Below are 143,409 nucleotides of genomic sequence, written 5' to 3' on the forward strand. Positions count from 1 at the left end.
GACAAAACTGAGAACTGCGTGTTGGGCATACATTTATACAAAGTTAAAGAAACACCCTTTCTTTTTATACAATTTTTTAAATAAAATATTGTCTTATTATTTTTTAGTAGCCTATATGCAATTAGTTTTTGTGACATATTCTGTGTGAAATTATTTACAAAAATGATCCGTTTACATTTACCTTAGAAGAAAAATATGAAGGGGACTAAAAATGCTGATAAGCCTATATTCTTGGATGGCAGGCAAGGTCATTTTGTTTTGCAGCTGCGTTTTGTGGCTAACTTTTTTCTTCTCCAAACTGATTCAACACACGTTTCTGTGTCTGCTCCTTCCAATTAAAACTTAATGTGGGGTCACCCAAAACCCTTTCTCACACCATCGTCACACAGTCAAACACAAACACACATTACCATGTGAATTAAAAAAGAAAAGAGTCCATTTTGACAAGTTTTACATTTTTTCCCCTTGGAAATTAAATACATTTTTTTTTCCAAAAAAAGCAAGAATAAAACAGAAGTCCTTTCATTGTTTTTTTTAATTTAATTTTACCTTTTTTTTTTTTTTTTTTAAGCAAGAATGTATTTATCCAGTCTGAAAAGAAAAAACTCTTTCCAATCTCCTTTCCAAAAATAAAACACCCTTATAAAAAACATGACTGAGTTGGTTGTATTTTTCAATCCTTTTTTGTTTATTTCTTAATCTGTCATATGAGCAGCTGACAGCACTGAACAATACATTTTATGAGCAATATTTAATTAATTATTGAATTTCACAGAAATAACTATACATAAAACAATGAATTAAAGGCATGTGCAAGAAGTATATATTTAAAACCGCTTTTATTTTATTTAAAAAAATATCAGTTTTGTGTATGTAATGCATGCATACATTCCAGCATATTATAAACCAGTTTATAATGGTATAATACAATATTATCAAAGTAACATTTTCATGGACAACATCTTAGAATTTACATCACAGGCTTACATTGCAATGTCCTTTTTAAGTCCTTTAACACATGTTGCTGTGTTGACTATTTAGAGAGAGTCAAAGCTCTGAATGGTGATCACTTTGGTGAGTTTGGTCCTTGGTCTCCTCATGTCTGTGGGTTCCTACATATGGGGGGCTGCAGGTCCTGTCCAATCCTGAGGAGAAATGATGGAGGGAACCATTAGCATCACATTCGTTCTTTCACTCTGCAAGGACAGTAATAGGCTATTTCACATTTTTGGAGCAAAGATATGAAAGATTTTTCACTGTATATACTTTGAATACAGTTATGACAATGTGGCACAAAGGTAAGTCACTTTTTTGTCAAGAGTCAGTACATAAAAAACACATTGAAGTTTTATAAGGATTTTTCAGATCTTGCAAAGGGTTGTGCAGTTAATAAAACATATGCAATAAAACATGTAACCATAAAATGGAACAAGGACCACAGGGTAAAGCAACACATAAAAAGGGTGAATGTGAAATAATTCATTCAAAGGTATGCTCAGAGAGATTTTTAGAACAAGTGTATTGTTAAAAATAATTCTGCAAGCCTCGCTCTCTGTTGACTATGTTTATGCAATACTGAGTTTGTTTTGTGTGTGATATTTAGTTTTGCGAATCACAAATTGCAGGCGATGTTTCAGAAAAACAAACTTCCTTTTCATGCCGTGTAAAAAATAGGCCCCTGTGCTCTGCATGTTGTTCTCCTCTCCCATTTTCAGGCTGTATGAACGGAGGGATCTCAAGGCTTTTATCCCCGCGGGGAACCAGCCCCAACTCTTTCTCTGTCAATTTTCGCCCACTCCCCAATTCAGACGAGCCCTTTTCTCCCACCGAGCCCACAATGAAGGATTTGTCCTCGTTCTCTTTGTGCACCTCTGACATCTTTTTTTGACTGCTCCCTCTCTGCAGACGGCATGCAGCGTATGCAAATACACGCTCTTTTCTTCCTCAGACCCCTCCCCTGAATGAATGTAGCCTTAAATGAGGACACACTTGCACACAGTTACAGAGGGGGCAAGGAAACATGCACGCATTACAATCGGTGGATTTGCATGCCCTCACTGACATGCAGCCACTCCAATATTGAGCACTGACTATTTCAAATGAGAAGACAGAAATATATGGATAAATGCTTTGCTGCTGCAACAGATTACTTTATGTCTTCATGTGTCCAAAAGAAAACAGGGTGTTCTGATGTTATGCAAAAAGCTGAGTTAGATATTTACCTTTAAACAAGACTTATGCTGTAGAAGCTTGTGAACCAAAATTTCTGGAAAATATATGCAAACCAATTTTTCTGTTAAAGAGAAATGTGCATGACTTAACTGAGAGTGAAGACAAAAGTCCACCATGTGTTCTGTTGCTCTTTATAAAATGGCATAATGACTGTGCATTTCAGTAAAATGTTTTTAATGACTGCTGACTCTTGGTTAAAACACTGAAGTTAAATACTAGCTTGGAAGCCTTTACTGGGGCAGAATATTACTGCAGGAAGGAAACAAGATGAAGAGTGATGTTTCAACCAAAGTAATGGCACTTAAAGTCTGATTTTGATGTTTGATTAAGCCAGTAGGTCTAGACACACACTCACTCACACACATAGCTTTGATAAATTTGCGACATGAGAAAGAAGAGGTCCAACACTGAGGGAGACAAGTAGAGAAAAGATGAATTATAACTGTGTCTGATGAACTGAAAGCAGCTAACATTCCCAAGCTGGCCCGTGCCATCTGTGAGTGTGTGTGCGAATGGGTTAGAGATAGTGCGTGTGTGTGTCTGTGTGGCGGGGGGTTGACGTCTGCTGGACAGCTCTGACAGTTCGGCCTTTTCAGTCGTACATTACTGAGCCGACTGGGCCTCTTTCCCATAGCAACCCTAGCAGAGGTCAAAGGCTATGTACCCCCCCATACACCAACCATACACCCCAACCCCCCTCCTGTTGAACACCAGGGTGGCCACAGACTCTTCACTCCACAGACGGCGGGGTTGCACCCACGAACTTGAACTTGACTTGAGTTCTGAGTGATGGAGTCGAACAACCATCTGATGCAAGACAGGCCTGCACAAGAGAAAAGGTTGCAATGTACGATTCCATTGTTCTGTGTGGCAATAATGATATAAAAGAGAATATATTAGCTGTAACTCACAGTTTCTTTAGGTATCTGCTGTTCTCTTATGTTTCACAAAATACACGTGGTCCCATTGAGTCCTTCCTGAATTAAACAAAAAAATCTAAGAAGCATTTTTTCACCAATACATTTTTACCAATGAATCTGAAGGTAGCTGATAGCTGAGCTTCATCTGACTGCATCAAATTAGTGCCCAGCATTCCATCCAATAGGTAAAAATGTATGTATGTAAGAAAGCATTGCTTGTGAACATGAGACAACTTTGTTCAGTTCACTGCAATGAATTCAGACTTTTAGGAGTTTTAGTTTCTCTGAAATTTTGGCTTGTGTAAGGACCATTTCCTCTTTTTCTCTCACTAGCCTCATATTGATCATATTTAGATGTTTTTACACAAAAACATCTCAAAAATGAGGTCACACCAAGGATTCCCCCTAAGTCTCCTCACCCTCGCACCTCATCTTCTCTTCATGTGATTACAAAGGGCTGCTGTATTAACAGCTCAGTCACCTAATTCTCCTCTACTTTCATTGGAGCATACAGGACCCCCACGCAGGGACGCCACGGTCAACAGACGTAATCTGCAAAGCCTTGGATGTGGAAACTTCTCTCCATCTTCCCCTAAGATACTTAATGTCAGGCTTTGTGCTAGATTAGTCTTGCATTAAAAAAACCCAGATGAGCCACGGTTGACCCACATTGGACCTCGTCCAAGACTCTGGGCTGCTCGTGAGGCGGGCTTTATATATCACAGAGGAGCCGTTAAACATTCATGGTGTCCACACATAGTGAGGAGAATCCAAAGAGGTAACCCAGGAGCTATGTGGTATTAACATTTCATTGCTACTATGGCTACGCTGCTTCACCAGCACTGAATTGGAAGTGAGACCGGCTACTGTCACTTCATCATGTCACACATATAATTTCCCAGCTCTGAAAACCCCATGTAAAAAAGGCAGTGCATAGTTAATAATGAATAACAGAGGGAGAAGAAGAGAGACAAAAGAAAGGGAAGGTAATCATCTATATCCTGCCGTTTTCTTGAGGGGGATTTCATTTGTCTGTCCATTTTTAGTGAAGTACAAGAAGGAACTGAAGGATGAATATTAAAGTCAGGGTATCTCTATAGTGTGTGAGGAAGAATCAGGGATGTTCACATCCTAAATCCTCCTGACACGGTGTCAAAGCTGCTGACCTCGCCAGTCAGACACTCTGTTTTAAGACAATCTTGATTGTAAACTGTCTCTGTTTCAAAGATTAAGACCAGACTCTAAAGCTGGTTGTCTTAAGTCTTTGTAGGACATCACAAATTAATGGATCAAGATCATCTCACCTTGATGATATGTTTTGTATCAACTAAAGTTATGTGTTGCAGTTCGTCAGAATCAGAGTCAGAGATTTAATAAACTCATTAAACGCTTTGTGCTTTAGTGCATGTGTGCGTAATGCTCCAAAACTTCAAAATCTCTCTGACCACACTGCCTGGCTACTACTGCAGTTATGACCTACAGCTTCAAACACATACACACACACACACTCTCTCATGCACACACACACACATAAGCATGCACACACCAGTCCTCGATGCCCTGTTCCTTGTAGCTGCAAATTGCTTTAGCATAGCACTGCACAAGCTAGCACAAGCTAACACAAGCTAACTTTATCGGCAAACGCAGAGGTAGCTCATTGGTGGCTCAAACATGGCTGCCCATGTGCCACACCTGCCTCCTCTGCTGCCTCCTTTACATACATTTGTCTTTAACCCTTTCCTTGTATGCAAAGGTTTGCTTTACATTTTCAAAACACATCAGTTTCGTCACTCTGTCCCTCTTCTCCTCTGTTTTTGTATAATGTACCGTGGACACTTGCAATCGAAGGCATAGCATGGGGCAAGCTACAGTATCTCCGAGATTAATTCCTCACCTTCACTTTTCTTTTCTCTTCTGTCAAATCTGCCCCAAGCAATGCACTGTATATCACAGATGAGCAGTGCAAATGCAATTACAGCGACAGCTCTGAGTCCTTCATACGAATATTGAGAGGGAATAATCTTTTGATATGTGGGCTGCACACGCGTTACATATCATGTGGGGGCACATGTACAGTATGAGGCTCATTAATAATCATTACTGCAGGTTACATCATTCTGCTTGTTAGGCACACCCATCGCCACAGCTGAGTCATCCTTGGTGACATGCTAACAGTCCTGTGAGGTTGTCATGATGTGTGATACAGATGTGTAGATGACGTTTGCATTAAAAAAAGAATCACATCCAGTGGGTTAGCTAAGCATTTTGTGAATGATAAAAATGTGAAAATGTGAGTGAAAATATCAATGCTCTTCCCCTCTTATTATACCCTTCAATCTCTTGTGTCAGGGTGTAGGCCTGAGTGTATGCACCAGTATGCATATCATGTATGTTTGCATGTCTAACGGCAGTGAAATCCCTCTCTTTTAGCTGAGAAACACAGCCCCTCATGCCTCTCAGACATGCAGAGCAGGCTGAATAGACTAATGAACAGTCAGGTGGCACGTCATGGCCCAGACTACTACCCCCCATCACACACATATCAAACACGCATACACTTGCACACACATTAAAACAGCGGCTCGCCCGACCCGGTGATCTGCACGACAGTCTAATGTCTCAGGCATCTGCTCATGTCTAGTCTGGAGGCTCTTTCCCACCCTGCCCCCCAGCCCGGGACCGCTGCAACACCCGCTCCCACAATGGTGGGAACGCAGGCCTTTACCGAGGGGAGCAGGGGCGGAGGGGGTAAACAGCTATGAGGAGGGGGGGCTGAATGATAATGTGAAAATGCACGGCACTGTTCATTAACACACGAGCAGTGCAGCTGCACATGTCGGTCCTGAACACACACACACACACACACACACACACACACACACACTCACTTGTGGCACTTTTCTGCTTTAGGTCCCTGCCAGAGGGTAGAGAGGGGTACATAGAGGCGCGACATCGTGATCAGGAGGTTCTCAGGATCTACTTAAATGTGCTGTGTGAGAGAGTGTGTGTGAACAGAGGCTGTAGGGATTAAAGTAGCACAGATCTGAAGCTTTAAAAATTGCCTGACCCTTTTTGAGATGGTAAAAAGTGATAATTTTACACTAATGGTGTCCCACATTCTCAGTCTATGTGTGTATTTGTAAATGTTTTCAAACTTTTTGTAGCATGTTTCCCACACTTTACACCAAATGCTTAAGAAGATGTCAAATCAAACATGTCACCCGGCTCTGAAGTGCCTTTTGAACATGTATTGGGCATATTTAAATATACATCCTTTTTTTTCCAGTATTGATATGATAACTTCTGCAGTAATTCTGTAATGAAAAAAATACTTCACGAAATAACATCTCAGTCTGTTATAACTGAACTGTTCAAAGCAGCTACGTGAATCCCCAAATAGGAAATCATCCCATACCATCGTCTTCTCTCCTCAGCACAATTCTGACATGTTCAGTTCAGTAAGAAGACAAAGACACTATACTTAATATCATAATGCATATTTCATAACAAAAGGAGTTTTGCATGAATCAAAGTTAGTGTTCTGTTGGGTGGAAACAGGACGTTCACCTCGGCCTGGTGGTCATCAGGGAGTGAAGCGGCACCATGACTAGAGATGGTGGCAGGTTTCCTTCAACCGGTGCCAGCTCATTAATTTGTTTGCAATCCAGCTTCCCCCAACCTCCCCTCCTTACCACCGCCAACCACAACCTTCCTTCCTTACCCTCCACCACCCGCCCCCCTCGCATCAACCCTTAACTGCTAATTAGCAGGAGCAGGAGGTAGAAGAGAGAAGGGAGAGGCCATGCGTGAGTGGAAGATGAGGAAATGGGAAACTCTTCTTCATTCTCTCATCCTTTCTCCTGCCCCCATCCCCCATCATCATACCCACTTGCAATCACACACACACACACACACACACACACACACACACACACACACACACACACACACACACACACACACACACACACTCCCCCACCTCTTACCCATGACAGCCAATACAACTGGTACCCAACAGGAAAAACCATGATGCAGCTCACCTACTATGCCAGCCCCAGCCATTTTAGGTGTCGAAGTTACATCTCTCCCAAGATGGCTCCTGTGAGCGCGCCCATACTCGGAGGATCTGGCGGAGTCTTTGTCCGCCTCCTGGCACGGGCAGGGCTCCCCCCGTTGGCAGTACAGATGGCATTAGAGGCTCTTGGGTAACAAGGGGGGGATGAGTGGGGGGAGGGGAGGAGAGAAGGAATCTGGACCAAACGCTTCCATCCCACTTTCCCTCAATGTTTTCTTTAAATGATGGTCATAACGTCTTTTCAGGAATCCCTGATTATTCAGTGACGTTAATTGGAAGCCTGTAACGAGAGAAGACGAAAGCGAGGAAACAGAAAAGAACACACTTTGGTCATTGGTTTGGCTGAACAAAATCTCTTCATTTGAACATTCTCGATCAACATCTTTTCTTTAAACTGGCAGAATGCAAAATGTGCAGAAAGTTTTGCTTTTTGAGTTCACTGAAATTCTCACTGTCAAAACTTCTGCTTTCCCTGTGAAATTTGCTCATTAAAACAAAAAAGCTGTGTTTTTTTGTGTGCGTCAGTGTTTTTTCTGCTGCATTAAAGGTGAAAAAGGACTCAGTCTTTCTAAATGTAAAGATGTTGAAATAAAGAAGCCCTTCGACCATCTCATAGATAAACCCTTCATTTTCTTTTTGTCCCATTCATCAAGGAGGCACGCCATATTGAGATGCCACTTAGAACAAGCAAAGCTCGGGTATAGACTCGTACCACGGCCTTTCACAGGGTTAGGGTTATCAAATATCTCCCTGTGAAACGAAGCAATTAGCCTGGTTTGACAGCAAAAGGTAGTTAAGAGGGTGAATGAAAACTCATCTCACTTTGTGCTTTTTAGGCTTCGGTGGCGCTCTTCAGGCTAAGCATATAAACCTGATTCAGATGAAAAGTTCAGCTCCTGTCTTACAGGATGGCCTGGCCTCCTCTTTGAGGAACGCACAATGTGTCCCAAACAGTCACTACAGGATCAAATGCAGAAAACAAGTGTTTTTTTTTAACCCTGTGCGTAGGGGGAACACAACACTCAACTACTTCATTAGAAGACTTAAAGACATTTGACTTTCCTTCTCCTTCTTCTATTACAAAGTCTCACAGGTGAATTCAAGAATGTGTTGCACTTTTAAAAAGGCAGAAATAATGATTCAAAAGTTAAGAAAATTATGATGTAGAGTGAAAAAGAAAAAATAAGCTATGCTTCTTCCTTCCATCTGAATAAATTAAATAAACACATGCGATGAAAATCCAACAAAAAAGAAAAGAGCAGGGTGAAATAAAGACAATTAAAGATGGCGGAGTTTCATCCAGGTGTTCAGTGTCATGTTCCTGATATTACTGATGTGCATGCTGGCTCACTGTCACTTTTCCATAGTTTACAAGGATACATGAAAAAACACAACACAGCCATTGGTATTGCTCACCTGTGCTGTCTACAATCAAAGGTCAAAATGTTTGCTGTTTTAACCCAACATTGCTCCCTGCCTATTTCTGCATTATTTTCACACGTCAGAAACAAAATTCTCCATAAGTTACATGCCTAGAGCTCAGGTTCCTAGCATACACTATAAACCCTGAAACAGGTTACATTTTTAAATGCAGACCTCACAGCTAATGGTGGCTGAATTTGAAAACAAAGCCCATGTAAGATAAAAAATAAAGGAAGATTTAAAAAAAACAGCCAAATATTTCTAGGCCGTTCTGTAGGAGAAAAAAAAAGATTGAGGCAAAAATAAGTATAGGCTACATTAATAAATACAAAAGCCTATATAGTGTATCTGGGATTTTGTTTTCCTGGCCTTTTCTGAGTGAAATATATTCAATGAAGGGCTCATTTTTTTAAATTAAAAAAACAAGACATGTAAAAGCTTGAAGCGAATGACTAAATATATGTTTGTACGTCTTGTACAAACCATCTGAGATTATTTGTTTGCTTACTTATTTAAAAATCACACCTGCACGAAGAAATAATTTGTTCTTACCTGTGTGAGGAGCACGTCCAAAAACCCGCCTGCAGCGCGTGAGGAGTCTCGTGTGAATGAACGCCTCGTTACGGAAGTCATTTTTACATTCGGTTATCTAGCTTTATGACGGGGGTTTAACACTCATACAGCTAGATAACCAAAGACAAAAACAGACCCCTCTCTCTGCGTGTTGTGCTGTAGCCTGACATGATGTCGGCGTGATCTAAAGAAGGAGGTAAGGACGTATTAGTAGGCCTGTAATAATATAAAAAAAAATACAAACAGCTGAGTTCATTATAGTTACATCAGAGTCGTTCCATTTCCACATTTGGACCAGGATATGTGTGTGAAAGAAACTGCAAATTACAACCCTCATAGGCCTATACTTCTGCCTTGATGCAGTGTCAGGTGTAAGGCCTACTCAAGATTTTGACATATTAAACTTTAAATTACCTTTATTTTGATATCCTATCGTGTTTACCCTCCGTTTAAAATAGGCTACAATATTGTAGGTTTATGGGGAAATGAATGTTGTTAGCAAATGTGTACATAAGCTCCATGTGTGGGGGCCTGTTCAATTAATATGCCTGTGCTTTCATCAGGAATAGAACACATCGCAGTCTTTAAGAGCATACATTAAAACAAAAAAAATTTCAGTTGCAAAGGAACTTAGGTATATGAAATAGACAACTATGTCACATTTTACGTGAACTTGGATTCAATAATATCAATCTGCACCCTGAACCGTGTATCTGCATGCAAAATAATGCACTAACACGGTTAATGTGTATACAGACCTTTGTAATTTAACACAATCATTTTCTTTTATTTGTGTAACTTGTATTTTAAGACAGATGAACTTTACTACACCCAGCTTAACACTCCAAAGATGGAGTGGTAGTGGTTAACAAGGACTGAAATAATGTTTCAAAATCATATACCTGCATGAGAACTCAAAGCTAGGAAGCAGTTTTTATAAAAGCCGACTTTGTGTCATGGTGAAACATCAGTGTGGCAGTTTATTTGTGGCCTGAAAGCAGGACCATGGACCTGATGTAGGTTAGCAATAAAAAAAATGGCTCTTTTTCCTGCAGCAGGTTCATGGATGAGCAACAGCTGACTTTTAGAAACATCTTCTTAATTTGGTTGAACTGGTTTTTAAGATTCTTTCATTTGGCTCTTGGCTCTTTGGTCCTCTCTAGGGGGGAGCACTGAATCCCCACTTTTAATTTGAGTTGGCCTACTTCCTCTAAAACTAGAGTACTTCACATCACGAGGATTAATCTTACAAGATATTAATGAAACCAGTCTATTAATTGTTATTAGGCCGAGAAGCGTTGTGTTATATTATGGCACTTCAAACAGTGATTTTGAAGACCTATTGCTGTTTCCCCTTATTTATTTTTACAGGAACACAAGCGCGATTCTGCAGGTTAAATAGTGTGTAACGACCTGTAAAAAATAGGCTAAATGATAAACCAAAAGAGCATTTTGTGTTTCCCTCAATGCTCTGCCTAACACACATGGACATGGCACGAAAACAGAATCAGACCAGGTAAAATCTAATGCTGTCCTTGTCATTGACGTCTATTTACACCAGCGTTTCTTACCTGTTTCAGGGGCGAAGCAGACTCTGGAGTAAAAAGTCCACAACTTCAGCTTGTAATCAGCTTCCAAATGGATTTTTTCAGCGTTAACACCCGGCCCGAGAAGAGAGTCAGCGCTGCTGCTGTCAGGTGAGTCCTGTTTCATCCTCAGTCCTCCAGCTTCTGCCTTTCCTCCAGGCTGCGCGCTTCCTCTACTCGCTCCCGCACTGACGTCATCCCAGAACCAAGGAGGCGAGCTGGCCAATCAGAGGGTCCGCTGACAACAAAGACTATTCCAATTTATACAGACATCTCACTCCGAACACATTTCTGAAGTTGGCGTTATCAGGATTTTTTATTCCAGAGTATGGTTACTTTCAATTTGAAAAAAAAAAAAAACATAACATAGTTATGTTTGCTTTAAAACCAAAATTGAAAGTTTTCTTGGGGACCAGAAGCTGAGAAAAGGTTATCTCAGGGGTCTTTTAGCAGATAGTGGGCTTCAGGCCACACTGTCTTCGTCAGTAGGCCTACTTTGTCTAGTATTACTTATTCTTAAGTTGGCGATTTCAAATTTTGTTTCTTAAAAGGAAATGTCAAATTTTAGTATTTCCAGTTTATGATTTTAGAAATTACTTTAAAACGTTTATGATTCAACTGATCTCCCCAATTTCTCTATTAACAGCTCCATTGTCAGCATGCAGTAAAACCAAGATTTTCTCCAATCCTGTGGTATCAAACTCCATTAAAATCTGGACACAGTTCAGCAGACATTTTAACTTTCACCAGATAAATAGTTTTTCTCCATTGTCTTTTAATCACATCTTCAAACCTTCACAACTGGACTTAACCTTTGCTGGCTGGCACCAACATGGACTAGTCTTCTTTCAAGATTTGTTCGATGAAAAATCATGTATGTCTTTTGAATTTCTATGCAAAGAACACAATATTCCAAAATCACATTTTTTCAGATACCTCCAAGCACAGAACTTTACTGCTAAACATTTTTCTTCATATCCCAAAAAGTGTATGATTCTTTAATTGTAAAGTAATTTCTCTAACACACGTTCAGTCATAGGCCCATTCCGTTGGAGAAGCTAGGATCCAGCCCCCAACACATAAGGCAAAGGACTTGCCCTGATGTTGATAAACTGCTTCTTTATGTTTTAGGTGTTAACTCAAGCAGTTATTATCTCATATAACATGTTTAAAAAACAAATATTTGCTATACCTAGGTACTGTGGCCTGAGCCTATAGGTGATATATCAGTATACTGATAAACAATGGAAGTCAAACTGGACTATAGGCTGATATTTTGTTATTCTACTGTAAGTTAGAATATCTTAGACACATCACACCAGGCTGCTTAAAGATCTGACACAGGAAATGTGATATGATATGTCATGCTGTTTCACAGGCTTTCACATGCGTGTAGGCTGGAAGCAAGTGTAGTGACGACTCTTGTTAAATAAAACATCTTTGAGGAGTTCAGGACAGATGGCTCGAGAGCTCAGGGAGCAAGTGAGTATGAACAGTTCCCTCCAAATCTGTAAGGCCTGGAGGAGATGTTCTAATGTGGTAGGCTATATGTGATGGAAATCAGAATTAACGTTGTTGGCTGCAGAGTACTTTCAAGTACAACTGCATTTCAGTTGATAGAAAGGCTACACAACATTTTGAAAATAGCCAAATATTGATATTTTCCTAAATTAGGTACAAAAATAATTATGGCTCATCCTATCCAAGACCAATTTTACAATCACAATGAAGTAAGAAAATATAGCCTAAGTGAAACTGCAGCCCACAGAAATCAATATATATGACCCCAATTCTGCTGAAAGGAGAGATCTGAGTTAAAGGAGCTGTAAAGGATTGAGTTAGTTAAAATTAAGTTTACATATTTTTTGCCCTGAATAATTGTGCATTTCAAAATTTCAAAAGTAGCATTATTTCTATTTTATGTTCAGTGTGCCCTTCTGTATGTTGTCCATACGTCAGGTACAGAAGCACTGTGAATCTGTTTGCAAAACTATAAGGACCTTCAACAGTGGTCCTCGATTAAGTTTCAGTCAAATCAACATTATTAATTTCTACGAAAATTAGTTTAGAAATCCCCTTTGTTGTAGCCCTGTTCTCTAAGTACAAAAATGTGCTCTGTTTAAAAATGTGTTTGCCATAGAGAGTGGGATAAAGAGCATATGGATCACAGTAAGCATATGGATCACAGTAAGGTATGGCGTGTTAGTGACTTCTTGCAAACCTACATGCATATTTGATCTTTCGTGATAAATACATTTGTGAATATGTCATGTTTGTAAACAACAAAAATTCACTGAGATGGGAAAGTTGTACAATGCCCTTATTTTTATTGAAACACTGACAGACAGGTCCAGGACAGCATGTTAAGTGAGTAGTTGGCAGGGCAAGGCCTGCATGGGGGTCACAAAGCCTCTCAAGTCCATCTTCAACGTATTCCAAAGATGATGTCCGGCTGCAAGAGGATAAAGTATTACTTAGTAAATGTGGAATCTGATTGCACAACGGCATATTATCAGGACTAAATGATGCCAAGTGCTGCGGTCAGTTACTCACACGCTGCAGGAGCTGCTGTCCCGTGAAGGAGCGAGTGTCTTGAAGCTGGCCGTCCTCTTCCAATGCTCTGCAGCGTAGGTAACCATAGAGATTAGCCACTTGGAGGGAAAAACTAGCCACCACAAGTGACTGGGAGGAGATAAGACGTAAGGATTCAAGAAGGACATTGTGTTCTGAACCTCAAACTATGTGTATGAAAATCATGCACAAAGCCAAAAAAGTCTCACCAGCCATTTTATCTTCATTGAAAAGAGAGAGGTGAAGAAGAAGAACGTCCATATGAAAGGACAGATGATGAGACCCAGCCAGAATATTCTTGCCTCTGTCTCTGTCCCAGTGCTTTTGCCCTTTGAGGTCTGCATACACACACACGCAAAAAATAGTAATGCCGCAATGATTAATGCCTCCAAAATGCTCTCCCACACTGAAAGTCGTCCATATTAATGACAAAATCTTACTTTTTTGGCCTCAAACACCCAGAGGCTCTTTCCGTCCTCGTCAATCTGATTCCACCAGCGCAGCCCCACCAGCAGCCTGCCAGTCACATTCTAAAACACAGGGCAGTAAGTTGTAACACATAAAAACACTTGTAGTATACTGAATTGCACATAAGGGCAAGAAAGGGCTGGAAATTAGGAAAGTAAGAGGAATTTGAAGCTGGCTCATGTGACCTCTCACCTTGACAGACCAGAAGTCAAAAGAGAGCAGAGTGATGATCAGGACAAAACATGATGAAAAATTGTCACTGATCCAGTCACAACACAAATAGATGAGAATAGCAACCACCCTGAAGAACAGGTGGAAAAAGGAGGCAAGAGGATGTCTGAAATAAAATAAAGGGTAAGAAATGATAAATAATCAGATTCCAATGTAAAACTTGAGTTATAACTATCATAGAAAACTGTGTCACTGATAATCTTAAAATTTTAAAACATAAGAGTAAGGATGAAAAGGATGTGCAATTGTTATTTATAAATAAAAACCTTAAATTCTGTCGACATCCTTATTGATTTTAAATGAATTAAGCTCTCTAAGTCTCTGCGAGTTTAAATGCTAGAGCACATTTCCTTCAGAGCCTGAGCCCACCTTATGTCAGAGCTAGTGCGCGCCCCCTCCTGCTCGTCAGCAGCAAAGTCCAACTCAACATCTTCTGTGTCATCCGCCATCGCCTGAAAAGAAGCAACAACAAAATCAAGATCAGCCATTCACGGACATTATAGACCACAGACTGAAACAATATGTCAAGATTCAGATTTAAAAAAGGGGAAATCCTACAGCGATGTGCAAAGCAAGGCAAAATAGCGTACAATTTGGGGTTAGCTAAGCAGCATAACAGGGCTTGAATAAGGCAGGTGTTGCAGTGAAATAAGACCGACACCGACCCTGTCTCTTCAGTGACTAAACGTCATCGAAAGCCGGGATTGTGTTTATAAAGCAAAACAGTTTAAAGACGATAGAAAATAAAATAAGATAATTCCTTCATTCAACAATATCCTATCAAAAATTACTGGAAAATAAACTTCTCAAGATGTAAAAGATGTACAGGATTTTTATTTCTGTAACACTGAAATTTTACCGAAAAAGCGACCGCGGCAGGACTCGAACCTGCAATCTTCTGATCCGAAGTCAGACGCCTTATCCATTAGGCCACGCGGCCAGTCGTACTGCTTCTACTGACAATATCAGACTTTAATGATTAAACGAACGGATTTTGATTTATTTCGTATCGTCTTTGGTTTTAATATGAGTAGGTAATACATCAGGATATGTCGGGAAAGGATTATGGCCAATTTAAAGGCAGTATGAGGAGTTTTTCACCAGCTGAGAGTGAAACCAACACTGATGCCTCTTTATGATCTTCAAAAACAAACAAAACCATAAACAACAACACTGATACCTTCTCTGTTGTCATTTTTAATTACTTAAACCACTCAGAGGGGGTAGGTGTCAGACCACACGATTGACATTTGGCTTAAGAGACGTCAAATAATCACATTGAGTGATAAATCTGGCTGTTAAAGACAGCAGGGTGAGAATTTTGTTGAAAACACTACTTTTGCATGTACAGAAAAAGAGATGAGGTATCACTTTGTCCACAATGGGGTTCCAAATTGGTGTAAATCAAAAGTTCCTCACAGGAGCTTTTAAAAAATAAAAGGGGCAAATATATTTTTTTATTATTATTATTCTGAGAAAACAGTCAGAATTCTGACTTTAATCTCAGAATTCTGACTTCAATCTCAGAATTCAGACTTTTTTCTCAGAATAATAATAATAATAATTAAAAAAAGTTTAGCCCTTGATTTTATTTAATTTCTCTGCTGGCCCTAATCCTCTTCCATAGGATATGCTTAGCGCAGGAACATGCTGGTTAATTTACACCATCTTTACCACTGTGATTTCAACCCACAGTTGAAACTGTAATGTCAACCATAGACTGTATAAAATGATTTCAACCCACAGTTGAAAATCACAAGTGTTTAAAACACGATAGTCATCCGTACCGCTCGGGGTCGCCACCACTTCTTTCTTTCAGTGTTAAAGCACCGCGGGGAATGGAGGGCGGCATGAGTAGGTAACAACTTCATGTTTCTGTTGTGCGATTTAAATAGAATTAAGTCGACTGTTTTAACGTTGTCATCATCATCAAATAGGTCGGACGAGGTGTCCTTTTCAATGTTGATGACATTATACCTTACACACGTATAGAGTGCATGTTTGAGTAGATATCGTTTCTCAATAAATAGCAACACGGGTGAAATTTTAGTAAACACAAGTTAGAAGGTCGGCGATTAATTCATGTAAACAAGGAGACTGCATGTGTTATTTACCTGGTTTATATCTCAGCAGATTAAATAACCCTTAAGTAAGGTTAGTCTCGGAGTTGTCGGTATACGTTTGCCTATTTAAGAGTTGGTGGTAACTTGTGAGTTAGCCTACTTACATTTTTCTGAGAAAAATCCTGAAAGATTTTCTGGAAGTCCTAACAAATGAATACTCAGAGATCAGAAAATGCAAAATGTCTTTGTGTTCCTGTTGTATAATTTTTCACAGGATAGATTACACATCACACATTAATTCAGCATAATGTTTGTGTATACACAATCCATCGAGATGATAGATCTTGCCACATTTAAAGAGATACAAATTAGGGCCTAGCTTTCTCAATGTTAATTTTGTATACATCTCCTTCAGCTCTAGTTTGAAGCCTTCATGAGGTGATGCTGCATTTGTTGCGCTGTCCTCTGCAGAGGACTCTCATCTCTCTGCCATGGAGGTGCCAACGCTCCCTCTGCTCCACCAAACCTCACTCTGTTCAAGGGGAGGACTCCACAGAAACCCGCATGAACCCCCTTAACATTCAGATGCTTTCAAGGAACCTCCATGAGCAGATCTTTCATGACCTTGATCCAGTGTATAGAGAGGATGATGTGGAGCGCAGCATCAGGCACCTGCAGCAACACAATCTGTGGGGGAAGGAGACGTCACTGTTACCTGATGTGGAGCTGAAGCTCCCCAGAATGTATGGCAAAAATATTGATGAGCACTTTCGAATATTGGCTGAGAAGCAGAGTCTTCCTTACCTTGAGGCGGCCACCAAACTGCACCTGGCAGGGCTCCCTACCATGCCACAGGAATGGAGCTGGGAGGTTGGCTGGACCCGCTATGGGTCAAATGGCAAGAGTCAGAGGGTAGATTTCCCAGAGGAGTCGGCCCTGGTGTTTGACGTGGAGGTGTGCATGACTGAGGGACGATGTCCAACACTGGCTGTTGCTGTGTCTCCCACTAACTGGTGAGGAACAAGCAAAAATTATACGTGGTAAATGTTGTAATATAAAAATATTGGGTGTGAATTGTTTGGTTCCCACTTTTAATATTTAATATCCTCTCTTGCTACTGTAGGTACTCTTGGTGCAGTAAACGCCTGATTGAAGAACGGTACTCCTGGTCAAACCAGCTTACCCTTGCTGACCTCATCCCACTGGAGACACCTTCAAATTCTGCACGCCCTCCAGGTGGACAGTGGAAGGAGAGGCTCATAGTGGGTCATAATGTCAGCTTTGACCGGTCTTTTATTAAAGAGCAATACTTACTCAAGGTCAGTATTCAAAGCCATTCATTTTGTCATGTCCTGGTCTCTTATTTGGGAATTTAAAAAACACAACTTAGCTGTTTTTTCTTTTAGTTCAATTTGTCTCCACCTTGGCTGCATCATGTTATGATCCTCATTGGCTGAACCAAAGAGTAAATGTGTTGGGTGGCATATCATCAACACCCAATCACATCTTCATTCAATTTTGTTAAAACATTGTGAGCAAGTCAGAATCTTGGTGTAATTTTTGATTCCGACCTTCACTTTGATTACCACATTACCAATTTAAGAAGAACATCAAAAAACATCTCAAAACTCCGACCATTCATACCCCAAACTGATGCTGAGAAATTAGTCCACTCATTCATATCAACCCGGTTAGATTATTGCAACTCACTGTACACAGGCCTATCCAAACACTCCATAGGACGGCTCCAACTCATCCCGGTTCTCAAAACACTTCACTGGCTCCCCGTTCAATACAGAATCCATTTCAAAATCCTATTATTAGTCCATAAGCACTCAATGGTTCAGCTCCCCAGTACATCTCTGATTGCTCACAGTGTATAACCCAACCAGGATCCTTAGGTCAGCAGGTGGAAATCTTTTAAATGTACCCAGAGTCAAATCAATGTCCGGTGAAGGGGCCTTTAGTTACTGTGGTCCATCTTTTTGGAACAAACTGCCTGCTGACATCAGATCCATAACATCTGTCTCCACTTTCGAAAAAAGAATCAAAACATATTTATTTTCTCAAGCATATGAATGATATAATGACTGTTGTGACTGGATGCATGTGAAGCAACAATTGCTGTTTGTTTTGATTGCTGTGATGTATGTTGGGTGTATCTATTGTTTTTCTGTTTTTATTTAATCTATTTGGATTTTTTTATTTTTTGAATTCTCCATGTAAAGCACATTGAACTTGCTTGTAATGAAATGTGCTTTATAAATAAAATTGCTATTGCTATTTAGCTTCCTGGCTAGGACGGTAAGTTCAGGTTTATACAATTAGTTTTCTTTCCCCAAGGGTTCTAAAGTACGCTTCATGGACACTATGAGTCTTCACATGGCGATCTCTGGTCTGACTGGGTTCCAGCGCACTTTGTGGATGGCCAATAAAATGGGAAAAAGGAAGGGTCTCCAGGAGGTGAAGGAACACATCAAGAAAGCTGGACAGAAAAAGCAGGGCCCTGCGGTTTGTGTCTTAAATTCACTATATTTTGGCGACAATATGCTTTTATCAGTAATAATGTTGCAGCTTGTCACAAGTTGAAAGTGTCAGGATCATTTAGTGAGGTTTGGTGCCGTTGTAATCATTTTGCCGTGATGTTTTTGTGCACAGATTGGCTCCTGGGACTGGGTGAACATTGGCAGTATTAATAACCTGGCTGATGTCCATGCTCTTTATGTGGGAGGACCCCCACTGAAGAAAGAGGCCAGAGAGACCTTTGTGAAGGGGAGCATGGTGGATGTCAGAAACAACTTTCAGGTTAGAGGACACTGATAAATCTGGTTTCACATTAAAGCATCCTCATCCAACTGTAGGGGCTCATGATTTTGCTTCTGCTGACCTCTTCAGGAGTTGATGCAGTACTGTGCCATGGATGTTGAAGCCACACATCAAGTTTTTATGGAACAACTACCGCTTTTCTTGGAGAGGTTAGTAGTAGCAGTAATTGCCTGGACAACATTTTAAATAAGCTTCCTTCGCATTGCTGAAAAACTGATAGTATATCTCATCTTTTCTAAGGTGCCCTCACCCTGTGACATTTGCAGGGATGCTGGAGATGGGAGTGAGCTATCTTCCTGTCAATCAGAACTGGGGGCGTTACCTTGAAGATTCAGAGGACACTTATGAAGAGCTCCAAAGAGAGATGAAAAAGTCTTTGATGGCTCTGGCAGATGATGCCTGCCAGCTGCTGCAGGATGACAGGTGAGAAGAACACCCATTCTGCTTGCACTGACTAAGTGTGATGAGGTAATGCTAAGAAAAGGTTAAAAACACCCAATCCAAGTTGTATGTACTTTTGTTATTTATTTAAGATACAAAGAAGACCCCTGGCTTTGGGATCTTGAGTGGGATGTGCAGAAGTTCAAGCTGAAGAAAGCAGTAGTGAGTAAGAAGAAAAAAGTGGCTGAAACCTGGAGTTCTACTCCTCTTCCGGACTGGGAAGAAGGTATGAAATCAGCTCCTCAACTCATCCTTATTTATATAGCGCCTTTTGTACAAACAGGAAAATAATCCGACACATTAGAAACAGTTTTAAATAACTAAAATACACTAAAAGAAGTTAAAAAGGTGAAAATTAAATGAATTAAAACCTGTAAAAACACTGAATATTGTTGTTGTAAAAACCATGATAGAAACACAGACTGAGGATTTAACATTACTCAAAGTTTCTTGGACAACATTCTTTTTTTTTCTTTAAACAGTGTGAAACATGTTTTAATATCATGACAACAGCACAAAAGTAAAACTAGTTAATTTATTTTGAACCAGACCCAGGTCCACCGCCTGAAGAGGAGGTGGCTGGTCCATGTCCCAGCAGGTTGGTTGTGGAGAAGCTGATGGAAACAGTAGATCGACTTCCTAAGAGACGGCAACATCTGCCTGGACACCCAGGGTAAGACCGCTCTAAATGATTATTTATCTTTCCACTTCCATTTGCCATGGAGAGTGTACATCAGAGTCCGTCTGTCCGTCCGTCCGTCCGTCCCGTGTCCCTCAGATGGTACCGCAAGCTGTGTGAGAAGATGTCTGAGGACGACAGCTGGTCACCTGGAGCCGGCCTCATCAGCCTACAGATGAGACTGACGCCTAAGCTCATGGGTCTGATGTGGGATGGTTTCCCACTGCATTACACAGAAAAACATGGCTGGGGCTACCTGGTACCTGGACGCAGGAATAACCTGGTTACTGAGGAGGAAAACACAGGGCCTGTGTGCCCACACAGGTATTTATCATAGCAAACGACAAGATCAGAGCATGAACTACACATGATTTAATCCGGATAGTCACATGATTTGATGTGTGTCTTTATTAAAGCATGTGTATTTGTTCCACAGAGCTATAGAGAGTGTATACAGAGAGCATTGTGAGCAGACCTGCAAAAAGCAGCGGCAATATCTGAGCTCTGAGCCTTCAGAGGACTTCATGCTTACAGACAGCAGCGTGTGGGCAAAGGTATGTTCACTCATTTTGTAATTTACCTTATACTACTGTTTATAAATGCTGTCCCTTTATTTGTTTAAGATTACATATAGGCACTTCTGAAAGCTGTATATTTTGCCTTATTGTAAAACAGTAACATAACTTAGTCTATTGTCTGTAAATCCATCTTAATAGTTTTTACAGACTTGAGCTAACATGGACAGCATGTAGCTTGTGTCTTTCAAAAACGAAAGTGCTTCCAAATACTGTGGTTGTTTAAGTCGAGTGTTACAGAAAGTATCAAATCCTCCATCCATAATCCAAAATTATGTCTGTTTTGTAATTTCCTGTTAAGGTGGAAGAGTTAAGTTCCCGGGAAAGTCTGACTGAAGAAAACGAAGTCAAGATGATGAAAAATGGACAGAGAAAGAAAATTGTGAGTGAATGAAAAGGTGTTTGTAGTTCGGAGACACTTTTTGAAGTTGTTACAGAAATATTTTGAACACAACTGTCTTGTTGAATTACTACTTTCCAGCTCTTTGCAAAAAAAAATCTATTCTTCAATTTTTGTTAGATCCATATCCAGCTAGAGATTCAGCTCCGGCTCGAAGGACCATTAAAAAACTATCACTATGCTCAAATTAATGCAGTTAATTTTAATTTAGTAAATACTGAATTATGAAACCCCGACTGGTGTGCACATTTAAACACATAAATCCAAGAGCCCTTAAACATTTATTGAATGTCCAAGAAGATAAATTGGTTAGTGGACAGGGTACTTTTAATGATCAGTCTGTGAGGCGAGTACCAACTTCTATCCCCTTACCCTGACCTTTAGCACACAAAGAGTTAAATCTGTGATGTACAGACTTGGAATCCAGCCTGCAGTGTTTTGTGCTTATTTTGTGTTTTTAGTGTCACTGAACATAAATTAAACTTAAGTTGTGTGAATTTATTTTCATTCTGTCTCAACAACAGTCCAAAGACTCACATAGCATTTCAGATGGGAGTCACTGCCATTTTCACCATGGAAACGGCCCCTACGATGATGTAAATATCCCAGGGTGCTGGTTCTTCAAGTTGCCTCATAAGGTAAAGTTTGAAGATGAAATGAATTCGCACTGACAGATTGTTCCAATATGAAGTTAAAATCAAAGTCTCACTAACTATGTGTGTTTCAGGATGGAAATCACAACAACGTTGGAAGTCCTTTCTCCAAAGACTTCCTGTCCAAGATGGAGGACGGTACTCTTAGAGCAGGACGGGGTGGTACCAATGCTACACGGGCTCTTGAGATCAATAAGATGATTTCCTTCTGGAGAAATGCTCATAAGCGTATCAGGTACAGTTCATTTATGTCATTGAATGATTGCAACCAGCTCTTTCAGTCATTAAGAGGGTTAAGATAAGATTTTCCTGTGTGCTTTCACAGCTCTCAGATGGTGCTGTGGCTACGAAAAGGAGAACTTCCCCGTACTGTCAGCAGGTCCGTCTGTTATATTAATCACTTTTCTATATTTAGCCATATATTCAGCCATGTTGTCATTTAGTGTGTATGACAACCTGTCTGTCTCCACAAGACACAAAGAGTTTGATGAGGAGGGCCAGTATGGTGCCATATTACCTCAGGTCATCACAGCGGGAACGGTAACACGGAGGGCCGTGGAGCCAACGTGGCTGACTGCGAGTAATGCTCGGGTGGGAGACGGAGCTGTCAATGACAAACATTGACATCTGAGATTACTGACTCTTCATTTGTTTGAATAAAGCTGCATCTATCAGCTGGTCATTTTGTTTGTTTCTTTTTCAGACGGATCGGGTTGGCAGTGAGCTGAAGGCCATGGTGCAGATGCCTCCAGGATATCACCTGGTCGGAGCAGATGTAGACTCTCAGGAGCTATGGATTGCTGCTGTGCTTGGAGAGGCTCACTTTGCTGGCATGCATGGTGAGATTTGCCTGTTATCAAATCTGATAGACCTCCTTTCTCCCTTGATCTTTAATACCATATTATGAAAGTGTTTTTTTTCCATCACAAACTCTCATTACATTATAGAAAATGTACTAATTGTTTTGGGCCCCGTGCTGAAAGCCCAACCGCACTACTGTTACTGGGTATTGCCTAGGAGTGTGCGATATGAAAAATAAATCATATCACAATTATTTTTTTGGCAAAATCACAATCCCGAATTTATCACGATTCTTTCATTTAGATTACTCAGACTATTTTAAAATCATAGCCTTAAACGGATAAAAGATCATTTAAGACAGGATACTGTTCGAACACTTTTTAAATTTAGTTAAGCCATTTAGAAAACTTGTGCCAAGTACTATTAACATCAAACAAAAAAAATGACATGCATAACTTCAATTTCTTTTACTCATAGTCTTTTTCTTTCCTTAACTCAAAATGAAAAACAACTTAAACACAACATCAAAGTAAGGTGCAAACTTGCTGGGGGTCATGTCCTTTGCAAGATAAAACGTTACTGCTTCAGTTACATCTTTCCAGCGCTTACTTGTTTTCTCATACGGAGTGCCCTTATCAAATGCCTGTGTCAAAGCTGTTTGTTTTGCCTGTGTGGATGGTGGCTCGACACCGGTCTCCTCACCTTTTTACTTTCTGCATACTGTGTGTCGCTTTAGGAAAACCCAAACCAGTTCCATATTATCGAGGTAGAGTTTCTTTTAGGGACCAACTCCTCACTTTCACTTTCATTGCCAGCTATGCTTTCTCTCACGTAGTTGGGGCAAAAGAGGAGGGGGGATAAACAAACCAAGACACTGCCTACAGCTCGCTCTGATAGGTTCATCCCTGTGTCTGTAGTGCTTACATGAAATGGTCTAACAAATGGTTTGATTTGGCAGAGAGAAAAAAAACTTTGGATGCGGCTGTGCATGGGCACACTGACTTAAGGCACAGACACGGCACAACAAGGGATAGAATATGCACTACATCCGGTTCTACGATCTCTGTGCTTTGGCAGATCGTCGTCACATTCTAATCCTTCACGATCTAAGATTGTCATATCGCACGCTCCTCGTAGTGCCAATGTCATTTTTTGTCATAATCAAATTAAAGACTACCTACTGAAAAATGAGTCATTTATTCTCTCAAATATACTCAATGACCTCCATGGTACAAGTCCCCAAACGTCCTTGCTGCAGCAGTAGTTACAATGCCTTTGGGTGCATATTTATAACCATACTTCTTGGGAAAAGCAGCATCTGTGCTCATCTTATGTGTCCTCTGGATTCAGGTTGTACTGCGTTTGGATGGATGACCCTTCAGGGAAAGAAGAGTCAGGGCACCGACTTGCACAGCCGCACAGCAGAAACTGTGGGCATCAGCAGAGAGCACGCCAAGGTGTTCAACTATGGACGCATTTATGGAGCAGGACAACCTTTTGCTGAAAGGCTGCTAATGCAGTTCAACCATCGCCTGGACCAGACAGAAGCTGCCAGCAAGGCCAGGCAGATGTATGCCATAACAAAGGGAACACGCAGGTAGGAAGATAAATAGTTGTTTGTGTCATTGAGGAAAAACTTTTGTGCTTTGTGTTGATTTGATTCTTAGGCTGCCTGTTTGTATCTCTATGTTTTGACAGATACAAGCTCTCAGAGGAGGGTGAGTGGCTGGTTCGTGAGCTGGGCATAGAGGTGGAGAGCGAGGAGAATGGAAGTATCACCCTGGAAGAGTTGCGGAGGATCACTAGACTGGCATCACAGTGGTGAGGGAGCAAGATAAAACATCACATAAACATCCAGAATTATCACTGGTAGCATTTTGGATATCAGGATATATTTTTCAGCATCCTCCTGGTTGTGTTATTCCTTTGTTTCTTTGTCTCATCTACCTCAGCTCTCGGCGCAAGAGGTGGGAAATGGTCGACAAACGTCTGTGGGCTGGAGGTACGGAGTCGGACATGTTCAATAAGCTGGAGAGCATCGCCCATTCTGCCCAGCCAGCCACCCCTGTTCTTGGCTGCAGAATTAGCAGAGCGCTTGAGCCCAAAGCAGTAAAGGATGAGGTTAGACGGACCAACTCTACTATTGAACAAGCATGCTTAAGTCTACATCAAATCAAAAATATTTTAATTTGTACAATTTGGAAGGTTACCTGCAGGAATTGTTGATCTTCTTCAGCTAAGTTTGATAATAAACACCCCATGTGGATGTGGTTTGTTAATGGAGGCAAAAAAAAGCCTCTTTGCTCTTAAATTAATATGTTGCCATGTTTCTTTGTCAGTTTATCACAAGCAGAGTGAACTGGGTGGTCCAGAGCTCTGCTGTAGACTATCTACATCTGATGCTGGTGGCCATGAAGTGGCTCTTTGAGGAGCACAACATTGACGGCCGTTTCTGCATCAGTATCCATGACGAGGTGCGGTACCTTGTCTGCAGTGAGGACCGTTACAGAGCAGCACTGGCACTTCAAATCACAAACCTGCTTACCAGGTCTGCTATATTATTTTCTGTTAAAAAAAACATCCTCAAAGATTTAAAACCTTGCAGCTACTCTGATGTGTGCTTCTATCCCCTGCAGGAGTATGTTTGCCCATGCGTTGGACATGCAGGACCTCCCTCAGTCAGTGGCTTTCTTCAGTTCAGTCGACATAGACCAGTGTCTGAGGAAGGAGGTGAACATGGACTGTGCGACCCCCTCTAACCCCACAGGTCTGGTACGAAGATACGGCCTGCTGCAGGGTGAGTCTGCTCACTATAATTATTCTTTCTTTATCAGTAATAATATGGTGATTGTGAATGCATAGTTCTTGCAAGAACCAAAACTTTTTCTGAGAGTCTGTGCCCAGAAATACTTAAATGTGAGGGAATTTAATCTCAATCACAAACATTTTTACTCTTTCTTACCTTCCAGGCTTGGAAAGAGGCCATGCGAGATACAATTAGAGATAAAAAGACTATGAAACAGGATAAAAACAGAATAAGAAAATATTTATTTTCAAACAAAACAGCAATTTACAAAAATTGACAATCTCCTCAGTTTGCATTTTTGTGTATAGGAACCGATGAGTCCCCACCCTGCCAGGGTGTGCGAGGGACTGCTTTATGTTGTAACGACTTCACTATCCTTGAATGAGTCAGAGTAGTCCTTGAAACCCTAAAAGGGTGTAAAATGGAAATTACAGTAGAAAAAAACAACACACCATACAGTTGATATTTAACTTAACAAAAGCATGCCACATACTAAACATTTATTTTCATCAATGTTGACGTCTATAGGAACACAGCCAGCTTTATAACATTGTGTGCAAAACTCTCCACAGGTGAGGCGTTGGACATCTACCAAATCCTCGACATCACCAAAGGCTCTCTGAACAAAGGGAGATAAGCGTCAGATATTTGGAACAGTTCAAAGTGCCCACTGCCCGTTCAGCAGCTGCTCAAGTTCGAGACCAGAGAGGGATGTGGAGTTGTGTTAACCAAACAGGAGCAGAGTGTCACTGTTTTCTTTTCTTCTGTTTGGGTTCTTGAGTTTCTTCGGCTTCCTGTGACTCTGTGTTCTGAAAGGGAGGAAAAGAGTACGTTCAAGGGAGTCAACTGTTTGCACCTCGAAAGGAGTCTGAGAGACACAGAGTGCACTGAATTACCTCGTCATTCTCATCCTGCTCCTGCAGCGCTGCATCCAGAGTAGCAGCGTTGATGCGGAAGTCTCTTGAGGTGCTCAGCTTCATGTACTGCATCAGATTTACCTGCACAAGCACACACATAGACACACATTATGCTGTATGAGTAACCACTCCAGTTGACAATGTTCAGGACACCAACTGTGCTCTCAAAATGCTTTGAGCTATGTGTTTCTTAAAGAGGATCACATTGTATAATATCGCTCCAATCAAGGGTGAATACCTTTGATTTCTTTGATAGTGTGATGAGGAACTTCTCATACTGCTCAATGCTGAAGATTAAGTTAGGGATGGCCGTTGTCTCGCGCAGAAGTTTTGCCTAATGGGAACAATCTGGATTAAAAAAATGGTTCTGGTTTTGTTTAATATGTAAAAATAAAAAAAAAACACAGCATTTGGTTACTTTGCTATCATGGCTTTACATTTGTAAATACATTAAGAGACAAAATGTCCTCACAGAGGCAGCAGTGCTGACTTCACTCCTTTTCTTTTTCTTCTTGTCATCTGAACCTCCACCACCGAGTTCTCCATTCTTACAGGTGAAAAACACATCATTTCAAAACATCAACACTCCCTCTAGGAACTGTATCTGCCAAGTTCAATCCCCCCCCCCCAAAAAAAATCAAACACAGCAGTCATTTAAAATGCAATCACAACAGTGGACTGAGCTGTACCTGTGCATATGTGATGAATGAGTAGCACTGTGGTGTCAGGTGAGAACCAGACAGTTTGACCTGCACAGAGAACACTCTGTCAATATGACATTGGACATACTGAAAGATCCAAACAGACACTGTTAATCCAACTCACCAGCTTTTCAAAGCGTGCCGGCAGTGAACCATGCTGGCTTGAACACATCTGAATGTACTGAACGACACAGATTAAGAAATTAATGTCAAACCAGCCAAACTTCATTTATGTAGAGATCACAGAGCGGACGAACACGTACATATTTGACCAAAGTAGTCAGGATGGTGTATGTGCGGCTCAGTTCTCTCAGCAGTGTGATGGTCCAGGTGCCAGGCAGCAGGGCTGTCTGCACCAGTTCATTTAATGCTGTCAAAAGAGTCCCAAGCTGCAGAGTCACTGCTTTCTCAATCAGATCTTGCTGGCCTGCAGTCTGAGTGGCATCACCTACACACAGGAAACGGATACACCCCAGAAGTTAAGTCCCATTCCTCTTCCTGTTTTAGATCTCACCTTAAAGATAACTGAACACCTGTGAGAAATGCGTCTTACCAGAGCCGGATTTGTCAGAGGGCATGTGGCTTTTCTTTCTGGCAATTAGCCAGTCCACTTCATCGAGCACTCGGCCAACCTGAGACAGGACCAGCAGCTGGAGCGAAAGATTGATTTGATGAGCGTGAGGCACGAAAAGACAGTAAGGTATGTCACAGATTATCAGTGGCTGCGATTTAAAGAAACACTCACGGCTGCTGTGGATGCAGTCTTCATGTTGATGATGGCAAAGTGAGACTGTTTTTCCACTTCCACATCCTGATCACGCAGCAGAAAAGCATAACATTTGACTGAGTTGCCTTAATTGTCATGTAAATGTTTTTTAATAAACAAATCATTGTTTTAGTTTGCTGAGAATCTAATAGGTGTTACTTATTCAAATTTTAGCTGTAACCCACCACAGTAAAAATCTCACACGGTCCGATCCAACTATTCACTTAAACTTAAAACTACAAGGATTAGGATGATATCAGACGGTGTTCAATTCATTTAATCCTCCTGTTATGTTGCGGGTCAAATTGACCCTTTTTGAAGTCTTTTTAGGCAATATATGCCTTCCAAACCAGCTAAATGCAGCATAGAAATCTGGGCAGCATGTGACAGAAGAGGTGTCTCGGGTTAATTTATCAACATCACTTCATAAAAAAAAAAAATTAAAATGAAAAATGAAATAAACAAAAATCTGTCATAAAAACTGTTGTATTTATATTTAGGGCTTTCCAATGTACATAAAAAAATATTTAACATTAATTTAAATGAAAGACAAGTGAGTTATGCTCACTGAACCATGATCTGTGAGAGTTAAAAACCACCAATGGACTAAATCTTGATTTAAATAGTTAGTAATGGATTTAAGGATTAGATTAAAAACAATGTTTTGATTCTGACACTTTTGAATAATTAAATATACCCCGGGTCAAATTGACCTAGGAACATTATTGCTTTTCCAGAGAAACGAACATAACAGGAGGGTTAAGGTCAAATGTTTTTCAAAATAAACGTGGACTGTAGAAATTCCAATAAAACACACACTGACATAAAATGTATGTCATAATTAAATCACTTCCTCTTTCAAATTCCAGTTGATCTTCCAAGTATACCATGCCAAATAACGTGTGTACCTGATCAATATCTCCCAGGTGGCTGTGGATGTCCTGGCAGAGTTCCAACAGCAGACTTACTGGACTCTTGTAGAGAACATGCAGACTGAATAGAAGGGAGAGCAGGCCCTTGGAGAAAGGTGAATCCTCTAAAAGAGAGAAAATGATCAGAACGTGCCCAATAACACCCAACAGAGACACGAATCAAACACACAACTCACCAAAGCTGGTCTCCTTACATACTTTCACTGTCCACGTGATCATCTGAACAAACTGAAGATGTAGATGTGTGTAAATGTTAAATATGATATGGATTTGTATTGTGTGTGAAGTGCATCTATGATAACACTTACCTGTTGAGAGGACGGCTTTAGCTGGCGTGAAAGCACAGTCAAGATGCTCACCAGCAGCTGAGCCTCTTTGCTGTTGAATTCATCCTCACCGCCGCTTAACTGAGTAAACAGCGCCCTCTAGTGACAGACAGAAATCACAGCATGTTTGTGAAGCTGCCTGGAAATGAACCAGTGTTGGCAGGATTTAAAACTTAAAAAAATAGATGACAACATAACATTCTGTAAAGATGTACCTGAAACTGTCGGATGTAAAAGAAGTTCATCTCTGTGCCATCGTCTGGCTCTTCATTGTCCTCTGCGATGTCTGCAGGAAACAAAAAGTATTTAACATTTCGGTTTCTTCTTCCACTAAATTCACTGCATGTTGAGTTTTTACAGTGTCTGTCTGACCCATGGTAGAGAGGAGCTGAGGCATCCTATCCGGATAGCGCTGCTGGCAGGTTGTGAAGATCTTGAGTAGACCTTCCAGACACAGCAGAGACAAGCTGGAGCGCTTCTCCTTCTTCCCTGCATCCTCCACAGCGCTGGGGATGTTGGTGTAGCGCCACATCAGCACACTGGGATGATAACTCATTGTTTAAATGATCTCAACAAAACTTTATAATTATGTGACGTAATGCTGTTACTGAGACCGGGGAATTCAAACCTTGTCATTTCACAAAGGAACTGGAAAGTTTTGTCTGTGTTCTGTCCGTCTGAGCCATCTGCGTGTCCATGTTCCTCTAGCTGCTGGATCTTCTGCACAGCCACACTGACTGCATAACGCACAAATTCTCCGCTGGAGCGAAGCACTGAGAGAGCCTCCTCTCTGCTTTGAGTACTGTCCCTGGAACAAAAGAAATGTGAGAGATGCAACATGTTTTGTTGAAATTATCCGATGTATTATATTATCAGTACAATATCCAGAAGTTGATGATTTCATGCAAATTAGGCACAAACTGCGAAAACTGAAATTTAAGTAAGATTGAATATCTCAGATAAGGGTGAAATTTGCTTATTTTTTGCCTGATAAGATAGTTTTTCTCACTAAGCAGTTTTTATGTTAGTGTGTTTCACGTGTTTTGAGCGTTTTGGTCCTAAATTATCTCAGTATGATATTACAGCTTGTTACTGAGATGTTATGACCTATATTGAGTAATACATGCATGAAACTAGAATATCAACTGTTACAAAGCTGTTTCATCAACACTCACAAGTATAAAAGTGCTTTTTCAAAGTAATAATTTCTTATTTCAAGCATGAAATAAGAAATCATGACTTTGACACAATTGTATCTCTTCACACAATTAAAACAAATGACAGCGAAATGTAATCTACTGTTTTATTTTCAATGAAACAATAGAAAATATGTACTACTATATATTAGTAGAGTTGTCACAGTACTGTTAACTGACACTTAATATTTAAACATTTAACATTTCAAACTGAAATAATTACATTCAGATACGTTCTTCCAAATTACAGGGCAGACAATGATCCTACATAATGAGAAATATATTCTTAACTTTTGTCTTTCCATCAAGAAGAGTAAATATGTTTTTAGTATATCTTTGCTGGTTTCAAGAAATGTAACGCCTAGTGCATGACATTATGTCAAGATAATGGCACTAGCATTTACTTAATTTAAGAATATTTTTTAACATATTGAGAAAATAAGTCTCATATTTTTTTATTTCTATCAAGAAAAATGCACTTGTTATCAGTGAAAATACACAAATTTTAAGGTATTTCTGGGTTCATTGAGGTTAGATATTTTTACTTGTTTTGGAAAGTCTTGATAAGCCAAATTTTCTTGTTCTGTTGGCAGATAATTTTGCTTAGTGTAAGTAATATACCTCCAATTTTTGTATATTTTTTCTTGTTTTTGAAGGCTCGCTTTTTGCAGTGATCATATTTATTGAAACCTATCTAGTAGTTTACTTTTTAAGTTTGGCTGTCATTGCCTTAAACACTGTACACCCAAACAAGACATGAAAGTCTAAAAAAGAACTCAAATGTGTGCTTAGCCTAGTTAGCACAGAATCTACGGCACATTGTCTCAAGGTTTGTTTCAGGTGTAGATATGTTGTGATTTAAATTAATCACAAATAATCTATGCAGTTATAGCCAGCAGCTTTGAGCAAGCCATAATTAAAGCATTTACCTGAAAAGCACAGTGAGGAGAGTCGATATGAAGCCCAAGGAGAGCAAACTGCGCGGCGTCTTGTGTGAGGGAACTCGACCCTTTCCGGATTTCTCCTTCAGGATGTCGGACAGCTTGTGATAGCGGTTGAACAACTCCAAGAGCTCCTCAAAGTGGCTCTTACTAAAGCACACAGAGGCAGGCAATTTTCAGACGTAAATCAACAACAAGCACATAACAAACATCCTGTCCACAAAAAGAGAGGTGGCTCTCACATGTAGTTTGCTTTGGTAAAGCTGAACTCCATAAGGACCTCGTACACTCCCATCACCAGCACAGCATAGATATTGTTCTTCACCCCAACGCTGGAACTCATGGAGAACTCGGCTGACTTGTCCTGCTCAACACAAACACAGAACATACAGGGCCTTGCACATGTATACACCCTCTTGGTCTATTCCACATTTTACCATGCTAAAATGTGAATGTAAGAGCACTTCACCTGAAGGCAGTTGATTTTCTTTTCAGACAGATGTTTAGAATTGTTACGATTTTTCCGTGAAAATAATTTTAAGACAACATAATATCCTTCCTTCCCACTTCAAATGTTCAACTTTGTGGTTTCACCCTATTGTATAAAACTCCAATAAATAACCTTTTCTTCTTTAGTTATCACGGGACAATATATCAAATGTTGTGGTGGACATCTCACAGAGGCTTATCTTGTGATGATGCCTCCAGTGCCACAAAACTAATAACAAGCAAAGGTGTATCAGCAAAGTGGCTGAGTGTTACATTTGTCTGTCTGTTTGTGCCGTTTTTGATGGTCTTGATATCCAGGATTTCAATGTGCAGCTGTGGGTTTTGGGCAGGATGGCCGGTGGGTCTCCTTTATTTTCCCTAAGTTAATGTAAAGACATTTGTTGCCACAGCTGTGCGATTTGTGACAGTATTGAAAAGGTGAAAACCAAACTTTTTGTTTTTTGCATTACCCTTTTTCTTTGAGCCTCTTTTTTACATTCATTCATTCTTTGTACATTTTTGATAAGTGTATTGAGCATGATTTAGGAATGGAATGTGGAGAAAAAAAACAAACTGAGGCCACACTTATTTGCTCCCTCACTCAACTCATAAGGACACCTATTGTTACCTATACCTATTGTCACCTTTACTATTGTTTTCTTCAGCCAGATTACAGCATACTGCTGTGAAGTAATCACTCCAAAACAAAGTTCAAAAGATTGAGTCAATGTTTCTCCTGAACAGAAAGCAAAGACTGTGCAAAACCTTTAAAAGTCATTAAATGCAGTTCTGTGCACATCATTTTTTACAGCGTAAGCCACTGTCTTGCATACCAGTTCAAAGTCCTCCAGTTCACACTTGATCATGCGTCTTGTCATGCTCTCCAGGATCATCTGCAATTCAGTCTGGTACCCCTCCTCCTCCTCTTCATCATCATTATCACTGTCATCAGGGTTGGGGTGGGCTGACTGGCGCATGTTCTGCAGCCACAACAGGCAGTGTATAGTACAGCTCACCAGATGAGCCTGACAGGAGATAAATCAATACTCATGACAGAAATTAACACAGAGGAAAAACAGAGTCATAAAAGTTCAAAACGGCAGATAACAGTACCAGGGGCTCCTGCAGATAGACTTGGTTTCCGAGAGCTGTGATGCACGGTTCCAGTTTTACTGGGGGCAGGAGGTCCTGTTCAGGTTCATAGTACCGCCTCAGCTGTGGTTCAAAGGACATGACATAAAGCTTTCCATGTTACTGATAACATTACAAGCTGGCAATTTTTGAATAACACAGTATGCACGTGAAAGACAAGCATACCTGTGAGAAGAGGGTCTGCATAATGGAGCTTGCAAGTTGAGAGTTGCGGCGAAGGACGTCATAGAAACCCTGAAACAGAAAAAAAAAGTTTCCTCTGAAAACAAACAATCAAAAAACCATATCTCACTCCACTTCAAACAAAATACAAACATTTAGGGGTTTCTTTGACCAATTTGTCTATAGTTAAAGGATTTCTGTAAAAAAGGTAAAAGTGGAATTCTGGTTTTGAAGTGAAACAGCAGCTAAATCAAAATAAACTTCTGGACAGGCTCAGAAAATTAGACAGCTTACCTCATAGAGCATGAGACGAATATCAGCCTGCTGGCCGAGGCAGCGACGCAGACTGCTAAGGATCTCCAGACAGAACGCTTCGTTTGCAGCAGAGTTGTAACGAGAGTGAACGTCTACCTGGATCTATTCAGGCAGATGGTTAGTACTCTGCAAATTGTAAAATCATCACCACTTGCATAGACATCTATCCAAAGACCACAGTGGAATTGTAACTATACCTGGCTAGAGGAGACTGCCTGGCTACACTGGCTGGAGGCCATGCTGCCCAACACTTTGAAGTTCTTCAACAGCAGCAAGAAGCCGGTGACTGCGGACTTCCTGCCGTCCAGTTGGCTGGAACCAAGTCAGAAGAACAATGTGGGATATGATCTTGAATTGTGGGTAAAACTACCTCTCTTTTTAAGTACAGTTGTACCATCAAATGTGTTATCAGATCTGTTAACTATACTGTTAAACTTTGTCTAATTAAGAGCATATCAGTACAAACCTGGAAAACATGGCCTTCCGGAGAACTAGAATCAGATTATCTTTTAAGGACATGCTGACTTTGAGCAGGGGCTGGAGATTTAAGAGAGAACAAGGAATAATGAAAAAAAAACGCAAACCTCTGGAGTAACTGTTTGTGTGTGCATGTTTTTAATTTTAGGTACCTGGACTGCTTTAAGTAGACCTTGAACTGTGGCTAACGGCAGGTATGACAGGTGGTCAAATGTCTCTGTCACCTTTGAGGATGACTCCAGAAGGATCATGGGAGCAGAAATGACAATGTCGGAGAAAAGGTCTGTTGAATTGAGATAGAAAAGAAGGACAAACGTTACAATGCAGTGACTAAATAGACTGATAAGATACTGGTTACAATCAGAAAGCCATGTATGATGTCTCTGAGGTTGTAATACCCAAGTAATGACTGACAGGTGAGGCCGTCTTTGTGACCAAACGATTCAATACTTGCTCCAGTATCTCTCCTCTGATAGGCTCGTGCATCTGTTTTAGGAGTAAGACACATCTTTAAGTGAGAATCAAACAAAATGTGAACTTATAGTCAATAATATGTTATTTACATTGTAATAATTATATAAAATAAACACCAATTGTTACCTTAAAGCCCTGCAGGAGAACCTGTCTTCCCAGCTTACAAGCCTGCTGAGCAGGGGTCCGGGCTATGGTAGAAGAGCCTTCAATAGTCTTTCCAAAAGGTCCAGGTTTGGGTCCCAAGTTATCCATAAGAAAGAAGCCAAGCTGCACAAGCCCCTGGGTCACATGATCCCAGCCAAACACACTGCATGGGTGGGAGAGAAGGATTTATGGGAAGAAGAGTTAACACAAATTTCGTTATGATTTAAACTAGGAAAAATAATTCAGTTTTACTCCTGGCTTATTTATATATTTAGTATAAACGTGTACAATATGTGCATGTTCATATACAATAATAGTTTGTTTTTTTTTAAATCTCAGTGATCTCTCAAACTATTTTGACCTGTTCTTAACTGTGTCCAGTATCATCTGAGCCACGCTGCAGTGTTCAGGCAGAAGGTCTTGTAGGAACTTTGACCCCTGCTGCAGCTGCTCATCCTTGAAGCTCTTGATAATTGCCCCCTTCATAAGTTCAAACACCTACTCAAATCAGGGAAAGCAGAGAAAAAAATGGCAAAGTAGAAGGGACTTCATAAAATAACACTCAAACAACATGTATTTGATAAAAAAAAAGCAGCCTGGGTGAAATAGGAAACATTTCTAACCTGCTCTTCATAACGCTGAATGCGTGCAACTGAGAGCAGCAAAGCAACGCTGAAAGGGCACAAGTCACCATAAGACGTCTGTGGAAATGCAATTGAATATTTAAAGCACACTCTTTTGTGTAGTTAAAATAACTGTACAGAGACTGGAGTAAGTTATGCAAAACCTTTATGCTTTTAAGAAATTCTCTCCCGAGTTCATGATCAAGTCGTATAGCAAAGACAATGTGGAGGATAGCAGTACCCTCCACATGCCTTAGCTGGTCCTGAGGGATGGACTGAACCTCTAGATCCAGGCTCCTGAGAAAAAACCATAACAGATAAAATCAACATTCAGTAAGTATTTTGTTACTCAGATAGATACCCTTTTATAAATACAGTATGTTGCAGAGTAGGAGCCACTCACTCTCCATGTTTCTGCTCTTCCTCCTGGCGAACATCTTGCTCCTTAAAATAACCGATAATGCCATCCAGGACCTGTTTCTTACAACCCTATTGTAATATTTAAAATACATAAGAATTTTGACCTGTCACTAAAAAATGAAATGATGTCTGTCACAGATACACAATTACCTTTGCAGATAATAGCAGCAGCTGATAAACCAAAGGTGGGATCTCCTGCAGATCCAGTTTGTTAAACATCCTCAACACTTTCTCAACCACGAACTGCAGCTCCTCTGATGACAAAGGCACATCCCTACAGTGAGGCAGACACAAAAGAACTGATGGCTAATGTATAATAATATATATAATATATACGTATATCCACATAGCAAAATTGGTCTGGCCTGGTTCTGGCCCACAATACACTTAGACTCGGCTAACATACCGCAAAGAATGACGGTTAAGTGGCCCAGATATAGTTTGCCAGAGACGGCCCACACATGGGCCAGCTAAATCAGAAGCTCAACCTTAATCAGCCCAGATGCGGCATGGACAGATCTGGGCCACATAAACCAAGCCACAATCTGGCCAGATGTGGCATGCCATCATATATACAATGCCATCATTTCCAGACCTGGCCCACATCCGTTTGTCATACCACCTATCATGCCAGCAGTCAGCCAGCAGTGCCGGCTTGACAACAGATCTGGCCCAGATCTATCTGCTATGTAGGTACTGTATATATATATAATGTAATGCATTGAAAAGAAGCATGAGGCGCAAATATTATCAGGTAAAAACAGTTATATTATTAAGAAATTAATGAGAATTAATGCAAATTCTTTATTATTCTGGGAAAAAAAATTGAGCTGCATCTAAGAATGTGGTGGCTTAAGTTCTAACCTGAACATGGTTGTCAGGTGGATGACAGACTGGGGATCCCATCTGAAAAGAAAAATATGAATACAACAAACATCAAATTTGTTATCAACCATAACCATAGGTTTGAGCTCAAACATTATATCTTAGTGAGGACAGAAGATGTGTTGTCATTATGATAAATGCTTTTGTAACAAACTGGCAAGACTACCTCAAAGACAAAAGTGAAACTGCACATGCACAAATAGTTTAAAATCATAGAGGTCCCAACCTGCTGGAGCAGAGGCTGTTGATCAGCTGTTTCTTGTACTCCTCACCATTAAGTTCACCTAAAGGTGGGATAAAATAACTCATCATGAGACAGAGATTCACTCTCAACGTTTTCAAACTTCTGATCTAACTAAAGTCAATAAAGCTAGGAATGGGCACATACCTTTGCCATAAGACAACGCCTCACACGCTGAAAGGGCAGTAAGCACTGTAGGAAACAACTCCAGTGATTTCCCACTGCCCATTTTCCCCACCTTAATGGCTTCAACGAAAAGAGACGCCACTTGTGCAAGAGAGGACCCAGAGAGTGTGTGAGCCTGTGTGTAACATTTAGGAAGCAAAGTAGTAGTTAGACACTTCAGTCAATAGAGGCAACTTAAGAAAGGGGTCTTGTATGAGGAAGCAAACCAGACTAGCTTCATTGACTTGACATTGACTTTGTTGTTTTACCTCCAGCATCAGCAATCCAATGATATCTGCTGCCACCTCAGTCTGAAGATCCCCAGACTCACACAGAGGGATGCAGTGTTGATAAACAATAAGTCTGCGGTTTGATCCTTCAGTGGAATTGGAGGGTGAGCCTATAATTATAAGAGCACATACTTTGCTTTTACTGTACTGGATACCATGTGTGACATTAAAACAACATTGGGGTCATGTGGACTTACCTTTGAATATGCCTTTAATCATCGAGCCGACCTTCTTACCCTTTAATGCACCATTCGTAATCACGGTGATCAGCTTGAAAACAAATAACAGAAAGAGAAGGATTAGGTATCAGTGTTATATTTGTCAATTTCAAGCTATACAGCTTAAAAATGGGGTGGGTGAATTTGTAGGAATAGCTCTACCTGGTCATTATTAAGAGAGGACAGGTATTTCTGAAGCTCAGTGGTACTGTCTCCATCTGACAAAGTCACTATTTTATCCAAATCAGCCCTCATATTCAACCTGTGAAGATAAACAAGGGTGGCTGGTAAACGCAGTGACCGCAAGAAATCCGTGTTAGCCCAGTAAGTGTCATACGAAAAAAACAAAATGTACAAATAAAGGTTTTACCTTTACTTGATGACGGTCTGGTGTTGGCAAAAACTGATCCTGAACATTCAATTTGTATAAACTAAGCCTGTCTTTGAAAAGCCACGGTCCAACTTTCATAACACGAAAAGAAATTCCCGCCAACAGTCACTTCCTGTTTTGCTTCTTAGTTGCCATGTTGGATCCGAGAGTGCTACCTATCACATAATTTAATTGTCCGATCTTTATATCATATAAGTACATATTTTTGTAGAATATATGGAGTATTCTCGACGAGATATAGTTTTTAAAAAATGACTGAAGTAGAAAAAATTAAACCACATTATTTCTAGTTTAAAAATTAATCAGAAAACCGGATTCCTACGGACCTGGCAACCCCTTTGACAAGACACGCCTCCAAGACTCCAAAGTAATCATGCCGTTTTATTCATTTTAAAAAAATGAAACGAAGCTTTAACAAAAATACATCTCAAAGGGAAATAATGTCATTTTGATTTAACATTAATCTGATCTTGCATCTCACCTTTCCAATTTGGATAAATAATATTGAATATTAAATGACCCATGGGGAGTAAATAAGCTGAAATCATGTAGAAATTCGTGTTTTGCTAACCTCCACCTGTGATATAGTGATTGTAAAAGCTGTCAGCCCTCTCAATGTCATAACATTCACGCAGATCTAAACTCTCCTTATGAACATAAATAAGATGCTACGGTATCGCCTGACGTTGCCAGCGATAACAGGGCTGAAACCACTTAAATAAGGTATGGATAATATAGTTATTTATTATCTGAGAGGAGCTGAAGATTTGAGACTTTTAAACGTAAACTAAAAACGTGTATACTTAGTCTGGCTTTTATGTAGGGTTCAGCTATGATATTACTTTAATTTCTTATATTGATTTGAATGTTGTTTTATTATTTCATTAATTTAACTATTTGTTTTTTTTTTTACTATGTATCTACTCAATTGTATTGACATGTCAAGCCTTTATTTAATCTTCAACTCTTATCCCTTCCCTTTTTTATTTATTTATTTTAACTATTTATATTCTGAAAGTTAATTTGATGCTTTACGTTATTTTCATCACACACATTTTATTATTATTGGTGTGCATTAGCCTCTGCTTTAAAATTCATTCTTTATTTTTAATATGTCTTGCCATTATTTTATTTCTGCTTCTTTCTTGTTTTCAATCGCTGTGAAACACTTTGGGTTGCATTTGACTTGTATGAAAGGTGCTATATAAATGAAGCTTGATTGATTGATTAATTGATTGATTGATTGATTGATTGATTGATTGATTGATTGATTGATTGGTTGATTTATTGGTTGGTTGGTTGGTTGGTTGATTAGTTGGTGATTTAAACAGTGTAGATTGATGTTTAATATATAACATTGAATGTCAACACGTTTTTTTTAAAAAGGGTCAATGCTCTAATAAACTTTTCAGAAACACAGTGACACATACCAATTTGTCGCCTGCGTATCTGTATTGGTTTGCTTGCTGTAAGAAAGAATCTCATGCTTTTTTTGAATGGAACCAACTAGGGCGAAGGGATGGCTGCTTTAGGAACATAGACGAGGTAAGATATAAGGTCCAAATCGAGTACTTTCTTTTATTTATAACACTAATCTCGATGCAAATTTCCCGGAATGTACGATGTTAATGTAATTTAATTTACATTAGTTGAATCATATATTGAAATGATCAGGTGGGCTTCGTACCCACTCGGTTGAACAGTAATTTGAGGCCGTGGCACTTGAAAAGTCGCCTAATTTATCTCAGGGTGTCTCAACTTCACACAGGGTTTGCATTATTGATTTAAAAGTGTAATGTACGTTTTGTTGGTCTTGTTCTGCTCTATTCAAAGCTGCCATCAAAGTTTGTTAAATACATGTGGATTTCAGTAAAAACGTAAAAAATGTATACTTTTTGGTTCCCATGATCCTTTGCGCTCATCTCGGGCCAGTGGCGCAATGGATAACGCGTCTGACTACGGATCAGAAGATTCTAGGTTCGACTCCTGGCTGGCTCGAAACTTTTTTTTTTTGTACTGGCAGGAATTGTACTTATTACCCGGGCAACAAATTCTGGTTACTAAATTCACTGTTATTTTCTATCAACATCCAACCGACTACTAATAGTAAGGACAGGCAGGAGGGAGGATAGTTGTTGTTTGTTTTTTTCATTTATTATTCAAGAGTAAAGGTGTTCATTTAGGCCTTCAGGTAGTATAATACAGTAACACATGAATCAAGTGAAGACAGATTAAATAATATGAACATAAAAATACAGAAGACAGGACAACAATACAATATATATAAAGTAAATACACTCATGACAACAAAAAAACAAACATATACAGAAATATGTAAATAATTGTTTACCTAGACTGTAAGAAAAACCAAGTTTGTTAAACTTAAAATTATTTGTAACCTGGCTGCCTCTATAAAGTCAGCTCGATGAAGTGTTTTGCTGAACCAAATTATTTTTTTAAGGCAGCCAGATGATCTTTTTGCTGACTTGTTCATCTCACTTGGAACTAGATGTGCCTATTTGTTGTTTCTTTGTATTTATAGCTAAGGTTATTGTTATTATATTTTTAGTTTATTTTTTATTGTAGTTCTTATTCTTATTCCTATTCTTATGCCTTGTACAAAGAGAGCACAGTTTACTAAAGTCAAATTCCTTGTGTGTTCTGGCATACTTGGCGAATAAAGCTGATTCTGATTCTGATGTGTCACGATCCCATCACATGACCGGAAATTAGCGCCGAACGTGGGGTTTTTGACTCGTTCTCACTAGTATTTCACCTTTCGAGCAGGGATTAATTATTTATGTATATAGTGGAAGTCTCAGTCGAGGTTGACAGATTATGGGACGCTTAGTTTAATTAACACCAATTATCCATTCCTTGTTTAACCTGAGGTAACGCTGTTTCATCAAAACTGCTTCATTCAGAGAAGTCACTTACAAGTATAGAAACACTCACACTCTGGGTCATGGTGCAACACAACGAACACTTTCCCAGCAGCCTTTGCTTCCAAACAGCCTATAGCATAACTCCTGGAACAAGACTTTTTAGTGCTGTTGCAAACATCCTTGATGAGAAAAGGAACAGGCTCAAACCTGACAAGGTAGAGATGTTGGTTTTCATCGAGAAAAACATACACTTCTTTCTGTGAAGCCAGAGGAGAGTAAGAATTAGGAGTGCAGTTCCAAAAAGCACACTACTGGCCTTACTTTATTTATAACACTGTGGCACTTTTATTTGCTTATTTGTTTACATGCCTGCTGGGGATTTTAAGTTGAGCTGCTGTTCGTATTTACATTAGACATTTTTATTTAATATACTGTTGCACTAAGCTTAAATGTGAAGAATTTTATTTTTATTATTATGTTTATTTGTTATTACTTGATTGTTCAAGCTACCTCACAGAAGTGCTCTGTTTATAAGTGTTAAATGATAAAATAAGCTGAAAAAAATAAAAAATAAATAAGGAACATCCTGGATCTGTTTGTGCGCTCTTCTTCATTTTTTTAATGTATTATAGAAGTATCGGATCGGGACACGGCATCGGCAGATACTCACAATCAAATGACTCGGACTCGGGGGCAAAAAATACCTGATTGGGACATCCCTACTTGTAACATTACGTTCATTAAAAAATACAAGTACTTGTCTTTTCTTAAAACAACCTAAGCCTCAATTTTCAAAAAATACTACATACAAATGATTTCTCAACATGGGACAACATTCAAAATACTTTATTCAAGGTCAAAACTGACAATATCTTTTTTTGTATGAATTGGACTTGGCATCAGAATGCTATCATGAAGAATGGATTAATATGGCAATTGCCATATGTTCAATATTGATCTAGAAGTAAACACTTAGCTTATAAAACTGTAAGCAGAATAACAGAAGAGTGATCTCACTATATAAGAACTATGTAGGTTTAAAAACAGAAACTAAGTAGTAAAAAAGTCTACAAATATCACACATTGAACATTTCTCTTTTGGTAAAAAATCAAAGCTATCTTCTCTGATGGACAACACATCACACCCCCTCCAAGAGACCATAACAACACTAGGTAGCTCGTTCAGTGACAGACTTCTTCACCCGCAGTGTCTCACGGAGAGATACTGCAGGTCTTTTCCTCCTGCAGTGGTCAGACGCTATAACCAATAATATATATATATATATATATATATATATATATATATATATATATGTTGTAAGATATGCTTATTTTTACCTCTTTCATTTTAATTGCTAATAACTTTTTAATAATTGATATTTTATAGGCTCTTCTTTGCTTTATACTCTTTTGCACTGTCTACTTTGCTGCTGTGACACTTACATTTCCCTGTATATGGGACAAATAAAGGACTATCTTATAATATCTTATCTTATCTTATCTTATCTTATCTTATCTTATCTTATCTCATCTTATCGTAGCTTAGCTTAGCTTAGCTTAGCTTAACTTCTGCACAGCATGCAGAAAATTAAAACATTGATCCAAACCGAGTGTCTCTTGCAGCACATGGCATTGTAATGGTTGGTCACTCTAGTGGCTTTAAGGCGTTTCCTGTGCATTTGTGCAGGGGCCATACTTACATCTAGTTGTACCAACAAGGAAATCTATGTTACCTGAACTACTCTGGTTGGACTGATTAGTTGGACACTATTTTACTTGATATTTCAAGTAAAACTGACATTTAAGTTGAACTGACTTAAGATAGTGAGCTGAGGTAACTAAAACCTAAAATCCCTTTTTCCAGTGTAGGAGTCTCGAGGAAAAAGGTGTTATAAATAGTTCATGAATTTGATGCATTTGTTTTCATTGACTAAAAGAAATGATTTAATAAGGAACTTGATTCTAGAAGGAAAATTTAAAACTTTGGAAGTGACTTTCTGCTTCAGAATTTCTGTTTGTGAATGAAAAACTTGGCATATAGTATACTGACGTTTCTGATATATTCAAGAGCAACATTTTCCTTGTTATCATAGTAACAAACAACTTCTTTGAGTTTAAGAGAATAAACATAATTAGCAGCTGAGAAAATTAGAGACTCAATGTCTTTTCAGAATCTTTTGGATAGTTTACATTTAAAAAAAAAGGTGAGAAATTGTTTCTGTATCGTTTTTGCGAAAGTTGCACTCATTCTGAATATCTGTAAACTAAGCGATGAGGCTGTTAACAGGGTAAATATTTCTGTAGCATTTTGAAGTGTACCTCCTAAACTTTGTTTGTGATACAGTATCTATAAGGTAAAAGCCAGGCTGTCCTCCAGTTTATGTTCTCAATCTTAGATCTCCATAAAAATGTTCCTCTTTGAACCAATTTATTCTTCCTTTGAAATATCTGTTGAACATGCTTATTGTTATATTTTTTATTTGTCAGCTTAAGTCCATCTAACATCAGTTTTGGTTGTATCATGTCATTAGCACCGTAGGTCAAGTGGTTTCTAACCAGTTGAGTCAAACCTTTTGGGATAGCATGAGTTACTGAGTTAAATTGTCTGAAGGGAATTGGAAAGTTTTGTGATGACATAAACGTTTCATAAGATAGCATGTTGCCAGAATCATCAAAGAGATTGTAAATATGGTTTATGTCTCTCTGGAACCAATTTGGAAGGAATATGGATTTATTCTTTATGGTGATGTCACAATTATTCCACAGGAAGGTTTTGTAAGGGGAGAAATTGTGGACAAAAGCTAGCTTCCGAGATAAAAGGTAAGGCAAGGCAAGGCAACTTTATTTGTATAGCGCATTTCATACACGAGGGCAACTCAATGTGCTTTACATTAAAACATTAAAAGCATTGGAAACATTCCGACAAGCATAAAAGAGCATAATTAAAATGACAGATATAATAAAAAAGAAAAGGAAAGGAAAATTAGAAATGTATTAAAAGTAAATTTAAAATTTGCATTTAAAGCAAGCTAAAAGAAGCTAAGATAGGAAGGCAGTGGTAAATAAATAAGTCTTAATCTTTGATTTAAAAGAGGTGAGAGTTGGAGCGGACCTACAGCTTTCAGGGAGTGCGTTCCAAATATGTGGTGCATAATGACTAAACGCTGCTTCACCATGTTTTGTTCTGACTCTAGGGACTGAAAGCAGACCAGTACCTGATGACCTCAGAGGTCGAGGTGGTTCATACAGTAGCAGCAGATCAGTAATGTATTTTGGGCCTAAACCATTAGGTGCTTTATAAACCATCAGCAGGATTTTAAAGTCTAGACAGGAAGACAGTGTAAAGATCTAAGATCTGGAGTGATGTGATCTACTTCTTTGGTCCTTGTTAGGACCAAGGGGCAAACTCCGGTCTCAAACAATGAAGCCAATGCGGAAGTGATATAAACTGCAATACATCGAAAATCCGCTTGAGGCTGGCTGCAGAAACACCGGAAACCACATAGATATGAATGGGAAAAAGACGATCTTTGCAGCATTAATAAACATGTTTACAGCCTGGTTCAAAAAACGGCTTGGCCCTACAACGCTAATCTCTCTAATGGCACACACTGTACGGGGGGTGAATTTTTTTCTAACATGACGGTTAAGAAGATATTAAGGAGTCCTGTAAAGACCCTGTTACAGTAGTCTAGTCTGCTAAAGATAAATGCATGGACGAGTTTTTCTGCATCCTGCTGAGACATAAGTCCTTTAATCCTTGATATATTCTTAAGGTGATAGTAGGCTGACTTTGTAATTGTCTTAATGTGGCTGCTGAAATTAAGGTCTGAGTCTATGACTACACCAAGGTTTTTGGCTTGGTTTGAACATTTCATCTTTGCAGATTGGAGCTGAGCAGTAACCTTTAATCTTTCTTCCTTGGTTCCAAAAACAATCAGTTTTTTCTTCGTTTGACTGAAGAAAATTGTGGCTCGTCCAGTGATTGATTTGCTCAATGCTTCTATTATTCATAAAAAAGGCCTGTTTTGATAACTTAACTGGCAACCTATCAGCAGTGGCAGAGCCAGACAGTTTTGACTTGGGTGGCCAAACTGGGGCACTGACTGTTGAAGGGGTGGCCAGGTGTGGAAAACGAACTTAAGAGCTTACACCAAACCTAAGAGGGTTACTTCCAATAATCCCATCTACTTTAACTTATTTTATAAAATAATTTTAAAAATATTACATTTTTGTAGATGTCTAACGTTGATTAAAAATGTAACTCGACAGAGTATCAACATTTAAATCTGCTGAACTGAACTCTTTAAGGACTCAAAATGAGGAGGATTGTCTAAAGTCAAAGCATCAACAAAAATAATATTCAAATGCAAAGAAACTAGTTTCTCTGCCACTTGTTGAAACCATAGACTGTAAATAAAAATGGACAGCGTTGCTCCGCCTCTTCCCGTTGTACAGTTCTGAAGCCAAAAAATCCCTCTCCTGGGCGCAGCCATTGTGCAGCCAGAGCCTGTGAAGCCTTTGTAATAAGCTCCGCCCTACAGCATAACGTCATAAGACGCTGTGTGCCCTTTGAAGTTTCGTTCTACGGCGGCTGTGAATCAAAGGAAACCAGGAAGTAAAACCCCGTTTTTTAAACTCTAATAACTAACGAAAAAGAAACTTTTCAGAAAAAAGAGGCCTTGGACACAAAACAGTCAAATACTAACTACATATCACCACAGCATACGGATGTGAGAAACATTCGTACGACGTGTATTTATTTTTAAAGTTTGACTGCTCCCCCATTCAAATGAATGGGGGAGATGGATTTTTTGACCTATACTGCAGCCAGCCACCAGGGGGCAGTCACACTGCTGAAAGCCTCACCACCAGGGCCGTATCCGGCACGCTTGGTTGAAACACAACAACACAATAGCTGATTTCAATATAACTAATGCCTCTGACATAGCAAATAGCCAATCATGTTTAAGAATTTCAGGGTGGCCACAGGGGTGGCCAATCAGTTTTCAGAGGTGGCCATGGCCACCCCTGGCCACCCCCTGGCTCCGCCACTGCCTATCAGGCAAAAAATTGCAAGTTAAAAGAAAGGGGGAGACCTCCTCTCTTGTTAAAGATATTGTTTGGGATAAAGTACCACATTGAGTTAGTTTTTTTTTTAGGATAGTTGTTACGCTCTGTACGTCAACCCATGTGACGTCAGAACCAACGCTCTGCTCATGCTCGCGGGGACAGGAGATGAGACTACTGCAGCTGGTAGATGTGTTTTAGTGATGTAATGTTGCCTGTTTGGTGACTACGGATGGCTGTTTGTGCCAGGTTGTGCGGAGTGGGTCAGTCGCGGAGGTGCAGGAGGCGACAGCGGCAAAACCAGCAGGATCAGGGCAGCGATTCCGACATGGACGAAGAGGAGGAAGAGCGGATTGTAGGGCACAGGCAAGCCGACGTCGGAGTCGTCTGCGGAGGAGGCCTGGAGAGCGACGTCGCCACTGCAGGGCCCAGCAGTGACGCGTGTGAATATGGCAGCGGTCATGTCAACAGAAGAAGCCTTCTGGATCACACAGGACCTGCACACCCGCAATCATTAGCGGAATTACCACCAGAGCTTTTAGTGGAAATACTGTCCCTGCTACCGGGAACAGCGCTACCAAATGTTGCCCTCGTCTGCAAAAAATTCAAGCAAATCGTAAACACTGAAACCATCTGGAGACGGCGGTGTACAGAGGGTAAATATAGAGATTTTTGAATGTAAAGACAGTCCCAACCTCTAACGCTCGATTGCTATACAAAGCAATCACATATATAAATACTGGACCGTGCTAGATCCCTTCTTATTGGCGGACTAGTTGTGTCAGGCTCGGTGCGCGGCTCTGACTCCTTGGAATCACCCTTAAAAGCATTTCTATTGATTTGTGCGGGATCCATCGAGGGGGGTTAACCCTGTGTTGAAAAACTGATCTTTAAACCCTCTCTCTGTTATTAGGTTCATGTCAGCCATGATTCTGTGCAGCTGACAAGACTTGATGCAGCTTCTAGCCTAGCCTTTTGGAGGCCTTGAGCATTCTTTTTACCACAACCACACCACTACAAGCCTCTGTTGTTATTGAGATGATAGAAGGTCTCATTCAATGTACACAATAAAGCTTGTGAAATAAAAAAAAATACATAATTTTCTTAGCTTACTGGAAGTATATATTTGAAAGAGAAGCCAACGTGAATTGTTGAAATATTTATTTGAGTCAAGCACCAATGCCAATATAATATAAATATAAGTAGATGACATTAGGAATAAAATCCTCTATTGGGGCACATTGAGTTTTCTTATATACTGGGCTACAATAAATCAAATGATAAGTTGGCAAAGAGTATAATAACCAAAGGTCTGGTACTGTCACAAAGCAGTTATAGTGTGTGTGTGTGTGTGTGTGTGTGTGTGTGTGTGTGTGTGTGTGTGTGTGTGTGTGTGTGTGTGTGTGTATGTATACATGTGCATGTGTATGTATGTATACATGTGCATGTGTATGTATGTATATGTGTATGTATGTATATGTACATATATATATATATATATGTATGTGTACACATGTATGTGTGTATATATATATTATATATATCTTTTTTCTATTTATTATTATTATTATTGTTTACTTGTTTCTGTGTGTTTTTCTGTTAAGCACTTTGTAACTTTATTTAGAAAAGTGCTATAGAAATAAAGATTATTATTATTATTATTATTACTAGTTGATATCTTCCATTGAACACTACCCACATTAGTGAACTACACCCACAAATATTAGAGATAGAGTCCAAGGTATCAATGCAGACCTAACCAAATTTTAGTGTCATGCCATGCAGCCATACTTTAAATCAATGAAATGAAGCCTTTTCATGACAATTCTAACTTAGAACTTAAATGAAGACACTATTTAAGTGTAATGGGACTTTTTCACTTGACATCAAGTCTAATATAGATTAAATATAAGTAAAAGTTAGTTTTCATCTAGAAATAAATAATATTTACAGTGTGAGCATTGTGTTTCAAAGTTTAGGGCGGATGTTAAGGAACTGTGGGAATCATGGGAATGCTGCACAATGACATGATTTTTGTCAAATGGACAAAAATAAACTATGTGGGTGACTGTGTTTTACTTCAGCCTAAGGCCAGCTGTGTGTTTTATCATCATGGCAAATGGTCACAGTGGGGTCAGGTTTGTGTTTGTTGTTGACCCAAGTACAAGTTTGGACTGGTCATCTCAAGGCTGCTTTGCAAATTTTCCTGCACAGCTGCTCTCACTTTGCAGTCAGAGTTACCTGGTGTTTTCCACTGGATCTGCTGCAGTGTGTAACCCCATGATTCATATAACATGTAAATGCAAACCCTTGTGATCACAATGTTTATTAATCTGACTGACTGACTACTTTTTCAATTAGGAAAAACAAGTGCAAATAACCCATGTATTTTGAATGCATCAGCTTAATGTATTCAAATACATGCTAAGCCATTTTCTGTTATGCGTGTCCTCTCTGCAGAGTTTGGTATGAAGGAGGATTTGCGAAAGATGGAGGTGGGAGGAGTATCGAGCCGGGACCTCTACGTAAAACGTGAGTGTCTTGTCTTTATTTGCCTATTTATTGATCCTGTAAAGTATTTTATTCATTCCTTCTTGCATCCTTTTGTTGTTGGAAAGATGGAAAAAAAGACCATATTTGGAATTCAGAAATTCCACAACACATTCCAGACACAGTGGCAGCACCTCATTGCTCTTTGATTAGATTATGTTTTCACTAGATGGCTGCATTGAGCCCACAGCCGTCTGTGGCTGCCCTACACATGCCGTGGCTGCCCTACACATGCCGTGGCTGCCCTACACATGCCTATTTTGTGTCCAGGTGTCAACCCACGAGTGAAGTCTGGGCGCTTTATGAAACTCCTCCCGGACTACGAGCACATGGACTATAGAGACATTTACACACACTGTATGTACATGACTGAAGCATGAAGTGGAACTCTTATTGTTTGCAGCAGCAGTGTGGTGCATCATGTGTGTATAAGACATTAACTAACAGTTATTTTCAGGGCTGTTTGCTTTTATGTTAATTGTTGACTGATAACTGGAAAATGTGGGTGCTGTGTGTTTTGGACTGACTAGATCATGGTTTGTTGACTCTTTCTTCCCCTTGTGTTTACATCTCATAGATTGAATCCTGACAGACACTAAACTGAATCTCTTCATTTTAATATCTTCTCTCGTGTTTCTAACCTTGCAAAATGTAGCTCGTGTAGCTAGTGAAGCACAAGTGTAGTATCCCAGAAACTGACTGATGTAATGTCATGTTGTTGTGTTGCAGTGCTTCACCCGTACAGACATATCTTAGGCTTATGGCAGCCTGACATAGGGCCTTATGGTGGACTGCTCAACGTCGTGGTGAGTTGTCCCCCTTAATGTGTTTAAAGATGTAGATGTTTCACAGTTTGTAGCATGAAAAACTAACAAAGAAAGTTAAATCTGATCAGTTATGATGTTGCAGTATTGAGCTGTTAATGCTATTACAAGAAAAACTTACATTCATGTGGTGATAAACTATTAAAAGTGGTTTTTTTATACAGGTGGATGGGCTGTTCATCATTGGCTGGATGTATTTGCCACCTCATGACCCCCGCGTGGAAGATCCCATGAGAAGGCGGCCGCTCTTCCGTATCCACATGTGGGAGAGCAAAAAGGCCACGGTGGAGTGCATGTATGGACACAAAGGGCCCCACAAAGGAGACATTCAGGTGAAGACTTATGTGGAAGAAATCAGAAACCCTCATGATGAAGATATTCCTTGGCACATAACACTCTCATTTGAGGTTAGATGCTTTTACAAATAGGTCACCCCTTTAATGTGTGTCATATGCTCTCAATTTTAGACTGGGAAAAAGGACGAGTTTTCAACAAAATGTAACCAGACAGATCATCATCGCATGCCAGGGGGCAGACAAGAGGTGAGGCAAAACAGATAACTGTAACTAGGCCATGACCTGTTCTACATAATTACTTATCTTGTCTGATTATGTTTTATAGCCGCGATACTGTGATAATGTTGAAATGCAAAGGCTGCTATCAGTATCTGTAATTTTGGTTTGTCTCTATACCTCTGTGTGTGTGTGTGTGTGTGTGTGTGTGTGTGTTTGTGTGTTTGTGTGTTTGTGTGTTTGTGTGTTTGTGTGTGTGTGTGTGTGTGTGTGTGTGTGTGTGTGTGTGTGTGTGTGTGTGTGTGTGTGTGTGTGTGCAGGAGTTCAGGACATGGTTGGAGGAAGAATGGGGTCGAACACTGGAAGAAATTTTCCATGAACACATGCAGGAGCTCATCCTAATGAAGTTCATTTACACAAGTCAATATGAGTATGAATCTCTTTCACTTATCACATTTGATCAGTTGAACAGTTATTACCAGAACATCGTGTTTTATTAAGAGATGGTTCTTGTTTCTCCCATGGATGACTGTTTAACTCCCCTTCATGTTGGTCTAGTGGCCTTCGCACCTCCCAGGTAACATTGTTCTCCTTTTGTTTGCCAGCAACTGCTTGACATACCGGAGGATCTACCTTCCTCCCACGATGCCCACTGACCTGCTGCAGCCAGGCCTCTTTAAAGGCACCTATGGCAGTCACGGCTTGGAGATTGTCATGCTAAGTTTCCACGAGTCTTCTGCAAGAGCCACAAAGCTCACTGTAAGATTTAATAACCATGTTAAAAAAACGTTTGATTTGATCACTAACTATTTAAAGACTGTGTTACTGTAAATCATATAATCCCTCCTGATTGTCCTCTTTGTCATAATAAATGTCTGACAATTACTCTTAATCCAAAAGCCCTGATGTGATAACTACTCATGCTTCTAACAGGAAGTCTTGTACATCAGTGAACGAAATACTCAGACACTAAGCTTATTGGGGGTGCAGACTATAATCTTTCTCCATCCTGCAGGGAGACCCAAATGTTCCAGCAGGACAACTCACTCTGGATGTTGACCTTAGACGGCCTGTAGTCCTCCCAGACTTGGAGCAACAGCGGAACATAGAGGAGCTGTCTCGGTTGGTACTCGGGGTGCATGAGCAGGTACAGAGAGAAGCAGAACAACAGGAGAAGAGCTCCAATGCCACAGGCAGAGGTGCAGCAGAGGGAGCCTGTGGTGGTGCCAGTACAGCAGAAGGGGCTGAGGCAGACTGTGGCGAGTGTTCAGATGGCTGCGAGCCTGGTCCCAGTACGGCCGGTCCTGTTGAAGCCCAGCCCTTTGTCCTGCCCCTGGGAGTTATGGCTCGCAACGAGGTTTACCCTCGCACTTGCAGGAAATGGTAAGCACACAGCATTGATTTTAGGAAAGGTAGACACAGTTCACCAGAGCTGTTACAAGCTGTTACGTTGGTTTGAGTTCTTGGGCAACAGACAGAAATAATGTCAGTAAGTTGAATTGGCTGATCAGTTGCTTTGAGGATGCTGTTGTATATATTTATAAGGAAATGTCATGTGCCATCTAACTGCATCCCAAGGCTATCTCCTTGACTATAGTGCAACCTGCAACAGGAATGTTACTGTGCAAATATCTTTTCAAAAATGTGCTGCAGGCTCAAGTGACATTACCATCTCCTTAAGAGAAAAAAACACGGAGTCTACCAAAAGAAACACATCTGACAAGATAAAAAAAAAGAAAATGTAATAAGTATGATTCAGTTTGAAGACAGGGTTTGATAACAGAAAGACCTATTTGTCAGTTTTTCATTAAATGTGTTCACAGTAATCCATAATGAGGCTGTTATGAGGTTTACAGAGAATACCAACTAAGCCATTGTTATAAATAAGTTGTTAAAGTAAAAAAGTCATCGCTATAATTTGTTCTTATTTTCTGCACTTACTAACTCCAGAGGCCATTCAGTTGGATAGATGTCAAAGTGTTGATTTATTCACATCTTTATTTCCCTCCATTTCAGCTTCTATGGGACAGGCCTGATCGCTGGGCACGGCTTCACAAGTCCAGAGCGCACCCCAGGGCTCTTTGTGCTGTTTGATAAGGACCGTTTCGGTTTCATCTGGTTGGAGTTGAAGTCTTTTAGTCTGTACAGTCGCCTGACGGACCACCTAGCTCATGCTCAAGCTCCAAACATGGAGCGATTTGAGGCCATGCTGCGCAACATGCAGTCCTGGACATCCTGATGCAGCAGGCTCTAAAATTCCTCCCACAATACAATGCATAGAAACACCATTACACACAACTCACCTCTGCCCTCCACTGACAGCATTGCTATTATGATAGCCCATGACCTTAACTATCCCTGTTCTGTCCATATCTGTTTCACAAACATTGTGTCTTACTGTCTAATTATGCTAGTTATGTCACCCCCACACACTCACGCTCCTGTTCCTGTACGAGCACTTTGAAAGACGTCCTCAGTCACCGTTTATCACCTCACTTCAGTATGACCTTACTCCTCCAGTTCAGCATGATAACAGGTCACATTCAATTTTGTTATTTATTTATTTATTCCCTACTGGAGAAGAGGAATGATATTTCATGCCACTTATTATGGAGCAAACTGTACGTGCCTCTGATTCTAAAACCATGTCTGTACTTGGTTGTGCTTGAAGAAGATAATAGTGTCCAATGTATTCTACTATAAAGTATTATACCAATTTTAGTGCCCAACATATTAAACTGCATGCAGTATTTTATTGAGATCAAATCACATAACAACCATAACAAGTATCCTAACATGATGGGTTTTTTTTGCTTTTGACATTGGAAGTTTAAAAAAAATGGACAGCATCTCAGGTGTTTCACTTTTTTCCACATTTAAGTGAAAAACAGGACACAAGTATTTATGTGTCCAACAAAAATGTAGGATGTTGCATCCATTTTATTAATTTGTCCAATAGGAATGCTGAGGGAGATTTGTTATGGGCTTTTTTTTTAACCATTGACAAGAGAGGATTTGCTGTCTTATCAAACAGTGTAGCTACATCAGCCAGTTTTGGTCGGACTGATATGTTTTTGCCCTTTAAACTTAGGTGATAACCTTTACAAGTATATGCTTTTGCATCAAACATACTTTTCATAATGTTATATAAGCTGAAAAAAATGTATTGTATTGCAATAGATGAACATAACCTAAACACACTGGTAAACTGGATTTAATCAAAACTATACAGTTTATGTGCTTCTATAATTATGGTCTGAACCAAAAGCTTCTCTTACCTTAAAAATGTATTGCATTTGTTGTTGATCAAAAGGCTGACTTAACGTTTGCCTGGCTTTACACCTGCAAAGCTACTCCCCCTCCAGTTTCCTAATTTATTTTGAACCTGAGACCCGTCAGGCTGAATTTTACACAACTTAACAGCTAAAAGTGCATCTCAAAGTACCAAGTAAGTGTCTGTATGTGTCATTACGGCCTGATGGTGGTGCCCAGTAGCTTTCCTACTCCAAGTGCACTTTTCTGGGCAGTATAGTGAATCAGTTAGAACCACTGGCCAGCACTTTTATATCAGACTGCAGCTTTACATTCGCAAAAAACAATATAAATGTCTGCTCAAGCATCTTCAATTTACTTGGATCAGATTATCTTAATTTCCTCTCAAATTTGGTACGTTTATTTCATACATTCTTGTATCTGTAAGCCTTCTGTACCCAGCTATTTGAATGATTTGCTTTTGAAAAGTGTTGCTTTGTGTTATTTTCAATGCCTGATTTTATGGAAAACGATCTAATTTTGACCTATTGAACTGCTCACTAGAGACTTCAGGGAGCTTTTCAGCTTAAATGCTCTTCTCAGTAATAAAAAAATACAAAACTGGATACAAGGTTTTGTCAAATCTATTTATTCTTTTCCATTGTTTGCATGTATAGCACATTGCTTTGATGCAAGTATACTGTTTTTTCAACCATCGCCTAGAACATTTATCTCCCTTGACGGCTGTGAGAGGCCGGAGACACATAAAACCATAGATTGCAGACAAACTCGGGTTATCAGTAGATTGTATTATTCACCTTTGATACTGGTGCTGGACCTTCAAAAGACCCTGATTACAACTCAGCTTAACACCACTATGTGAAATGTTGGTTTTGTATGTTCCTATTGTTTGTTTATGTGAATAGAGAATACAACTGTTGGAAAATTTGAGTGAGGGATACAAACAAAGTATTACTGAATAATTTGACCCACCATTACTTAAACACTTAATGAAGTTCAATCTTTCAATGCAAGTCTTTTGAAGATCAATTGAAGAATAAAAATACCACACATTGTATAATGAATTGTATAGGCTAAAAAAGCTGTTTGATTTTGAATTGAATTTAATCACCACTTAATTTTCCAAATGTCTCACAGTATGTTCAGTTTTTGGCTGACTTGATGGTTAATGAAAACAAATGATTTATAAAGCAAACTGTTCTACAGCTCGCTGTGTTCCATCTTCTCTTTTTGTTCTTTGATTTTCTCTGCCAAGGTCTGGGTCATGAAGACGAACCGGTTCCTCTTCATGTGTTGATCACATACTTGCTCCTTCAAATCAATTTTCATGTAGTTTTCTTCGGTTCCATACTCTGGCCACTGAACAAGGCCTTTCCCATTAGGAGACCTACAATCACACACAAACAAATCAAAAGCGTGTTTTTCCTTTTCAAATGTGTATTATAAACTTTAATGATAAGGGTTGATTTTTACCCTGAACGAGCAAAGTTGGCCCAGTAGCTCATCATGGTTTTGCTCAACTGCTCCTCCTCTTCAGTACATGTATCTAAAACATCCGTTATATGGTTAAATATTTTGTATTCTATACAACCCAGATGTCTGGTGCTCATTTCAAAAAATGTTATGCTCAGACTATTCTTACTTTCTGTCAGTGTGGTGTGTTTAGTTGTGAAGCAGAAGCCGAATACTGAAAAGATTTCATCTCCATGGTCAGCCTTCACAAAGCTAGGTCTTTTGGCCTGCAGGAAATTGGGAGGATGCTGGTACTCATAGAGGTATACAGGTGCACCGGCATCTAGTAGTAAACAAATGGTTGTGATAAGTCTCATTTCTTATATTTCAAAATGTATAACGGTATATATTAAACATTTTTATCCACAAATTTGCATCCTGTGTTAAAAAAAATACCTCTGTGGGCATTAACAGTCTTGATGGCTGGAATGGTGAAGAGCATATCCCCAAGCAGCTCAGTGTATCCATTCCTATTTTTCACGGGATCTTCCCCACCTCCCATGTATTCATCTATCAGCATATCTTCTAAGACTGGATCGGGGTAAAACATTAAGAGAATGTTCTTGATATGCTCCTGATCAATCCCCTCTGTCCAGTTTTGGGGTGCAAAGAACTAAAAGAAAGACAATAGCTAGGATTAACATTTCAGACTTTCACAAAATCAATACTCATTTGAACTTCACAGGCTCATTTGGAAAACCCCAAGCATTTAGGATATTCATTCAGTAACAATTTAGTGTTTATACTCACGCCAGTAAGTAAAAAGCCTCCTTCATCATTGTTAACACCAGTCATGAAGGGTATATTAAGAAGTTCATGTTTAGAGAACAGCTCATCCACAGGTTTTGTAAGGAAGTGTCCATCAACATTCACAACAATTCTCAAACTTTGGTCCTTGAGAGAATAAAAATCGTATGTAAAAAAAATGAAGATGAAGGCAACATAGAAAGCTACATAATAATAACTCTATCAAGCCAGTTTGAATCAGTTTGAATCACCTGCGCCATCGTTAAAAAAGTCTCAGGATCAAGGTTTCTCATGCAAGCAGCAAACTTCTCTTTACTGTCCAAGGTACAGCCGGTGATATTTGCTACCATCTGAGGAAAAAAAATGTATTCCAAATGTTCAGGGACACAAGTATACTTTTCTGAATGCAGAGTAAAGGAGAAAGTTTATGAACAATCCCTGATAATGTACCTGTGTTGTTGGTAGAGGGTCATTTCCAACAATCAAATCCATTGCAGCAGTGCCACTCTCAGCAATGGCATGGTGGAACAGTCCATCACTCAATGGAGAAAGAAGCTGGTAATTTGAGCCAAATAAAAGGAAAGGTGTTTGAGTCATGTTGTCACAGCAGTGAATTTAACTTTAAAACATTAAAAAAGTGAGCTCCATGTGTGAGATTCATCCACACACAGAGATTTAGACTTACCAGAAGGGACACACTAATTCCACCAGCAGACTCCCCAAATATGGTAACTAGATCTGGGTCACCTCCAAAGCTGTGAATGTGCTGCTTGATCCACCTCAGAGCCTGTACCTGGTCCAGAAGGCCAAAGTTCCCAGACATGTGTTCATCTCCAGTGCTGGATAAAGCAAACACGTATTTTCTATCAGACTGTGTTTTCACATTTATGACAGTCTCTGTTGGGTCAACTGGAATTGCAGCCACATAGACCCTCAGGGTAGAGGTTGTGGGCTTCTTTTATGATGGGCTCTCTCTTCCTAGTTCCAGTCAGTACTTAAGCTACAGGGTTATGGACCAGGTGAAGAGTCTTTAAAGACTAAGAGGTAATGAATGCCTGGACTAGTTTTTCTGCATTGCTCCAACACAGGATGTGTCTGATTTTTACAATATTGTGTAGGTGAAAAAAAGGCTGTCATTGAAATGTGTTTAATGTGGGAGTAAAAGGATAAATCCTGTCCTTACAGTGGTGCTGGATGCCAGACTGATGCCATGTAGGGCAGTTATATCAATAGAAAGAATCTCTCTGAGGCGTTTCGTTCCAAGTGCAAAAAACTCAGTTTTGTCTAAGTTGAACAACAAAAAATATCTAGTATCTAAATGCTACTTTTTTTCTCTAGGCTGCATAAACATTACACAGCCTGTTGCACCAGCTCTGCATAAGTTGTGTCCTAAGTTAGGATGTAAAGTGCACCCTAAACCAAACGTTGAAACAAGGTAGTTTGTAACTTAAGTTGTGCCACTGTTTGGTTTCCCCACAGAGACGTAAGGTTCATCTTAACTAGTAGACCGCAATGTTGTTGCAGATATGACGTTTACACTTGCAGCAGCCAATCAGGCTGAATGGATATGAAGTCCAAACTTATTGTTTGCCTCTGTCAGTGACATCAGTTGGTTTGCAAAAGGACACATAAAGTAAAGTGATACAATTTGAAAAGCTGTTTTTGACACAATTTTACAAACACTGATAATAAAATGCAGCCAATAACTGAGCTTTTTGTTCTATTACTTAGTATGCATATTGTTGGTATGCAAATGTAAATGGACTTAGAATATCCATGACAAAAAATGAAATGACTATTCACCTCTATGGATCAATTAGACTGGGACAGGCATATCAATTCAAACCATCTCCACATTATGTTACTTTTGACTGCTTGAGTCTAGCTTTCAGTCTTTTTACCTTAGATGTCCCAGGAGCCCAAGGCGGTACTGGATTAGAACCACCACTACATCCTGGTAAGCAGCCAAGGCAGAGCCATCATAAATTGATGCTGATCCTATAGAAAACCCTCCTCCATGGATCCAGACCATAACCTGGTAACGTAATAGAAGCACTTGATATTTTCAACACAGCTTATAGAACTTGTTATTAAATCTGAGCTTATGAGAACATTCATAAATACACTCCACAAAAGAAAAACTTAAATTAGACTTTTATATAAAAGTGGTCTCTTTTCAGCCTTGTTCTAGATATGGTAGAATTATTCAGATTGACATTGGACCTGTGGATTCTACAAAAGCCATCAAGCAAACTTCCCAGAGAAAAACATGAATACATTGAAAGGCTCTTACTGGAAGCTTGGCATCATCAGCTCTATTTGCAGGTGTGTAAATGTTGAGGTACAGACAGTCTTCTGAAGCGTCGGGGATATCTGCCTTCATACCATCAAGTTGTTCCATGAGCTCAACAACAAACGGTTTATGTTGAATACATCTACAAAAAGTTATATTGATAGTTATTGAACAGGAATTATCCAACTGCTGTGTTCATCAATTGAAAACAAATGAATGCCTTACATGGGTGGCTGCTTGGTGGCATCTCTTACTCCATTCCATCCTTCCACAGGCTGAGGTGCAGAGAGTCTCAGAGCAGGGCCTACAGGTGGCTTGGCAAAAGGGACACCCAGGTAGGCATGGACCCCAGTCTCCTTCCCCTTTACACTCACATACTCACCTCTTAGACCTCCAAGGTCTGTGTGGACCTCAGGCACTGTTTGGATGTTTAGACTGAGTCAGAGTCATGGCTAAAAATTCAACACTTGTTCATTTTGAGTTAACCATGTCATTAATCTTTTCTATTCTACATCCATTTGAACAGTAGTATAGTGTTTTTATTTTAATAAAGAAAACCACAAATTATCTAGAAAAGTCAAATATTGTCGCTCAACTCAACTTTGGAAATGTAGTAACTTTAAAGTTTTGGATATTTAGTTTGAATTAAAAAAGAATCAAGCATTACTTAATGTCCTGGGATGATTTCTTTCACTATCAGATAATTATAATAAAAATAAAACATTATTGACAGCTTATTTATTAATGAAAACTAATGATTTATTGATATAGAATGCTTAATGACACAACTAAGTTATAGAAAATACACCTACTCATCCATGCCATCCTCTCCTTGATTTTCTCTGCCAGGGTCTGGGTCAGGAAGACAAACCGCTCCTTCTTCAGGTTTTCATAAATGACTTGCTCCTTCAAATCAATTTTCATGTAGTGTTCTTCGGTTCCATACTCTGGCCAGTGAGCAAGGCCTTCCCCATTTGGAGACCTAAAAATACCCATAAACAGATTAAAAACAAGCGTGTCTTCCCTTTATTCAGATCCCCATTAGCTGCCACTAACTAAGCATCTATTCTTCCACATAAAACAAACATAACACACAATAAAAATGTCAAAGAAGAAACATAATGGATGTAATGTACATGTTGCCATTCATTGTTATCAAGAAATATATTATATAACATTGCATCAAATTACAATCAATCATAAGCGTTCACTGAAGTTCATTAATGTTAGAGTTATTGTTAAAATGTTCCTTTAGAAGTCTTTTAAAACTTGCCTCACTGGGTGCTTCAACTATGATAACTGGTGAATTATTCCATCCATCACAGATCTGCACACCACATCAGATCTGGGTATATGCTTGACTAAATAACCCTGAACAGCCTGCTGGGTGCAGTAACTCTGTTGGTCTCCCACATACTTTGTTTGTGAGTACAGAAAATGTGTTTGGTTACTATAACAGATATTACTAATGAAATTTGCAAGGTTTAATGCTAACCTCATGTCCACTCTGAGCCATGAAAGACTGGCATGCATACTGTCTGTACTGAGCCTCAAACCTCATGGACAGGCCAGAGCGAGTCTTGCAGCTCTATCTGGAGCTATTTGGAGCTTGGACAGATCTTTTTTGGCTGCACCTGACCAGACTGGTGGGCAGTTATTAAGGTGAGATAAAGCTGTGTCACCAGCAGTCTAGTGGTAGGGATAGGAAAAGAGGTACATCATGCATCATACATGATATCCCATAACCCATTTTCTTGACAATGTTAACAATATGTTTCTCCCATGTTAGCTACTCATTGAGTGTCGGACCAAGCAAATTTGCCTCCTGAACCTGTTCAGTATCTGAGCCTTGGATTGATAGGCAGAGCTGATGATCACTCTCAGTGGCATGTCTGTCCCTGAACACAATACGTTTGGTTTTTGCTATATTGAAAATTGTAATGGTCCTAGGCAACTCCCCTGGTGCACTCCACACTGTAATTATGTGAGGAAAGACAAACTACCATTAAAGAACACATACTGTGTACTACTGGATAAATAATTATTCATCCAGTTGATTGCTGTCGGAACAAACCAATAACACACTGTAGGGGGGGGGGGATTTTTTCATAACGCGGTCATATAGTAGAAGATATTGAGATTACGAGACTTCCAATGAGAGGCACAGCTGCCTGCAGGAACACTGTCGCTGTTGGCTAGGAGGCTCGAAGCCCGCCTCTTTACGTCACACACGATCAACAGCAGCAATATGGCTGCCGCCGCCGATTGATCTCTTAACAGCGCTTCTGAAACAGATGGGTGACGTCACGGATACTACATCCATATTTTATACAGTCTATGGAGAATACCGATAGGTAAGTTGAAAAACTCTCCCTTTTGTTTTTCTGAAGAGGTAAAACCTTGCCAGATTTCCAAACCTTGGGGAATAACTTCTCCTTCAGACTTTAATGATAAGGGTTGATTCTTACCCTGAACGAGCAAAGTTGGCCCAGTAGCTCATCATGGTTTTGCATAACTGCTCCTCCTCTTCAGTACATGCATCTAAAACATCCGTTATATGGTTAAATATTTTGTATTCTATACAACCCAGATGTCTGGTGGTCATTTCAAAAAATGTTATGCTCAGACTATTCTTACTTTCTGTCAGTGTGATGTGTTTAGTTGTGAAGCAGAGGCCGAATACTGTAAAGACTTCATCTCCATGGTCAGCCTTCACAAAGCTAGGTCTTTTGGCCTGCAGGAATTGTGGAGGATGCTGGTACTCATAGAGGTATACAGGTGCACCGGCATCTAGTAGTAAACAAATGGTTGTTATAAATCTAATTTCTTAATTTCCAAGCGTGTGACAGTAAATATTAAACATTTTTATCAATAGTTTTGGATCCTGTGTAAGAAATACCTCTGTGAACATTAACAGTCTTGATGGCTGGAATTGTGAAGAGCATATCCCCAAGCAGCTCGGTGAATCCATTCCTATTTTTCACGGGATCTTCACCACTTCCCATGTATTCATCCATCATCATATCTACGATGACTGGATCGGGGTAAAATATTAAGAGAATGTTCTTGATAGGCTCCAGATCCATTCCCTCTGTCCAGTTTTTGGGTGCAAGGAACTAAAAAAAAAAAACAATAGTTAGGATTAACATTTCCGACTTTCACAAAATCAATACTCATTTGAACCTTCACAGGCTCATTTGGAAAACCCCAAGCATTTAGGTTATTCATGATTCAGCAACAATTTAGTGTTCATACTCACATCAGGAAGTAAAAAGCCTCCTTCGTGATTGGTAGCACCAGTCATGAATGGTATAGTAAGAAGTTCATGTTTAGAGAACAGCTCATCCACAGGTTTTGTAAGGAAGTGTCCATCAACATTTATAGGAAATCTCAATGTTTGGTCCTTGAGAGAATGAAAACCGTATGTCCAAAAAATGTAAGAAAAGGACAACATAGAAAGCTACATAATAATAACTCTATCAAGCCAGTTTGTATCAGCATCAATGTAATAACTCACCTGCGCCATCGTTAAAATAGTCTCAAGATCAAGGTTTCTCATGCAAGCAGCAAACTTCTCTTTACTGTCGAAGGTACAGCCGGTGATATTTGCTACCATCTGAGGAAAAAAAATGTATTCCAAAATGTTCAGAAACACAAGTATACTTTTCTGAATGCAGAGTAAAGGAGAAAGTTTATAAACAATCCCTGATAATGTACCTTTGTCGTTGGTAGAGGGTCATCCTCAACAATCAAATCCATTGCAGCAGTGCCACTCTCAGCAATGGCATGGTGGAACAGTCCATCACTCAATGGAGAAAGAAGCTGGTAATTTGAGCCAAATAAAAGGAAAGGTGTTTGAGTCATGTTGTCAGAGCTGTGAATGTAATTGTAAAACATTAAAAAAGTGAGCTCCATGTGTGAGATTCATCCACACACAGAGATTTAGACTTACCAGAAGGGCCACACTTACTCCACCAGCAGACTCCCCAAATATGGTAACTAGATCTGGGTCACCTCCAAAGCTGTGAATGTGCTGCTTGATCCACCTCAGAGCCTGTACCTGGTCCAGAAGGCCAAAGTTCCCAGACATGTGTTCATCTCCAGTGCTGGATAAAGCAAACATGTATTTTCTATCAGACTGTATTTTCACCTTTATAATGGTCTCTGTTGTGTCAACTGGAATTGCAGCCACATAGACCCTCAGGGTAGAGGTTGTGGGCTTCTTCTCCAACCATGACTGCTAAAAGGAGTCTGGTTAGACACCCGGGTCTTGGAGGGTGTTTTCCACCCATACTGCTTTTAGAGATATGGCGAGAAAGCCTGCATGCATTGACTGTAATGCTTTAGGAGGGGTGAAAGGGCACTATTGGTTCTTTAAGATATGATAGAGCATTACCATTAAGAGCTTTGTAGGCCTGAACAATCGTTTTAAATTATATTGTAGTTTTTATGAGGAGCCAGTGTAGAGAAGCTAGAACAGGAGAGACGTGCTCTCTCTTCCTAGTTCCAGTCAGTACTTTAGCTACAGGGTTATGGACCAAGTGAAGAATCTTTAAAGACTTATTAGGGCAGCCTGTTAAAAGGGAATTACAATAATCCAACCAAGAGGTAATGAATGCCTGGACTAGTTTTTCTGCATCACTCTGACACAGGATGTGTCTGTTTTTTACAATATTGCGTAGGTGAAAAAGGCTGTCCTTAAAATGTGTTTAATGTGGGAGTAAAAGGATAAATCCTGTCCTTACAGTGGTTCTGGATTCCAGACTGATGCCATGTAGGGCAGTTATATCAATAGAAAGAATCTCTCTGAGGTGTTCGGTGCCAAGTACAAAAATCTCAGTTTGGTCTAAGTTGAACAACAAAAAAATTCTAGTTATCAGGGTCTTTATGTCTTTAAGGAATGTTTCTAGTTTAGTTAACTGATTGGTTCCTTAATTACTTGTATTTATTCATTTGCACACATATAAGATTGCATTAGATCTAATTATATAAAATAAATAAGAAGGGTGAGTCAGGAGAGGTCAAGAAGCCACCAGACTTATACAGAAGGTCCTCACCTTTCTTAAGAAACACAACTACAAACAAAACACATAACAGCAACAATAAAAACAAAGCATCTAAGCTAATCAATCAAATAACCAATGATATATTGGAATTATGAAAACATAGGCACACATATTCCCGTTTTCCTCGAAGACATCACTTTCGAGAGATTTGTTGCTCTATCATTTACCATTGACTGGAAGCAAGGAACTGGATGTGCTTCACACAATAACAGTTAACTGCCTGTGTGCGTTCAACCGCCGAAAATAAGGTGAATACTGAAAGAATGTTAAAATTTTTTAAGAGGGGGGCAGAAGCTTTGAGGTTGGAGGGGCAAGTATTTGCCCAAACAACATTACCATTGATCAAATCGGGATAAATCATAGAGTAATATAAAGTTAATAAACAAATACTATGTAATTTGACTTTTGAATATTTAATGAGAGCTTATTAAGTTTCAACCATCTTGTAACTAGGACCATTTTTTATTTGTATTATTCATGAGTGTGTAAGTCACTGTGTGATAACATTATGTTGGTGTCATCAGCAAACAAAATAGGAAAAAAAATGTACATAGTGATGCAAAGTCATTTATATATCTAAGAAATAGTGAAGGTTCTAAGAAAGATCCTTGTGGTACACCACATGTTACATAACCTATGCTGGAAGCTTAACCGTTGATTACTTCATAATGTTCTTTTTCACTCATTGAACTGGTTAACCATTTCAGCGTGTCACCTTGAAAACCATAAAAGTGTAATTTAGCCAACAGAATTTCATGATAAACAGTATCAAATGCTTTAGACAGGTCTAAAAATACCAAGTACATAATAATTATTATTTGTAGCTGCTTAACTTTAGTCCACAAGCTGTAAGAGTGCCATATAAGTAGAACTGTCCTTTCTAAAACCACACTGATGTTCATATAAGATGTTTTTATCTAGTAAATGTGTTAATATTCTTGTGTAAATTAGCTCCTCTAGGATTTTTGAAAAAAACAAAAACAAGGTAAAACTAGATGTCTGTTGTTTTATCATTGTGTGAGACTAAACTCAGTATGTGCATGGTTGTATACCTAGCTCACAAACAAATAACAGCTTAATACATGTTTCTGTTTAAGACATGTTTACTGTTTATGTACCATCATAAGCACCAGAAATGATGTAAGGCTGTCTGTGTGAGCATATGAATACTGGCTATATGGATATGAAATCCATACTGTTGCCTCTGTCAGTAACATCAGTTTGAAAAGGACACATGAAGTAAAATGATACAACAATTTGAAAATCTGTTTTTTAAACAATTTTACTAACACAGATAATAAAATGCAGCCAATAACTGAGCTTTTTCTTCTATTACTTAGTATACATATTGTTGGTATGCAAATGTAAATTGTATTATAATATCTATGACAAAAATATGAAATAATAATATATCTTTATGGATCAATTAGACTGGGACAGGCACTATCAATTCAAACCGTCTCCACATTATGTTACTTTTGACTGCTTGAGTCTAGCTTTGAGTCTTTTTACCTTAGATGTCCCAGGAGCCCAAGGCGGTACTGGATTAGAACCACCACTACATCCTGGTAAGCAGCCAAGGCAGAGCCATCATAAATTGATGCTGATCCTACAGTAAACCCTCCTCCATGGATCCAGACCATAACCTGGTAAGATAATAGAAGCTCTTGATCTTTTCCAAACAGCATAAAGAACTGATTCTACATATGGGTAGCATAATTCAGATTGACATTACACTTGTGGATTCTACAAAAGCCATCAAGCAAACTTCTCAAAGAAAAACATGAATACATTGAAAGGCTCTTACTGGGAGCTTGGCATCATCAGCTCTATTTGCAGGTGTGTAAATGTTGAGGTACAGACAGTCTTCGGAAACGTCAGGGATATCTGCAGTTAAATCACCAACTTTTTCAAGGAGTTCAAGAATGATTGGTTTATGTTGAATACACCTAAAAAATATATATTGATAGTTATTGAACAGGAATTATCCAACTGTTGTGTTCATCAATTGAAAACACATGAATGCCTCACATGGGTGGCTGCTTGTTGGCATCTCTTACTCCATTCCATCCTTCCACAGGCTGAGGTGCAGAGAGTCTCAGAGCAGGGCCTACAGGTGGCTTGGCAAAAGGGACACCCAGGTAGGCATGGACCCCAGTCTCCTTTCCCTTTACACTCACATACTCACCTCTTAGACCTCCAAGGTCTGTGTGGACCTCAGGCACTGTTTGGATGTTTAGACTGAGTCAGAGTCATGGCTAAAAATTCAACACTTGTTCATTTTGAGTTAACCATGTCATTAATCTTTTCTATTCTACATCCATTTGAACAGTAGTATAGTGTTTTTATTTTAATAAAGAAAACCACAAATTATCTAGAAAAGTCAAATATTGTCGCTCAACTCAACTTTGGAAATGTAGTAACTTTAAAGTTTTGGATATTTAGTTTGAATTAAAAAAGAATCAAGCATTACTTAATGTCCTGGGATGATTTCTTTCACTATCAGATAATTATAATAAAAATAAAACATTATTTACAGCTTATTTATTAATGAAAACTAATGATTTATTGATATAGAATGCTTAATGACACAACTAAGTTATAGAAAATACACCTACTCATCCATGCCATCCTCTCCTTGATTTTCTCTGCCAGGGTCTGGGTCAGGAAGACAAACCGCTCCTTCTTCAGGTGTTCATAAATGACTTGCTCCTTCAAATCAATTTTCATGTAGTGTTCTTCGGTTCCATACTCTGGCCAGTGAGCAAGGCCTTCCCCATTTGGAGACCTAAAAATACCCATAAACAGATTAAAAACAAGCTTGTCTTCCCTTTATTCAGATCCCCATTAGCTGCCACTAACTAAGCATCTATTCTTCCACATAAAACAAACATAACACACAATAAAAATGTCAAAGAAGAAACATAATGGATGTAATGTACATGTTGCCATTCATTGTTATCAAGAAATATATTATATAACATTGCATCAAATTACAATCAATCATAAGCGCTCACTGAAGTTCATTAATGTTAGAGTTATTGTTAAAATGTTCCTTTAGAAGTCTTTTAAAACTTGCCTCACTGGGTGCTTCAACTATGATAACTGGTGAATTATTCCATCCATCACAGATCTGCACACCACATCAGATCTGGGTATATGCTTGACTAAATAACCCTGAACAGCCTGCTGGGTGCAGTAACTCTGTTGGTCTCCCACATACTTTGTTTGTGAGTACAGAAAATGTGTTTGGTTACTATAACAGATATTACTAATGAAATTTGCAAGGTTTAATGCTAACCTCATGTCCACTCTGAGCCATGAAAGACTGGCATGCATACTGTCTGTACTGAGCCTCAAACCTCATGGACAGGCCAGAGCGAGTCTTGCAGCTCTATCTGGAGCTATTTGGAGCTTGGACAGATCTTTTTTGGCTGCACCTGACCAGACTGGTGGGCAGTTATTAAGGTGAGATAAAGCTGTGTCACCAGCAGTCTAGTGGTAGGGATAGGAAAAGAGGTACATCATGCATCATACATGATATCCCATAACCCATTTTCTTGACAATGTTAACAATATGTTTCTCCCATGTTAGCTACTCATTGAGTGTCGGACCAAGCAAATTTGCCTCCTGAACCTGTTCAGTATCTGAGCCTTGGATTGATAGGCAGAGCTGATGATCACTCTCAGTGGCATGTCTGTCCCTGAACACAATACGTTTGGTTTTTGCTATATTGAAAATTGTAATGGTCCTAGGCAACTCCCCTGGTGCACTCCACACTGTAATTATGTGAGGAAAGACAAACTACCATTAAAGAACACATACTGTGTCCTACTGGATAAATAATTATTCATCCAGTTGATTGCTGTCGGAACAAACCAATAACACACTGTAGGGGGGGGGGGATTTTTTCATAACGCGGTCATATAGTAGAAGATATTGAGATTACGAGACTTCCAATGAGAGGCACAGCTGCCTGCAGGAACACTGTCGCTGTTGGCTAGGAGGCTCGAAGCCCGCCTCTTTACGTCACACACGATCAACAGCAGCAATATGGCTGCCGCCGCCGATTGATCTCTTAACAGCGCTTCTGAAACAGATGGGTGACGTCACGGATACTACATCCATATTTTATACAGTCTATGGAGAATACCGATAGGTAAGTTGAAAAACTCTCCCTTTTGTTTTTCTGAAGAGGTAAAACCTTGCCAGATTTCCAAACCTTGGGGAATAACTTCTCCTTCAGACTTTAATGATAAGGGTTGATTCTTACCCTGAACGAGCAAAGTTGGCCCAGTAGCTCATCATGGTTTTGCATAACTGCTCCTCCTCTTCAGTACATGCATCTAAAACATCCGTTATATGGTTAAATATTTTGTATTCTATACAACCCAGATGTCTGGTGGTCATTTCAAAAAATGTTATGCTCAGACTATTCTTACTTTCTGTCAGTGTGATGTGTTTAGTTGTGAAGCAGAGGCCGAATACTGTAAAGACTTCATCTCCATGGTCAGCCTTCACAAAGCTAGGTCTTTTGGCCTGCAGGAATTGTGGAGGATGCTGGTACTCATAGAGGTATACAGGTGCACCGGCATCTAGTAGTAAACAAATGGTTGTTATAAATCTAATTTCTTAATTTCCAAGCGTGTGAAAGTAAATATTAAACATTTTTATCAATAGTTTTGGATCCTGTGTAAGAAATACCTCTGTGAACATTAACAGTCTTGATGGCTGGAATTGTGAAGAGCATATCCCCAAGCAGCTCGGTGAATCCATTCCTATTTTTCACGGGATCTTCACCACTTCCCATGTATTCATCCATCATCATATCTACGATGACTGGATCGGGGTAAAATATTAAGAGAATGTTCTTGATAGGCTCCAGATCCATTCCCTCTGTCCAGTTTTTGGGTGCAAGGAACTAAAAAAAAAAAAACAATAGTTAGGATTAACATTTCCGACTTTCACAAAATCAATACTCATTTGAACCTTCACAGGCTCATTTGGAAAACCCCAAGCATTTAGGTTATTCATGATTCAGCAACAATTTAGTGTTCATACTCACATCAGGAAGTAAAAAGCCTCCTTCGTGATTGGTAGCACCAGTCATGAATGGTATAGTAAGAAGTTCATGTTTAGAGAACAGCTCATCCACAGGTTTTGTAAGGAAGTGTCCATCAACATTTATAGGAAATCTCAATGTTAGGTCCTTGAGAGAATGAAAACCGTATGTCCAAAAAATGTAAGAAAAGGACAACATAGAAAGCTGCATAATAATAACTCTATCAAGCCAGTTTGTATCAGCATCAATGTAATAACTCACCTGCGCCATCGTTAAAATAGTCTCAAGATCAAGGTTTCTCATGCAAGCAGCAAACTTCTCTTTACTGTCGAAGGTACAGCCGGTGATATTTGCTACCATCTGAGGAAAAAAAATGTATTCCAAAATGTTCAGAAACACAAGTATACTTTTCTGAATGCAGAGTAAAGGAGAAAGTTTATAAACAATCCCTGATAATGTACCTTTGTCGTTGGTAGAGGGTCATTCTCAAGAAGTAAATCTATTGCAGCAGTGCCACTCTCAGCAATGGCATGGTGGAACAGTCCATCACTCAATGGAGAAAGAAGCTGGTAATTTGAGCCAAATAAAAGGAAAGGTGTTTGAGTCATGTTGTCAGAGCTGTGAATGTAATTGTAAAACATTAAAAAAGTGAGCTCCATGTGTGAGATTCATCCACACACAGAGATTTAGACTTACCAGAAGGGCCACACTTACTCCACCAGCAGACTCCCCAAATATGGTAACTAGATCTGGGTCACCTCCAAAGCTGTGAATGTGCTGCTTGATCCACCTCAGAGCCTGTACCTGGTCCAGAAGGCCAAAGTTCCCAGACATGTGTTCATCTCCAGTGCTGGATAAAGCAAACATGTATTTTCTATCAGACTGTGTTTTCACATTCATGACAGTCTCTGTTGGGTCAACTGGAATTGCAGCGACATAGACCCTCAGGGTAGAGGTTGTGGGCTTCTTCTCCAACCATGAGCATATGAATACTGGCTATATGGATATGAAATCCATACTGTTGCCTCTGTCAGTAACATCAGTTTGAAAAGGACACATGAAGTAAAATGATACAACAATTTGAAAATCTGTTTTTTAAACAATTTTACTAACACAGATAATAAAATGCAGCCAATAACTGAGCTTTTTCTTCTATTACTTAGTATACATATTGTTGGTATGCAAATGTAAATTGTATTATAATATCTATGACAAAAATATGAAATAATAATATATCTTTATGGATCAATTAGACTGGGACAGGCATATCAATTCAAACCGTCTCCACATTATGTTACTTTTGACTGCTTGAGTCTAGCTTTGAGTCTTTTTACCTTAGTTGTCCCAGGAGCCCAAGGCGGTACTGGATCAGAACCACCACTACATCCTGGTAAGCAGCCAAGGCAGAGCCATCAGAAATTGACGCTGATCCTATAGCAAACCCTCCTCCATGGATCCAGACCATAACCTGGTAAGATAATAGAAGCTCTTGATCTTTTCCAAACAGCATAAAGAACTGATTCTACATATGGGTAGCATAATTCAGATTGACATTACACTTGTGGATTCTACAAAAGCCATCAAGCAAACTTCCGAGAGAAAAACATGAATACATTGAAAGGCTCTTACTGGGAGCTTGGCATCATCAGCTCTATTTGCAGGTGTGTAAATGTTGAGGTACAGACAGTCCTCGGAAATGTCGGGGATATCTGCAGCTATATCGCCAACTTTTTCAAAGAGTTCAAGAATGATTGTTTTATGTTGAATACACCTAAAAAAATATATTGATAGTTATTGAACAGGAATTATCCAACTGTTGTGTTCATCAATTGAAAACACATGAATGCCTTACATGGGTGGCTGCTGGGTGGCATCTCTTACTCCATTCCATCCTTCCACAGGCTGAGGTGCAGAGAGTCTCAGAGCAGGGCCTACAGGTGGCTTGGCAAAAGGGACACCCAGGTAGGCATGGACCCCAGTCTCCTTTCCCTTTACACTCACATACTCACCTCTTAGACCTCCAAGGGCTGTGTGGACCTCGGGCACTGTTTGGATGTTTAGACTGAGTCAGAGTCATGGCTAAAAATGTAACACTTGTTCATTTTGAGTGAATCATAGCCTAATAACACATAACAGTCCTCTGAAGATGCTGATTTTTCATTTGACAAGTAGACAACTGTTAGCACAAGATCTCTCCAGTTGATATCAGCCACGTAGAGCCATGTGAAAGACTTTCAAGTCCCATTGTTTGAATTTCTGTTTATTGAGATAACTCAATACAAGTGCACAAAAACGAGTTTTTTCGGTAGTTAGTTCTTCAACGAAAAGTACTTACCTTTTTGTTGTTCATCTATTCTATTCTAATCTAATTTTACACTTACCTCTTTGTGTTGAGTAATTTACAAAATAAAATTTTAAAAATGTATTACAGTAAAATATTTTTTTCTCCACTTTCCTTTGGAAATATCACTTTAATGTTTTGAATGGTAAGTTGGAATAACAGGGAATTTAAGTATTACTTTATTGCCTATTTCATTCAGTATTAAAGCTATCACTATTGTAAATCGCATTAATGATTAAACAAGGTTACTGACAGATTAAACATTAATTGAACCTAATGATGTATTGATACAAACTGTTTGCAGAAGCAAGTAATGAAGCTATAGAAAACAAGCCTATGCATCTGGGATAGTCAAGTTGGCAGGCACATCCTGGTTCAACTTTTGCCCACTGCAAACATTTGACTTTGGATCTGTCCCTGTTAATTTGGTAGGCTGGTGCAACAGATTCAGCAAGTAAGGAACACTATATCTATGGCTTAATTTATGTTCACTATTTTTTAAGCTTCACATTCAACAACTGGTAAAGAAGTTTAAGGTCTCTGACTCAACACTGGCTTGGCTGATCTGTATTGTCTACCCGTAGATTAAATAACTGGCATGTCCTTGTTTATAAGGTAATTCTTGACTTTCTTCCCTAATATGTATGTGATTTTATTAATTCAAAAAATACTGGAAGCTACAGTCTACGCTCTGGGACACAGTCACAAAACTTGCTTTTGCTTTCAGTCCCAGAGTGAGTCTTGAAATGGGAAAACAGAGTTTTAGATACTCAGCTCCTGCAGCCCGGAACCTGCCGCAGGAGAATTTGAGTTTGAGGGAGCTTGTCAATTTTAATGTTTTTAAAAGCAGATTGAAGGCAGAGGAGAAATATGCATCTGATCGTAGATGCTTTGACTGATGACTTTTTTGTTATGATATCCATGATATGTTCTCATGTTTTAGAATTTTGGGTTGTTTATCTGTAACTTGGTTGGAACGTGCTGCTGATCTTGGCAAGGACACTCTTGTAAAAGAGATTCTTAATCTCAATGAAGTTTTCTTAGTTAAAACTTTTTAAAATAAATTGATCAGCCTTAACCAGCGCCTCTGCAAATTGCACTAACTATTGTCATGTCAGAATACATGGATGAAGATTTAGAAAAATGACTAGTCTAGGGTTTAAACACTCCAGATTCTCACTTTTTTCACTTTGAGTTTGAAGATCTCAAACAAGCATAAATAAGTCTTGCACCCTGCTTGACTGTCATTGTATTTTCACCTTTGGACACTATTGGGTTCGGCCGTATCAATCCATGGTAGGCAAAAGGTTAACAGGAGCGCATGAAATGATCACCAGGCAGGCCGAGCCCACGAATGACATGAGAGATTCAGTCTTCCAAAACACACATGCAGAATAACTATACACTACAGCCATGGAAAGTTAATAAAGATAATAGTAAGTCAGAACATTTTATGTGCTTAAAAGCAACGCTTAATAATTCATTGCACAGGGTTGTACTCCTACTTACCCAACAAGTTTGCAGAAACGGAGAGCAACAGAACAGAAGTCAGGAGGAAGAAAGTCCGCTTCACGTGAGACTTCATGGTGGTCGTCTCTATGAAGATAGCAACACAGTCGAGTTCTTCAAAGCCGAGGAGATCCCCACCTCCGAAGCTTTCTACGAATGACTGAAACTGAAGTACTGCTGCATTACTATATTACACACAATATATGACGTAATGAGGTTGTATATCACAACCAACAGGTAATCACTGAGGCAGACTCTCCACCCCCTTCCTGCATGCTGTAGTTGCAACTGCGCTCAAGCCAGCCTCCACTTCTAAAACGACAGTTAAGCCAGCCCCTACGATATTTGATATTGTGTGCAAAAGACAATACGGTAGGAGCGTGAAACCACTGAATTCAAAATAAATGTGGAACTGACTTAACAGAAAACTAAAGAGCAGTCAATGGCAGGACAATCGGATGTAGAATGTTAAAATAAAAGCCACCTGTAGCTGTAATGTCAGAAATGCATTTCAGCTAGATTTAGATTAAAAGGCTACAAAAACTTTACTTCCTAGACTCGTTTCAGTTCTGACCTTCGGACTGACAGGTCAACATCAGTGTGACCGCCCCAATTCTGGGCTAACCTGATGTGGATTTCCAAAATAAAAGCCATCTGAAAAGGGAAGTTATAATAAAGCCTAAATACTGTCTTGTTTTAACCTGAAATTATAAATAAATTACTTTTTTTGTCAGACTACCTCACAATAGTGTGACTGACCTAATAACAGGTCAATCAGATGTGGAATTTCATCGTTAAAGCCATCTGAAATTTGAGAAATTAGCTATCCTTCCGTCTTATAATGAAACAAAAAATGTTAAGAAATTTTGCACCTTTGTAATAGGCCTTTATTTGGCAAATGGCATTTATTTTGAAATTTCACAGAAGATGTTCTGTAATCGGCTGGATCCCATTGTTTGAAAATTCCACATCAGTGTCCTGATGTCGAGTCAGTCACAGGAGATATCAGAGGATTGTCAAAGATGAAAAGACCAGATATTTCTCTGTTCTGTTTTAGGAAACTTCAATAATCTTTTTTTTTCTTTTTAAAACAATTGATTCAATTCTTAACAGTAACCAATCCACCTGTTTTGAGGATTCTTCACAGATCTGTGAGAGTTTTCTTAACGTTTTTGTTGACAAGGTTTCCAAAATAAGAGCCCACATCTCACTCCCTTCTTATGACCCTTCCACAACTGACATATGGGCTGCTGTTTTTGAGCAGTTTCAACCTGTGCCACTTTCTGCTCTACAAAAAGTTGTAGCATGCCAACCCACTGACATTGTCCCTGCTCGCCTCTTTAAAGAAGTCTGGGATACTATTGGGCTAAATGTCCAAACAGTCATAAACAGCAGTTTTACTTCAGGTGTTGTACCAGCATATTTTAAACAAGCAGTTGTAAAGCCACTCATTAAAAAACCCAATTTGGACTCCTCTGTTTTATTTAATATTAGACCCATCTCGAAGTTTCCATTTAGTTCAACATACAACTTCAGCCGTTTTTAGATGAACATGGCATTCTCAATATCTTCCAGCCTTGTTTAAATCTTTCACAGCTCAACAGAGTCTACAATTTTAGGAGTTTTTAATGATTTTTATTGACTACTGACTCTGGTGATGCTGCCATTTTAATAATTTAAGACCTAACCACTGCCTTTGATACAGTTGATCACACAGCTCTCATATCTCGCCTTGATCACTGTGTGGGTTTTAAAGATACAGCCTTATATATTAGAGTGATTCAGGTCTTTATCTGAGCGATGTTTCTCAGGCAGACTTGGGAACTCTGTATCATCGCTTTGCCATGTGGAGTCCCCCAGGGTTCAATTCTTGGGCCGATCCTTTTTTCCCCTGTACCTTCTCCCTCTAGGGTTGATTTTTTAAAAACATGGCGTGTCTATCCATCTTTATGCTGATGATTCGCAAATGTACCTGCCCCTGAAGAGAAATGACAATAGCTCATTGAAGCCATTAGTTAACTGTCTCAAAGACATCAGCCTGAATGTCCTTAAACTTCTTAAACTGAAATGAAAACAAGACTGAAATTATTGTGTTTGAACCCAGTGCTGCATGTAAGGCTAGATATTGGACCTTGGCTCCCTACAACCTTACGTGAAACCCACAGTTACCAATCTTGGTGTCAGAATGCACAGGGATTTTAAATTAGATAAGCAGATCAATACTGTAGTAAGATCTTGTTTTTACAATTTGAGGCTTTTATCTAAGATTAAATCAGTTTGATCTTTTAATGATTTTGAGAGTTATACATGCTTTTATTTCTACTCATCTGGACTATTGTAATGCACTTTATGTAGGCATTAACCATGCCTCTCTGTTAGTCCAAATTGCTGCTACTCGTCTTTAAACTGGAACCTGAGAGCACATTACCCTCATCCTTGCCTCCCTCCACTGGCTCCCTGTTCATTTTAGGGTTCATTTTAAGATTTTATTGTTTGTTTTTGAATCTTTAAATGGAGTAGCACCACAATACATCTCCGACCTCCTGCAAGGCTACACCCCCTCAAGGTCTTTGAGGTCTGCTGATCAGCTGCTTCTTGTAGTCTCTAAGACAGGGATGAAAACCATGGGTGACCGTGCCTTCTTGGCAGTGGCCCCAAAACTGTGGAATGAGCTGCCCCTTCACGTTACATTGTCCCCAACATTCCCAACTTTTAAATCCTGTCATAAAACATATTTTTAATCCTTGGCTTTTAACTCAGAGTTGGGTGGTCTCTGTCTATTTTTCTCTCTATCTTTTTTTTCTTGCTGTTTTTTTTTAACGTGTTTTTAAATATTCTTTTAAAAGTGTCTTATGTGTTTTATTATAATTATTTTATTTTATTATATTTTATTTCTTCCATTGTTTTATGTTCTGTGTGTTTTAAGAACATTTTTTTATGTTATGTATGTTCTGTGTGTTTTAACTTAAGCTCCGAAGCGGCAATGGCCCCGGGGGTGGATGAGATCCGTCCCAAGTTCCTCAAGGCTCTGGATGTTGTAGGGCTGTCCTGGTTGACACGCCTCTGCAACATTGCATGGACATCAGGGTCTGTGCCTCTGGAGTGGCAGACGGGCGAGGTGGTCCCCCTTTTCAAGAAGGGGGACCAGAAGGTGTGTTCCAACTATAGGGGATCACACTCCTCAGCCTCCCTGGAAAAGTCTACTCTAGGGTGCTGGAGAGGAGAGTCCGGCTGTTGGTTGAACCTCGGATGCAGAATGAACAATGCGGTTTTCGCCCTGGCCGTGGAACACTGGACCAGTTCTACACCCTCGGGAGGGTGCTGGAGGGGGCAAGGGAGTTTGCCCAACCAGTCCACATGTGCTTTGTGGACCTGGAGAAGGCTTACAACCGTGTCCCCCGAGGTATCCTTTGGGGGGTGCTCTGGGAATATGGGGTGGATGGCCTGTTGCTGCGGGCCATTCAGTCTCTTTACTGTCGGAGCCAGAGTCTGGTTCACATTGCTGGCAGTACGTGGAATTCGAGTAAGTGGTGACCGAAAGAACGAGATCGCGAATACAAGCGGCCGAAATGAGCTTTCTCTGCAGGGTGGCTGGGCTCAGCCTTAGAGATAGGGTTAGGAGCTTAGACATCCTGAAGAGGCTCAAAGCAGAGCCGCTGCTCCTCCGGATCAAGAGGAGCCAGATGAGGTGGTTCGGGCATCTGGTGAGGATGCCTCCCGGACGTCTCCCTGGGGATGTGTTTCGAGCATGTCCGACTGTCCCCTTTACACTCACATACTCACCTCTCAGACTTCCAAGGGCTGTGTGGACCTCAGGCACTGTTTGGATGTTGAGACTGAGTCAGATTCATGGCTAAGAATTCAACACTTGTTCATTTTATGTGAATTGATGTTTCATTTGACAATACAGTTAGTACAAAATCTCTCCAGTTGATATCAGTCATGTAGAGCCATGTGAAATTATTTCAAGTCTAAAATGTTTGCATTTCTGGTTATAAAGCTAACTCAAATACATGTCACTAGCAAGTACACAAACAAGAAGTTTATTCAGTAGTTAGTTCTTCAAAAGGAAATTTTTTTCAACCATGTCATTAATCTTTTCTATTCTATTCTTTTCTTACACTTACCTCATTGTGTTGGTACTTTAAGAAAATAAAACTTTAAGAAAATAAAACTTTTTTTTAGAGATCACGTGGGCTCTCAATGGGGATGGCCGTACAACTCGATACTGAAATATAACTAAAGACCGTACTTAACCCAATTTGATAGTACTATGCGGACTCGCATTTAAAGCGAAACACTTTTGGCTCTCCTCGACCTAAATATCAATGCCTAATAGAGAGCTTCGTAAGACTCAGCATCGTACAGATTCACAGCCAGCTAAAGCTAAAGCTAGCTGTAGCATGGACGCCTTCATCAATAGACAGTCAGGGGATTCACCACCTGAACCAGGTGCTGCTGCTGGCGAGCCCACCATGAGCTTCTTGGCGTCTGAAATGAGGGCGATTCGAGTGTCTACGCAGAACATTGAACATGACACAAGGGAAATAAAGGCCACCATGGAGGAAATTGAAGGGAAAATCGACTATGCGATCCTTTGTTGAAAGTTAAAAAAACAGTGGGAGGTAGATATGGCTATAAACATATCACTCGAAGAATGGAATTTAAGCATTAATAACACATGCTGGAGGTGCGATGAGACTTTGGATCTCTCCCTCTTAATTTGGTAGGCTGGTGCAACAGGTTCAGCATGTAAGGTAACACACTTAATAAATTGCTAGATCTATGTCATTTAGGATTTAAAGCTTTAACCAGCAGCTCTGTAAATTGCATTGCCTGTTGTCATGACACAAAACCCTGTGTTTGTGAGTTCATGTCTGAGAAGAGTTGGAAGAAATGACTCGTCTAGGGTTTAGATACTCCAGATCCAGTCAATTTTACAAAATCCGTCTTGCACTCTGCTTGGGTGTTTGTCATTGTATTTTCACCTTTGGACACTATTGGGTTCAGCCTTATCCATGGTAGGTAAAAGGTTAAATGAGGTGCATGAAATGATCACCAGGTAGGCCTCGCCCACAGATGACTTGAGGGATTCAGTCTTCTGAAACACACATGCAGAATAACTGTACACTGCAGCCATGGAAAGTTAATAAAGATAAAAGTAAGTCAGTCACTTTACTGTGTTTAAAAGCAACTCTTAAAAATTAATTACACATGGTTGTACTCCTACTTATCTAACAAGTCTGCAGAAACAGAGTGTGATCATAGACTAATACAAGGAGGTAGCCTCAGTGATGTTACCCATTGGTTTCTGAGGCAGAGTTTGAAGCCTATCTTAGATAGCAACCAGGCAATGCTCGCACCCACAAGAGGCTGAGGAGAACTGTTGATTTCCTGATAACATACGTTGACCACCACAGTTGATAAGGCTTAGTATTCTGGTGAGGACACTGTTTGTGTCAAGTTGTGAAGACACAGGCGATTTTTGATTTTGATACAGACTTCTGTTTGACTGTATTCCAGCTTCCTCCCATCAGCTAATTATTAAACTTTGGACCGGAACAAAGAACAATGGTCGTAAAAGCGGTAGGCAAGATAATTGAAAAGGAAAATTGAGCAAAGAAGACTTTGGTAGAGGTGATTTTAAGATCAGATTCTAAAGGTGCTCAGCTCCCTTAAAAGAGATTTTGATATTGTGAGTATTTTGTTTGTGTTGGAACCTTCCGCTAAGCCACTCATTTACTCAAAATGTATTTTCCAACATATGAGAATTCTATTCAGGCGGATTGGTGCAGCGTCAGCAGTTATACGGACGCTGTATTGAACCATTGTGGTGAAGAGGGAGTTTCACCTGAAGCCACATTATTCACTTTTTCATGCTTTTTGTCTTAGAGGCAAAATTTTCACTTTTTCATGTTTTTCATGTCTGCAGCAAACATTTTCACTTTTTCATGTTTTTTCGCATCAGAAACCATATTTTAACTTCCATGTTTTTTGAGTCTGAAGCAAAATTTTCACTTTTTTCATGTTTTTCATGTCAGCAGAAAACATTTTCACTTTTTCCTGTTTTTTCGCTTCAAAAGCCCAACAGAAGAAAAAAAAATGTTTTTTTGTCAGAAGTCAAATTTAATTTCCATTTTATTCACGTCAAAAGCTAAATTTTCCCTTTTTAAGGTTTGTTTGAGTCAGAAGCAACATTTTCCCTTTTTCATGTGTTTCTCATCGCAAGTGCATTGCTGAACACATCCGTTAGTGGAAGTGACAGTACCAACCCCACTACTAACCTGTAACACACCAGCATGTGACAGAACACAGAGAATAGTGAGGAAGGAATCAAACAACCCTAGTGCTTGGACTTGCTTTCTTGTGAGAAGGTGAAGTAGATGTGATGCATCATGTAACTAACACCAAGAGCAATACTACCCACCACCTGGTTGTCCATTAGATTATAGTACCAAACCAACATCAAGCACAGCTCCCACACACACCAAGTTGGCTGATACAATATTTTTGTATTATACGTATTAGAGCAATAAGTACATCTTCCATATTTGTAATTACCTCGAAATGGGCCTATAAATATCCTTAAATATCATCTATGTATCTTTTGTAGAACAAAATCTTATCTCCAAAGAGGTTTCACGGATTGATGAGGAATTTTTCTTCCCATAGACCCATAAATAGATTAGCAGTGCTAGGCGCAAAGATGGAGCCAATAGATGTGCCCTGCAACTGTAAAAAATACATATTGTCAAACTTAAAAATATTCCAATACAAACTTTTTAAGGCTCATAACTGGTGCATGTTCAACAGGCTTAAGGAAATGATGAAAGGCCTCAATGCCGCCCTCGTGAGGGATGTTGGTATATAACCTCTCAATATCAACAGTTAACAGGAATGTCCCTTTAGGTAAAGTAATATCTGCCAGCTGCCTTAACACATCTGAATTGAGAGCCAGTGCTTTAAGATTTGTGTTCAGTTTCTCTCTCTGTGCATCATTGCCAATGACTAAAACCTGAGTTTTGTCCTGGTTGAGCCGTAAGAAGTTCTCTGCCATCCATGACTTAATACTTAAAAAACAGTTAAAATGGTGTCAATCGATCCCGGGTCATCAGGAGACATGGCAATATAGAGCTGTGTGTCATCTGCAGAGCTATGGAAGTTGATGCCGTTGATGCCACCTCCTGATGACATTTCCAAGGGTTGATATATGAAGCTAAAAAGAGTAGGACCTAAAATTGAACACTGCTAATAATTGTATATTGTCTTCATGACTTTTTACCTATACTGACATAAAATTATCTGTTAATAGGATCTGATTCAAACCAGTTAAAAATAGTGCCAGAGAAGCCAGTAAAATTGTGTAGTCTGTTTAAAAGAATGTGTGGTCGACTGTATCAAAGGCTGCACTTACATCAAGCAGCCCAAGAACTGAGGCCATTTTTCGATCCATGTTTGTAAGAAGGTAGTCAAGTCTTTCATATGAAAATCAACAAACTCACTTCAAAGGTTCAAATACAGAGCCGTTACCTGAAACAATAGGTCTTCCAGGAGGATTTATCAATGTCTTATAAATCTTAGGCAAATATTAAAACACTATAGTGTGAAATCCATTGTAAGAAAATCAAACAGTTTTTTAGTAACCCAGTTATTTTTCAAGGCATTATCTAGGATACAGTCCCTTCCTTTATATATCCCTCAGTAGAGTCAGTGGATAGCCCCTGAAAGAAAGTAGGGTTACTTAGTTGATTCATGGCCTCATCAACATAGTCAATGGTATTCAGGACTACTGTAGAACCTCCTTCATCAGCTGGTTTGATTATAATTTTGGGGTTGATCTGTAATTCTTTTAAAGCTTTCCTTTTCATCATGCTGATATTGTAAGTTTTTGGAGTTCATTTGGATTTCACTATAGACTATCCATATCTTTTTCCACAAGCTAAATGTGGGATTTGGTGCTCCAGGAGGAATAAATGTAGATTTACAATGTTACAATGTCATTTAGCAGACGCTTTTATCCAAAGCGACGTACATACGAGAACAAGAACAACACAAGCAAAGATCTAGACAAGAGGAAACAAGATCAGTACGAGTAACAAAGTGCTTCAAGTCAATTTGGCTGCAGGTACTGCCAAGCAGTGTAAAGGCAATGCACAAAAGTAAGTAAGGATTTTTTTTTTTTTTTTTTTTCAAAATAAGGAACATCTACAATGAAGCAACCAAACAATTTAAGACCTTCCATTATCATCATCAACAATTGAGATAACCACAATAATGACCAAAGTACCAAGTGCTGGGTCACTCAAGAGCTGAACACAGATTCCCAGAGTAGAGAAGGACAGTGCGAGTCAACTGTAGCTGGAAGACATGATCTGCCAATGGGGACAACAGTGGAGAACAGTCTAGCGAAGTGCATAGTGCTTCTTAAAGAGCTGGGTCTTTAGCTGTCTTTTGAAAGTAGAGAGGGACTCTGCAGATCGATATTTGTCCCTTTTAAGTCTTACACAGATACATGTACATAAATACAAAGTTAGCGTTTTTCTCTTGTCCGTAGTGGTCGGTTGTTTAGCAGCTGAATAATACAAAGAGGAATATTACTCTCGCTTCTGAAAGGCATGTTTATGTTTTATGTTTATTTATTTTCACAATTAAAAGAAAATGCACACAAAACAAGAGCAATGATAAATAACATGCAGGATAAGGCAGAAAACTCAAGAGCTTTTTTGAAGCCTCCAGCCAAATAGTGTTCTAATATTAAAAAAAATAGTAAAAAAATACTAAATTGACACATATAAAGACAATAGTTGATATTAAAAATAAAATAACATAAGAATATACAAAATTAAAAATGTATATAAATACAGTTATTACATCAACAGGATTCAAAAGTACATAATATGAATATGATGTGTATGGACACCTGTTAATGAATATGTGGTTGAGCAAACTATATTATAATATGAAAGATATGGATAAATTAGGCTTTAATAAAGAATAAGAAGACAATGTGTGGTAACGAGATGACTAATCCTTCTTATACTACCAAGAGATTCATTAGTATTTCTGCATGCTGCCACTACTGATCACAGGAGGATGACTGGTTTTGACAGCCTGTGCTCCCTTGAACAACTGAGTGTTCCCCATGTGAGAAACACACGAAGGCGGAGGCTCATCTCTCGCGAGGAACGACGCCGTTATCGGAATCTCTACAAACAACACGAGAATTCATCATTCACATGGTAATATAACCCAATCTTACACGGTACATGTGTTGTGTGCCAGCAGTGAGAGGAAAGAGACTACCCAAAACCAGTTTTTATCGTTATTTTTACCAAATGTTTACGAGTTTTGAATAAGGTTTCGGCGGCCTTTAGGCCCGAGTAGCATGCTAACCCACTAACGCTAGCTTAAATAGGGAATCATTTTAGTGCTGTAGCTTTCACGTTAGCTTCCAAATCCGAGCTGCTCCTACTAGCTAACGATAGCGGCTTGGTGTTTCCACTAAGGCTCGCTCAATTGCTTTCATATTGGATTTAACCTTTGGGTGAACTATTCGAGTATATCAAACGAATGCACTTGCTTATATCCCTTAGGTTTGTTAACTTTCTCTATATTTTACAGCGAGATCCCCGCCCTGTGAGCTAACTTTTAGCTAACCGCTTAACTGGGGCTTAACGTCATTTAGGCTACAAAACAAAACAAACAATGTCACTGTGTGTACTTTTTATAGCTTTAAATCTCAGAAGACAACACATGACAACATTGTGGGATGCATGGTTTTGTTAGAGCAGCTGTACCAAAGCCAATATATGTTTACATGGCTAACTATGCTAATAAAATGCTATCCCGCTCTACTGTTGGTAAGCAAATGTTATGCGTGTAGTTCTGCAGCATCGTCACGAAGACGCATTTAAGCATTTTTTTTCCTACAATTTGACACATTTTCTTGGAAGGATAGCCTTGGTACTCTCCTGTATCGACGCCAAATTTCGATTTAGGACAGGGGTAGACAAACAGACGGTTCCCGGGCAAAAATCGGCCCGCCAGAGGTTCCAAATCCGGCCCGTGAGCGACTTCCCAAAGTGAAAAAATACAGAGAAGACATTAACAGCAATTTTTCAATGAAAGCAACTACTATTTCAGATTTGTCCTCTGGAAGTCGCATACAATCATAGTGCTGATGGAGCGCACATGAATGGCGCTCCAGGAGAATATTTGCAGTTTGCATAACCCGGTGGAAATTAATAGACTTTTTAGAGCACTTCCATAATAATCAACTTTACCTTCTTCATTATTATAATCTATCTGTTATTTTGATGTAAACGTAACACTCTGTGGCAGGTGACTGGGAAACCTGTGTGTTTGGTGTGTTCACAGCAGGTTCAGGGCTTAAAGAGTAAAGTATTCAGCCCACTATAAGACTCATCATGGCGAAAAATACACCTGCTGTTTTTCTAAGAAGATAGTTCATTAAATGTGAACATTTTCAGAATGTACTTGTAATTTTTTGCACTAAAACTAAGGGGAACAAATTGAGTTGTCCTCTATAGGTTATTATGTTATGATTTTACTGGTCCCGCCCACTTGAGATCAAATTGGGCTGCATGTTGCCCCTGAACTGAAATAAGATAAGATATTACTTGACTGATCCCCAGGGAAAATTCAGTTGTTACAGCAACCCAGACATAAGTACAATCAAGAAGAAGTTTCAATTGGTAAATAAAATAAGTAAAAATAAAAAAAGATAAATAAATATAGAATACAATTTAGATATATACAATGTTACAATGGAATTTATTTAAATTTAAATGAGTTTGACACCCCTGATTTAGGATATCCAAGCTCGTCTCATTCTCACAGACACGTTACTATCACTGGCATTTCTTGGTTTTGGTTCATTCAACCAGAGCTACAGTTTACATAATAAAGTCAGAGTTCGTTCATGCCCCCATTCAGATGATTCCTTCTGCACTTAAAGTGCACTATTCATTAGCTGTGTGTCTGAACACTCATATATTTTCTCTAATTTTTTATATCCTTTTTTTCTATATTTAGGCTGTTAATTTTACAGCTCTAAAAGCTGGATAATTTACTTGTATTTGTGTTTTGCATTCTTCATATTATAATTTAGTGTATTGATGCCTTTAAAATAACTCCCTTTTTCAAATGGAACATATCTACAAATGATCAAAGAAAGGACAATGATGTTTTGATGCACAAAAATAAATGTGGTACATGGCACATCTTTTTATATTTTTCAGCTTTTTTTTACAGGTCTGCACAGTTATAAGCACCGTGGTGTCATTGCACATACAAACAATTTAAGAAACACTGCTCTGTATTAGTTCCTAACATGAAGTAGCTCTTTAACTGGACAACAAGCCCCGTGAGTTAGAGTACTACATTATGCAAATTCAAGTCTATTGTCATGTTATACTGCGGTTATGGTTAGATAATTAAAGAATGTTCAAAAGCAGAGTTGTCTTTAAGCAGAACAATGGACAAACACAAAACAATGCAACCCCTGAAAAGCAGCATACAGGACTAAAACATGCATAATATAACAGATGGTCAGAGCCCTGGCAAATAAATCTGAAGTATGTTGGCTGAGTAGTTTGTGTAATAATTGCATTTATTCGGTAGTTTCTAAGGTTGATATCTCCCTAAAATATTACAACATTACATATATATTCCATATTTTGGTCAGAGAGAAAAAGGGTATTATTGAAACAATACATAAAGTGCTGTACCTCTGTTCCAAACTCTGCCAGAATGGTAAAAAATACCACCAAATGTTTTAACAGCAAATAGTTCTCCTGCAGTACCCAATTTGAAAAAAGTATTTGAAATTGAAATACGACAGTGATTGTGAAAGTTCTACCATAAGATTATATTTGAATCATTATTTGTGTAGTTTTGATAATGATTCACATTCCCCTTGATCAGTTTTGCTGCCTCTATAACCAAATTATTTCCCACATCCAGTCGACACGAGCGAAAGTCAAGAAGCATATCGCAAACAGTGTAGTTTTAGTAACCCATCATTGTCTTCAAAGATGGACATATTGACAAAACTGCTTTGTAGGCACCATTGTTCTGGTAAAGTTTAGCCCAATACACAGCACCTGTAGTTATGTACAATACGCTGATAGAAAATAGATTTCAGGTCAAAAACGTGTCCAGAATTGTTGTCTCCCAGATAAATCTTGTTTTGCATCCTTACTTTACCAAAGTGTAAAGGCAACCCCATTAAGTTATCTTGTTTCATGGCAGCATGTCAAGAAATGTATTGCTTAGTTAATCAAGTTTTAATTTTGCCTTATTTCAGTTGTGAACAATGTCTGAACAAGAGTTGGATGATATTGTGCAGATAACAGTTGAAGACTTTAGCCACGATGACCACACAGGTAAGATTGCTCTGTCACAGTATTACAACTTGTTGTTTTTCTGTATTCTTCTTAGTGCTAAGTACATCGCTGATGTAGACAGCATCTGCTCTTTTGTCCACATATGATCAGGCATCATGTTGGTACTCCGTATCTGTGGATACTTGTAGTAAATCAGGAACCTTTTTCTGTGTATTCCCTTTAAATCTTAAAAGTTGGTGTCAGCGACTTGTTTTGACTGTGTCTCTGTGTTTGTTTCTTGTCAGAAATGCTAGACAATCATGAAGACAACGACGACAAGCCTCACAAGAAAAAGAGGAAATTGAGCAACAGCCAGGAGAGTAACACTAGTAACCAAGACATATCTTTTATTAAGGTACAGGTTCTGCCAAACAGCTCATCCAAAACTCATCTATTTTTATGTCAAAGAGATTAATACAATAAATCACACTTATATCTTATTATTGTTTGTGTCTAGAACCTATTGGTCTCATTCACTGCATCAATCAACCAACGACTAGAGGGAATTGAGTCAAAGTTACAGGCTCTGGATACAACATGCAAAGCCCTTGGACGCAAACTGGACAGCTTGATGCCCTGTGCAAAGAGTCCTATTCAGGTCCCTATGATCGCAGGGTCTCCTCAGGGGGCCACTCAGACTTGGAACAAAGTGCGATGGTAAGTGATTACATGCCAGCATCCTTTTCTTCTTCACAAATGTTCAGGCTTGGAGTTTCAAATCCCAGACCAAACTAGGTGCTGTCCTTTTCATGATCTAGAAAAAAAAAGCTATGGCTGACTTGAACCGTTGTTGCTGCGGCCCATTTCTTATACATACCGAAGACATGCCAAAACATGCAAACATGTGCCCGTTGACTGATGTGTTTTACTTGTCCTTCAGTGTTGTTCCTCAAACAAATGTGATAGTGAGCAGTGAAAACCCAAAGGGCACTAGCCAAGAAGACACCCCACTGGAGAACCTGCTCAGCAAGTAAGTCTAATTTTTATATAGAGGACCATACGGTATCTAAATTATCAATACAATGAAACCACTCCCATAATGTTTGTGTATGTTAAACTTACTGAAAACACATTACTGTTTCTTCAAAGCACGGTGGCCAGGAGGCGGCAGAACACAATCTTAGTAAAGGTTCCAGGTCACGAAGAGAGCCAGGATGATCAAGACAGTGGCTCAGAGGCCAGTGACTCTGTTTCAAATGGGGGAAGTTCCAGCAACACGCCAAATGTCACATTCATCACACTGAATTCAGAAGGTATGATACCACACTGCAGATACAGAAACATATATAAACATAATTATGTTACTAGTCATGATTTTTCATCCTACTAGTGGATGTAAATGAACATAATGGCTTTACCAACATTGTGAAACCAGCTTGTTCAATGACAAACCCTCCTTTCCTCGAGTCAGGCCATGCATATGATTTTTCATCTTGTGTGACTTCTCAGCACTAGCAGGGTCAAGCAGCCCATCTCACTTGACACTAAACAGTGTTGATTGAATATGGTCAACATCAAGGGGGTCTTTGTCAATTTTGCAATATGTGATGGTTTACTGAGTCAGTGATCCATGAATCTAGTTTGGACCTCCATGCAGTTAATAGAACACGTCTAAGTTTTCCATTCATTCACACACTGACTTGGTAAGCGGACAAACTGCTTCATCTCCTAAGCCACAGACATCCTAAAATAAATGCTTTAGACATTTTTCAACATTTGGTTTAGTTATACTGGCTAACATTCCTCCTTCAGATGGTCTCCACATTGAATGGAAAGTGAACTGTGCTGATGTGTCATGTTCATGTCCTTTCGGTTTTGCCTCAGGCTGTATTGACTGGTATTTTTAGCTTTTTGGTGTCTCTTTCTTAGTGGTTTGGCTGAGCCTGAAAGAGATAAGTTAGTTTCTTACTCTGTTAACTAACATTAACCACATTGTTTTTAATTAAGCAGATTTTTGGTTCAGTCATTTTTATTGGATTTGGGCAGCTCTAAGTCATCTTCAAAGACATACCATTATTCATTTATTAGCAGCTGTGGGTTACCATGATAAAACTCTCTGAGGTCTCTCCGGTGAGCAATTGTAGTTTCCTTAAAGTGACACAAACAAAAACATGTCGATTATATGTGCTATACATAGTGGAACATGGTACCATCTGGTGTTCATAGCATTGTGTCCCATACTTTGTTTGTCTGTTTGTTTGTGTGGTTGACATAACATCTAACATACGCTGTGAGAAAACAGCCAAACCACTTATTCTGCTTTCAAAAACACAGGTTTGCCCATTATTTACCTACTTCCCCTTGATTGCCACATGGGTGTGCTATTGTATAAGATGTTTGCTGGAAGACAGTTGTTGGGTAAATTGCTCACTCTTTTGTGTCCTCCAGAGGATTACCCAGCAGGCACCTGGTTGGGAGATGAAAACAACCCTGAGATGCGAGTCCGTTGCCCGGTGTCTCCAGCTGACATGATCCACATCACCTCAAACTGCCGCACGCCAGAGAAAATGGCCCTGACGCTGTTGGACTACTTGTTCCATCGGGAGATTCAAGCAATGTCAAACCTCTCAGGCCAGGGCAAACACGGCAAGAAGCAGCTGGACCCACTCATGATCTTTGGCATTCGCTGTGAGTCCTCCTGTGTGAACATCCTAAACATCAAGTGATATCGACTTCATGCCAGCTGCTTGACTTTATGAGAAGTAGTCTAGAAAGTGGAGACGAGCCTGATGGTAGACATTATTTCCAATCCAGTCAGTTTACTTAAATAGGCATCTTTTTAGTACCAGCTGCTAGCTTTGAAAGAGCCTTTCACATGTTACATCAAATATTTTTAGCTGTTTGAACTTGCAAGTTAGTTATAACTTAATTGACAAAAGGACTTAGTTGCAACTTCCACTGTAGTTTAAAACAAATGTTTATTTTATTGTTACTACATGGTTGCTGTACAGTTAGATTTAATGAATTTCACTCAGCCGTAGGTTCAATCCATGCCCCCTTACAGCGATAAATGAACTCTCTGAGACCTTCCCACATTTCATCGCTGTTTCATTACAAAGCAGCATCAAATTGAACACAGAAATAGACTGCAGTCTGTATTCCCAAGGCTGGGTTACAACAACATGCATTCATCATAGCACACACGCATAAATATGCAACACATTTTACAACATACCAGACTCTAAATGACAAGCACATGTCTGCTACAAAGACCCTAATGGAGTCACCCTCCATACAGTGAACTCTTTGATTTCAGATTAAGCAGAGTCAGGTCTATGACGACAGACAAGCGGATATTTATGAAAGTTCTTTGGTTATAAAATAGATGTATATAGCTCATTTTACAGCGTAAGGACAGGCTTATCCTTAATAGTGGAGCTTGGGCCCCCTGTAGGAGGTTTTACTAAATGTCCCCTACAGCATAAGTAACCGTTTGTGTGCTTGGCTACCTTCCTCTGAGTGTTGTGGGTGTGTACGGTTACATGCAGATTTGCCCTGACATAGAGGTATGCAGAAGCTGGAACAGGGCCAAGTGACTTTTGGGTGACTCATTCTGCCTTTCCCAAAAAAAAGAGAGAAGGAATGAAAAAGCAACTGCTCTGCCTGCCTGTGCAGGACCCATCAGGTATGAAAAAAAAAAGCTGATGTACACTGCCATCCCCAGATACCCCTTACCTGTCTCCCTATCTCATTTTCTGCCCTGAGGCTGTAGCTGCTTTTTTTAATTTATGTATAAATGAGCTGTCAAGCTGTTCACTCCCTTAAACAGTTCATTACAGTGAGATAGACAGCAACTAAATACAGCTGCCTGCAGTCTCGCACACACATATGTCACCGGATTGATGGGTCACTGTCGCAAACCTGTGTTTACATTGCACGTGAAAGGACATGCAGTTGAAATAAACCTAATCAGGACAGCTGTTTACTCCAGAGAATGGGGGTTGTGAAATAACCCGTTATATCTATTGTAGTGCTGATGTCTGCTTTATTAGGAAGGACAGTTGGCTTTGCTGTTGAAGGCTATAGTGATTAAAGTATGCTGATAGTGTCAGGATTAACAGTAAGTCTTAATAAGCCTACAACTGTGTACAATTTTCTGCAGAGATATAAGCTTGAGTCAAATATTTTACAAAATTTGCATTGCACATTGTCAGTTACCTTAGCTGGTGAATTTTTAATAGCTACATGACTTGTATTGCTGCTGATCTTTGCCTCATTCCCATTTGCCTCACAAGTTTTCTCCACTAAAGAGAAAACTTGTAACTAGGGATGTACACAATTAATCGATTGTGGATTAATTGATTGTTAAGAAATTACTCAAAACGCGCATTTTTGTTTTCAATTTTCTGTCACGTGGAACAAACATCATGTGGTCTAATATTGCACTCAGCTATCAGGGAGGTGGTTTAAGTTTAAAGCATGTTTCAATGTGAATCAGCTGGGGCCTGCGGTTGAGTGACAGGTTTCCATGTGTGCTTTTTAAAGAGGATCAATGCGCAACTGCTGCCAACAACGACACGGACACAAAGGTTGAAGACTATAACTGGTGGGAATTGCTAGTACGCTATGTTTGCAGACCAGCAACATCAGAGCCGTCTGAGCTTTTCTGCCGCTCTACTGATTATGACCCGGTTGTGCTCCTGGCTGACACCTGATCAAATACACATGTTTATTTTTCTCAATAAGAAGGAGTAGACTGAAAACTTGACACTGTGAGTCTGAAGTACTTTTTGTTAGTATTATGAGCCTGATCGTTGATAATCAGTGTTTAACATGTACCCGTATTCAATACTGTCAGTTATATGCATTTTGTTGCTGTGGAAAATATACTTTAGGGGGAAAAAACGTATTTGGCCTTGTTTTTGACGTAAGAAAAATAATGTTTTTTTCTATTGATTAATCGATAAATGATCGTTAACATTTCCAAAAATCAATCACGGAAAAATACTTAAAATGTACATCCCTAGTTTTAACTGAATATATCAGGCAGGGACGATTCCAGAGGAAAAAAGACACATTGATACACTTAAAAAAAGATAACCAATGGAAACACAGACTTGGAGAGATGATCGACCCATTCATAATAAAGCCTACACAATTTTATGTTATAATCCATCCAAAACTGTGTCCTTTGTCTGCACTGTTTCCTTACAGGCCACTTGTTCCATAAATTTGGCATCTCTGAGTCAGACTGGTACCGCATCAAGCAAAGCATCGACTCGAAGTGTCGCACTGCCTGGAGACGTAAACAGCGGGGTCAGAGTCTGGCTGTCAAGAGCTTCTCTAAACGCACACCTCGCTCTACATCTTCAGGTAAGGTTCAGTTTACCGTCAGGTTACTAATTAGTATGTAAATCTCTGTGTTGATGAAGTGTTGCAGACTAAAAGGCAAGTTCAAAATGAATCTTAAAATACATGACCAAGAGGAAAGTGAAAGACTGGATGGTGTTTTAAAACCACCTTCCACGCAACTGTTTAAGTCAAGTCAAGTCAACTTTATTTAAAGCACATTTAAAAACAACCAGTGTTGGTCAAAGTACTTTACAAGGTTAAAAGTAAAAAGTACATGAAGACAATAATAAACAACACAACATATCAGGATATTACTGTCCTCTTCACGAGGAGAAGGCCAAAAAGAAGAGATGGGTCTCCAACAAAGATTTAAAACATTCAACAGTGGGGACCGATCGCAATTGGAGTGGCAAACCATTCCAGAGCTTTGGGGCCACTGCTGCAAAGGCTCGGTCCCCCCGGGTTTTAAGGCGACTTTTAGGCACATCCAGGAGCAGCTGGTTTGTTGACCTCAGTGCTCGAGCTGGATTATGAACATGGAGAAGATCAGCCAAGTAGTATGGTGCCAATCCATTTAGGGCCTTGTAAGTCAAAAGTGCAATCTTAAAATCAATCCTGTGACGGACTGGGAGCCAGTGGAGAGCACGCAGCACAGGTGTGATGTGCTCCCTCTTTTTCCTGCCAGTCAGGAGGCGAGCAGCAACATTTTGAACAAGCTGCAGGCGCTGAATAGACGACACGTCTAAGCCCACATACAAAGAGTTACAATAGTCAAGCCTCGAAGTAATAAAGGCATGTTTAAGCTTTAAAATCTTGGCAGTTAAACAAATCAAATCACTTTTAAACCTTCTGACATATTTCTTGTGGAATGCTTTGATAGTAAGCACATTCACACATTTCAAATTTATCTCTATGGTTTGAGAAAACTAATACTTTCGGTATTGCTCCGCTGTCAGAAAAGTTATCAGTTGATGAGGGAAGAATTTGACCAATGAATTTTTTCCATATCGCAATTAATGCGATATGAAAGAAAACGTGGCACAATCACATTTTACAATATCGTGCAGCCCTGGTCTAAGCACTGCTGCAAAATCTGAATGAAGACACCATTAGAATGTATGCTGATACAAAGTACCAGAATATTTGACTAAATTATACCAGGAATTGTTTTCTGCATTATGTATTCTGCATTAAAAATCGTTAAAATAATTTGGCAAATACGCTAATACAGACATATCATAATAAATCCCCATATTGCCCTGATTTTTTTTTTCCATTTGCACAAAATACGACAAATGATCAAGGAAATGGTCACAAAACACACTTTCACTGTCAGTCAGACATGTTTGATTTTATCAGAAATAAAAACTCTATTCTAAGACCTGAACCCAAACACAGATCCAGATACAGTGTGAATTGCTGCAGATGGTTGTAATCTGCACACAATGCCTGCTGTCCTTCCCTCCCTGTGAGCCATCACCTCTCACCTCTGACCAGGGAAGAGTTAAACTGTGGGGGAAACCCAAATATCCTGTGTGCGCACATGAGAGGTGGATTGTCAGGCCGTGCCTTTTCAGGCCACACACACCCCAGAGTGTATAACACAAATAGAAGTTCAGATGGTGCATGAGTGAACATGCAAAGGCACACACCAAACAACCATTCCTTCCTTAATCAGATTACATGTTAATGGACCAGCAAGAGGCATTTTTTCTGCTTTTAAAACCATAATTTATTAGGGAACCAACAAGTAGCGCCCCAGCCAAAACTGTTGAAAAACCACCAGGCTCTCGTTCAGTCATTATGCAAACAGAAATAATATTAGAACAAAAAATAGCACAGAGAAGAGATGTTTAAAGATGGGGGTCGCCATACTTTTCAAAGAAACGTATGTATTTTTCTCCTGTGAGAGGACAGGAGTGAGTGCACTTTCTGCTCGCTCTGCCCCTCCAGCTCCTCACTTGACGAACACGCAAACTAATGATCACAGGTAAACACTGAGTTCACAGCACAAAACTGATCACAGGTTTCACAGAAGTCAAACTCTGTTGTTTTGTGGTGATTGGTTTGAAAGTCATTAAACTGAAACCAATGTTTCTGTTGCCTACAAGATGGGCTAGGCATCTTGGTCCATGTGGGAACCTAAAATAGATAAAGATACAGCGCTTCAAATAATGGATACAGTATCATGTCATGAAATATCACAATATTTCAGTCTATTGGTACTTTCCATAGATTGTATAATTAATTTATGTAGTATCTGTCATGTCACCCATCTGTTCCTGAAGCGCTGTTTTGAAGCCTATCATCGGCAGGTGCCATATTGGAAATGCTGAACACAATCTAAGTTTATTAACTTCAGAAATGCTGAGTTATAAAAAATTCAACCCCGTACAGTGTGTGCCGATAGAGAAATCAGACCCAAATCCTTTTTTTGAACCAGGCTGTAAACATGTCACATTTTTGTCTTTCAAGAGAAGATATGACGTTTTTCATTTAGTGTAGACTGCACCTTTATTGAGTACTCTGCAGTCATGGCCTCGCTGACACGGTGTCTTGATGTCTTAGAAGATGGATTGGAGCTACAAACAAACGCAGACGTGTCGCCTTTCTTTATTTGAACCTTCTTTATTTGTTTGAGGAACTGTGTACATTGCTCCAACGTTTAAACAAAAGTAAATACTCCTTTAACTAGAGTTAGCTGAAATGCTAGTCTTCATATAGTACCTTTGCTGGGACTTGTTTAGGCATCCCAGAATAATAAGAATGTTACAGTGGTATGAAAAAGACATACATTTTATTGCGTGAAAAAGCAAAAAATTGATTTCAAGACTGCTTTTATGATTGCTGATGTTTTGACTTAGGCCTTGAGTTTGTGTTTGGCTGCTAGACTACAAGTGTGTTTGGATGGCAAGCTGGAGAGACCTTGTTGTGTATTTAGGCATTTGATAAAGTATAAACACAGCAACATCCAGCAGATGGCCTGGGAATCAGCCAATGTCTTTTCTTTTTTTTTACAAGGTTGCTCAGGCCCTTTTACATGATCATGTTTGGTTGATTACTGGTTTTTGTGCTTGTGATGTACGGATGTAATTTGTATTTCTTGTGTGTGCTGAAACCATTTGCACTGTATCTCTAACCTACTTCCACTGTACAGACAAACACATCAATGACCATTCTGCTTGTTTCTCTCAACTAGAGGGAGGCCTCACAGAAGAAACGGGCCACATTGAGACCGCTACCCAGCAAACTTTGCACTACACGCTCGCCAACCAGCAGGTCCAGTTTCACCGTATTGGTGAGGATGGACAAGTTCAGGTGGTAAGTGTCAGACATTCAGTCTTTTTCTTGACTCTATAAAGAACATTTTAATTCACAACAAAGTATTCTCTAACAGAATGAGTCTTTATCCTCCCTTTAACCCTTACCTGTTTATTAGATGTTTATTTGCAGTTTACTCTAGGGATGCACGATATTATCGGCACATTATCGGTAACGGCTGATATTGGCTTTAAAATGATCTATCGGATATCGGCCAACACGCCGATATCCGCCGATATAATTAACCGATAAAATAATGGGCTGCTGCACACATGTTGGGTCCATGTTTGAAGTTAAATTTGAATTTAAACAGCAGTCTGTAAGGTTCATGTAGCTGACTAATTTAGGCACATTTACTGTCAAAGAGTAAACCATTTTATTTAACTTGGGTTTAATTGCTGTACAGTTGCACTTTCCACATGTTCCCTGTGAACAGAGGTTAGGTTTACTTACTATGTCAGATGTGAAATTGGCCAAATTTGCCCTGGTTGTGGGTTTTGCTATGATTGTCTCAGGGAGAGCATCATCCAAGTTTTAAGAAGGATGTATCTTTTTGTATGATTTTTATTTTAAAGCAGTTGTCATAAATAAATATGCAGTTTTAAGTATTAAGTATTTTTCTTATTTTGCACAAGAAATGAATATTACATAACAAATGTGATAAGAGTATCACCATAATACTGTACGCTAATTCAAATACAGAAGAGAACTGATGATCTCTGCAATTAGGTGTGTGGAAAAAATATCGGTATCGGTAATCGGCTAAATGAGTTGTAAAATATCGGCAAAAAATTCAATATCGTGCATCCCTAGTTTACTCTATTTTCTGGTATTTTAGGGGGTCGGAGGACTTCTTACAGCTGTTATGACATTAGACCAAAATTTGGCCCATAAACTGTCAAAATAGATGGACAAGATGACATCTCCCCAAAAGTGGAGGCCTATTGACAAATATGGCTCCTGCAATTCTGTGTGCAACAGAAAGAGCAAGAACAGAGGGAGAAAACAAGCTATTGAACTTTACTCGACCATAACTGTCTGCTTCTGACTGATTCAAGAAGCTGTTTGGCTGTGGTCTGTACTGACCTAAGGGATTGTTTTTGTACCGGTTAATGAATGGTATGTTTTGGTTAGAGGAAGGGGCGGCACATCAACGTTGTGGCTTCAACAGGAAATCTCTACTGCACAGACTACGGCCCCGAAATTATGTATCTTGTCTTCACTTTTGTACAGCAGAAGGAAGTGAAGACGCATCGTCCAATTTAAGAAACAGTCAGTGTTGGATTAAAAACTGTATTATTATCTTGTTATGAAGTTTTACTGTGCCTGATTATTTCACATTTCATCTCTGAGGTTTACAGGCTTTAGCCAGGTGAGAGGCTTGCTTACATCCTCTGCTTTCAATCAGCCAGTGAAAGATGCACACAAGCTGTGAGCCAATTAATGTGTTTTCCTGAGGAAAGTAAATTAGATTACATTCCTTCAGCAGTGCTGCAAATACTTGATGGTGAGTTGCAGTGCAGGTGTAAACAATTTAAAAATGTGAATGTAATTATAATACATGATTTGATTATACTAAGTGAGCATTAGAGAAAGTAATTTTCATTCTGCTGGGAGGTACACCCACTTTGTGTAATGACAGTGCTTCCACATAATTTACAGTGTGGAGTATTGCTGCTGTTAACAGGGTCCTACATGATGCATGGGTTTGGAGTTCCTCATGATAGGTGACTGGAAGAAACCAGCAGAGAAGATGGAGGGTCGATAGGCAGGAAGAGAAGTTAGGCAAAAAGGTGGAGGAGCGTGAGAGACTGATGATTGTCAGGAGCTCGCTGTGCAGTTATTACCCACCCGACGCTCTGCAGGCTATTAGAGGGTGCAGCTGAGCCTGAGATTTACGAGTGCTGCTAATACAGCAAAGGAAATCAAGTATACTTACTGGCTGTGGTTCAGGGCTGGAACCATCAATAGTTACAGAGCAGATTTGGATGGTTCTCTTGTCTGATTAATAGCAAGTATAATATATATAATATATAACATATTAATAGTCAGTATAAAAACAGAATTTATTACAGTATAGAAAAGCTTTTCAATCATAATGTGGGTGCCTGTTAGATGTTTTAAAAACAGACTTGAAAGCATGTGAACAGATCATTTAGCTATACTTTATGACTATACAACAGTAAATGTACACTTTATGCAACTTCATCTGTGTCTCTCAGATTCCACAGGGTCAGCTGCACATTGCCCAGGTGCCACAAGGAGAGGAGGTGCAGATCACACAGGACAGTGAGGCAAGTGTGTGTGTGTGTGTGTGTGTGTGTGTGTGTGTGTGTGTGTGTGTGTGTGTGTGTGTGTGTGTGTGTGTGTGTGTGTGTGTGTGTGTGTGTGCGTGTTTGTTTATAGAGAAAAGTGCCGCTCCTTTTCTTGAGTCATTCTTCTTGGTGTATTAAATTTCTTAGCAAACACGTCAGACATGAGAATAAGTCTCTAAACAAGAATATCACTGATACAGTAAACTCATGCTGGAGAGAGAAGTGCTTTGCTAGGAAGGGAAAAAAATACTTAAGTGTGAGAATTTCAGTGGGTTTCATTCGAAGTCTGGTTTGCAATTTGGTAAAGTTATATATATATATATACATAATATTATTTTACTTTTTTCAACAAATTGCCCAGATGTCTCTTGTTCCTCAGCAGACATGTACACAGAGCATTAGTATGCCAGCTGAAATCAAAATCGGACTTCTCACCACACCAAGTGCTGAAGCCGAATTTCTGCATAATTGTTAGTGACTTCTCAAGAATGTGGGAAAAAGATTCACTCCAGGGCGCCAGTCTGTGTACACACGTATACATGTCATCACACACTGTAAATGATATGTTTCACACGAGCATGGCATTTGTGCAAAAAGCAATTGACACCTTGACCAAGCGTTTTTCTCATTTCCTATCCAGTTGTGCTAAACGGCACACAGAAGAAGAAATACACGATTGAGTGAGAGAGACAGAATGAACTGGAGGCAAAAAAGCTCTAAAGCCTTTCCTGCTCTTTGTGGCTGAGCCCAGATTTTCTTCTCCTCTCTCCTTCCTATTCCTTGATATTGTTTGTTTTTTTGGAGTTCAAAGCTTAGCAACAAAATCCCAAATCTCTCAGCTGCCACTCATGGAATATGTTTTCATTAGGAATGGGCCCCTTTCTTCAAAGACATCGGTTTTTGCGTGCATGAAAAGGAAATGAGCTGTTTGAGAGATTACACTGCTCTCTGGCCATATGGCAGCTCAGACACTGCTTGATATATATACATGAAATAAAATTAGCAAGAGAACACAGCTGAAACTTAGGGTTGGCTAAATATAGCTTAAATGATGTCCTCTCTCTTGTGGTCTTGTTAACATCACTGTGGGTGTTCAGATACTTTATGATGGCCATTTTATCTTGATGAAACACTGATTAGGCCTGTTCCTGCCTGAGGGGTTTCTGTTTTTGTTTACAGCAGCGTTAGTGTTGCCAGAAATGATAGAAAAGCTGACATAAATCCAAATACATTGCATCCGATTTGCACTCTTATGTCATTGAGTACAAATACTTTTGTGCCAAACCCCACATGTTCAGTAAACATTTTCAACAGTTAGATATTCACTGTCTCTCCCCAGCATTACGCTGGCTTGAATCCCATTGTGGCTGTCCATGTTTTATCAATCTGAATTCCACACAGTGTACAGCACATAGGAAGACAAAGAAAAGGGCTCATACGAATGTTAAGGGTATCTATATGAACCTATGTTTACTGGCTAAGCATAGCTATAAGCGTATATTATTCTGGTAGGAGAGCTTTGACATGATGTTGTACTTCTCTATTTCAGGGAAACCTTCAGATCCACCAGGTTCATGTTGGTCAGGATGGACAGGTAAGCGCACAGTCCATGCTATAGATTGTGGAACACATTTGCATCGTGTCTTATTGAGTCTGATTGAGAGTTGTGGTGGATATTTGTTTGATGTAACAAAAGAGCCCCCCTTCTTCTGACTGCTTTTTGCTGAAGTCATCATCAGATCTTTCACAAATAATTCAGATGTCTAATGGCTACATTACACAGGGCTTATTTTTATTATTGCAATGACAGTATATATACGCAATGGCTCTCAGCAAACCCTGGTCTCTTATACCCTCTATTGTACTGTTACTGTTTGGGTGTGTAGGGAACATTTGGTAAATGGTCAGACAAATGCAGTATTACCGTGAACCCCAAATCCCCTCACATACAAATGTTACACTTATCCATTTTCCACTTTTTCTTTAAGGTCTGAATAGAATGAGAAAAAATGTTAAAAAAAACATTACCAGAGTGCACAAGAATACTGTAAAATTTAACCTTTAACCTAAAACATGTCTCACTAATCTCACCATGTGCCCAGTGCAGCTCTCAGCCCTAATAGGCAGTGAAACGATCCATGTATAGTAATGCTTTCATAATTCCAGGAATAATAGATCTTTGGCTACAATGTGAACTTCTGTACTATTAGAATACCAACCTGCAAACTATCACACACTGTTGAACTTACAAAAAAATAGATTAATTAGGAACATTTGGACCTTCATCAAGTTTGTTAGAAAGGGCAGGACATTACAAAACGGGTATGACTAGAAGCCTGCAACTAATTAACACCATCTTATTAGGTCTGAGTCAAGCGGCAATCTCCGGTCTCTAACTATGAAGCCCATGCAGAAGTGTTAGTGGTAGTGTGTATACACCATAGACTGTATAAATAATGGACGTAGTATCCGTGATGTCACCCATCTGTTTCTGAGCGCTGTTTTGAAGCCAATCGACGGCAGCAGCCATATTGGAAACGCAGAACTCAACCAGGCAGAGTGTGACCTAAAGAGGCGGAGTTTGAGCCTCGGAGCCAACAGCTATGTGTTCCCGTCCGGGAGTCATGTCAGTCATGTCCTTAAAAACTCGTGATCTTAATATCTTCTGAATTGTCCCATTAGAAATAAATTCACCCTCCGTACAGTGTGTGCCGATAGAGAAATTAGCTACGTAGAGCCAAGACGTTTTTTGAACCAAGCTGTAAACGTGTTTATTAATGCTGCAAAGATCATCTTTTTTGAATGGGTGTCTATGTGGTTTCTGGTGTTTCTGCAGCCAGCCTCAAGCGGATTCTCAATGAATTGCAATTTATAACACTTCCACATGGGCTTCATAGTTAGAGACCGGAGGTTGCCACTTGGTATGCATATGTGTCCTGGGTCACATTGAGGACCCACCCTCCCTGTACCCACAGCAACAATTATCACCAGCCGCTTGTCTGATTTAATATTTCTCTGCTGTGTCACAATTTCTTATTTTCTCATCATTTCAACATGTGCAGATACGTTTTATGCATCATAATGAAGTGAGCACAGAAATCCAGATTATCACGTCCGTATTTATTCAGTGAGGAAAACTGCATTTAATTTATCAACACAGGACGGTCCGTGCCGGTCATATCGAGCAGAGTTTGTAATAACACAGTGCAGATGATTCATAAAAAAGACATGGATAATTAATCCGAATCGGTCTGTCTCTGACTCCGTAAGGGACACAGTCTGCTCTGTACTCCGACAAAAAGCCTACAGAAATTCCTGAACTAATTACGTGATCAGGAGAAGTGACCTGTTAAACATGACCTATTTAACATTTATTTGCTGGGATGATCCCGAGCTGAGGAAGAGAGAGTAGGGTAAGGCATTATCAACAGATGATCAGCAAGTTCTTTATGATAGTGTTTTAATAAGAGGAAATGAGCAGATACATTTGTTTGTTTTTTAATGCTCCGTCTCTTATTGCATAAATATTGTGATCTGATGATACATGATCAAAGCCTTTACATGCTGAAAATGATGTGTGCAGAGCTGAGCAACAAGCAGTTATCAGTTTGATAATGCAGCGCTGTTATGAGGCATAACAAAGATCTGTGTGTTAAGGACCTCAATCTATTTGTCTTTTTTTATTTTTTTACAGTAATCAGAGACTCCAGTCTGCTGTGCAGTCATTTTTTATTCAAAGATAAACCCCACAACTGACAGCCAAAGAACACCACGCTTCATGTGATTAAACCAAAGTGTTATACCACTTCATCACTGCAGTCTGTCATCACCTACTCAGCTCTGCTTCTTGTGCAGCATGTGTGTGTGAGAGAGTGCAGCCCTTATCCTGTGATGGGAAAAAACAAAAAAGTTTCATCATGAAGTATTTTAATGAAGATGTATGAGGCTCCATGTTAGTTTTTATCTATAGCGGGAAAGTAAGATTCACTGTTGACCAAGCGGCAACCTCCGGTCTCAAAATATGAAGCCCATGCAGAAGTGTTATAAACTGCAGTTCATCAAGAATCCACTTGAGGCTGGCTGCAGAAATACCAGAAACCACATACACACCCATTCAAAAAAGACGATCTTAATTAGAATTAGAATTAATAAACATGTTTACAGCCTGGTTCAAAAAACGGCTTCAGTCTACGTAGCTAATTCCACTATCGGCACACACTGTACGGGGTGAATTTTTTTCTATTGCAACGGTTCAGAAGATATCAAGATTACGAGTTTTTGCCCAAATAAGGACATGACTGACTTGACTCCCGGTGGGAACACATAGCTGTTGGTTAGGAGGCTCAAACTCTGCCTCTTTATGTCTCAACTGGTTGAGTTCCGCATTTCCAATATGGCTGCCGCCGTCGATTGGCTTCAAACCAGCGCTCAGGAATAGATGGGTGACGTCACGGATACTACGTCCATTATTTATGCAGTCTATGCTGTTGACCCGTGGCTGATGCAAGGTGGAATGCTTGTACTTGAAGCTGGTCACTTGTAATCTGATTTACCCAGATTGAATGTTAACACTAGGTATAGACAGCCTTAAAATGTACAGCAATTTTTTTTTCTACTGTGTTCCATCGGAACACATCATGACTTGTTTAATTCAAACATGCCTGTGTCTATTTATATTTTTTGTTTAAACTTAAAATGAATTAAATCTACAATGAAACAAGATCAAACATAATAATCCACGGCCATTATCAAAGGCATGTTACAATGTAAAAACTGTGACTGACTTGGAGTCCATGTGAATTATATGACTGCACAAGTTTCATCAGTTCAGCAAGGCCACCATCACACAGTGCTAAGGCAGGCTGTGAAAGAGCTTCGAGAAATATAGGCTTACTGTCTAATATGGCAGAAAATCTCACTTTGCAGGTGTCCTGCTGAGTCTTCATGTAAACAGTCAGAAGTTATGTTTACATTCAGTCTCACTCAACAAAACAAACTGTGTATACTCTTGAGCTCTAACACGTGTTGAATATGCATGCTTCCTCATAAAGCATATACAAAACAGATATTTTTACATCTTTCTATGATAGATAAAGGATTTCTTCTTCACTGCCTTTGCTTGTGCTTAGCTTGATATTTGTGTTGTTACTTCCACTTGTTGATCAGTGGAACACTGAAAAAAGTAAACAAGGACCCACTCATAAAAAACAGCTGCAGCCTAAAATCCACAGTGCTAGTCATTATCAGTATTTCACTCAATTAGAATTTAAGGATGTGAAGGAAGCAGATGAACTAACCTAAGTGGGTCTGCTTTTTATGTCTGCAGCAGTACTGTGCAATACCAACATGATTATGTGACACCTATTGTTACCTTTTGTTCTGCATCCTTGTATATGACTGTCATTTACTTTTTTGCATGTGTCAAAATGTACTGCATTTAGATTGTGTTGGTTTGCATAGCAAGTAAGCAGGAAATAAGCATGAAGCCAACACAGACGAACATGTTGAGGGTGAAAATGAACCTGCGCAGCTAAATCCAAACAGAGGAGGGACTTAGTGACCGAGACAACACTTGAAGCAAGAAGAAGGCCTTCTTTGTAACACTGACTTAGTTAGGTCACAAGTCTGACATTAACCACAAAATATATTGTGCAAATTTCTGCCTTTCAAAAACTTAACAATCTAATACTGTTGATGCAAATATGATAGACTAATTAGAAACATCCACCAACACAGCCCCAAGACATATATGCACAAAGCACGCACGCACGCACGCACGCACGCACGCACGCACGCACGCACGCACGCACGCACGCACGCACGCACGCACGCACGCACGCACGCACAAATGATTTTTTTGTGTCCACCCAGTGTCCATGTCTGTTTATCCTTCTACTTCCTCCATCTCTGTCTTGGGTGTTTTGGACTGAGGGCCCTTCCTGTTTCTCGTTTCTTTCCTCTGAGATCCAAGTGAATCTGGATCAAAGCAAAGCCGGCATGTGTATGTTCATTGAAGGCCACATATGGACGCCTGAAACAACACATAATTAACACATTCATGATTTCATCATGTTTGTCCAGCAGCAAGGCTTTGGGGAAGGAAGTTCAGTCTCACGCTGCCTGTCTGCTGGCTTAGCTATTTGGTGTTGTTTCATTAAGACAGGTGTTTTTATGGAATAGCCAATTGATCTTTTTTTTTTCCTGAAATGTGACACTGCACATATTCACTGCTTCACTGGATCATGAGTAGAAAACCACACATTATTATCTCCCTTTTTTAGGAAAAATATTTCACAAAGCTACTGTGAAAAGTTGAAACAATATTCTTTACATACCGATCCCTTTGAAGTACTTTTTAAAAAATGTTTTAATTTAACCTTTATTTTACCAGGAATAGTCCCATTGAGATACAAAGTCTCTTTTACAAGGGAGTCCTGGTCAAGACAGCAGCATAACAAGTTTCATAAATAGAACAGGACAAAACATATAGTGACAACTATTACATCGATTTATAAATTAGCAGTGTTAAGCTCTAAAACATGTGCACAAGCTGATCAGATGATCCTTTATCCTAGTTTTAAAATCCTCCAATTAAATTAAACAATCCAGTTTTAGGTGACCCTGAAGCTCAAACCAAGAAGAGGGAGCAAAGACATTTAAAGCACTTTTACCAAAGACAGAGCGAGTCAGAGGAATGACAAAAATAAATTGTCCATGGGACCAAAGATGACAGTCACTGACAACTTTAGGAGTCAATAAGGAGCACAAATAAGGCGACAGCTCCTGTAGTACGGTCTTATAAAGAAAGATACACCAATGCTCCATTCTTCTGTAGTATAAGGAAGACAAGCCTACCTTTTCATCCAAGATACAGTGATGTGTGCAGAAACCTAAACCAGAAACAAAACCGCAATGCAGCATGGCACACCGAGTCCAATATTTTCAGAGAGGCTGAGGAAGCATGCATGTAAAGAACATCACCATAGTCAATTACAGATAAAAAGGTTGCTAGAATGAGCTTTTTATGAGCAGCAACCATATATACCACTTTATCATCCTTAAATGATTTTGGTTAAGGGTCACCAAATCTTTGAGGGCTCTTAGTAACAAAGGCAAGCCAAAAGAGCAGCATCAAGATACCCCCTCTTTATTTGTTTAGGTTGTTTTATGCTGTACAAAGTCCATGTGTTGGCACAGTGCGGCCTCCAGCACAAACTTCTCCAGCACAAAGTGTTTTTTGCTCAACTTGTGCTACAAAACAATGCACCATCAGCACCAAGTGCGCACTTCTGGTAGATTACATTGTTACATTAGCCGTTTCATGCTTGTCTTATTAGGTACTTGTGAAGTGCATGAAGGAAAATCAGATATCACCATGAGACCTTTCAAGAGTTGTACAATTATTTCTCATGGAGCAATAAACCAGTGTGCCATGTTTTGGCATCTGGTAACTTCCAAATTTATGGAACTACCGCTCAAACCACCCTTACTGATCATATTTCAGCCTCTTGTCAGTAGTGCCTTAGACAACACACCCAGACAAGCACGGCCCCTCATATTTAAATGCCCAGTAAAATTACTCGAAGACATTGCCTCTTACTTCCAAGGTTTGTAGTAAAAATAGTCAAAAATGTAGTCTACAGCTATAAATTCAAACTTTCTGAGTTGTATTTGCCACTTTGTTGGCTCCGTCATATGCACTCGGCTCATAATTCTTACATTTCTGGAACAAATTGAAGGCTGAAAAGTGGGTTTTTCCATCAACATAATGCCAATGAGGAGACTTTGGAGGATTGAGGATGTAATGGAAGTAACAATCTTTTTCTTCGCTCAGTATAGGAGTGCTTTTCTTTTAGCCAATGCAGTAAATAGCAGTATGAACACAATGCTATTGCTTTCTAAGAGCCTAAAATGCTGTTCTCTAACATGAAGATAGTTGTCACCCTTTGTGATGCATATGATGAAACTTGGCAAAAATATAAGTTTCAAGCCACCCACAGCCTGGAAGCATGTTCTTTTGGCTTCTCAATTCTCCATTTTATGGTCTGATTAAGACCTCAGTCATCCAATTTGCTCATGTGATCATGGCGCCATTGGCTATCTATCTGCGCACATTTATAATGTGTGAATGCATCTGCTTCGTATGAGCTTTTTTGTTGTTTGTATTGTTTTATGAGCTGTTTGGCTCTGTGTGTGTTTCCAATTGATTGAGGTAGTCACCACACATCCTCATGCTTCTCCTCTCTCACACACTCATAAACACACACTCATGCTTGTGTCCTCGGATGACCCGCTCGCTGCAGCATTCCTCTGGGTCTCCCTCTAGGATCTTGGAACAAGTTTCGCACAGCTTTTGGTTTTGATTTTTGCACCACAACACACATTTGCAAAAATTATTTAAAGCAGTTCATGGAGTTGCTTTTGCAGGTTACCATCAGATTTGTTATGTCTATAGGGTTAAAGTGATGCTGTATACAACATGCGTTTGAAAAAGCAGTCACTGTGACTGCATTGCGGGATATGCAAAGGCACTGGTTGTGAGAATGACACCGAAGCGCCCCAGGATGCAAGAACAAAGAACTGCACAAAGGCCTCAATTCCCTTGGCAGCGTCTGGGAGCCTAGTCCAATAAAAAGCTCTTTTATTTTTCCTTTTTTCTTAGCTCATGCTTTGTTTGGGTCTGTAAAATGATACAAGTGCAGCGCCAAAACAAACACAGTCACTTATTCTTTAACCATCATGTTGCAGGTCAAGCTTTTCACACACATGCAGTTGTACTTAGCAGTGGCAGCATCTCTTCGCTTGCATGTACTCATATCCTTGCGGAGCAGTGAGGTCAGCCCTTAAATCTGATGAATCCCAGAAAGAACACAAGGACACTGGGGGAAACAGAGCCCAAACAAGTATGCTATTGGTGATAGCACTTATTCATGAGATAAATCATTATCACCAGATATGCTTGCATACAAATGAAATATTATGTCTTAATCATGATAAGTGTAATGTATCTTGGACAAGATTGTAAGAACCTTGAACAAAGATAACACAGATCAGACTTTTTCCCAATGTCTGCCTTTTGAATGTGTAATTTGTGTGTTTACAGAGAGGCTTAGATCAAATAGGCAATGTATGATGTCACTGTTTTTGTAATCTGGCAGAATGGTGCTGAGGCTATGTTAGTGTAACCTACCATACGCAATTTATCACGGAAGGGCTTGCGATTTTTTTCATTACTCTCAGGCTGTTTTTCCTCTCCTCTAAATCTCTCACTCTTTATATCTTCCCTGTGCCATGTAGCTGTGCTTACACCTGTCTTATAAAGGCCACCTGCCTTATCCATTTATTCTAGGTCACTGTCGGATGTTTATAATTTTGCCTGCTCTTAGATGTAGCACTTACAAAATTGGAAATTGTCAAACACTTAGCCTCCATCAGGATCTCTTGATCAGGATCTCTTGATTTATGCAGATGTTTTGCGGATACCTTTTTATCTGCTCTACACTACTTTCCTATTTAGGTTCATTGTCAAAAAACAGATTTTGCAGTAGCTTGTCTCATTTTTTCGTTTTGGATCTCAGTTTTGGGTAGAGATTCTGGCCACAACCTGAATGGAGGTAGCTTCACTCTTTTTACTTGACAAGTTATGTTCTTTGTTTTCTTGCATTCGTTTAAAAGGTTCTATACATACTGCAAATGTTTTGCTGATATTTATTGTGAGCAGTTTTTGCTCATGTATCCTAACTGTGACCTTAGAAATATATTCATTTTATTTCTTAGAAGAACATTTAACATTTAGACTGTATTAAGCCTGCATTTTCAAATTATATTTGTATCCATGTTTGGTTATTACATCTGCAAATCAATATTTATTTATTGATTATTTAAAAGGACCATGCATATTAATTAACACTTATGTAAATATGCCAGAATTAGCCAAAAGGCTAGTTTACATCAGTAGTCCCTTGCCAGATGTTAAAAGGGCTCCCTAAAAAGATCAAGATTAAACAAAGATAAAATAAAGTAAAATAAAATCAAAATAAGGAGGTAGAGGAGAAACCAAAACACTAACAAACATACAAACAAAAAAGAGAAGAAAAAAAAGTACAAATGGCACCATACGATTAAAAATGACTAAAATCTACATAAGGACATGATATGACAGTCTTTGAGAAAGTGTCCATGGACATAAAATACATTCATAACACAAAAATGTCATGATATAATGAATTTTGCCAGTCACAAAGTTAACTTGCAGTGAGCATGCGCCCTTTCTGTTGCACAACAGACACAACCTCAGGAGTCATCTGCATTCCTCTCACAACGATATAGCCTCTGAAAGCACTAGCCAACTTCTCAGGGTTTCCGGTGCAGCCAACAGATAGCAAGGACATCTCTGTGTTGCGATAGTTGACAGTTATGGCAAAATAAGAAGTGCTATTAATGTCGGTCAGCAGTATTTAAGCAAATGTTAACCTACAATGGGTTCTGACATTTGCTTTCCACCCTTCTTGCTCACACAAACTGCTTTTCCTGCATACAGCCAAAGCCTGCTAATGCATGATTTGTCAATCTTACTTGGATACAATCACACTACAAATGGAAACCAGAAAACTGCATTCCAAAGCAACTACATTCTTTTTTTTTTTGGCAACAGAGATTTGGAATTCTAACTACCAGTAACCATCAAACTAAAGCTAGAAAACACAAAGCTTAACATTAAGCAAAGTAAGCCAAAACAGCCTTTAACTCCATATCTAGGTCAAAATGTTTCTATTTAATTCGATTTTTTTTAATTCAACTGCCAAGTCTTTCTGTTGCAGACTAGCAAAGGTTTTGTTGTTTTATTGTTCTATTTTATGGGGACACAAGTTTGAGACTTGGACTGGAGTCTCACTGAAGTCGCACACCAACGTCATTTATTGACAGCCTGAAAAACCTGACTTTCCCCCACTCTCAAAGACTTCAGACTTGACCTGGACTTGTGACCAAAGACTTTAGACTTGACCTGGACTTGTGACTTGTGTCCATTCCTGTATTTTGGTAAGATAAAAGTGAAAGGATTTAAGGCCTTGTTAAACCAAACAAGGTCAACCCCCAGCTCAAGCTTTATGGCAAAAGTAATTGAGTTGTCTTTACAGTTGAAGGGGTTGCAGACTCACTCGCCTTTCTGCCCCCTGTTCAGTCATTATACTTTTTACACATCTCCACTATTTATTTAAATGTTTTTTTGCTAGCTTAGCCCCGATCTTAGCTTAGCTGTGCTCGCTGAAAGTGTGAAAAAAAAATTAATCCAAAGTTCTCTTTGTGCCCACAAAAACACTGTTTTGTGGACAGAGGAAAAGGCAGACCCATGAAACTATAAAATAACTTATTTTTACTGCACTCCCTGTCTGTCATAGCCTCTTATCTAGTGCCCCTCTCTCTGTGTGCTGTGATCTTACCCAGCACTGATGCACACCAAATGGAGAACTGAAAGATGAAAGGAGTAACTGATGAGGGAGAGGGGGGAAAAAGTGTGTGTGTGTGGGGGTGTGGGGGTGGGGAGAGAAAAGCCAAAAAAGGCAGACCGTCTGGAAAAGATGTTTTGTCCCATTTATGATTGAAAACTGAGACCAGTTAAGCTGTGAATCACACAAAAACATAGTTTAACCAACCCGTTCGACCAGGTGCCACAGGAAAAAAAATGAAGGAATGGTGCCCCTAAAGCTAGCTCAAGGGGCTCAGATCCCTCTGTTTTTCTTACCCATTCGTCACTCTTCTTAGTACTTAAGTTAGAGGAAAGTTAAACAACAGTTGACTTATACCAAAATGTAAAGAAGTGCAAAAAGTCAACTTTCTGGTGATCTCATAGCTCTCCTTTGTAAGCTGTGAACCTGTGGCGTGACAGTGTGAAAAATCCAGCACATCTCAAGAGACAGCCATTTACTTCTTCAAATTTACTGATCCTGTCATCTCCCTGCGTCACTTACACACCATGGACCTGAATGCCGCCCATCAGGGGCTTTGGATGTGATTTTGAAGAGTCTGAAATCATTCCCCACCTCACTTCCTCACCCTAGTTGAACCCCTGCCATCATCTGTCAGCACATGTTGCGGTGCATCTGTTGCACTGTCCCAAGATGCATTATTCACGGTCCTTGTGAGAACTGGGTCACAGAACACGAGTCCAGTTTAACACTGTTCCCTCCATCGGTGCTGTAAAGCCTTTTTAACACAGAACCAGGAAAAGAACAGGCTGTACATTTTGTGAAAGAATGATGGGGGCAATGCAAGGAAACATGGGGGAATATAGTGAGATCATAAAGGAGACATGAAGAGGAAACAGATGAATTAATGTATTTTGACCTCAACTCCTCCTCCTCCTCCTCCCCCCTTTTGAACTCATGATGCACTTGAAGTGCTCTTGTAAAAAGTGTGTGTCTGTAGGTCTGTGCCAGAGACAACAGACCCTACAGTCAGAATATTCTGTTCTAGTACAGTTCGGCACAAAGAACAGATGCCTAAACAATGTGTAGGGTTGATCTCACTGAATCAGGGTGTGATTTGTCCTGGAATCAAACAGCTGCCTCTTGGCCGAGTTCCTAAGTTGTCCTTTTTCGCTCTCTGAACAAGAATGTTGTTCCTTGTGTGTAGAGGGTATGTCGAGATTCCTGTGATTCACAGCACCAAGGGAGGGTGACAGGAGATGAAAAGATACAAACAAGATGTTTTATGACCGATGTTTAGTGTAAGTGGGATGTACGTAAGCAATGTAGGATTTAGAGGTCTAGTGGCGTATTGTGTTTCAAAGGAGTAGTGGTCTGCTTTGTGTCCTTGTGGCATTTTGGCCTGGAGATGAAGGGTAGCAGATCGGGAATCCAGTTTTGCCCGTGTGGGTATGTGTGTGTTTGTTTGTTACTCAGCATTTCGGATCAGTGCAGAGGAGGATACCCCCAGCGGTGTTTACTTTTGTCTTTGTGGGCTGAGCAAGAGGGACCAGATGTATTTGATTTATTTTGGTGTGACTCAACATCAGCACAGGGCCAGGCCCAGCCCTTCCTCAAAGTCCCAGGCTGACAGTGCTCATCAGCCATTGGTTTCAACAGGATCTTGACAGTGACTGCAGTACTCCTTGAATATACACATTCACATTGACTGTTGGTTGATTGTAACAAGGCGAAATAAATATTTCTGTCATGTAAACATCTTTGTCAAGGTATCTGCCAGACATAAGAGTCATAGCCTGAATAAGCATTTCTGTTTAACAGGACTATATTACTCATCATTATAAATTACTCTGGCCTGATTACTGTCGGAATTCCAGCCGCGCCACAAAACCAGAGTGAAATGAATTCTAGTATTGGTTTTCTAAAAAAGAAAAGGGCTGGTTTACCTCAGTTGGTAGAGCAGCCCCCCCATGTAAAGGGGCTGCAGCCTTTGTTGCACTGCTTGTAGATTTGAGTCATGTCTTTCTAAAGCTGTCCTATCAAATATGACCCCTTGTATCTCCATCTAACAGCTGGAAGTCCATCTTACTCTAATACATTACTTAAACGTTTCAGACAGGCATGTGCTACACTGGAAAAAGTCCCCCTCCAAAACCAAGGAAAAAAAACTTTTTTCAAGGTACTTTTACTTTGAAATAAGTAAAAAAAAATCTGCCAATAGAACAAGTGAAAATTTGCTTTGTAAGATTTCTTAAAATAAGACGTAATATTTCGAAAACTGTAATCTTAAAATGAGCAGGGAAAACTTATTTTAAGCAATATTTTACCACTAAACTTAGTGTCTCAGAATAAACCAGGAATATTAACAATTAGTATTTTTTTCACTCAAATTTTTTTTTTGCACTGCTAAATTTCATGTCAACTTCTTCATTTGAGATATATTCACCTTAATTTGAGTTGTATTATAGGGCACTTCTCTAGGTTTAAGACAATCTTGTACTTGAAATAAGATTACAAAGTTTAATTTTAGCATTTTGAGATATAATGTTTTCTCATAGTTGGATATACTAATATTCAGTCATGTTGTTTTTTAGGATAAGCCACCTATGCTCAAAAGTTGGCGTTTCATTGTGTGCATGTAGTTGGAGGATGTATATTTTGATCTGATTTAGAAGAAACAGTGCCTGAAAACTGTAACCCACCCTTATAAACAACAACTTTTCTTTCTTTCTTTCTTTCTTTCTTTCTTTCTTTCTTTCTTTCTTTCTTTCTTTCTTTCTTTCTTTCTTTCTTTCTTCTTTCTTTCTTTCTTTCTTTCTTTCTTTTCTTCAATGGAGCTGTTTTCTGATAGATTTGGAAATAAAATGCATTTACTTAAATCAAGTGAAGTGTTTGTCTCAAATCAAGATTATCCTTCTTCAACAAATAAGATCTCAGCTTGAAAAATGTATGAAATGTAAAATAAACCTTGTTTCTTCTAAATTACAACTCAAAGCAAGATCATTTCAAGATTGTATTCCACTTAACAAGATTTAAGATGCATTGTCTTAAAACAAGTCCCTCTATCTTGCCCAAATGTTACTTGTTAAGTAAATGTATATTAAATCAAGTGGGATAAGACATTTTGACTAAAAATGACACCATTTCACTTGGTAAGATTTTGAGTTTTTGCAGTGTAGAGGCCATGTTTTGTATTTCAAAATGATCAAGAGCAAGAAAAGAAGGAAAATCAATTCATAGACAAGACAGAAGTAATGATGTCATAGATATATTTTTATAGGGACATAAATGTGACTAAGAGCTATGATCGAGAAATGATAAGACACGTGGTTTAGATGGACATCCTGTGATAGAAAGTCCTCTAAACCATTTGTTATGTTTCTCTTCTAACAGTGATGATACGTGAACAGACCACATCAACTGTGATTTTATCTGATAAGCGTGATGCCTAAATAAGTTAAAGTCCTGTGTTCTACATGCTGATATCATCTGACAGGTGACTAGAGACTTGAAGTGAAACAGTTGGACTGTTTCCTACAGTTTGTCAGAGGTGCATAGGTTCCGGGCCCACTGTGTCCTCTTACAGGGAGTTTGTTTGAAGGTTCAGTGTGAGGTCATTTGGAGATGTCAAATCTTGAAACCTTATTTCCAAAGCATTTCTATTGTTTTAAAAATCTGTGCCAGAGCTAAAAGCAGAATGAGATGAATAACTACTTTTGATTTAAAGAAAGGGCTTTGTATTTCTGAGTGGGAATTTATCTATTTCTAACTCAATTCTAAATGAGAAGAAAGATGTAATGTCACATTAGACGGGTGTTTTTGTGATGTGTGGTATTTTGTTAGTTGAGTTTTATAACCTATGTATATCATGACTTCTGGCTCCTTTATAAAACCAGATAATTGAAAACATGATACAGTCATCATTAAATCATTAAATTTACCGACACCGTAAAAATGCCTTCGTCAATTAAGGAGGCCAAGTTTGGATTTGCTCTTGAAAGAGGAGAAAGAACTTCCAGTTGAATTTTCTCCCACTTTGTTTTTAAGGGCCCTGACTTTTAATTACAGCTGTTATTTTTGTCATCAGTCCCCCTTTGATTTGTTGGTTCTGGATCAGGATTCAAGTGAAGCTGGTTTTGTTATAAAACCTTTCTAGGCTGTGTCTGAATCTGACTCCCGGTCTGCTGGTGGGAGTTTTGGAGCAAAGGATGCAAGGGAGGGTTTGATTGGATGCAGGTGTTGAAACAGTGTCAGGGTGTGGGTGGAGATGGGATGCAGTGGACCAGGTTAGGAGGTCAGGGTTCAAGCAGGAACATGATTTATGTAAAGGATGCATTTCAAAGAATATAATTAGATGGATAGATCAGAAACATTTGGCAATATTACGTGAAAATGATCTTTCTTACTTCTATTTGAGCTTTTTTTTGTCGCAGTCTTCATGTTTATTTACAGGGATAAAAAAAAGGCTTGTATTACTAGCAGCTAATAACCACTGTAAAAAATATGTAGGCCAGTGTTTTCATTTTCTTTTTTCCCTGTCTACACCAAACAAACACTTATAACATCGCAGTGTCTTTGTGCACATTTGCAGCCAAGACAGGGCCAGGCCTGTCCCCCCTCTCTCCACCCCACCTACCCACCCGGAGATATTGTTTCTGCCTGGACATCTGTCCAGCGTTGGCAGTTGCAGATGTTGTTGACGGCTGTGAAGCCGGGAGGAAGTTCCAGCCACTCCAAAGTCCAAATGTTTCTTTTTACATTTCCCCCTTTTTTTGTCACATCTGTAAGAAGAGGAGGCATGCCTTTGAGAGTGATAGGAACCACATTTCTTCTTCCCTCGAGCACAAGAGAACCGGTCATATGTAAATTGATTGTTGTTGTTGTTGTTTTTTTCTCGTGGTATGGGGGATTCCAGTGTGTTTTAATTGCAGCTAGGGTGTATCATAATCTTTTAAAAACATCCTCAGACACAGACACACAGACATGCACATCAAGCGGGTGACTCATAGCATCGTCCGATGAACAGCTGAGTTTAACTGAGACCTCCTGTGAAACTGGGAATTAATACCAGCCTGCAAAAAGATACGCATGTGCATTGTTGAGACAGATTTCTTAACGAAACTAAACTCTAAGAGTGTTACAAAGAACCCAGATGGAAACCTCAGAGGCATTGCTGTATGTTCTTAAGTCATCATTTCATAAGAATAGAAATGAGAAGAACTATTTATAATTCAAAGACGAGCACAGAACAAGGCTTTTTAGCAAAGTCTTTTTTATACATTTGTTGTTGTTTTTTTCACTCTAACAGTCCTGATTGTTTTTTGCATCAAGCTGCTGCTGTTGTTCATTTTTCTGTCTCTCCTCTCCATGTACTGAATCCATTACTGAGAGCATTACAGCATCAGCAAAAGATTTATTTTTTTCTTCCCCTTTTTCTCCCAAGGCCATGGCAGCAAGCAAAGCCTGCGGAGAATTTAAGATGCTCTTGATCGCTCTGTGCTCTTCTTGTCTTGCTTCTCTTTAATCCTGATTGTCTGCTTTGCTCTTTGGACCTCCAGCATGGTGGTGGGCAGCCAGAGTCAGTGCTGATTATTTAAGGGTCACTGTTCATCAAACTTTGAGGTCAGGAGTAGTTAATACACTTTAGATCGGAAGATGGCCCCGTGTTTCTGACATGTTGAGCTCACTACGTCAAACTCAATATACTGGGCTACATTTTATTTTTTAAGTGAGTCATTCCCGTTCTCAGATGAAAACTGATGGATTTAGGCGAAACTGTGAAGTTTCTTAGTGCCATGGGACTTGTCTGCTCCAAGAGAGCCCCCTCTAACTTTCCCTCCTCGCTGTACAGTGTATGATCTTGATTTGTTTATGATTCATTCTCTTCCTCCTAAATGCTTTCCTCGATGCAATTTTGTAATTATTTTTGTTTTGTATCATTGCCAACCAGCTTGATGATGATTGTATCCAATTAGCTGAATGAGACGTAATTATCATCAGTGCTTAGAGAATCACTTTAAGTTGCTCAATAGGGTTTTTATATGCACTCCCAAGCTTGGCGTAATCATAAACAACAAACCAATAGTTTCTGCCAGTATGACAAATGATTCTCCATGACTGATATTAATCCTCTTGGTACTCTTTCTGAACTTTTCCTGTGTGGTGGATGTATATCTCTTAGCTGTTGGTTAAGCTTTTGATTCTTTTCACTGAGTCTGTCTTTAGAGCCCAGCATGACATTAGCACACCCAACTAGTGGAGTTGAGATGTTCTGAACTGAGTCGTGGGACAGGATGTGGACCCGAGAAGTTCCTGTGTAATCGCCGTGGAGATCTCACACCACCGTTCCAACTCTGTAAATGCTTTATGAGCCTCTGTGTACGGCTCCTCACAGCTGAGAATGCAAACTGCTCTCAAATGGAGGTTGAGAAGCTAATTGAATAAGACAAGGGTTTACAATATCAAGTATCAACCGTAGCATCTCTTGAACTCTGGTAATTATACACTGAGATACACAAGTTAGAAAGCGCAGACACATAATCGTATTTGAGTTTACACGCTCGCACACACGCTAACTGATTCACATGAATACAGACAGATGAGCAATTGGCAGAAACCCAGTTTGATTCAGAAAAAGAAACAAAGTGATGAAGTGTGAGGATAAGGATGCATCTCTACAGGGGTCTGCCACTTAAGCAGCTGGCTGTGCATTGTTCTAAACTGTGCTCAATTAGCTGTCTGGTTTTGGGTTGTTGATGTAGATTGAGTGTGTCTGAGAGAATGCAAACTTCACATGCAATAGTTTGAGATTTCAGGGAAAAGTTTCTTGCACTGATACCCAGGGGCGTGTCCAGAACTTTTGACCGGGGTGGCCCAACTGAGGCTCTCACATAGGCAGTGGTGGCCATTGCATTTACAAATAAATACATTTACCCTTTCTGTCTTCACAACCTACATTTATTATTTATTATTAAATTATTAAGTATTAAACAGTTGGGGGTATTATCAGCTCAGGGAGAGCCAAGATTGTTGTTTTTGTCTGCTCTAGCTCTTTATGGCTAGCTAAGCGAACCTCAAATTCACTCCACAACATAAGGATGGTTTTGATTTTTCCCTTATGACCAACTCTTAAAAGCAAATAAGCATATTTTCCAGCCCATCAAACATTTTTTTTGTTGTTTTTTTAAAGTCTTGATTACGCGTAACACCAATCCTCTAGGCTAACGCTCTATTTGATGAGGAATGTTTTATGGGTGATCAAACACTGACTCATTCAAACCAAAGTTTAACAGTCTTTTGGTTTTAAAAGAGTCTAGCTCACTTAGCCTCGATTCATGTCTGTTCTGAAGCGTCCTGGTTTTCTGATTGGTGTGAGTCAGGCTTTACACTAATAACTTCCATCGGCTTGGCTGAGTTTGGCGCGGTACGGCGATGAGGCGGCAGATTTTGTGGTGAAACTGGCAAAGGGTCTTAGGATGATGAAGCAAGCTGATGGGTTTTTCGGAGGGGGATGGGTTTAAACTGAACATTTGGTGCCTGTCGCTAACTCCGAACTCAAAGCAAAGGTTGGACCCAGGGGCTGGAAAGCAGTGTGGGGACTCTCGGATTGAAAGGGTTAGGGGGCAACAAACATCGTCTGTAATTGTGGTTGTGAGGGTTTTTGGGTTTTTCTGCAGGCTTGCATATTCTCCTTTAAAATTTTTCATGTCTGTGGAGCATGCCCCTGCCAGTCCCAGCACAGAATGCAGCTGGAAGACGGCTGAACTGCAGACTGAGACCTCGCATAGCATTGCAGAGGAAGCACACAATGAGAACATACATATTTAATCTGCAAGACAGGAGACACTGAAAGAGGCCTGTGTTCCGTTCAAGGCCATGAAAACAGGGAAAATCTAAATGAGACCATGCTGTCAGTTCATGTCGGAATGCCTTTTATTTCAGACCCTCTCTTTAAGAAAGTTTGTGTTGGAAAGCTTTTGGCCACACTGGAGGATAGATGTGTTGTCTCTGACCTCTTCTCTGATTAAAACAAACATCCTCAAACAAAAAAACTCAGTGAATGTTTCCCTCCATTGTCTTTTTCTGTGTCTGTGTTGACAGGATGATTGTATGTTAATTTGTATGTCTGTTGTCACATGGGAGTTATGCTATTCAAAATTAACAGCAGTGCTTTGCTAATCTCAGAGCATCTGTGTGAGCCACTTGTATACACACACACACTGTGTTTGTGGTCAGTCTATCTATAGGAACGGCCTCAACAAGCTATAGGAATACCCAACAACACACCAGCTGCCCACGCTGCTCTGTAATTAGTGCATTGAATCCACAGAGCTCTGATGTCGCCTGGCTGACTTTCAACACTGTGGGGAGATCAGGATCCCCTGTGATGACTTGCTCTTATTTTCCTGCCAGTTCCTTTTTATATCTTTGTCGAAATATGACTTTTACGAAACAACCCAGATAGAAATGAATCTTAACAAGCCTATCGCGTATGGAGCCCAGGAAAAGAAAACTTGTAAAAAATATAATTGAATTGAACGGACTATAAAGTTTCTCTCAACTTGATGTAAAAACAGAAAACGGGAAGAGAAGGAGTGAGAACAGCAGGACTGAATGTTTATTTATTTCAATTAGATACCCCTGCATGCCTTATTCATTTCCCCAAGGTTTCTTGTTTGATACCATACTTGTACACACTGATTGCCGTAATCAATAAAGGAACATAAACACATCAGTCGGACATAAATGAGGCCTTCAGCTGTTTGCTTTTATTTGGCTCATGTTTCCTGTTATGTGTGCTTCGTATCATTGAAGAGCCAGTCAGATTGTTGATTTTTAAGTAAGGGTTAGCTAATGAGCGGGTTAATTTCACACTTTCATGTTAAGATGAGATTGACAGACTGATATTGAAATAAGACTCAAAATGTAAGCTTTCTTCTGTCCTTGTCTGTCCTAGGTGCTGCGTGGTGCTCAGCTCATAGCTGTGGCATCAGCTGATGGAGGGGCTACAGCAGTTGAGGGCTCCCCACTCCCTCCTGACATCCAAGTGCAATACGTCCAACTAGCACCTGTCGCTGACCATACAGCCACGGTACAGGTAAAACAACAGACAAATACACTCAACTCAACTCCACTCAACTTATTATACAGCACCTTTCATACATAAAAACATGCAGCCCAAAGTGCTTCACAGAATAACAGAGAGACAGAAAACACAGCAATGGTAAAATTAAAAAAGGCATGATTAGAAATGAAATACTTAAAAATAAAAGAAATCAATACAGTAAAATTAGAAAAGTTAAGAATAAGGCAGAGTTAACAAGATCAAATGAACACAAGAAATAAATAGATAAATAATTCAATTTTTAAAATAATTAATTATTTTTTTTATAATAAGATAAATAAATGTTAAAGCAATGATTAAATAATAATGATAACAATAATAATAAAAATAATAATAATGCAGTCCAGGGCTAAAAATAAACTACTCCAAATTAAAAGCTATATTAAAAAGGTAAGTCTTAATTTACACAGAAAATCAAAATACAGGCTTTCCCAGAAATGTTTACGCATGTACACAAAATGTTTTGTTTGTTACTGGATAGCAGTCCAAGGTCTCACAGGCAGCTATCATCTGAGGTATAACAGACCCATGTACTAATCTAAATCAGTCTAACTTCACATGTCAGGTTTTATGACCTGTCTTCCATAGTAAATGTGTTCCCCATCTCTATCATTGTTCTTCAATACATGAACCAGTCAGTTGTTCACTGATGTTATAATCTCTACACAATGCTTTGCTCGAAGATACAAGCATCAGAAATGTCAATGCATAGAGATAACTGTTTGCGCATTTAATAGATTAAATGCTATTTTCAGATGTAAGTCCTCGATTTGAAAGTTTACTTTGAAAAGAAGCTTAAGCCTACCGAAAATATTTGTCTTCTGTAAACTTGCATGATGCCAAAGAGTTATTGTTATGGCTCAGCTGTTATTAATATCTCAGCTTTGTATCACACTTGTCATTTTTTTGTTAGCTTGCTTTGTCAAATAGAACTGAACACACAGTCTCTCTGCTGGCTTCCCTGGTCATGGTACTGATGCCTGTCAGAGCCACACAATAACATTTAGATAAACAGGTGATACCAAACTCTCTGTCATACCAAACAAACAACTAAACACAGCAAAAACCTCAAGTTGTAGACAACAATTCAAACACGGGAATAATTCGGTACTGTCTGAAACTGTCCATCAAAGCTCATCCCTAACATTATTAGTTCATCTTTTTTTTTTTTTAACTGCAAGTAATATTTGTTGTTTAAAAAAACATTACCCAAAATGTATAAAATACAGATATTTTGACTTATAAGATGTTTTATATGTTTATATATTTCTTAAAACGGTTAAAATCAAGTAAAATAAATAAAGTTCAGGTAAAATCAGGAAAAGCTTAAGGTGCATTTCGACCAAGAGTTCTGGGTTCTTTTAACCCCCAGAACTACTTTCCCCAGAACTAAATGTTCCTGTGCCCTCATTGTTGTCTGCGTTTCGACCGCAGGCTGACGTCCCGGGTAGATTGTGCTAATCAGGCCAGTGACGTATGGAGAAAAAAAATTATATTAAATAATATTTTGAAATCTTAATAGAAACCTAAACAAGTATGCATTCCCAGGAACTCCCTCTGTGTTTCAACAACGGTGTTAACTCCACAAACACTGTAACGTTCAACCGAAAGTCCCAGGACCTTTGAAAAGTACTACCCCCCAAGCAGGGGCTTTTCAGGGGGAAGACTATCTACCCCAGAACTAAATTTAGACCCTGGTTCCTCTGGTCGAAATGTACGTAGTTCCAGGGTAAAGTTCCTAGTTCCGGGGTAAAGTTCCTGCGGTGGAAAAACGCCTTTACTGGTCCCTGTAGAGCCAAGCGTTGCCATTAGCTGGCTGACGGTCCAAGTAACTTAAGCATCTCACTTAATCCTCTGTGAGTGTCCTGGACAGATGTCTGTTAAAGTTAAAAGTCGCCTCGCCTTGATGTTCTTTTATGTATTGAACATATTGTTCTGCTCTTCCTTCTTTTAGTCTTTGAGAGCAAAACACACAATTTATGGCCCTCTTTCCCCACCCTTACAGTAACTATGCTCAAGTGTGAGACCAAATCTGAGTCATCAGTGTTGGAGCTAAAGTTGAGTCATGATTCTTGAAAATCCGGATTTGAGTTAGACTAAAGTCTGACTCGTGGACTCGGCTATCACAACACTTTGGTTACCAGAGAGAGGTCCAAATGTTTTGGTTCCACTTTTGGGAAGTGGTTGTGCTGTCCATCTTCTTGTTCAGTCTATTATTTGTTAAGTTATTAGAATGTGAAAGAAATCAATGTTATTTCTGTAACTTAGTTAACATTCTGAGAGATGCAATGGGTCAGCCTCCACTATTATGATCTTTTTTTCTCAAATACGTTGTGAAATCCACATAGCTCTCAGTTACTATGACGGCGGTTCAGACAAACCTTAATTTAACATAATGAACTGGAGTTGCAGTGTTTGAAGGAGAAGAGTGGTGAGTAGTAGATATACCTTAAACCCCGGGATGGTTGAGCTTGTTGTGAAACAGCCACATGTGTATTCCGGATGGTGCACAGACACACAGCAAGCAGCCTTTGAAGTGGTCAGGTTAACTCTATAAAGAATAGAAAACAACAGCACATCACCATTGTTCTCTCTGCTTTCTGTTGAATATTGTATCCTTTATTATCCCCACAACATCTTTCCCCCCAAGTCTACATTTTCTACGCTCTAACTCTGATGTGAGTCAACTTGTGTGTTGTGTTGTTTTTGTACAAACAAAAGAGAACTTCAAATGAATAATGGCTGTGTAATATACCAGCCTTGTCATGCTATGGATGCCCCTGTAGATGTTATTTTCCCTTTGAAGCAAGCAAAAAGCAAATGTGGATCAGACATGCATCAGGTTCTTTTTATCACATTTTCATAGCAAGACTTTCTCTTGTTGTCTGTTTGATGTCAGTAGTTGTCCAGGTAATTGGTTTCTTTCCCCTGTGAGTGTAGAAATTGATTTAAGCATCTTGTGTTAATTAATGTTGTTGTGTTTGGATCACAAAAGAATGGATTCACACCAAAACCGCTCTTTATTTACATATTCACAGGCATCCAAAATGGTGGATGTAATACACCATGCAATGTATTACAAAGGCCTGTGCTCCATGTTGCTTGGCACAGCGAGCAATCAAAAATGTTTGTTTACTTTAACTGATTTGTTTGAAGTGAATTTTAAGTCTGAGACGAGGTCAGTTTTTCCTATTGTTTGATTTGACACAGATTTGAACACAACTCAGCAAAGACAGCCAGACGTCTGACCAGTCATCAGCTCTGGGTTCAGTAAGGGCACATGGACAAAATAACAGTCAGTTCACATTGTTCTGTCTGTTGATCAAACAACACTAAGACATGTTCAAAGCAGATTTCTGTTCATCTTCAGTCCCAAAATAAGATCTAAGAAAAAAGGTTGGTGCTTTAGCAAACGTGTAAATAACCTATTTAATAGTAGCCTATAACTAACAACAGGAAAATGTGTACTGAATACAATGTATTATAGTAAAGTAAGGACAGAGAACAGAATTCACCACATATAAATCTGTATCTTGAAGACACATTTTACTAACTGAGTTGAGTAGTCTATACGGGTGAATAGAAAGTCGACCTGTCTGGCACTGATCCAGATGATAACATTGTCGGCTTGAAGTTCGGAGTTCACAGAAAGGTTTTCACTGTTCTTTTCCCCTCTTTCTGAAAAGTGTTGAATCAAGTGAATTGCTCTCATCTGTCTCCAGACATGCTGTAGCATTTATACAAATTCTTGAAAAATTACTTAGGCTTTTGCATTTATTTATCTCTGCATTTTTTCCTTTCCTTTTATTTAATAGTTTCCATTACTCAAGGCAGATAAACTGGGGGTTAACACAAAGACATGTTTCTACTTCAGAGGCCACTTGTGCGCTTATTTGTGATGATGTTTGTGGCTTGTTTTTCATGCAGCATGACTCTTCTGCTGCCCTGGTCTAGATTTTGGACTCATGGCTATTTTAAGCAGAATTGAAACTGAAAAGCCAGACCAGTTTCTGATACATACAATTCAAAGCAACAGAAAAGTACTCTCTCAGTACTCGCAAATAAGAGCAAGGCCAGTTCAACATGCCCAGTGTTTTGCACTCATGATTGAAAAACCAACTGATGAGTTTTATTTTACACTTTTTTATTGCCAGTGGTTACACTGTGTCAGCCTGATGTGTTGTTTTTGTGTTTGTTCTGCTGTGGTGCAGCTGTGAAGCACTCAATGCTGTTGTCTAGTGACAGCATGCTGGGCTGGAGGGAGGATTAAATGCTGCAGGTGTGTTTGAGGGAACCTTTGGCGTACATAAGAGGAAGGAATGAGTCACTTTTCATGGTCATCATCCAGGACTGAGTCATGAACTCCTCTCATCTTTTAAGGGGTTTTTGTAGCCACACAAAACCTCAGTGTCTGACATGAGCCATAGAGACAGTCAAAAAGCATTGAAATACAAAAAATATATATATATAACTTGAGATGTCTCTCTTTGCCTGTCACCATACAACTTTTTGAAATTACACACTGTTCAACTTGCAAAAAGTATTTATGGCAACTTTTCAGTCCTGGACCTTCATCAGGCAAACAGTTTACAGAGGAGAGCAGAACAGCTTAAAAAGGGTGTGGCTATCAGTCTGCGCCTAATCAGCATCATAGCATCAGGTGTAGGTAAATAAACCAAAATTGAAAATGCATAACGCCATCTTTCTGACTAAATAGATATAACAAAACTAAAAAACGAGCAATCAAGCAATTAAAGATCTTGATAACTTTTTTCCCACCCTAGTAAAATAAAAGGTCCAAAAACGCCTTATCCCCCTTTTATTCATTTTGTCCTATCACATAAAAGATAAAAATATCTGTCTTCTAGTCACTATCATCTGGCTTAATCTCTCAAGGATGAGGCAACAACAAATTCTAGACAGTTGACACTGGCTGACAAATATATAACTGCATGATAACAGAGAAAAAAAATAATAACAAGAGTAATGTTAAAGTTTTTGCTTTTGAAGACACTTGAGGAAGTGCAGTTTTATGCACTGGGTCAATATTTCAACAGTGGAGGTTGTAGCTTAAAAACACATGATCCCTCACTCTTAGGTCTGCACATTTTTCATGTGTAAAATCTTGTTGCTTTTTACTATGTTCCAGGCTGCTGAGCTGACCCCGGCCCTGCAGGCGGACATGGAGGTGAAAGAGGCAATCCAGGGTGCCATCCAGGGAGAGAACGGGGAGGTGGTGCAAATTGTCACATCTGTGGCCACCTGAGAACTCTGTCTTGTTCAACATAGTCCAGCTCCCTTTTTGACAGCATCTCCCAACCAATCTTGATGAAATATCAAGAGATCAAACTGCTCACAGTCTGAAAAGCTATCAAGTAAAGGAACAACGTTTTAACAAACATCTGATGAAACACAGGGAAGAAGCATTTCCTATTTTTTTTTTGTTTTCCCCAACAAACTGTTCAACTTGTTGCCAACCAGATGTCCCCATGTGGAAATGTTCTGAGAACTTGAAAAGATCCTGATAGGCTAAAATCAGCTGTGGTCTCTCTGTTGTTTTCATCACCAGGAGGACCTGACTCTCTGCAGAACACGCAGTGGGATTACAATGTGTTTAGGGAGGATGCTGCTTATGCAGACCATCAGCCTGCCACTTCATCAGCAGAGATGCTTGTTTACATCAGCCTTGGAAAACAGTGAAGTTATTTGGAGTTAAGATCCTTGGCTAACCCCCTGAAAAACCACATGAGGGTCTTTAAAGCCCCCGAATCCCACCTCAAACATTACTATGCTCCTTTTCCTGTCACTCTTGTCACGATGAACTGCAACAGAAAGCAGTTTTAGCTGAGCATAGCTACCCTTGCTTTTGTTTCATTTGGTTCCTTGTCACTCTCCATGATTCAGTCCATACTATGTCTCCAGGCTGTGGTTGCTGCCTTCCTTACTTCCCTCAGCTTGTTTTTATGTTGCTTGTTCCGCACAGCTTTTTTTGTTTGTTTGATTTATGTAATTGTATCATAGCAAAATATTTGAAGGGCTTTAATTTTGGAGGTAGAAGACCATAAAAATAGAAGACATGGTGCCAGTGGTAGACAGCACAAGTGGCTTGGAGAATACCAGGGAAACCCTGAAGTTGTTTATTTCCCCCTGTTTTTTGTCTGTTGGAGATACATTCATGTGAATAAAACATGTTTGTGGTTGCAATAAAAGTGAGTTTTTACTTTTTTTTTTTTTTGCTTTTCCGCTACATTTCTAACAGCTGTGGCTACCAAGATGGCTTCAAAGATTTCCAAGACATGACTTCTCTTTCATCCATTACAAAATAGACGATTGAAGGCTGATTTGGTTTTTGAGGTCTTGTCTTATGTCAAGCTTATTTGTTTATTTTTTCTCAAGTAAATATATATCATGTCAACTTTACTTACCAACAGATTACTGTAATGTTAGCAGTACTGCCACCAAAACAAAACAGAACCCTTTTTTACTGGTACTCTAAAAGGTTTTGCCCAGAATGTTGTCATTAATTGGGTGCTCTAGCCATGAAAGTTTATTTTTATCTGTAATGATAATTGTTCAAGTGCACTCTGCTCGCTGTATGTTCATGCATATATTTTTGGAGTAAATGCAAAAGGAATGTGTATTTTGTGAGGTTGATGATCAACTAATGATGAATTTCTCTGCAGCTGACAATAAAAGAGATCAGCGAGACACTGCGGCTGTGTGCTGTTTTGGAGAAGTTTCCCATGCTCAGTGTGATGTAATCGAGGGAATAACTAGGCGACAAACTGAACTTGATAAAAACAACATCCATGGTCTTGGCTACTTCCTCTTGTTTCCCTTTAGTCTGTTTTTGCTGTCTCTGACCCCACTTTATATGCCTCAAACTCAACAAGTCATCTTAAAGCCTGTTTACTCCCCTTTTCATTAAACTCTTAAGCTGGGGTAAATTTACAGGGACAGACTGGTGGGTCCATCCCTTTTGAAATAATCTTGATGTAGTTGAGTTCAAATGTTGGCTTGGATGACTGTCTCCCCCCTGTGACCCCTTCCATTAAATCTTGGACTTGGAAGGGAACAGACTTTGCTTGTTACAGGGCCTTTCTCTTCACTTTTACAACCCTGGGCTTCATCCAGGAGCTGGAGCAGTTGCCATGGCAACAGACCTTTTTTTTTGGGCTGCCCTGAAAGTATCCTGCTAAAAACAGAAAAAATGAGTGATAGAGATATGAGATTGTTTGGAAGCTGATTGCATGTTAGTAGAAGAAGGAGTGGAGTGACGGACAGAGATCAGACGGTGTGTCTTTCTCTTCCTTCTCTCAGCAGCTCTGTGATCTGCAGAAGAAATGGCTGCTCTGCTGGCGTCTGTTATAACATGCAAGTACCAACCTCCCCTTGTCTGGCTTTAACTTTGGCTACATATCTTCCCCCTGCTCAAAGGTTTTACAAGCATGGAGGAGTTATGTCAGGATGTAAAAATGATGATGGAAAATATTTGTTAGAGCAAAATGTCCAAACACGATGTGTCTCCAGGATCATAAATCTCAAATTGTTAATCTTGGGTAAACAAGCACCCAGCAGCCTGGGTTTCTCTGTCTAATGCACATGGAAAGATTACACTGGAGAAGAAATGTCACAGCCTACAGCATATACATATTTATTTATTTCTCAATTACTGCATACTCTAAAAGGTCAAAACGAGGCATGCAATACTTGCCTATTGAAACATTTATTTTTTGTTCCTTAATTTTTCATGTTTTTTGTCTTTTTATCATACTGAATCCTGGATGTTTGTGTGTCTTAAATCATTGGTTCCCAAACTTTTCAGCCCGCAACCCCCAAAATATAGGTACCAAAGACTACCGCCCCCCCTCGAAGCAATTAAATGTTGTTTAATACTTCATTTAGCCGGTCTGCAGAAAATTAAGCACCTACATGCACACCTGGCTGTAAGTCCTGTGGTGTTGTGAATTAACTTGCTGCTACTGATGCTTTTATTAATTCATTGTTAACTTACCCTAACCTTAGGGGTCATCAGGCAACAAAGAAAGACAGAAAACTGATGAAACAATTTTAATTTTGCAAGATTTTATCTGAAATTTAACTATTTTTGTCAATATTTTTTAGAATAATGGGTAACATAGGCCACTTATGATCATTTAAAAAAGAAAAACAATTCTGGAAGACATCTTGCAACCCTAAATTAGTGTCTCGTGACCCCCCATGGGGTCCCCGACCCCCACTTTGGGAATCAGTGTCTTAAATTATTAGATCCTAGAACTGACTAGAATTCCACTGCCCTGCAGTTTCCAGTTAAAGGTGTGATTACAGTTAATTCTATTTCAGAAACGAAATAAACAACACACCTTGAATAGGTTCAGCATTTTTAGCTAAAGGTTACATCTACAGTACAGCCATTTGAACATTACATTTAAGACCTGTGTTTTGTATCTATGATATTTTTTGTACACATTTTCCTCGTTAGCTTATGTGTCGCAAATATATTGCTGCAAATGAATATGTGTTGTGGTATTTCTTACACACTGATCCCTTTCACAAAACTTGACCTAATTTAACCTTGCATCATCAAACCAGATTGTTTTTAAGTGCTCGCTCTGACAATAATCGTCTGGAAAAGTAACAGCCTTTAGTTTCACCCACAGTCTCTTTTTAGTGAAGCTTCAAACAATCGTCTTAAACTAAATCAGAACCAGAAGGGAATCCTTCGACTCATGAAAAGCAGCACAATCAGTGAGGAGTGGGTGCGCAGAGGACAGCTGAGGCTGCATGGATGGGAGGAACTCTGTCGGTACAGGGACCAGACGTGAGGAAGAGGAGGGGTACAAACTCATCCAGAGAACAGTTACAAAATACTTCCTGTTCAAAAAGTCTCTCAAAACACTCTGCTGAAGATTAAGGCTCAGACATAGGACTCGGTTAAATGCTGCACATTTTGGCGTCGAAGGTGAGTCAAACATTTATCGACGGTCGTGACTTCAGTGCGCATTACGTCGATGAACTGAAGCTGAACTTCAGACGTGATGACGTGAGGAGGGTAACGTGTTTTCTGAGGCTCGCGAGCCGCTATTTTATTAGCTCTTCTGCTGCAGGCTGTTTGCTTATTTGACTGTCAGTATAAAACCACTCCAAACCGGCCACATGACGTTGACTTACCAGGGTAACTTCACATTGTTTGCTTTCCTAGGTGACACGTTTACAAATGTGTTTCTAGTAGTGGGGTTCTGCCTGTTGGGTGGCACTTTGTTTTTAGAGGAATTAATTAGAGACACAGAGATGACAGGACAAGTTATACAACAGATTGTTTCAACCAACACTAATTGCAAATCAAGTGCTGATCTAGAGTGCATCATAACTGATGGATTATGGGAATTGTACTGGGAATTATACAAGTATCTGCCTCAACCAGGTATCTTAAATGCAGTTTACTAACCAAACAGCAGACAGATCATTAGGGTTTTCAAAAACCCTAATGCTAATTTCTTTAACTATGATATGCCCCTTGTAGAGCTGGGGTCTAGAATAAAATCAGTATCCTAATAGAGGTTATGCTGTTGTACTGAATGTGAGCGCAGGTTTTATTTAGCACTTGGCCTGCTGTCTTGTAAAGGCTACGCTGTGTGTTCAACAGCTCTTCCTCTTTTATTGTATTTCTTGATTATACACAGAGGTGTCAAAAGTATTCATATTCATTACTCAGGTAGAAGTATAGACACCAGGGTTTAAAAAGACTTCTGTAGAAGTTGAATTATCAACTCAAGCTTTTTACTCAAGTAAAAGTGTAAAAGTACTGGTTTCAAAACTACTTAAAGTATAAAAGTCAAAGTAATGTAAGGGGAAAAAATGCCATTAAGGACAAAAGCTTAGACTGCGCCACAGGGGCGTACAGTGCACTACCCCACCTCACAAAAAACATGTTTTTAAAGGCCATAATGACTAAAATATATTAATATGTTAATGTTGAAATATTTGGGTTGCACCTTTTTCTGCCACATTTATGCCCATTGAAAATGAACACATTCAGGGCGGAAGATAACGAGGCTATTTTAAAAATGTAAGGAGTAGAAGTAAAATGTCAGCTGAAAAAGAATTACTCCAGTAAAGTATACCCAAAATTTCTACTTAAGTAACGTAAGGAAGTATAGTACTTCTTTACTTGACACCTCTGATTATACAACTTTTAGTTCAACCAAATATGATTGCACAAGAGGCATTCTATGAGTGCAGATACAAAGTACAACACTTTGACTTTTGCTATATGTCTCACTCTGCCTCAGGAGTTCTGTTTATGCACATTACAGCAAACCGCCTGTGTCCTCAAGGCTATGACGAATCATAGTTGTGCTGATATTAAGTTCAACAGCATTGGCTCTTGTGTGATGTTGCTTAATAATAATTCCTGTAACAGAGCATTGCTTATGAGGTACGGGTGAGGGTAAAGGGCTTCTTTCAGTGATTGTAGCTTTCATACCAGACAAGATATGATATATTTGAAGGAGATGTTATCATTGTTAAATGTGTGTTGCGGTATTAGTAGTAATAAGTGGATGGTTTGCAAGAACTCATATCTGGAATAACTAGGAGGTCAGGCTTGTTTTATCAGTCTCAGTGCCATGAACATCAAATATAACTCACTGATATTAAGTGTCTGGATCTAGAGGCATTTACGCAATGAGCACAAATGACTGTAACCCTTTTATTGGCATTAAATCCCATTATGAGCAAATATTATTACAAGTTGTTGGGAGGACACAGTTTAGTCTAAGCTGCAGGAGACTTAATAAGATCAATGCCGACTCAATCCCTATGACACGATTTCTGGGAAGACTTTGCAGTTTAATAAGGAATACTAATCTACATTGGGAGCAAGTACACTGACCTAGTTGCTGCTACCTGGAACACAGTATACCTGACATTGTGCAGCTTCTGTCTCAACTTCGCCTTTCCTTCTTTTGGAAATGGTAGATGGCAACTTGCAGACAATTCAACATTGATAACTTCTGTGAAAATACATACTAGAGTAAGGATTTAAAAAAACATGTATTGTTCTTACAGTAAAGGTCAGGGACGGAAATGACTGCATCCTGCTGTGTTTTTTGTTCACACTGTGTGTGTGAGTAACATACAAGAATGGTTCTTTGTTTTCAGACACATTTGGGACTGAGAGGCAGTCCAGTTTGGACTCTGATTGCATGGGAGAACGACTGCTTGTTTGTTAACGCCAGAAAGCTCTCACGTGATGAAAGGGAACTTCAAGTTTCTCTACACATAGCAGAAGTCTAAGTGCTCTGAGAAAAGCTGTGTTTGATTTACCTCCCCTTATCTTTGTTATGGTTAAAAATATGATTATGCCAGATGTGGCATGCAGTGCTTTACTTTGTCTGGAGCCATAAATGGTTGATATCTCTGAGCATGTTTCCCTCCAGCAGTGCCAAGAGGTCAGCCCAGAAAAACAGGGACTCAGAGGTCTCTGGATCCATTGAACACTGGTGTCTGACACTGCATCCCACCATTTCTGGTTATGTTCAGACATTAACCCTTCAAGATTCATTACTGTCACTCTGTGTGTTTGGGTGCTGCTGACAGGTTCATATATATCCTTAGTGTTTGTAGTAATAAACATTTTTAAGACTTTATGATGTGACTTTCTTGCCTCCTTTTGGTATGAAGGTACACAGTGGATAATCTTAGTAATTAGTGGTTGTTCTGGACAGATTTGTGTCCAAAGTGAAGGAAGGGGTAAAGTGAAAGAAAGGAAATAAACTTCTCCCATACCTAAAATCGCTCTGGCTAGACAGGCTAGATAAATGAAAGCAGCAGGGAGAGATAGTATGTTTTCACTGCAAGAAAAAGATAAGACACGCAGAGATGATTGTTCTGATTCAGCATGTGTCACTCAAGCAGGGTGTGAGTTGGAATTAAAGACCTCACATTGCGATGGGCTGTGAAAAGAACAAGATGATCTTTGGCTGAGGAGATTGATGAAGACAGATTTTAAAAGGGTGGAAGAATTATACAGTGAGATAAAGGGTAGGAGAAGGAGGACTGATCAAAAACATGATTTCCAATTTCTACAGGGCTTTAGAGATACCAAGGCCCACCAACCATCTCGACACTTGAATGTATAACAGTGAAGTCAGGTGTTTATTTAACAACTGATTGTTTACCATAGTCATACTTTAGGTAGTTAGCTCATTAAAATTACAAATCCAAGTTATAACAAGGAAACTAGTTATACATAGAGTTGCAAAATTCCGGGAATTTTCTAAGTTGGAAAATTTCCATGGGAATTAACGGGAATAAACCAGGAATTTACTAAATTGAAGGTTGGCTCTTAATAGGGAACCTAAATATAGTTGGGGAAAATAGATTTTAGCATAATCCTGACTAAAACAACCAGATTTCATGCAAGTACAGACACATATCTATGCTATTCCTCAATCACATGCACATAGCACACTGCTTACTGTAGGGCTATTGAGACCACGCCCCCTACATGCACTCTGCATTCCTCCATCACATGCACAGATGATTTTTTATTTTGGATGGATGTCTGCTTTTAGCAAAACAAATATGTATGTTTGGATATGATACATTTCCATTAAATTACCCTCAATTCCCAATTCATTCCCATAAATTCCCACAATGGAAAGTTTCCAATTTGGAAATTTCCAAAGTTCCCCAGCCTAACTTCCCATGGAAATTTATTGGAAATTTTCCCAAAATTTTCCACCTCTTTGCAACCCTAGTTATACACCAATAAAGAAAAGGTTTTGCTATTGGACCTTCTCCTTAACCTGTGTATTTATGTTATTATGTTGTGAAGATTATTACAGTGGAGCCAAATGGCTCTAGTGTTTCTTTAAAAGTATGTTGCATTATGGGTTCTTTGTAGAATTAACATTGCCAAGCTGGTAAATAACTCTCTGACTGGCCTCAGTGAAGTCTTCTGATTATAATCTGTGTGCTTGGAACAAAGGTTAACAAGCTTAGTACAACCATGTTTCCCAGTAACTAATGGCAGTGAGTTAGCTTTGTTACTATTGGTTGTTTATTACTTTTCAAAGGAATTATGGGATACTTTGAGTCCATTATATAAGGTGTAATACTTCCTACTAAACTTCCAGATAGCATTATGAAAAGGCAAACTCTCTGCACAGTGAACTCTGTAGAGAGTAGTGATTGGTCTGGCCACAGCCCTATGCTATATCATTGAGTTTACTTTTTGAGTAAACTGCCTTATGACCATGACAGGATCAGAAACAGCAGCTGTAGAACATCATTTTATTGGTATTTATTAGCTTAGACCATTGAATGAAACCTTTATTCCTCTTAGGGGACTCTGCTTTCATGCACCTTTCAAATCATCAGCTGTATTGATTGGGTAATATTATTAACGGTTTGCTGTTAACTACCTGTGTCATGAGTTGCTTTTGTTTAGTTTGTGTTTTCCTTGTTTTTTAATTTGTCATTGATTTCCTGTTTTATTTTCTAGATTGACCTTGTGTTTCAGGTCATGTTCCCTCCCTGTGTGTTTTATGTATTAGTTTACATCATGTGTTCCTTGTGTTATCAGGGATCCATGTCTTCCTGCTTTATTTTGTAGTTCTTGATCCATGTGTGTTCACTTTACTTTTACTTCCTGCCCTTGTGTGTTTCCCTCCATTGATTACCCTCATTAGTTTCACCTGTGTCCCGTTGTCACACCTGTGTTTGATTGCCCTGTGTGTGTTTAGTTTCCCTGTGTTCACCTCTCTTTGTTGGATCATGATGTCCTCTCCTGTGTTCCCTGTGTGTTGTCTTGTGAACAGTTGTGGATTTTGGTTCTTGGAGATTTTAGTAAGTTTTTGTTTCAGCTTTTGTATTTTTGTTCTTTTGTATTAAACATTAATGTTTTATACATGGATCCTCCCTGCTGTTTTTACACATGTGACTGTTTGTAGTCTATGATGTAAGCAAGGGATAATGTACAGTGATGAGACCTATTGTTCACCCTGATGGGTGTCTAATTTACATAACCACCTGCTCACTATACGTTATCACAAATATTACCTGGCTAATAACTAAAGAAATCAACAAGTTGACACAAAATATTGACTTAAGATGATTTTATTTATTTTAAAACGATTTATTCAGACAGCCGAAATAGTTCCTCTGATTCAATTTTCCCACTATTTGTTTGAACTCACATCAAACTGAATATTTCCATCAGAGGTAACATTAGACAATCAATCAATCAATCAAGCTTTATTTATATAGCACATTTCATACAAATCAAATGCAACCCAAAGTGCTTTACAGCGATTGAAAAACAAGAAAGAAGCAGAAGTAAAACAATGGCAAGACATATTAGGAGAAAATAGTAATAATGGTAATAATTAAAATAGTAAGAATACAATTTTTTTTTTCAAATAAAATATAATAAAATAGAGACTAATGCACACCAACAATAAAATATGTTTTATTTAAATAAGTTAAAGCATCAAAATTAAGAATACAAATAGTTAAAATAGTTTTTAAAAGGATAAGAGTTGAAAATAAAACTATGGCTAAAAATATCAATAAAAACTCAGTAGAGAAATAAAATAAATACATGAATGAATAGATGAATAAAAATAGAAGAAGATAACATTTAAAATTACTAAAATAATAATAGTTTGGGAGCGTAGTGGAGAACAAGGAGAACAGCACCTCTGTATGAATATTTTTGTTAACCATTTCTGCTAACATTCAGTTAAACACAAATGTGGAAAATGTCACAACCTTTGAAACTGATACTGTTATCACTATCACTTGTGGTTTAAGTTAGCCTACTTTTTAGCAGCAGGCAACTTAGAGATGCACTCACCAGCCCTGCTGCCATTGCCTGGATAGCATGACAGGATGTTGCTCTACTTTTTCCTATCAGAGATGTTTGGGCCCAGAAGCTACTCAGGCCAATATTTCCTGACTCTCAAGGCAAGTCTGAGATGTAAGCTAATGTTTTTTTTATGGCTGTCAAACAAGTCACTTTAAAAATTGGGATTCATCTCAAAATTTCAATAGGTAATCACGATTAATTGCATTTTTAATCACAGTTTTTAAGTCTATGATATTAACAATGTTAAGGGATTCATACCAGTTGCTCACCAGCTAACTAATATGCCTGGTGCGCTTCTTTGCTGATGGAGTGTCTGTTGCATCAGATTCAGAAGATGATATTACATCGATTTTGTTTTAAAGTAGCTTACTTGCAGTGTAAGCTTACCTCCAGGAGTGTCTCAGACTTCTTGATTTCTTCAAATTCTGCATCGGTCAGCATGCCTGGAGTGCTTCTTTGCTGATGGAGATTAAGTCTAGCTCTGAGTGCACCTTTGTTCCTTGGCAGCAGGGTGATCAGAACAAAGGGTGGAGTTCCGTCTGGTGGAAACTCCTCAAATTAGAGTGTCTAGCTGTTATCCATTCTCCCCTTGTACTTGTCCAAGTTCTGCTGCATTTACTGGACTATGCTTGAAGTGTCCAACCAGTTTGTCAACCTATTCTGGAAACCATTGTCAAAGCTGACGTAGCAATAGACCTCTCTAAGTTGTTTGCAATGCACAACGTGTGTTTGCATTGTAGGAGTTTTGCTGCTGCTTTTATATTCCATGCACTGTCTGTGCCAATTGTTGTCACTTTCCTTGAAATATCACATTGTTATGCATCTTTGGAAAAGTGTTTCTGCATAGTATGATTCGTTCATACACTCAAAAAACCCAACATGGTTGTCTGTTTTATCAACATAAGTAAATGTAGCCTCTATTATATTAATTCATGTTTAGTGGTTAAACATTTTTATTTCATGTAGTTTTAACACGACATGCAAAATCCTTCAAACTACAAGATTGCTTCATGTCAACACAACCTAATGGTTTTAGGTAGAATCCCATCTGCAATACCTCTCCAGAGCAGAAGGTGGCAGTAACGTGCGACATCTATGGTGGAGAAATTTCTTAATCAATAAGCACTTATTTTAAAGTTCTACCAAGTCAAGATCCATATTTTCTGTTTGTCATTGTTTGCCTTCTCTGGGGAATAGAGTTCTATTCCAACAAACGCAGTCTGTTTTGTGGTCTTTTTCCAAACTTGACACCAACTGGGGGTAAACTAAGTTGGCACGTTTAAACTGCTAAATGTAAACATTTTTGATATGTCAAAAATGTCTGATAAAAAGGTTTGTCTCACAGTTCAAATCATTTCTGATGATTGAATATACGGACTGCACAGTGGTGCCGTGGGTAGCGCTGTTGCCTCAAAGTTAGAAGGTTCCGGGTTCGAGTCAGGTGCCTTTCTGTGTGGAGTTTTCCTTGTGTATGCGTGGGTTCTCTCCGGTTACTCCAGCTTCCTCGCACAGTCCAAAAATATGCTCACCAGGTCAATGGTCTCTCTAATTTGCACGTAGGTGTATGTGTGCGTGAATAGTTGTCTGCCTTCCGCCCAAAGTCAGCTCCCTGTAACCCTGAACAGGATAAGCGGTCAAGATAATGGATGATTGAACTTACTTTCGTTTTGTTCAGTCAGTATGATTAGTTAGTGTTATTGTACCATTCAAAAATAAGTTGGACACAAAAATTTCAAATAAGTAATGGTAACGTCAATACTTTATGTTCACTCAACATATTTACAATTAGTTGGTTCAACAAAATTGTGTCTGGCTAATCGAAAGCATTTTAATTAGGTATAAATTCTTTCCATAATTTGATTAGGTTCACCCAACAAATGATTTCTTTGAGTGTATATGTTGAAGTTTTAAAGCAAAGAAGTACAATATCCAGTCAGTGTCAATATGGTGTGCAGTTATTCCAAGATAAATTACTCACGTAACGTCCAGTGATTTGCGCATGTCCTGTATGCGCAAAACTATTGTTCCTGAGACGGTAAGCTTCATGATTGGTCACACCATGCTAATGAGAGGATGTCATATAGAAAACACCAAGACAGTGCAATACCAGACTTTGTGACACTGTCTGATTAGCTGCTTCTGTGTTTCAACACAGTGTTTAACACAGCCAAGGAAGGAGACTTGAATGAAACATGAGACTGTAGCAGAGCAAATTAAGATGGAGAACAAATATGTTTTATAACTGACGTGGTAATGGACTGATCCCAGTATAGAGAACCATTCCAGTAGCACCATTAGGTTAATGACACCAGGGTTTTTGTATGTTTAAGCTACATCTTTGATAAAGAATAACAACTGCTGTTGTGTTTTGGCTAGCTACTTACAGAAACCATTTTACACATATAAAGTGGCTGAACATAATCAGCCATTCCTGTTATTCAAGGTTTTGATTGCCCTAGCTTACTTTCCATATTTGCCTAATTATCTGTCTTATAACCATTCTCTGAACCAAAGTAATTACTCCTGGCAGGAACTTACAGTATGTGATGTACAATCAGGTGTAAAAGCTGTCAGCGGCTAAGTAGGAGTATTATCCAGGTTAATAGAAGTTGCTTTTGATTCTCACTTAAAACTGGTCAATAAATGAAGTATATGTCTTTCACTTATTGGCCACATTTCCTGCATTCTGTCAATTTCCTAGCACCTTCATGCCTCTTCTGCAGCCTGGAACACCATGTCACTCTCTTTGTTTTCCTTAATGACATCCAGAAAGAGTTTGGCAAAGCGGAGAGAAGAGAAAACTAGAAGCAGATCCTCATTAAATCTTTCACACTGAAACAAATCACATGCGCTGTTTTAGTTTGGAAACACAGGAAACAGGGAAAAGGATGTGATGTGAATCTCTCAGTTCAGCCTGAGCCATTTGAGTTCAGGTCCAATCATTGTCCCCAGCTGTAAGATGACAGTGGTTCAGGCTTGTGCTGTGGTTATGATGCAAGTGAAGACAGAGGAGAAAAAGCAGGGGGCTTTGTTGCCTTCCAGCTCTGATAATTATCTTTGCAATCAGTGCTGAACAAGAACCTTTTCATTTCAAGGATCTGCCCTGCCTGCACCACTCAGCTCGGCTTTACTCAGCCTAGGAAAATTAGGTGAATGTTGTTGTATCCAGCTGTGTCTTGGCTCTGCAATAGTTTTGTGCAATTAGAGAGTAAGAGACAAGATCAGGAAAACCCCATAGGGCCTGTTGTCACTGCTCGGTAACATGATGAAGTGAGTATTCCTGAAAGTGGAACCTCAGAAAGCCTATAGAGAAATATGAAGTAAACCATGAGGATTAGGTTGCACCTAGTGACCTCACAACACCCAGACAGTTTGTTGTTTGGATGATGAATCAGTGAGGTAGTTTTATTAGAGTGCATACAGGCCACAGACTGTTTCTGTAAACCTGAGTCTTTGAAGAACACACATTTGATTGCAATGTATATTTGTGAAGTAAACTAAGCATGCGGATGTGTTAATGCGTAAGTGTTTAATCTCTGCACCAAACAGCTTAAGCGATACCATATAGGCTCTTAGTGGGTGTGTGTGTGTATATGCGTGTCTTCATTTCTGAGTCTATTTCTTCACCATCTGTTTCAGCTCTTCTTGATCACAGGTTCCGTGGGTAAAGCAATCTGGTTACAAGACACACACATACACACACACATACACAGACATATACACATGGTTAACCTATAAGATTTCCTGTTTTTGTGTGTGTTACAGCCAAGCCAAACACATTTGATTGCGTATGCAGAGTTTTGTAATACATATTGCATTTACACTTTCTTTCTATTTTCATGGCTTCACAAACTCCTGTCCATTAAGTATCCCACGTATATATATTTATATTTCCATTCCATTCTTGTTTTACTCGTTGGATATCTTTAACCTGCAAAACTGGTTTAACACAAGTGTAGTAAAAAATAGAACCTGCAACTTGAGCAAATTCAACCCATGCATCTGCAGGATCTTGAATTTTGTCAATCATCACAGCTAATATTCTTAATAGCAAATGCATTAGAAAAAATATAATAGATAAATGCTCCAAGCACTTAAAAGCTCATGATTTTGTGCCTCTGATCAGATCTCCCAGCTGCACTTATTTTTCTAAAGCTACATTTAAAAGATTCTCACACACATCATTTTTTGTATCGGCTACTATCAGGATGGTTGCAACTTTTTCCTACACTGTTTTGCTCAGGCAATTTCAATTAAAATGACATCAACACAACTTGCAACATTTGTTTGAACTTTATATTGCTTTGGAACTTTATATCATGAACTTGAGTTTTTGTACAATCTCCCAAATCTCCATTAAATTCATGAAAGATGCGCTCAGTTGAGCCTCATATATCAGTTAATATCGTTATTAAGCAATATTTTTAGTTATGTTACCACACAGAGCATGGTCTTTAACTCATTTTATTACCCGGCTTCCTTACTGATCAAACATTCACTGATCGCACGTAACGTCAAATTAATCTGCGGAAAAGAATTCCGGCACATTGAGCTTCTTCTTGTTGACACCACAGACCGTACGGTGAGCGGAAACCATTAGCGTCTGTGAGCGTCACTTTGATAAGCAATGTGGGTAAAATGTTAGCTTCAGTTAACATGCTAAATCGGCAGGCTACAGACGTTTACATATAGGATCCTTTGTGACATTTGCCTGGTTTATTTTTAAAAGTGTGTGAACCACAGAGAAGGAGAGCTGAATGAGGACAGTTTTATGTTAAATCGATCGCAAGTCAGGGCCTTGTCTCACCCTGTCACCCGGATTCTTTTTCCCATAACAACCTGCTAACCATACATTATCCCTTACACTCGTCCTGCCTTCTTATCCTCTATTCAAAAACAGCTCCAAACACCCATGCACAAAACTTCAGTGATTAACCACTTGCCATTAAAGTGAAGTTATGATGGATTTATTCCCAGGTGGACTCAGAAGGTGGTAAATTAGACTTTTTATCAGGTTGTAATGACTGAAGTGATTCATAAAATTGGGTCACAAAGCTGTCATTAGTATTCTGTAAGGATACTTTTCTGTCAAAGAGTTGATGTTGGAGATAGATGAGGAGAGGAGATGACTGACTGGCTCTCTCTTTATCTTTTGGCTCAGAAACATTCCTAGTTTATGAGGCAGAGAGTGCAACCTGAGGATATATTGACAGAAACTTGACATTGGATTGCTGAGAATGTGTGTTTGCGCACATTACTGTGTGACTGTGTGATTGTGGTGATATTGACTGTCTGTATTTTTTTGACTGTCATTTTACTTAATTGATGTCCGTTCATTATGTATGGTATGACAAGGTGCCAACATATAGTATACAGTATCTACTGTATATAGATGTTCACTTGAACTGATAACAGTTTTAATTTATCGACTTTACAAAGTTCACATATTGCAAATATTTACAATTACACAAGCAATAGATTAGGAAGGAATGGTTAGTGCAGACATATCTGTAGACTTGGGTTAAGCTCACAGGTGCTCAGAATCAGATGTGTAAGACTGTAAACTCTTAAAGAATTTGAAAAAAATAAATGTACAGAGTCCATTTTAGCCCAGTGTTCTGAGGAAAGAGGACGTCATTTCTAAATAATCACTAGACTAACTGTAATTGATAACCTTAACAAGTATAATGTACATCTAGATATGCATTGCAGTTGCATATATTCATTTCACTTTCCATTTAAATGCAAATCCACCTAAATCTCTAATCAATTTCATATTGTTTGGTTCATGTTAGAATAGAATAGAATAGAGAAGAATAGAATAGAAAATAAATTTGTCTACTTTTTGCATGCAAAAGGCACACATTTCAAATTTGTCTCTGAATATAGGCAGTAAATAAAATATTTTCATCACATCACACATTCTAAATGAATACATTTTTTGCAAGGATATTTCTTTGTGTTTGATATATATATTCACCCAGTAACACTAAAATGTTTGTTTCCTCTTGATACTGGTTCACAGAACAATGTGTGGTGTGCAGTCAAACACACAGGATCCAGGGCGGGTTTCGAAGCTTTATTTGCAAAAGAGAGGATCAGCTCAATGCTGGCAAAGGATTAGATTTGGATGTGGATGATTTTTGCTGTTACAAACAAAGGGGAAAAAAAGGAGATATTAAATATCTAAATAAACAATGTCACACAATGATACTGATAAAGATAATTGGGAAATAAGGTGTCACTTACATTAGTAATACATCCACTCCAGGTAATTCTCCGAAACCACATGGCACAAACATTCATACAAATGGGTCACTGGCACATGCCAGGTTTGGAGGGAAAAAGGGTGAAACAAAGGCTTGGGTGCAGGCTTTTATAGTGTTGGGGGCGTGGCTTGGTTGATTAGGTGTGGCCTGGTGAGTTAACATGCAGGTGGAGTGGAGACTTGTGATTTAACAAACACCTAACTATCTCCAAGCAGCAATGTAGCAGTGTTTCCCTGCAGATGTAAGAGTGGTATTCTCATTCAACTTTTTGAAAGAAATTAACTGAAATTATTTCCCCAAAAATTTAGTATTTAAAAAAAATTAAGCAACACAATGTTTAGAAAGCTGTTTTTTTTGCCTATGAATGCCAAGATAATAATGGTTATAATTCTAGAGTTTTTAATATATCTGCTTTACCTGAGCACTGCCTGAAGGTTTAGTGCAAAGCTGTCATGCTTGTTTAAAGAATTAGGAGGTGAAGATTTGTTTGGCATAGAGCATAAAAACACTGTACACATTATCACTCTGGAACTCAGTCAGAAATGGAGCCAGCTATTACAAACCCTGGGTTTCTCAGTTTAATGATCTGTAATCTGAATTCCTGACTCAGCCGAACACAACTCTCACAGAGTCATTCTGAAGAGGAAGCCATGCTGACATGTTGACATGTTGGCCTTGTAAACCTACTCTGCTTTAACTGAGGGCAACTCAGGTAATAAGATGGTTTAGTGGCCAGAAAAGGGAAGCATTTAGGATTCAGGCATCGTATCCAGTCACTCATATTTAACCATTTTGAAATGCTTTATCTTTTTAAACAGGCAAGCAGGACTGAAGCACTATAGTGGTGACAGATTCTGTGTGAACAGTAGTTTTGGTAAATATTTGTAATGGGGGCACTTACATCTATATATTATGATAAGACATGTGATCCAGGTCATTATTGAACAGGGCCTCCACTCTCAGACAGACGCACAGATCTATGAAGTCACTGTTGGTGCTGAGTGAATGTATTTTGATTAGACATTAGATCCTGGTCATTACTGGTCCATCTCTCTATTAGCTCTATATATCATTTCATCTCTCTGCTGTGATTGCTTCCACATGTCAGGCCTCAGGCTGCACTGGCCTGCACAGAGCTGGAGTATGGGAGGTTCAGGAGCCCCTATAATCGGTCAAATGCTGTCATAGAGTCCCCCTGGATGCATGAGTGGAGGGGACACAGAAGCCTGTTGATGAAGGTGTGGGTGGTGGGGTAATATGAGGGTTGTTAGAGGGGGTATGCTGGGCAGATTTAGGAAAGACAGATTTGGGCAGACACATCCTTGGGCTTCCCTGGCACTGATGAAAGAAATTTGGATCATAGGAATGTAGGGAACAGATGCTTCCACCTAGATCCCCATGTTTATGTATACATCTGTACACTAGAGGTATTGTGAGTGTGTGTGTTTGCAGTTAACAGTGTGTATATTCGTGTTCAGCCTCCGGGAATGGTGGATTACAGAGGTATTAGGACACATTTGAAGGCATGATTTCATTCAAGTCAATTCAGCAAAGTCCTTCACCTGAAAGTTCTTAAATACAGGATATGTTTCATACATCTATAATATACACAGGGGAGCCCTGGTTGTCAGTTCTGCCCCAGGTGGAGTGTACATCTGCCCAAATGATCTGTGTCAGGAAAAGCACAGAAGAAATGGGGAAAACAGCTGCAGGCATACGTGAAAACACAAAAACAGTCTCACCCCCATTTTCCGCTGAGAAGAGCTTGCAGCATGATCAAATGACAGACAAACTGTTTAGCAATTTATTCGGCTCGTCTTTCTGGCTAGCTGTCATGATGGTGGTGGGAAGCCAGAGGCGTCAGTGGTGAAGGGGAGCCCAAATTTTAGGAGAGAGAGTCGTAGAAAGGAAACCAACTTGAATCGCCATATTTTGATTTGTGGCACCCTTTCATTTTGGAAATGGGAATATATTTGTTTTATTGTTTTTCCTAAACTCCAACAGCAGACTGTTTAGAGTTGCTCTCACCGCTTTGCCAGTTTACTTTTGTTAATAAGTTAAACAAAATTCTTTCTGGGTTGAAGGTTATTTTCAGAGAGGTACAATGAACAATTCCATACAAAAGATGTTTTCCAAAATCACTGCATTGACTTTCTTGTAGTCACATTTTTTCTTATAATGCAGGGCATTTTTTGGCTCAGTTTTTATGTTTTGCCTGTTTCAGTTTTGTCAGATTGCATAGTTAACCCTGAGAATGTCACATTTATTTTTGATCACAGTCTTGAAGATTTTGCCAAGAGAACTTTCTGCTCGTTGAACAGCTCCTTTCTCAGATAAGCTTAACAATTACCCAGCCAGCTGAGACGAGTGTGTGAACACTGTCACCAACACTGACTGCAGGAGGCTAAAGATATTTGGTTTCCTGCTGGAAAATAAATCCAAGTGTGAAGACTATATCTTTCTGCCTGCAGAGTTCATGATAACCAAAGTATAAAATTCACATGGATGTTGATAAGAGTTGATTCTACGCAGACTTTGGCAGTAGTTCTTTGTCTTGAGTGTCACTTTTCTGCACTGACTTGGTGCTAGTGAGCTGAAGGGAATCCTCATGTGCATATAGTGTTTATGTTTAACCAAATCTGTTCTGGCTGTTCCAGAGATACATCCCTTACAATGTGCTGTACATGGACCCTAAAAAAGGAGGCCCGTGGGCCTTTGAAAATAACAGCTTTCCACTACACTGCGGAGTGCAGCCAATCTACCTTGATTTAAACCATATGCATGCAACAAGATAATGCCTTTTATAGAGCACACTTTAAAGAACAGTGTTTGTCCTGTGTCTCTACTCTTGTCATTATGAATTTAGACTCAATCAGTGGGTCTAATGGGGCTGGCTGGAAGGCTGTCATTTTGTGGAGGAGGACCCATTAAGACTATGAATATGTTTCCGCAAAGCCACAGTGGTTACAAACCAAAGGTGCCCGTTTGTTTCAGGGCAAAAACACGATGTTGTCCATACATGAGTTTAGGTGTGTTCAGACTAAAGCAAAGGGAACAAACTATGTAGAACAATTGCCCTAGGTATTGTGGATGTATCTCTATCTCTAACATGTTGCCATGACTGTAGCACATAAACCGTCACTAGTAAGGATCACATGTCCTTCTACACACGGTACCCTGACCCCCCTCACTAGAACCAAAGCAAGTATTTCAAGTCATGACAGAATGTCTGACATCCTGTAGATAATCAGTTGTTAGGTACATGTGTGAAAGACAATTTCAGAAAATATCAGCGCTTGATTGTCCTGAAATTGTCAAGACAATGTCAGGAGGTTGTGTGTGAAGGGGGCTCTAGACTCATCAGACCCCAATCAGCCATAAAGTCCTAAGAAAGTCCTTATTAGGTCACTTAACACCTAGCAAATACCTATTTTGATATTTCCTTTTTCTTTGTTGTGATATTTTGACTAGTTGCATCTAAGAGCATGTTTTACCTTGACTCTTAATTCTTTATCTGCATTTATATGTCTCTCTGCTCTTTTAAGACCCAGATGCAGGCTACGTCTCTTCCTGTGTACATATTGCATAGCTTATTTAAGTGTCTCAACTACTGTACTGTAATTGCCCACAATGTCTTCCACATGTGTTGTTGTCTTTTACCATCATAGCTCAAGAAACTGAGATGACCTCGAGTCCCCTCATGAGCACAAGTCTCGTGTTGACTGCGTAGGGTCCTCGTTTGTTCAGATATGTCATGATTAGGTAGCTCAGGGGGGATCCCTAGCCATGAAAACGAATAGCTAGGTATCACTTAAGTGCAAGCAGATGATATTCTTTCTTGAGGAAAAAAGTGGTGTTCTTACTTTTGTCAGTTGTTGGATTTCTCTATATAGATATACTAGTACTGGCCTTGATTTTTCTTAAACCTTAAACTGAATTTGTTTTATTACTAAAACAACATACAGCTCAGAATCAAGTTGAATCCAACCTTCAGTGGAAAAATTAATTACTGTTCCACAAGCCACAACACGTTTTCAAGCGATTAAGATTCAGATGTACCATTGGAAATCCATTTTAAATCCATTTTAAAAGTGATAGGACTTTTCCTTTCACAGTTTAGATTTACTTACTTCTTATTTATGGCTCTTTTGACAAACTCCAGCAGAGATAAATCACAGAATGACACCCTCCAATTGGACTGACCTCAGTCAAAGTCAAGATGGGGATCCAAGTTGTTGTAGTTCGAGTCATTGTCAGCATTTCCATTAATGCATCACATTTTGCTTCAATACAGGAATTGGTATACTCTTTATGCTCCTCAATCAAAGGCTAGTTCAGGGGACCTTACATGCTGTTATAAGTAATGCCTCCATATACAAAGCAGAAACAGCCTGACCAGGATCAGTGCTCTGTTTGAAAAGCAGGATTGATATTAATGTCTTCTATTTCCTTAAGTCTCCAAAACAAGTCTCCAAAGCAAGTCTCCCAAACTCAGAATCCTGAGTTCAGCTCGTCCTTAAGGAAACCTGAACTTTAATATTTTTTCTGTTTTTACCATCTTTTGTTATATTGTTTGTTATTGCTCCCATAAATATGTTATTGTCTTCCATTGAATGTGTGGATAGAAATGTCTAAATCCCTTCTTAAGAACACATGTCCCTCCCTCAGTCTATAGAGTGGGCACAGATTCAGAACAAACAGTAACAATCTCTTTGAGTGAAAGTGTTTTCATTGGCCCTCTGACTCTTAGGGGATCTCTGGTGTTTGATTGACACAGCGTGCTTTCTGTGGCTTTAAGCACCAATCTAAAACATTCCAATCTTTTTCCTTCATATCATTGTTGGAACATGGACATAATATTTATTTAATCATCTTTTTATGTGCAGCTTGTATGTTCACATGAGCTTTTCTAATGATAGTGATCCAGTGTTTGACACTATGTTGGATGACTCGGGCTGCTTTGTTGTCTTTCCCTGATTGACTGTTATGAATCCTTGCATTGTTTATCTTGCCAAAGATATTCAGCGTTGTCAATTGACTTTAGAAGTCAGTCCAAAAGGCTCTGAAGCAATCTCCTGTTTCATGGTTCGCCTTCTCATGGAGAAGACTTTTGGATTAGGAGAGTTGCTTTGTTGGGATCATCTAAGTGATTATTCAATTAGAAGTTCTGTTTGTTTTTGATCAAGATAAAGTATGTGTGAACCCTTACCCTGTCTAGTCTTTCCTCTTCTGTCTGAGTGGCTAAAGAATGTTTCTACTCATGTCCCTGACAGGAGAGTGTGACCAAGCGGCAGAGTGACAGCAAAGAGACAAACAACACAAAAAGTAAGTACAGCACAATTATTCACATTGTTTTGTGTTGTATGTACGCCTCCTGTATGTTACCACAGGGCTTTATGTGTGCTAATAATGCATGCATGTCTCACCATTGTTCTAAATTTGTCATGTCGCAGAGCTAACACTATTGCAAAATGTACTTCATTTGGAACTTCAAAATAAAAAGATGTAATAACATTCATATGTATTGAATGACAGAGTATCTATCTATCTATCTATCTATCTATCTATCTATCTATCTATCTATCTATCTATCTATCTATCTATCTATCTATCTATCTATCTATCTATCTATCTATCTATCTATCTATCTATCTATCTATCTATCTATCTATCTATCTATCTATCTATCTATCTTTACATGTTTTGCTGTGATTTATCTACAAATCATCATATGTTAAGAGCTGAGGAGATGACTTTCATCTTGAGAGCACTCAGTTTTAGCACAGAGTTTAAGATTTACTGTGTAGGAGCTGACGTGAGTGTTCTTTTTGAAAAGATGATTTTTCCTTCTGCGACGGGGAACATTATGTACGTAATGGAACAGCGCTGTGCTGTACTCAGACAAATTCACTCAGAACACCATGTTGCTCTGAGTGAAAAAGTTCTTGTTGAAGTTTATTAGCAGGCAGTTTTACACACTGATCTCTACACATGTCTATACAGTATCAACTGGAGGAGAGCTTGTTTCAACAGTGTTGGTCTATGATGCCAGGCCCAGCCACTAGGGGGCAGTGGTATAGTAAAGGTTCTGTGCTAAAAGAGGTGGTTGTTGGTCTACTTACAGGTGATACTGTTTAGATGAATCATCCAGTATTAAGGAACTCTCATTTTTTTTGCTTTCATGTGTAACTGAACCCTTACTGATCTTGATCTGATTTTATGATTTGCCCTAAAAGAGCTGTTTGTATGCTAATTAAGTTAAATCTTTAAATGGCTACCAGGTAGGATGTACCCCCCTCCTTCTGAGAAAACAAAAAGCCTGGGGATTGCAGGTTAATACATAATTGATTAGATCAACGAAGGGGAAATCAACGGAATATGAACACCAGGTTTAGGATCAGTTTCAGGATCAACTTTCTTCAGGCCTCAAGGTCTCTCTTACACACTTTTTGGAACATAGTTATAACAGAAGCAACCAGCTGAAGCATTTTTAAAAAAGCTTCCTACAAAGTTTTCCACATTTTTGTGGAGTCACTGCAAGTCATGTGCTCTGGGATTATTCCCAAATGTTTTACTATTCCTTAAACATAAATCTTGATGCACTAAAAACTACAGAGCCCAAAACTCCAATATTTAAAGTTCACATTCCAATGACAGACAGCAAACGTTGAGCAATTAGCAACTAGGCTGCCACTGCAGCACAACAAGTGTTACAAACTTTATCCAGTCTTGTGTGTTTGTGCATTTCTTCAGTGTTGAGGTTATGTCAGAGTAGTTCACAGTGATAGTGTTGTTAATGATAGCAAGGCTGACAGGAGGCAGAGCTTTAAATGCTACAGTGTGGTCCTCAGAAAAGGCCTTGCATTACCTCTCCTTCTCAATGCATCATTACCCCAATGTTAGCCGTGATTTATGAGCTACTCTGCAAATGCTGGGAGCAGTTCCTGTCTGGGGGCTGACATCCACCCACTGATTGCCACTATTTGTCTGTCTGCATGTGTGTTTGTGAGTGTCAAATATGTGCGTGGGCATGACAAAATAGGCACAGGACAGCTGTAAAGGTTTGTTAGAGTCAATATGGGCATGTGTGTGTGTGTGTGTGCGTGCGTGCGTGCGCGCTCGTGCGTGCGTGAGGGTGTGTGTGTGTGTGTGTGTGAGGGTGGTTGAGGGTTTTCCTGTCTGCGTGTG

General features: G+C 39.2%; 6 protein-coding genes, 1 long non-coding RNA gene and 2 other non-coding genes across 15 annotated transcripts; 4 read left to right on the forward strand and 5 right to left on the reverse strand.

Annotated features, from left to right (window-relative positions):
- Positions 1-866: 866 nt before the first annotated feature.
- Positions 867-10,941, reverse strand: LOC117814745. The gene is made up of 4 exons (XR_004631618.1): positions 10,794-10,941; positions 9,202-9,406; positions 7,193-7,507; positions 867-1,145 (listed from the first exon to the last, which is right to left on the reverse strand). It is a non-coding gene; the product is annotated as an uncharacterized LOC117814745 (long non-coding RNA).
- A 2,169-nt stretch (positions 10,942-13,110) lies between these two features.
- On the reverse strand, positions 13,111-14,955 carry LOC117814524 (Golgi apparatus membrane protein TVP23 homolog A-like). 4 transcript variants are annotated; one of them, XM_034685916.1, is made up of 7 exons: positions 14,938-14,955; positions 14,448-14,530; positions 14,040-14,184; positions 13,820-13,909; positions 13,589-13,717; positions 13,362-13,490; positions 13,111-13,260 (listed from the first exon to the last, which is right to left on the reverse strand). In XM_034685916.1, the coding sequence occupies exons 2-7, from the start codon at positions 14,525-14,527 to the stop codon at positions 13,234-13,236; spliced, it is 600 nt and encodes a 199-aa protein (XP_034541807.1). In that variant the 5' UTR covers positions 14,528-14,530; positions 14,938-14,955; the 3' UTR covers positions 13,111-13,233. The 4 variants fall into 4 exon arrangements, with proteins under 4 accessions (XP_034541807.1, XP_034541808.1, XP_034541805.1 ...); XM_034685917.1 differs by lacking the exon at positions 14,938-14,955 and adding an exon at positions 14,669-14,783 and having other exon boundaries at positions 13,362-13,428; XM_034685914.1 differs by lacking the exon at positions 14,938-14,955 and adding an exon at positions 14,669-14,783.
- On the reverse strand, positions 14,946-15,018 carry trnar-ucg. Its single transcript has one exon. It is a non-coding gene; the product is annotated as a tRNA-Arg (tRNA).
- Positions 15,019-15,749: 731 nt separating this feature from the next.
- Positions 15,750-26,656, forward strand: polg (polymerase (DNA directed), gamma). Of its 2 annotated transcripts, none has more exons than XM_034686716.1 (23): positions 15,750-15,936; positions 16,557-17,154; positions 17,265-17,460; positions 18,485-18,652; positions 18,800-18,946; positions 19,037-19,116; positions 19,208-19,390; positions 19,501-19,634; positions 19,958-20,081; positions 20,187-20,411; positions 20,524-20,641; positions 20,964-21,044; positions 21,587-21,700; positions 21,790-21,950; positions 22,041-22,094; positions 22,189-22,306; positions 22,419-22,554; positions 23,867-24,113; positions 24,215-24,337; positions 24,469-24,637; positions 24,856-25,064; positions 25,153-25,313; positions 25,895-26,656. In XM_034686716.1, the coding sequence occupies exons 2-23, from the start codon at positions 16,583-16,585 to the stop codon at positions 25,957-25,959; spliced, it is 3,585 nt and encodes a 1,194-aa protein (XP_034542607.1). In that variant the 5' UTR covers positions 15,750-15,936; positions 16,557-16,582; the 3' UTR covers positions 25,960-26,656. The 2 variants fall into 2 exon arrangements, with proteins under 2 accessions (XP_034542607.1, XP_034542608.1); XM_034686717.1 differs by having other exon boundaries at positions 15,807-15,932.
- On the reverse strand, positions 25,542-37,677 carry fanci (FA complementation group I). The gene is made up of 38 exons (XM_034686714.1): positions 37,527-37,677; positions 37,319-37,418; positions 37,136-37,208; positions 36,918-37,048; positions 36,631-36,784; positions 36,469-36,526; positions 36,222-36,263; positions 35,508-35,631; positions 35,341-35,426; positions 35,102-35,234; positions 34,938-35,015; positions 34,676-34,812; positions 34,297-34,477; positions 34,095-34,182; positions 33,849-33,979; positions 33,686-33,756; positions 33,417-33,531; positions 33,199-33,321; positions 32,908-32,976; positions 32,704-32,805; positions 32,424-32,615; positions 31,344-31,465; positions 31,090-31,251; positions 29,593-29,772; positions 29,337-29,503; positions 29,180-29,250; positions 28,947-29,063; positions 28,815-28,866; positions 28,615-28,742; positions 27,686-27,751; positions 27,494-27,590; positions 27,204-27,388; positions 27,065-27,121; positions 26,929-26,988; positions 26,712-26,786; positions 26,478-26,573; positions 26,219-26,320; positions 25,542-26,131 (listed from the first exon to the last, which is right to left on the reverse strand). Exons 2-38 carry the CDS (start codon positions 37,409-37,411, stop codon positions 26,069-26,071), a joined length of 3,981 nt encoding a protein of 1,326 aa, XP_034542605.1. The 5' UTR covers positions 37,412-37,418; positions 37,527-37,677; the 3' UTR covers positions 25,542-26,068.
- A 1,795-nt stretch (positions 37,678-39,472) lies between these two features.
- Positions 39,473-39,545, forward strand: trnar-acg. Its single transcript has one exon. It is a non-coding gene; the product is annotated as a tRNA-Arg (tRNA).
- A 5,969-nt stretch (positions 39,546-45,514) lies between these two features.
- On the forward strand, positions 45,515-53,271 carry fbxo31 (F-box protein 31). Its single transcript, XM_034685670.1, has 9 exons — positions 45,515-46,158; positions 47,963-48,034; positions 48,782-48,858; positions 49,041-49,208; positions 49,344-49,418; positions 49,709-49,818; positions 49,994-50,147; positions 50,404-50,771; positions 51,405-53,271. Exons 1-9 carry the CDS (start codon positions 45,735-45,737, stop codon positions 51,625-51,627), a joined length of 1,671 nt encoding a protein of 556 aa, XP_034541561.1. The 5' UTR covers positions 45,515-45,734; the 3' UTR covers positions 51,628-53,271.
- On the reverse strand, positions 53,269-71,819 carry ces2b (carboxylesterase 2b). Of its 2 annotated transcripts, none has more exons than XM_034685667.1 (35): positions 71,767-71,819; positions 71,193-71,279; positions 69,195-69,387; positions 68,972-69,113; positions 68,677-68,810; positions 68,039-68,192; positions 67,804-67,908; positions 67,604-67,702; positions 67,346-67,489; positions 66,985-67,201; positions 66,723-66,875; positions 66,554-66,626; positions 64,898-65,067; positions 64,311-64,503; positions 64,087-64,228; positions 63,792-63,925; positions 61,166-61,319; positions 60,931-61,035; positions 60,731-60,829; positions 60,473-60,616; positions 60,113-60,329; positions 59,851-60,003; positions 59,682-59,754; positions 58,026-58,195; positions 57,439-57,631; positions 57,214-57,355; positions 56,822-56,955; positions 55,606-55,759; positions 55,371-55,475; positions 55,172-55,270; positions 54,924-55,067; positions 54,570-54,786; positions 54,304-54,456; positions 54,135-54,207; positions 53,269-54,048 (listed from the first exon to the last, which is right to left on the reverse strand). In XM_034685667.1, the coding sequence occupies exons 1-35, from the start codon at positions 71,786-71,788 to the stop codon at positions 53,862-53,864; spliced, it is 4,878 nt and encodes a 1,625-aa protein (XP_034541558.1). In that variant the 5' UTR covers positions 71,789-71,819; the 3' UTR covers positions 53,269-53,861. The 2 variants fall into 2 exon arrangements, with proteins under 2 accessions (XP_034541558.1, XP_034541559.1); XM_034685668.1 differs by lacking the exon at positions 71,767-71,819 and adding an exon at positions 71,391-71,752.
- Positions 71,820-80,223: 8,404 nt separating this feature from the next.
- banp (BTG3 associated nuclear protein) lies at positions 80,224-121,788 on the forward strand. 2 transcript variants are annotated; one of them, XM_034686084.1, is made up of 13 exons: positions 80,224-80,431; positions 83,521-83,599; positions 83,845-83,954; positions 84,057-84,256; positions 84,480-84,569; positions 84,689-84,852; positions 85,988-86,227; positions 88,754-88,912; positions 92,091-92,212; positions 94,435-94,506; positions 96,077-96,121; positions 114,910-115,050; positions 120,227-121,788. In XM_034686084.1, the coding sequence occupies exons 2-13, from the start codon at positions 83,530-83,532 to the stop codon at positions 120,341-120,343; spliced, it is 1,530 nt and encodes a 509-aa protein (XP_034541975.1). In that variant the 5' UTR covers positions 80,224-80,431; positions 83,521-83,529; the 3' UTR covers positions 120,344-121,788. The 2 variants fall into 2 exon arrangements, with proteins under 2 accessions (XP_034541975.1, XP_034541976.1); XM_034686085.1 differs by lacking the exon at positions 80,224-80,431 and adding an exon at positions 80,434-80,785.
- Positions 121,789-143,409: the final 21,621 nt, after the last annotated feature.

The sequence above is a fragment of the Notolabrus celidotus genome, chromosome 6 (assembly GCF_009762535.1).
Source record: "Notolabrus celidotus isolate fNotCel1 chromosome 6, fNotCel1.pri, whole genome shotgun sequence".
NCBI lineage: Eukaryota > Metazoa > Chordata > Actinopteri > Labriformes > Labridae > Notolabrus > Notolabrus celidotus.

Coding starts and splice junctions, on each gene's coding strand:
- LOC117814524 (XM_034685916.1), bottom strand. CDS start 14,527: ATGGCGGATGACACAGAAGATGTTGAGTTGGACTTTGCTGCTGACGAG. Junction 13,491..13,588: donor CAATGAAGATAAAATGGCTG/GTGAGACTTTTT, acceptor ATCTCCTCCCAG/TCACTTGTGGTGGCTAGTTT. Junction 13,261..13,361: donor GACAGCAGCTCCTGCAGCGT/GTGAGTAACTGA, acceptor ATCCTCTTGCAG/CCGGACATCATCTTTGGAAT.
- polg (XM_034686716.1), top strand. CDS start 16,583: ATGCTGCATTTGTTGCGCTGTCCTCTGCAGAGGACTCTCATCTCTCTG. Junction 17,155..17,264: donor GCTGTGTCTCCCACTAACTG/GTGAGGAACAAG, acceptor TTGCTACTGTAG/GTACTCTTGGTGCAGTAAAC. Junction 19,391..19,500: donor CAGCTGCTGCAGGATGACAG/GTGAGAAGAACA, acceptor TATTTATTTAAG/ATACAAAGAAGACCCCTGGC.
- fanci (XM_034686714.1), bottom strand. CDS start 37,411: ATGAGGGCTGATTTGGATAAAATAGTGACTTTGTCAGATGGAGACAGT. Junction 36,785..36,917: donor TTGGATTGCTGATGCTGGAG/GTAAAACAACAA, acceptor TGTTACACACAG/GCTCACACACTCTCTGGGTC. Junction 33,322..33,416: donor AGGCAGTCTCCTCTAGCCAG/GTATAGTTACAA, acceptor CTGCCTGAATAG/ATCCAGGTAGACGTTCACTC.
- fbxo31 (XM_034685670.1), top strand. CDS start 45,735: ATGGCTGTTTGTGCCAGGTTGTGCGGAGTGGGTCAGTCGCGGAGGTGC. Junction 50,148..50,403: donor CAAGAGCCACAAAGCTCACT/GTAAGATTTAAT, acceptor TCCATCCTGCAG/GGAGACCCAAATGTTCCAGC. Junction 50,772..51,404: donor CCTCGCACTTGCAGGAAATG/GTAAGCACACAG, acceptor CCTCCATTTCAG/CTTCTATGGGACAGGCCTGA.
- ces2b (XM_034685667.1), bottom strand. CDS start 71,788: ATGTTGACCTGTCAGTCCGAAG. Junction 67,202..67,345: donor GAGGCTTTTTACTTCCTGAT/GTGAGTATGAAC, acceptor TTTTTTTTTTAG/TTCCTTGCACCCAAAAACTG. Junction 66,876..66,984: donor GACTGTTAATGTTCACAGAG/GTATTTCTTACA, acceptor GTTTACTACTAG/ATGCCGGTGCACCTGTATAC.
- banp (XM_034686084.1), top strand. CDS start 83,530: ATGTCTGAACAAGAGTTGGATGATATTGTGCAGATAACAGTTGAAGAC. Junction 83,600..83,844: donor TAGCCACGATGACCACACAG/GTAAGATTGCTC, acceptor GTTTCTTGTCAG/AAATGCTAGACAATCATGAA. Junction 86,228..88,753: donor CATGATCTTTGGCATTCGCT/GTGAGTCCTCCT, acceptor GTTTCCTTACAG/GCCACTTGTTCCATAAATTT.